This window comes from Festucalex cinctus, chromosome 11 (assembly GCF_051991245.1).
Source record: "Festucalex cinctus isolate MCC-2025b chromosome 11, RoL_Fcin_1.0, whole genome shotgun sequence".
NCBI lineage: Eukaryota > Metazoa > Chordata > Actinopteri > Syngnathiformes > Syngnathidae > Festucalex > Festucalex cinctus.
Genome location: NC_135421.1, coordinates 4,893,922 through 5,038,100, shown reverse-complemented (window position 1 = coordinate 5,038,100; position 144,179 = coordinate 4,893,922). Strand labels below are relative to the sequence as shown.

General features: G+C 40.0%; 3 protein-coding genes and 3 long non-coding RNA genes across 9 annotated transcripts; 2 read left to right on the top strand and 4 right to left on the bottom strand.

Moving 5' to 3' along the window:
• The first annotated feature begins 9,784 nt into the window (after positions 1 to 9,784).
• On the top strand, positions 9,785 to 11,389 carry LOC144030569 (uncharacterized). 2 transcript variants are annotated; one of them, XR_013287290.1, is made up of 4 exons: positions 9,785 to 10,387; positions 10,526 to 10,669; positions 10,748 to 10,781; positions 10,869 to 11,389. XR_013287290.1 is itself a non-coding variant. In XM_077536997.1 (4 exons), exons 1-4 carry the CDS (start codon positions 10,261 to 10,263, stop codon positions 11,162 to 11,164), a joined length of 504 nt encoding a protein of 167 aa, XP_077393123.1. In that variant the 5' UTR covers positions 9,785 to 10,260; the 3' UTR covers positions 11,165 to 11,389. The 2 variants fall into 2 exon arrangements, 1 of the variants encoding a protein (XP_077393123.1); XM_077536997.1 differs by having other exon boundaries at positions 10,526 to 10,572.
• Positions 11,390 to 24,414: 13,025 nt separating this feature from the next.
• On the top strand, positions 24,415 to 25,485 carry LOC144030832 (uncharacterized). The gene is made up of 2 exons (XR_013287371.1): positions 24,415 to 24,984; positions 25,066 to 25,485. It is a non-coding gene; the product is annotated as an uncharacterized LOC144030832 (long non-coding RNA).
• Positions 25,486 to 25,771: 286 nt separating this feature from the next.
• Positions 25,772 to 27,045, bottom strand: LOC144030835 (uncharacterized). The gene is made up of 3 exons (XR_013287372.1): positions 26,819 to 27,045; positions 26,179 to 26,409; positions 25,772 to 25,896 (listed from the first exon to the last, which is right to left on the bottom strand). It is a non-coding gene; the product is annotated as an uncharacterized LOC144030835 (long non-coding RNA).
• Positions 27,046 to 71,634: 44,589 nt separating this feature from the next.
• Positions 71,635 to 111,771, bottom strand: LOC144030720 (ephrin-B2a-like). The gene is made up of 5 exons (XM_077537263.1): positions 110,916 to 111,771; positions 99,115 to 99,398; positions 81,054 to 81,146; positions 77,410 to 77,520; positions 71,635 to 73,924 (listed from the first exon to the last, which is right to left on the bottom strand). Exons 1-5 carry the CDS (start codon positions 111,026 to 111,028, stop codon positions 73,518 to 73,520), a joined length of 1,008 nt encoding a protein of 335 aa, XP_077393389.1. The 5' UTR covers positions 111,029 to 111,771; the 3' UTR covers positions 71,635 to 73,517.
• A 3,330-nt stretch (positions 111,772 to 115,101) lies between these two features.
• On the bottom strand, positions 115,102 to 133,056 carry LOC144030159 (arginine and glutamate-rich protein 1-B-like). 2 transcript variants are annotated; one of them, XM_077536189.1, is made up of 4 exons: positions 132,493 to 133,051; positions 126,359 to 126,584; positions 120,131 to 120,214; positions 115,102 to 116,413 (listed from the first exon to the last, which is right to left on the bottom strand). In XM_077536189.1, the coding sequence occupies exons 1-4, from the start codon at positions 132,816 to 132,818 to the stop codon at positions 116,249 to 116,251; spliced, it is 801 nt and encodes a 266-aa protein (XP_077392315.1). In that variant the 5' UTR covers positions 132,819 to 133,051; the 3' UTR covers positions 115,102 to 116,248. The 2 variants fall into 2 exon arrangements, with proteins under 2 accessions (XP_077392315.1, XP_077392316.1); XM_077536190.1 differs by lacking the exon at positions 115,102 to 116,413 and having other exon boundaries at positions 120,162 to 120,753; positions 132,493 to 133,056.
• A 1,819-nt stretch (positions 133,057 to 134,875) lies between these two features.
• On the bottom strand, positions 134,876 to 137,148 carry LOC144030599 (uncharacterized). Of its 2 annotated transcripts, none has more exons than XR_013287298.1 (5): positions 136,783 to 137,148; positions 136,089 to 136,339; positions 135,726 to 135,897; positions 135,163 to 135,311; positions 134,876 to 135,061 (listed from the first exon to the last, which is right to left on the bottom strand). It is a non-coding gene; the product is annotated as an uncharacterized LOC144030599 (long non-coding RNA). The 2 variants fall into 2 exon arrangements; XR_013287299.1 differs by having other exon boundaries at positions 136,164 to 136,339.
• Positions 137,149 to 144,179: the final 7,031 nt, after the last annotated feature.

Here is a 144,179-nt window from a genome sequence, read left to right as displayed (position 1 = left end):
CTGTTTCTTGATCAAAATTGAATTATATGTCCCCTGTAAAGGGACGATCTGGCTAAGAAGGCCCATTTTTGACTCATAAACTCTCTTTGTGTATTTTTTGACCAGGAAAATATTAGTTGGGATGCACGATAATATCGGTGGCCGATAATTATTGACCAATATGACATCATATAATTAAACCAGATAATAAAGAAATCCACCCATAATAATAGACATGCCACGTTGATCCATCTGTTGTGGTTGTGGCTTAAGTTGTGCCCAACTCCTCAACCCCTCCCCTCTCCTATGGTATTGTTGCATGTTTGTGACGTCTTAATGCGTACGACCTCATGTTCACAGAAGATGCATCATGGTGACATGGCCGTTGCCAATGTGGGCTTTTTTTTTTTACTGTATCTCCCCAAAATGTTACCCTTGCAGTTTTTTGTTGCATTTTTAAAACATGACTCTTTTGTTTTGGAAACCCAAAATGAGTTACAGGTTGTCTTTGAAGCAGAGATATCAATAAAATTCAGCTTCATGGTGCTTCACACAATGTTTCAATGTATTGAATTGTATATGTCTATGTTATACATATAATAGGACTCAAAATGTATACAGTGCTCAGCATAAATGAGTACACCCCAACAGGTTTGTAAGAACACCTTTAGTTTCCTTTCAGAATTAAGATTTTCTATGTGATACTATACTACAAAATGCTCCCATAACTGTGGGCTATTGATTGCAAACAAGATTTGATTTTGGTATCCACAAAAAAGTAATTTTTTAATTAAATTTGTTGTTTCAAAACCCCCTTTTAAAAGCCCAAATGTATTATGTTACCTGGTCTACTTTTCTTTTCTTTATCTTTTTTTTTTCTGCCCCACAGTTACCTGAGGATGGTTGGTGAGTGGAGCCTTCTGATCAGCAGGGGAAGTAGAAGATAGATATGAACACAATGCATTCCGAGAGGTTTTTTGCAGTGTGAGTTGTTCACAGTCATTACATATTAAATGTCAATCTATAAAGGTTCATTTGACTTTTTTCCCTCCTCAGCACACGGGTGTACTCCATCCACTGCCCAACTGAAAATGAGGTGCTGTAAATTGCCACACTCGGCTGGAGGGTCAGCCACCTCGCTGAAGCTCCGGTGCTCCAAATTTTTCAAAGTCCGTTCATCCCTCCATTAATTTTCTGCACTGCATATCCTCACTAGGGTCATGCTGAATTTTTCAAAGTCCAAATTTCGCCAAGCCACAAACGTAACGCGGAGCCACGTCTGGCCGATAAGAAGCAAATTTTGTTCTGCTAACCTCTGTCTGTTCAGCGGCCGAATGCTAATTGCTGCCTTGACAGCTGCATGGGACAGGCAGCGAGCTGTCAGTATGCCTGCCGATCGAGTCTCACAAAACTTCAGCGTCGCTAAATGTCTGAAAACAGTGACCAACAAAATTCAGGTACACATTCCTATTCTTGTCCTCTTCAACCTGTAAAAATAATAATGATAAAAATAATAAAAATAATAAATAACGATTAGCACAATATTTTCGATTTTGTGAAGGTGATAGCGTTTTCCTAATCGGAGCTCACATTATATCAATAAAATCTCAAAAATGTTATATTTTCACAGGTTGAAGTGGACAAGAGTAGGAATGTGCATATGAATTTTGGTGTCATGTTTCAGTTTTGTTTGAGTTGGATTTTGCTTTATCTTGGTGAGTGTGCTGGTGTGTTCCCCTGTCTCGTTTGTCTGAGTAGGTCCACCTGTGTGTGTTGCTAATTGGTTCCCCATGCCTGCTGTGTTTCCCAGCTGTGTATTGTTAGTGTTTCGTTAGTGTTGGTATAAGGGAGTGGTGTTTGTTTCATACGGGTGTGGGAGCATTGTAGCACCTTGTCTTGTCTTGTGTGCTAAGCTGTGTTGCTAGTTTCTCTACGGTCGGGTCAAGTTTTCTAGGTCTGTCAAGTTTTCTGAGTCTTGTCAAGTTTATTCCACGTTCTGGTCAAGTTTATTCCACGTTCTGGCCAAGTTACTCTACATCTGGTCAAGTTTCACTACGTCTGGTCAAGTTTCACAGCAACTCAGGTCTCCACGTCCAACTCAAGTCTGTCCACGTTCCACTCAAACCAGTCCATGTCATCTCAAGCCTGGTCCACGTCAACTCAAGTCTGGTCCACGTCAACTCAAGTCTGTTCCACGTCACTCAAGTCTGTCCACGTCTTGCCCAGTCATGGCAACCAGTCTGCTCACGTTCCGTCCCGTCCTGTCCATCACCGTCTTGGTTCCAGTAAATAGTTATTCTCATTTCTGTCCCTCCTCCTCATGTCATGTTTCTCCACCATTGGGTCCATCCTCGCTCCACACATAACATTTGGTGATGATTGGCCACCGTTTTTTTAGACACTGTACACAACGTGAGAAAACAAGCCAGGAAGCAATGCAACAATGTTTGTGTCTTTCCTTCAATGACGTTGACAGGCTGAAATGAAAGATAGAAAAAAAAAAAAAGAGCAGGCCACGCTCATAAAAAATGGGCATCATTAAGATGTGCAGAATGTAGTAATATAAAACGCATTACATCACAACTGAGTTTTTGAGGGGGGTGAATTTTAGTGCTGACATAATTTTTCCGCACAGACCGATTATACAGTATAAGTGCCAATGTTCAGCCCAATCAAATGCTCCTTTAACACTTCTGAATACCTTTTTGTCCTCAAACCACACATTTGGCTGCAGGTGTTTTTTTAGGAACAGCGCAAATATCAGTGACATGTTCTGCTTATGCAGTTTTTATTTGCATAGCACCTTTTAATTGAACAACACTAGCTATTATTTCTTCATTATTCATTCTTTAATAGGGAATCGTATTTTAAATATACATTGTTTTGTTAATTTTCCTTCCAGCTTTTTTTGATCCTCAACAGTGCTTTTTTTTCTCTCTCGGAGTGTGGGGGTGGGGGTGGGGGTGTGTGTGGGTGTGTGTTCTTGTACATAATACATAGTGAGGACCAAAATACGTCTTTATCCAACAGAATGAGGACATTTTTGTGAAGTGAGGACATTTTGGCCGGTCCTCACTTTGCAAGACCTCTTTTTGAAGGTCAAGACTTGGTTTTAGAGTTTAGGTTTGAATTGGGTTATGGTTGGGGTTAGGGTAAGGGTTAGGTTTAGGCAATCATTTTTGATGGTTGCGGTTAGGGTAAGGCTCTAGGAAATGCATTATGTCATTGGATGTCCTCACAAAGATATACAAGGATGGGTGTGTGTGTGTGTGGGTGTGTGTAATCTTGGTGTGTCATCAATTCAGTATGAGACATTAAATAATTACACCCTGCATGTGTTCCCCATTTATGTGAAGTTTCTAATCCCTTGGACTGATGTTAAATAAACGCTTGCCTCAGTGCCAACTATAGCAACAACAACCAAGACCTGTTGATTAAATCTTCTAAATGTATGTCCTCAATCAGCACCTACCTCGCTGCCATATGTGTACAAGTCAATTTTCTGAAATAAAAGCTGAATGCTTGACAGATGATGCAGATTCAAACAGCTTTAATATTCATCTGTAGTATTCACCGTTAATTTAGCGAACTTTGTTTACATTCAATGTATATTAGACTTGTCTTTCACACTCCATCCTACCACATTCAGCCCTGCTCCTCTACACCTCATTTTGCCATCTGCTCCAATGTCATGGTTTATCCTTCCATAACTACTCTTTTTCACCAAAGCCCCCCAGGTTCACTTTTTTCTTCTTCACGTTTTTGCAACGACTTGTGTTTGTCACTAAATTAGCTTTAACAGGACTCAGCTGAGTCACCACAAGCAGATGCTCAGCACCTGTTTGTGTTTACCAACTGCTCATTGGCATTAGTTCGGTCTGTACATATGATCATTGGAGTAAACAAGAGGGATGCTTTGCTCATTTGACCTCATATATTTAAACCAGAAATGTACTTGTACAGTGTTCCGTCACTTTTCGCGGGTGTTACACAATGGGTGAATTCCCGCAAGTGGATTTTCACTCCCGTCCCATGCCACTCCCACAGAAAAAAAAATCCTGAATATACTGTAGAGCCAAATGATTGGATTACTGTGGATTGTTGATTTTTCTACCCATTTTAATTTAAGGTTTTGTACATTTTTACATATACATCATTTCTGACAGAATGATTCATTTTTTTATTCAGCTATTTTATTTTTACAACACTATTTTCTTGTTTCAGGTATTTCTGTTCATTAACATCAATATTTCAGTACGTGTTTGATATTTCCTTTTTGTACATTTGCGGTTGCATGTTATTCAAAACAAAAATAATAAATCAAATTGCATTTACTGTAAATGATTGGTTCATTTTATTATACTGGTACTACGGTTGGCCTAGATGACATTCAGTGTCACTTAGTACTGTATCAGTCTAAATCAGTCCCAGGCTGATGGTGCTGAATTTGCTAACATTTCAGATTAAAACATGACAGGCTTCTTTTTGGGGCTCTGTGTGGCCAGTGGGGCGGCACGACTGGGACTGGTTAGCACGTCCGCCTCCCAGTTCTGAGGACTCTGGTTCGAGTCCAGGCTCCGGCCTTCCTGGGTGGAGTTTGCATGTTCTCCCCGTGCCCGCGTGGGTCTTCTCCGGGTACTCCGGTCTCCTCTCACATTCCAAAGACATGCATGGCAGGTTAATTGGGCGCTCCAAATTTGTCCTTAGGTGTGCTTGTGAGTGTGGATGGTTGTTCGTCTCTGTGTGCCCTGCGATTGGCTGGCAAACAGTCCAGGGTGTCCCCCGCTTACTGCCCAGAGCCAGCTGAGATGGGCGCCAGCACCCCCCGCGACCCTTGTGAGGAATAAGCGGTCAAGAAAATGGATGGATGGATGTGTGACCAGTAGGGAGATTTGCTGACTTTGCCAAATATTGCAGTTAGTGCTGCCAAACGATTACAATTTCTGTATTTTCTGTAATTAAACGCGATTAATCACTTCTTTTTTTTTAAATTTCTGCCTCTACTTTTTTCTTTAAAGCTTGTAACAGATGTTTACATGAGTAAAGTCAAAATGGACTCAACCAATTCCCAGAACTTCGCTTAAAGGTTTAGTTCTGCTCATGAGCATTGGTGTGCAAGGCCCTGTAGAGGTAACTTGAGCAGGGAATTTTGTTCTGAGAAGATACGCCAAAGGCATACAACTAATAGGAAGGGTTGGGGAATCCAGGTCCAGAGAGAACAAACCCTGAAACAGTTTGACTTTAGCCACAGGTGCTTCTATGAGCTTGTTTACCTGCCAGTTAAATAGAAGCACCTGTGGCTAAAGCCAATCTGTGGCATGGTTTTTACTTTGTGGAACTGAATTCCCCAACCCTGCTAATAGGCTGAATTTGGCTCTGCAAAGTGCGCAAATCGCTTGAGAGTTCTCCAACAAGCACCAAGCAAGTAAATCAGAAAGTGAAACTACCTATGGTCAATGTTTATTCATCTTCCCGCCAGTGACTCTTCGAAGTTTGGCTGCACACTGAGTTAACTGAGTTTAAAAAAAATGAATGCTTTAATAAATTTAAATTAATCTCCAGAGTTAACGTTTTAATTTAGACAGCTCTAATTGCAGTACTTCAAAGATTTGCTTGCAAGTTTGCAAACCAGTTTTTTATTTTGATGGCCTTAATCGATGTGGGTTGAATCCAACATATAACTTTTACATGGGTATTCATAATGAAAGAGTGGAACATGAAATAACAGCAATATGACTGTCCAATAATCACTAATATTGGTGGTGATAGGAAGCCCCAAAATCAAATTTTGCTGAGGACCCCACCCCATGGAAGCTTGGGCTGGCACTGGCTGCAGGTCTGTACAGGTGTACCCAATCTGATGACAAAGAGGTGGCTGAACATTCTGCTCCCCCGATGGGTGGAAATGGAGACTCAAACCCTTTAAGACCTGTGATACCAGGAGACAAACCATCCCTTCTCCCTCTCCTCGCAACTGGCCACACCTGTGAATTGTTTGAAAGCCATGTTTTACCTGAGTAGGTTGAACTGCCATTTCTGTTTATTAAGTTTTCCTCTGTTTTTAGGTTGGAAGGTAAGACCCTGTTTTTTTGTTTCCTAACTGTTCACGTTTAAGTTTTTACTTTCCTAGATAGACATGTTTTGTTTGTTATGTTGGCTTTGGTTCACCCTGAAGCCTTTGTCTAGTTTGAATGTTGTTGGAGGCTCATGAACAGCAAATGTGAATAAATTACTCTTCATACTTGAAGACTGAGTGGCTGCTTGGGAAGTGAGGGAGTTGGGATCCTAGCTTGTGTTGCATCCTGCACACCCCAGGTTGAATGTAACACAGGATGGTGGCTGATGTTGGTCTGCCACTTCAGAGCCGAGAGACTGTGATTCCCAAGAACCTGCAGGTCTTGATGGTTGACACAGGGCAGTTGGACAATGTGAGGTTCGAAGTGGTGGAGGATGTTTCCTAAAGTCCATGATCATCTCCAAAGTATTGAGCGTGTTAGTGTTCCAAGTTGTGTTGGCTACACCACAGAGTCAGCCGCTCCACTTTCTGTCAATATGCAGACTTATCATCACTGTCATTCATGAGACCGATGACTGTGGCGCCATCTGCCAACTTCAGGACTTGACAGCTGGGTGGATTGAGGTACAGTCGTTTGTGTAACGGGAGAAGAGCAGCGGCGACAGGATGCAACCTTGGAGGGCCGGTGCTGATGGTGCGCAACAATGACATTGTCCTCGGAATACGGGCTACTCAATAACCCTCTGATAGGAAACTGCATTTTTGGTTCCAGTCCAGCTGATTCCAGTGAGTTATATCAACGCTGAGTAGTCTCACCTGGACTTACTCACACAGTTAAAAGACTGCCTCAATTCGTCGAGTCACCATGGCAATGTGGAAGCCGAGCGCGGTGCCACCCTCTGCTTCCGCGTCGCTTTTTAAAAAAGTTTTTTGCCCCGCTCAATCGAAAATCTTAATGTGATATGTCGAATGTGAACATGTCTTTATTTAACAATAAATGAATAAATAAAAAGTGCAACACCGCAGCGGCTCCCACAGAGGAAGGCGGCATGAGAGAACATTGGTGCCCGGGTCAATGCGTAAATTTAAATGTATAGTCCTTTGCAATCACACTATTAAAGTGGAAACATGTTTAATGACAGCTCATTAATTCATTTCATCCTGCGAGGGAGAAGCACACTTGATTTAATATGAAATATAAAACACTTAGATGAAATATAAAAACATTATTCAAATGGGCATACGAAAAAAAATAGAGCGCAATACTGCATGCTCCGATGTGAGCGCATATGACTACGTAATGTTGCAAATGTAAGGACGGATCATGTTGGACTGTGATGTCAAACGGTACCGCTAAATAAGGCAACTGTGCGGAACTGCCAGCATATATACGCGGTCTGATAACATTCTCGCGACGAATATTTAATTCCCTGCGCAATATTGTGGTAACTTAATCAATAGGTTTATTGTCACAAGAACATGCCATGTTCGTGACAAAAGTAGAATTTACACTATAGACTACAAGGCGTATTTACGCAAAAAGTCGCAGCAGCGGACTGAATGAATGAGGAAATGAATTGCCGTGTGTAGCTGAAAGGAGGAGGGTAAAGAGAAAGACTCGAAGTTCATTGTGAAAAACCTGCTACCGACTAGGTTAGGTTTATGGACCATGTTACTACAGTAACTGACCAAGAGCTTAAATGACCTATTTGTGTGAAACAGGCTAGAGTTCCCTCTTATCATCTGGTTTCAGTTACCTCCCTTTATGATTCGGAAAACTCGGAATTTCCCACTTTTCAGGGTTTCTTTACCCAGATTTCTCACTGAACCTGCTTTGTGAAATACACCCATGGTCACCCGAGGGTATACACGCTGTATACCCTGGAATACACCACTGCTGTCTTGGACCTGAATGCATCTTGAAGCTTGTCCAAAATGTTGCTGCTCGTCTCCTTACTGGTGCCCGGAAGAGGGAACACATAACCCCTATCCTGGCCTCTCTTCACTGGCTGCCCGTGAAATTTAGAATCCACTTTAAGATTCTTCTATTTGTTTTCAAATCTCTCAATGGTCTTGCCCCACCTTATCTCGTTGAGCTCTTGCACCCCTACACACCTGCCCGGTGCCTCTGGTCAGCAGACCAGACTCAATTGGAGGTACCGAGGGCTAAGCGGAGATCGAGCCTTTGCTGTTGCCGGTCCCTCCCTTTGGAACGACCTTCCACTAAATATTAGGCAGTCCCTCTCGTTATCCCCTTTTTAAAACACGTCTTAAAACACATCTATATTCTTTGGCTTTTGGCGCACCATGAGACTTGTTCTTGGTGTTTTGTGTATGAGTTTGATGTTTAGTCTACTTATTTATGTATTTATTTATCTCTTTATTCACTACTTCTTATTTATTTACTGATGTAAAATGTATTTACTTGTAAAAAAAACAACAACAAAAAAACCTGTATTCGCACTTCAAAATGTTTTCTTTGTTCTTGTTTACTGCAAAACTGATGTTTGTTAATGTACAGCAATTTGTATACAGCAACGCCTGTTCTTAAAGCGCTTTATAAATAAAGGTGAGTTGAGTTGAATTGAGTTGAGTTGAGTTGAGTTGAGTTGAAGCACGTCTGACAGTGATCATTTGGCCACTCCTGTCCAAGTCTCGAACATGTTAGTACTGTACCTTGCCAGGGCTGAGAGTCAAGAGGGCGAACCAGCTGAATAACACCTTAGGCGAATAATGATGTTTAGTGAACATCCTTTGGCATGGCATGAGCTGGCATACGTTACATATGCCACAATATCAATCTGGGACTGCTCCACGATGATTTGCTCGCGAAAGGTGAGACATTCTGTACAATACTAAGATCAAACTGATTGGACGATTGCATTGTGAACGTTTGTTTTGACCAATCACGGCCACGGATGAAAATGTCGTTTTCGTTCTTGTCGAAGTGGGGGGGAAAAAAAAGCACAAACATTTTACCAGCTAGAAATGCACGAAGAGCCTCTCGCTGTTCAATATTCAACAAGGAAACGGTGAGTAATTCTGCAAGAACAGATTTAATTACAGCATCCATTCGTCCATATTAGGTTTGTTTGTTTATCCTGTCGTTGGCGCTTGCTTCCTGGTTACGTCACAGGTGCATGTCCCGCCCCAAACACAATGTCGCTCTGTGATCGGTCCGAATCACCAGTGGTTCGGATCGGTGGAAATCAAAGGGCTCGGTACAAGATGTATTCTCGGGAGTTTGTGAACTCACAAGTACTGCGAGAATTCATCAACGTTAAGTATTTCCCCCTTTGACAAAATTGAAGCACTGCAAGTATGTTGCAAGTAGGTCCTAGTTCATCTTTTCGTGTGAAATATAGACATACTTTAGAGTGCTTCTGCCTTGACACCATGCTGGAAAAGTTCCAAAACACAATATAACATGAATGGTAACTCAATAAGAGTAATTATCAGGCGAGGGACCAGAGATGACTCACAGAAGAGTCATGGCAGCATCAACTCTGCAATCCCATTCTGCTGGTACAAAACCACATCATGCTACACAAAGCTTCGGATTTACAACTCTGCATTCGATGTGTTTGCACATCATTGATGTGATAGACAGTATTCTTGTCGCCAACTTGCCTCCTGTCCATACATACGGCACTCTAGCAAGAACAATTCCCATCTAGCCACAGCTATTCCAACTACGTTTGTAAACAAATCTCTTATCACCAGTATCATTTTCTTCTCCTCTCGCATCCAAGTCTTCATCAGTATCAGCATCAGACCCTTAACTCTTTGACCGCCATAAACGTTTAAAGACGTTCAGTATAAACCTAGAATTGGCCGCCATAGACGTTAATTGACGTCTACTATGTTTTTTTATGGAAACGGGTGGAGGAAAGCCTTGGGCAGCTGTGCTCCAAGTATCAAGCCGATCGGGTTACTATAATGAGTATTCCTGGCCACTAGATGGCTGTGATGAGTCTTTTGGACAAGATCGGGTAGGAGACAACAGTAGAAGAAGAGAGGCGGAGCTAGAGTGTTGAGGGGGAGAGAATGGCTAACTTGGCTAAGGGAGTCAAAAAGGCTACAGATGGCAATCAGCTCACGCTTGATCCTTATTTTCAAAGCTCAAAAGCATCGACCAGTGCTCAAGAGCACAGTGATGACGGAGTTAAGTCATAGTTGAAGCGGTGACGCGGCCGTTTCGACCACGTCCTAAGGCCCCACCGGCTAGCGATGCTAATAACGTCCTAAGGCCGCACCGGCTAGCGATGCTAACACCGGAGAAAAGTGGTGCACAACCGAGCACGTCTGCACAGATGACGTTTCATCGGACGATGACGACTACTATGGGTCCGATGCAAGACAGTCTTGGACAGTCTTCCAAAGAACGTGAAGGTAAGCGCTAACATGGTAAGAGATTGCTAGTAAGATTACTTTACTAACTTTTCGGCGATCTGCTAGCAGCGTGTGTAAATGTGCTGATATACACTAGAACATCTATTACCTATACAAACGTGAATGTATATTTTATAGATCGTGCTCACAGCAACGTCCGACCGCTGGTTCTACGACAAAGAAAGGTAAAAAAAACCAAAAACCAAAACGTTTTCAATACACCGCAACAAGCTCCCCCACATAGGGCCCAAAGTGACCCTTCTCACAGTGAGCAGAACAAAGGTAAAAAGAAAAAAAAAAAAAAGATTCTCCACAGCTCTAATAAAATATTTGATGGTAAACGTCTTCTATAATTTACAGAATGTGCATCAACCAATACATCGAAGAAAAAAAGGTAAACATGCACACACACACACACACACACACACATTGCATCACAGTGCTCTAAAATAATATATGATATTGAAATGTATATTTGCAGATCCCAAAGATTCTGGCTGGCTTGAAGTTGATGAATTCGGCTGGCAGCCAACCATCTTCCCCTTTGCTGCAAAACCAGGACCAAGGGATGCTGCAGCAGAGCTGAATTCCCACCTGCCAGCTGACATCCTGGAGCTCTTCATCACGGATGAACTTCTCCAGCACATCGTTCATCATACCAACCTCTACGCAAATCAGTCCATGCAGAAGCAGACTGACAAAAACTGTTGCGCACGTGTAAATAGTTTGCAAAGAGTTTTCCAAATTGTTTGTTCGGATTGCTACTGTTGCATGTAAATAAACTGTTATTTTGCAATCAAAAAACATTTTTTATTGTTGGGGTAGTGTTTTATAGAAGTTTAGGTGTTTGTAGAATCACTCATGCAAAAAAAAAAAAGTGCCAAATTCACTAGAGTGCATGAAATAACATCGTTTCACAAAAAGCTTGATTTCTCCGTATTTTGGAAGAAAATAGAGGATTTGGGTGAAACGAAGGTGTTTTCTATTGTTGATTACTGAAGATCCGAATAAGGTAGAAACTAACTTTTTTTAGATGAAAGATGAGACTTCAATCTTTCATTTGGTAGTATCCGCGTTTCCATAGTCCTAACACAACATTTTCTGTGGAGCTTGAAAGATCGGTAAAATTCTGTAAATCAGCTGGCAGTATAGGGGGTACCTTTTCCGAAAATGGCTGGCAGTCAAAGAATTAAATGTTGCGCACGAGTAATACACATTAAAAAAAAAAAAACAACTAAAACTAATACTGAACCTAACTAAACTAAAACTAAGCATTTATTAAATAACTAAAACTAATAAAAAAACTAACAGAACCACCCTGAAAAATAATTAAAACTAACTAAATAAAAAAAAAAAACTCAAAACAAAATAAAAACTAAAATGAAAAATTCCAAAACTATAATAACCCTACTGCCATATTACAAATAAATTGGTTTATATACTGTAGCATTTTTCTAAATATGCAAAAGCACAAATAAATTATTTGTACAATTTTCAAGACTAAACACAATTTCTTTTCATAACATTATGTGGCCCTTGCGTCCTTCTGATTTTCTCTTTGTGGCCCTCAAATGAAAAAGTTTGGACACCCCTGAACTACACCCACCAAAGTACCATGCAATAATTGAACACAGCAGGAATATGATTTCTGTTTTGAATTTCATTCTTTACAGACACGTTTATGTGCAGATCTGCTTCCCCCATATTTACAGAAAGGGTGGGGACATTTTTTATTTTTTTTTAAGTGATGAAACATACACTTATACATTGAATGAGTATTGAATGTTAGGGAGATTTTTCCTGCACTCTTCAGCTGATCGTTTTTCACCCCAGGAGTCAGGGAGTTGTCGGAGATGGGGAAAGAATGGGAGTGTACTGAAAGTAATATGCTGTAAGTGTGCTAATATGATGTGTGTTTACTGTCAGACTTAAGTCAGTGGTAATCAGTGAACCCTATCTGGGGTGTTAAAGAGGCATTCAGAGTAATGAGGCTGACTCCCTTATTGGCATGTGAATCATTGTCTCATAAATACATACATAGTCCCTGATGTGATCATATAATTGAGGCATGTTAGCTCATGGGAAATGATTTTTTTTTCTTGCACTCAGCCTCACAAGCACACACATAAGTGATCAGAAAGCGAACACACACAAGCACACAGACTGCACTCAGCAAAATAAAAATCTCATTATGCTCATGAACCTGAAGGTATGAGAGCAGTCTCTCATCTCAAACCGTGGTCTGGAATATTAAATGGCTTTCTGCTTCTCTGCAACTCCCTGGCTCCCCTCGCTCTCTTCCCCTCTGCATACATATGCCTGCAACCCTCCTTCTCCCCACTCACTTGCCTTTGGGATCAAACACACTCAGCACCCCAGGGGCCCAGGCTGGAAATGAATTGAAATTACAGCACTCGTTTTCCCAGGCATACATTATTATTCCTTTGGTGTCTTTTTTTGGGGGGTTTTGTTTTAGTCTCTTTATTATTGCTGAGCGGTCTCTGCAAAATCCGCATAGATTGTGGACTACAGTTGACTTACTCAATGAAGACATTATTAAACAGGATAAACAGTAGGGATGTAACGATAAGCGCAATATCGTGATATCGTGATATTAAAACTGCCACAATATCGTCATCGTCATGTTCACGATATTTAAAAGCAACATCTGTTAAAAAGAAAGTCAGGTTGATTTCCATTTGTGCAGTCCTAGCACCCTCTGGTGGCTAGTTTTTTAGTGCAATTTAATTTTCATTCGGGATGTTTTGGCCCTTCTATGCTGAAAATCTACGCTAATTGTCAGATGAAGGGGAACATAACATGCCTGTGATGCAAGACAGTATGTGGAGGAAGTCAATGTGTGCATGCCTTAACAATATAACATAATAATATTAACATAATAATAATAATAATAATAAACAATAATAATAATAATAATAATAATAATAATAATAATAATAATAATAACATAACATTGATGTTATGTACAAAAGCACAATGTTGAGCTTTTTTTTTTTTTTAACAGTTTTGTGACCTTTTTTTAAATATTGCCAACATCCCCACAATATCGTGATAATTATCGTATCGTGATCTTCATATCGTGATAATATCGTATCGTGACGTTTGGATATCGTTACATCCCTAATAAACAGAAAGACAACAGAGACAAATACATCAAAGGGATGGATTTTATATTGTAAATGAACATATCCTTTTCTGATCAGGTTTTTAATTCAATAAAATGACCACTTTGTTTCATTGTGTGCAAAGACATTTTTCTTTAATCCGTTTTGTGCACAAAGAAGAGAAAAAAAAATGTGTTACTAATGACCTTCTTTTCCAAATTCAAGGCTGCAGACTGTTTAGGCAGCTTCTTGCACTCTGCTTCATGTTGCTTATAGAGCACAAAAGGCATGTTTTTTTTTTAATATGATAAACGGTAAATTAGCTAACTAATAAATAATACATGTGATGTTTTAATTAAAATTTGCTGCATCAAGGAGGTTGGAGTATTGATCTTAAATTATAACAGTCAGGTCTCTGATCTCAGTTGGACCCATCGTCACCCTATTGGCACAATCTGCAGCCATGACCAATCCCCATGGCAACTAGTGTAGGGTAGCGCGCGTGTTTGTGTGCGCGCGCATGCATACATGTGCGTATGTGGGTAGTGATGGGGTGGGTGCTGCCAAGTGTCTGTGGAGTTATCATTAAACACTCTAGCTCCTCCCCCTCAAAGCTTCATCTGCTGCTTTCACTTCTCACTATTGGGTGTGCAGGCATTAGTTCATGCTTCACTGGCCACCAACCACAAAGAAATGTTGACTTTCTGCCAGAAATGTTTCATGTCTATAACAGGAAGAAAAGTATTACAAATCATGAAACATCACCTTGTAAATGTGTTTGATCTAATAGATGGAAATGAGTTGCTGCATGAATTGTAACATTGGCGATACACCTTTACGGACTGAGGGATGATTGTCAAACATATTGGGTGTGCACTTTCATGGGCCACAAAGGAGTGGGAGATGCCATCACCTGTCTGCACCACACATTCCAGCTGTGCAGAGGAGATGTAAAAGATTTTCAATCACCCATATTCTCTTGGTCTTTGGTATGCCACCAACAACCTTGTTACTCACTGGACCCACACTGAACCTACTGCATGGAGCATTTTTGTCATTACCATCTGCAATCTGCCCGAGTACCTGCCAGTCTGTTGTTCAAATGTTCAACCTGACCAACCTAATTTTCACCACTATTCCAATGAGCTACTACGGTCATTGGGACCAACTTTGCCACTTATTGTATACTGTAATTTTGGATTTAAAACTTTTGCCTGCAGAAATAAATAAATAAATAAATAAATAAATAATCCCAAAACAAGACTTACTAGTGATCCTGATTAAGGGCTGTCACTATTGAATATTTTTAAAATCGATTACTCTATCGATATTCAGCTAAAATCTTATTTCACATCAAAGTATAGTAGTGTTGTGTGCTGAGAGGTTGGATCCCAAAACGCAGACACAAATAAGGTTTGAACTATTTATTCACATAACTTGACTAAACTAAAAGCAACGAGAATGCATCGAGAATCACGACACGCCAAGCCCCCTTGGGCTGCGGAGAAGCACAGAGGAACAGTGAGCAATAATCCGGCAAAACACACACAATTCTCAGACCCTTATATAGACAGTCAATCAATCCCATTGGTTGTGGCTAGACATGTGAGTACCAGTACTGACATGGAATTCTCTGATTGGCTGTTTACAGATCGTCCTAGACATCACCACAAAAGATTCCTGACATCACATAGTCCAGACATCACATTGCCTAAAACTTGAAACTGGATGCTGTTACATAACTACCAAAACAGACACGTAACGGGTCGTGAACTCTGGCGCACGGTCATGAACTCTACTCACACTTAACCCAGGCGTGACCCCAGACATGAGACAAGACCCAAACATTACTCCTGCATGACCCGAGTCATGACAATTACAAAACCATTTTTCCTGAATGACTGTTTATTAACCAGTTATCGTTGCTTATTTAGTATTGTTTAGTGATTAAAAAAACAACAACAACAACAAAATCTCAATTCAGCAATATCAATGATAGGAAATGATGTACTCACTTTAAATGTCTTATTTTAATAAAATACAAAAGATATTCAGTCTACTTTGATGAAGGGGCTAGAGAAAATCAGATATTAACTAGAGCTGCGAGCAGCTATAAAGGGCCCTCGCAGCCCGGGCCACGTTGGGGTCCTTGCACGTTGGGGTACTTGCACGTTGGGGTACTGGCATATTGGATGCAAAATTTCTTTGAAAATGGCATCATAAACGTTTACATGTAGTATATTTTTTTGCCAGTGTGTGTGTCAAGCTCAACGGGTTTTGGTGATTGTTAAGACCTGCAAAAATCAGCGTCCTTTTTTATTTTTAGGCAATGAGTTGCCCTGATTGGTATTTTTTGTAAAAATGTATATACACATCATCGCTCGATGTACTCATTGCACAATGTTACTTTTATTGTCCAAAGGGGCAATCAAAAATGAATAAAACAAAATGGAAACGTACATACGTTTGGAACGGTGTGAAGCCAGTGAACAATTTGAGCGGTGGAAACTAAAAGAATATTCATAAATGACTTAGTTATCACACTTAGAATGAGTTTACATTTTTTGTACAAAATACCGTATGTGGGGTATTTTTTTTATATATATAAGACTCAAGGGCTAGGTGGCGCTGTATTTATAACTGAATGTTGTCATAGATACCTTCAGGCCTTGATTATAAGCATACATGTCAAGTGTGGGATTTTTTTTGGAGCATGTACCGTGGAGTTATTAAGCATATCCTTCATTCACGATATTGCTTTTAATGTCCATAGAGGCTATCAAAAATAAATAAAAATATATATATGTTTGGATAAGTCTGATGCCAGTGAACATTTTGAGTGGTGGAAACAAAAAGAATATTCATAAATGACTTAGTTATCACACTTAGAATGAGTTTACATTTTTTGTACAAAATACCGTATGTGGGGTATTTTTTTTTATGCCTCAAGGGCTAGGTGGCGCTGCATATATAACTGAATGTTGTCATCGAGAAAACTTCAGGCCTTGACGATAAACATACATGTCAAGTTTGGGATTTTTTGGATCATGTACCGGGGAGTTATCAAGCATATCCTTTTTCAGTGCGAAACTCAAATTATGTTGCCCCGCCCTCATCATATAGTATTTCGAAAAGTCAAGATTTTTCCCCCTGTCGTTGGCTCAGGTCTTGACATGGTCCAGGTCAAGTCTTAACTCAGTCGGACGAAACATGTAGGAGAAGTGGGCAAAAGTATGCCCCCTGTAAATGTGCAAAAATCATCAAAAATGGGACATTCAAAAATTCCTAGCTCACTTCCTGTTCATTTTAGCATATGGGTCCAAGAGACTTTTTTGTAGGTCTTCGGCTCCCTCATACACCTAAAAATATTTGTCATTCTTGCTTAAACGTACAACCGGGGCTGCTTCATTAAAAATTTCTAGGGGGCGCTATTGAGTCTTTTTTTTTTTTTAAATACCACAATCAACAATAAAATATTGCTCATTTTACCAGGACAGACATGTGTGCCAAGTTTCATGAGTTTCTGTGCATGTTTATACCCTCAAAACTGGCGTTGTTTTCTTGGCTAACAGCGCTTAGCCACGCCCACAGCGATTCGCGAAAACTCACAAACTTCGTGTTGTGACATCATGAAGGCCGAAACCCTCATCTGAGCAAATATGAGGTAGGTCCAGTTAACGTGTTTGGAGAAAAACGTAGAAGAAAATTCGTAAGAAAAAAAATTGCCACTAGGTGGCGCTATCAGTAAGATGAAATATAAGTTCGTAGATGTCTTTAGGGCTGGACTCTCATCAAATGTGTGAAAGTTTGAGAAGATAGGATCATCTGGGTCAAGTTCATGCAGCTTTTATTGTCACGAAAAATCTTCAGACTTTCCGTTACCGTAGCGGCCATGCCCTTTGGTGAAAAGTTACAATATTCGGTGTGGGGCATGATCAACATCTTAAGGCTTTTCTGACCAATTTTCAACTGGATCCCTTCAACGAGCTCGGCACAGTAGCTAAAAACGTAAAGTATGACATTTATTGTTACGACTAGGTGGCGCTATATGTATAACTGAATTTTATCATATAGATGTTTTCAGGCTATTACGTTGCCTGAGAAGTTTGAGATTTTTTGGAGCTTGAACATGGAAGTTATTAAGCATTTGCTCTTTCTGGACAAATGAAATTTTAAAGACAATATTTGATGCCCCGCCCCCGTCATATAGTATTTCGAAAAGGCAAGATGTTTTGCCCAGTTTTTCTCTCAGGTCTTGAGATGATAAATGCCAAGTTTGAAGTCAATTGGATGAAAAATGTTTGCAAAGGGGAAAAAAGCATGACCACAGTGAATGTGCCAAAATAGGCCAAAATTGGACATAAAAAAATTCATAGCTCACTTCCTGTACATTTTAGCTACATGGTCCCAATAGACTTTTTTTGTGCGTCTCGGGGTGCTACACGTGCCTGCCAATTTTCGTTGCTCTAGCTCAAACGTGCCGGGCTTGGTTTTTATTTTTCTACTCTAGGGGGCGCTATAGAGTCGCGTAGTTATGACGACTTCATAATATAAAATTTTTCGCCGGGCCTGAGGAGTGTGCAAAGTTTGGTGAGTTTTCGTGAATGTTTAGTTACCCAAAATCGCGATCGTTTGCGGAGAATAAAGAAGAAGAAGAAGAAGAAGAAGAAGAACTAGAGCTGCGAGCAGCTATAAAGGGCCCTCGCAGCCCGGGCCACGTTGGGGTCCTTGCACGTTGGGGTACTTGCACGTTAGGGTACTGGCACGCTGGGGTACTGGCATATTGGAAGCAAAATTTCTTTGAAAATGGCATAATAAACGTTTACATGTAGAATTTTTTTTTGCCAGTGTGTGTCAAGCTCAACGGGTTTTGGTGATTGTTAAGACCTGCAAAAATCAGCGTCCTTATTTATTTTTAGGCAATGAGTTGCCCTGATTGGTATTTTTTGTAAAAGTGTATATATACATCATCGCTCGTACTCATTGCACAATGTTACTTTTATTGTCCAAAGGGGCAATCAAAAATGAATAAAACAAAATGGAAACGTACATACGTTTGGATCGGTGTGAAGCCAGTGAACAATTTGAGTGGTGGAAACTAAAAGAATATTCATAAATGACTTAGTTATCGCACTTAGAATGAGTTTACATTTTTTGTACAAAATACCGTATGTGTTTTTTTTTTTTTTTAATATATATTATGCCTCAAGGGCTAGGTGGCGCTGTATTTATAACTGAATGTTGTCATAGAGATACCTTCAGGCCTTGATTATAAGCATACATGTCAAGTGTGGGATTTTTTTTGGAGCATGTACCGTGGAGTTATTATGCATATCCTTCATTCACGATATTACTTTTAATGTCCACAGAGGCTATCAAAAATAAATAAAAATATATATATGTTTGGATAAGTCTGATGCCAGTGAACATTTTAAGTGGTGGAAACTAAAAGAATATTCATAAATGACTTAGTTATCACACTTAGAATGAGTTTAAATTTTTTGTACAAAATACCGTATGTGGGGTATTTTTTTTATGCCTCAAGGGCGAGGTGACGCTGCATATATAACTGAATGTTGTCATAGAGATAGCTTCAGGCCTTGACGATAAACATACATGTCAAGTTTGGGATTTTTTGGAGCATGTACCGGGGAGTTATTAAGCATATCCTTTTTCAGTGCGAAACACAAATTTTGATGCCCCGCCTTCATCATATAGTATTTCGAAAAGTCAAGATTTTTCCCCCTGTCGTTGGCTCAGGTCTTGACATGGTCCAGGTCAAGTCTTAACTCAGTCAGATGAAACGTGTAGGAGAAGTGGGCAAAAGTCTGCCCCCTGTGAATGTGCAAAAATCGTAAAAAATGGGACATTCAAAAATTCGTAGCTCACTTCCTGTTCATTTTAGCATATGGGTCCAAGAGACTTTTTTGTAGGTCTTGGGCTCCCTCATACACCTAAAAATCTTCGTAGATCTTGCTTAAACGTACAACCGGCGCTGCTTCATTAAAAATTCCTAGGGGGCGCTATTGAGTCATTTTTGTAAAAATACCACAATCAACAATAAAATATTGTTCATTTTACCAGGCCAGATGTGTGTGCCAAGTTTCATGAGTTTCTGCGCATGTTTAGACCCTCAAAACTGGCGTTTTTTTCTTGGCGAACAGTGCTTAGCCACGCCCACAGCGATTCGCGAAAACTCACAAACTTCGTGTTGTGACATCATGAAGGCCGAATCCCTCATCTGAGCAAATATGAGGTAGGTCCAGTTAACGTGTTTGGAGAAAAACGTAGAAGAAAATTCGTAAGAAAAAAAATTGCCACTTGGTGGCGCTATCAGTAAGATGAAATATAAGTTCATAGATGTCTTTAGGGCTGGACTCCCATCAAATTAGTGAAATTTTGAGAAGATAGGATCATCTCGGTCAAGTTAATGCAGCTTTTATTGTCACGAAAAATCTTCAGACTTTGCGGCACCGTAGCGGCCACGCCCTTTGGCGAAAAGTTACAATATTCGGTGTGGGGCATGATCAACATCTTAAGGCTTTTCTGACCAATTTTCAACTGGATCCCTTCAACGAGCTCAGCGCAGTAGCTAAAAACGTAAAGTATGACATTTATTGTTACCACTAGGTGGCGCTATATGTATAACTGAATTTTATCATATAGATGTTTTCAGGCCGTGACTATTACATTGCCTGAGAAGTTTGAGATTTTTTGGAGCTTGAACATGGGAGTTATTAAGCATTTGCTCTTTCTGGACAAATGAAATTTTAAAGGCAATATTTGATGCCCCGCCCCCATCATATAGTATTTCGAAAAGGCAAGACTTTTTGCCCAGTTGTTCTCTCACGTCTTGAGATGATAAATGCCAAGTTTGAAGTTAATTGGATGAAAAATGTTTGCAGAGGGGGAAAAAGCATGACCACAGTGAATGTGCCAAAATAGGCCAAAATTGGACATTAAAAAATTCATAGCTCATTTCCTGTACATTTTAGCTACATGGTCCTAATAGACTTTTTTGTGCATCTCGGGGTGCTACACGTGCCTGCCAATTTTCGTTGCTCTAGCTCAAACGTGCCGGGCTTGGTTTTTATTTTTCTACGCTAGGGGGCGCTATAGAGTCGCGTTGTTATGACGACTTCATAATATCAAATTTTTCGCCGGGCCTGAGGAGTGTGCAAAGTTCGGTGAGTTTTCGTGAATGTTTAGGTACCCAAAATCGGGATCGTTTGCGGAGAATAAAGAAGAAGAAGAAGAAGAAGAAGAAGAAGAAGAATTTTTACAAAAACAATAGGGACCTCGCAGCAGTCGCTGCTCGGGCCCTAATAATTTTTACAAAAATAATAATAATTTTTACAAAAACAATAGGGACCTCGCAGCGGTCGCTGCTCGGGCCCTAATAATTCTTACAAAAACAAGAGGGACCTCGCAGCAGTCGCTGCTCGGGCCCTAATAATAATAATAATAATAATAATAATAATAATAATAATAATAATTTTTACAAAAACAATAGGGACCTCGCAGCGGTCGCTGCTCGGGCCCTAATAATAATAATAATAATAATTTTTACAAAAACAATAGGGACCTCGCAGCGGTCGCTGCTCGGGCCCTAATAATTACTGTTCAGAGGCTGAAATTGAAGGACTTGGACAATTTTAAGTTAAATAAAAGCATTGTTACTCAATTATAAAAATAGCATGCTGCATTCGAGGATGGTCAGAAGTCAGACATTTCCTAGTTCAAACCAGGAAGTGTGTACGTGAATGCCTCCTTGAACTCGGAAATGCCACTTGCGAAGTCGGAGAAAAAAAAAGGACCCCGACTTCACCGACGGACTACAAGTGACGTCACTCTAAAATGGCGACCCCTTTGGAAACACAGACCGTGAATGGTAAAACACAATTCACTTGAGTAGAAAACTCGATAGCTTTCTTCATTCATATTTGACATAACTTCACGTAATGCGACAGTATGCTGCTATCTCGCTGCATGAAATTATGCGTTGAACTATTGAACATGGAATACTTATGAAATAAGATAAAAACAATAAATGAAGCAAAATTACGAGAAGGTAAGTTTGCTGGAGGTCAAAATGAGTTTTAAGAGCCAAAATGAAAAACAAATTAACCACTGTTCACCATTTTGGTTGTTTACTTTCGCCTCGAACGCTTTCAGGTCGGAACTGGGAAAAACCAACTCGGATATATCCGACTCCCGACCATCCTCGAATGCGTCTCGAACTCTCCATACGTCGCCTCATTTCCCCAAAATATTTTTACCTTCTCCTCTCTCACTACTCAGGCGATATGAGATGAGAAGACACGGATTTAGATGTGAATCCATGTGATAAGGTGATCCACAACACCACGTGGGACCATATATACTTCAGTAAACATGGTGTCACTTTACGTCGTGTTTTGGGTGCACGTCACTTGATGTCGTGCTTTGTAAACATGTGATTGGAGTCGCAAAACAAACAAACAAACAAAAATTATTGATTGATTGTGTGATGTCATCAGCTTCCTAGGAATGCATTTTGCTCTCCAAAAGCCAATCAGTAATCATCATTTTTGGCACATTCCTTCAAATCAAATCGAAAAACACAATGTCATTTTCATAGTTATAAGCCCATTTTATTTGTATTTTTTTTGTTATACTTTGTTTGTTTGTGCTTGTATTTTGAATGTTTGGCGTTTTATTTTGTAACACCGTTACTGTGATTGCTGTCACAAACAATGACTTCTCAGCAGTGTTTTAAATGGGAAAAAATAAGTAGTTAGATAGATAGATAGATAGATAGATAGATAGATAGATAGATAGATAGATAGATTAATGTTGTCACGATACCAAAATTTTGACTTCGATACTATACCTGCATAAAATAGCTCGATACCGCTACTCAAAGGGTACCTCGACAAAAATCCAAAACATCAGCAAAAGCAGCATTAAAAATAACAAAAGAACTTCAAATTATTATTTTTAATTTTTTATTAAATCAAAACACACATTGTATTAGAATTAGGTGTAACACTGTAGCAAATCCCTTTGACTATTCTCTATGAGTGTCACGTTTCAGTTTGTTTGGGTTTGTGTTTTATTTTGGTGAGTGTTGGTTGTTGGGTGTTCCTGTCTTCTTCCCCAGTCTCGTTATGGTTAACCTTGTCCACCTGCTTGTGTCTTCCCTTCCTGGTGTGTATTGCTGATTGGTTTCCCCCTCCCTGCTGTGTCTCCCAGGTGTGTTCTGTTATTGTCATTAGTGTTAGTATAAGGGAGTGGTGTTTGTCTCACGCGGTTGTGGGAGCATTGTTCGATGTTGTTTGGATGTTTGATGTTTGTTGTTTGCTGTTTGAATGTCTGTATGTCTGGTCACAGTGGTGTCTTATTGCCAAGTCTTCTACGCCAAGTCTTCCACGCCAAGTCTGCTAAGTCTTCCATGCCTAGTCTGCTAAGTCTTCTACGCCAAGTCTTCTACGTCAAGTCTTCTACGCCAAGTCTTCTACACCAAGTCTTCCACGCCAAGTCTGCTAAGTCTTCCATGCCTAGTCTGCTAAGTCTTCTACGCCAAGTTGTCTACGCCAAGTCTTCTGTGCTAAGTCTTCCACGCCAAGTCTGCTAAGTCTTCCATGCCTAGTCTGCTAAGTCTTCTACGCCAAGTCTTCTACGCCAAGTCTTCTACGCCAAGTCTTCTACGCCAAGTCTTCTACGCCAAGTCTGCCACGCAAAGTCGTCAAAGTCTGCCACGCAAAGTCGTCAAAGTCTGCCACGCAAAGTCGTCAAAGTCTGCCACGCCAAGTCGTCAAAGTCTGCCACGCCAAGTCGTCAAAGTCTGCCACGCCAAGTCGTCAAAGTCTGCCACGCCAAGTCGTCAAAGTCTGCCACGCCAAGTCGTCAAAGTCTGCCACGCCAAGTCGTCAAAGTCTGCCACGCCAAGTCGTCAAAGTCTGCCACGCCAAGTCGTCAAAGTCAGCCACGCCAAGTCGTCAAAGTCAGCCACGCCAAGTCGTCAAAGTCAGCCACGCCAAGTCGTCAAAGTCAGCCACGCCAAGTCGTCAAAGTCAGCCACGCCAAGTCGTCAAAGTCAGCCACGCCAAGTCGTCAAAGTCAGCCACGCCAAGTCGTCAAAGTCAGCCACGCCAAGTCGTCAAAGTCAGCCACGCCAAGTCTCTGCATCACGCCACGCCAAGTATCCGCCATGATCCGTGTCTACGTACAGCCCAGTCTACTCCCCTTCCGTCTTGTCTCGTCCTTCCCCGTCATAGTTAATAAAGTTCCTTACATCATCTTACCTGTCTGTCTTCCCGCCTGTTTCCTCCGCTTTTGGGTCCATCCATACCCCGCACGTTACAATGAGGGATGTAACGGTTTACATAAGTCATGGTTCGGCACGTAACCTTCCTTAGTTTTGGGGTCACGGTTCGGTACAAGTTCGGTATAACAGGAAAAAGTAACAAAAAGTCAAAAAGTTGTTTTTTTTTAGCAGACAGAAGTCCAGTTTGTCTAAGATAGTGCTATTTAGAACTCCCTAAGATAACCTGGTATGACATGAGGTTTACTGATTAAAGGTACTCAGACTTTTTTATTTTCATGTTTTCTTGGCGTGTATAGGTCGCTTGCACATCGTAATGCATCATGGGAGTTTTTTCTTCGGGCGCCATCTTGGGTGTCCGCCGGTTCACAAGGTACACTCGTGAGTTACACGGTATTGCTTATCAACCTGATGTCATTTACGCAGTATTTTCACGATTTACCGGAAGATCAAAAACAACGATACAGGCAGAAGGTGTCTCTGTGTGGTGGGATTGATCCTAATTACGTCCTGACCAAGGGTGATTTTTTTTGACGGAGAAAGCTTGCTGGCCAAATGTGACTTCTCCGGACATTTTTTCACTACCTCGTGTTGACAACATGCTCCATAACACGCCAACAAATCCCTGGAGGCTTACAATTATTTTGTAAGCGGGTGGATACAGAGTGTAAACTTTAACATCGCATCAGAAGAAACTGTTGCTGTTGCACGTAAGTAAACCACATGGTGTTGGTAATTCTGCACACAAAAATGTTGATTTGTTCTCAGGCTTCCTGTTATCATTGTGTTTACATGCACAGCTGGGTTTACCTGATGTGGTTTTTCTAATCATTTTATAACAGGCAAATATGGCAGAGCGTATAAGAATAAAAAGTAACGATGCACAGCCTCCCCGTGGCTTAATTACATTTAATGCTACCCTTTCACTAGTTACATGTTACTTAATCAACTTACTCTAAATGGTTAAGGTTAACCACTCTCAGAGGACGTATTTTTAGTTTCAGTTTCCAGTACAATAAAACGTGTTCATGGTAACTACTGAGCATACTGACAGCTTTTCTTATGATCTCACGGTTAAGGAGGCTGTCACAACACCCAATTTCTGTCTGGTGCCGGATGGCAACAATTCCCATCACTTGTCACGACAACACCAATATTATTACCAGGTATGTATGGCTTTACTTTTTGTAGTTTCTTATTTAATTCTATGTTTCATATTTTCATTACAATGTTTGTAATATTTTCAGATTCAGGCACAGATGAGTTTAACTGGACGGGACTTCTGCGACTTTGTGGTGTGGACAAAGTGTGATTGAGCGAGTCCACCCAGATCGCTCGTTTTGGCCAGCTGGAAAAGCCAGAGTTTTTTTTTCCCAAAATCCCCTCCTTACCTGAACTGCTCGGGAGAGCATTTACTAGATCAGCAGTGGACTTCCAGTGTTCCTGCTCAGCCGCTGTCACCTACCACTTGCTCATGTACTTCAAAGATGCGGAATAAAGTAGTTTTTTGTGCTGCAGCAGATTGTAAAATCAAATGATATCACTTGAAGTGTGCCAATCTAGACTGCCAAAAGGACAGTGGTTTTGTGACAAGTGTGAAACAAGGATTATTGGGAAAACTGTAACACAGTACTGGTACTTGTCTTTCATTAAACAAATTTAAAAGAGAGCAACTTTTTCCTCTGTACATAGTATAATGAAAGTCATTGCGTACCCCATCAACATTACATCATACCGTCATCAGGATGGTAGGCACCTGTGCTAAAATAAATACTTTAACAGTTCAATTTTATCCCTGAAATTACTACATCTAATCATTATTCACTTCATTTTTTGTGCTTTTAGAAATAATAGAGATTTCTGCCATTACTTTAAGAGGGACCATATTGCACATTGAGTCAAATCCTGTCATTTGTCTTATGTATAGCTTTGTAAACAAACCCAACAATAGAATTTGTATAATCGCTGCCTTTATTAGCGCCAAACAAACAGTCGCATGTTGTCCTCCTCCAATGCTTTGATGCTCGCCTTCGTTTCCATCATGTCATTGGCAATCAAGTCGGTGTGGCATGAGATCCCTAAAGAAATAATAATAAAAAATAAAAAAAAGATCACAAAAAAATACGGTACCAGTAAAAGGTTTAATATAGTACAGTAGTATAGTTTTTTTGTCAGTGTAAAAGAAATGTACACATTTTGTTGCATTTTTTAATGTATGAACATTGCTACAGGCAAATACTTATTTCTATAACCACTTCCAAATGTCTCTAAAATATAAGGTGCGTGTACACACACAAACATAAACACATACATTCACTCATGCATACAATATATCATGTAATGAATTCTGAGTGGCATACCAGAGTCAATGATGTCAGCAGTACTTGAGGGTACAGGTTACTGGAGCCATCTGGCTGCATAACTGCAACAAACTCTGCCACTTCGAGTCGTCTTTTCTTTGCTTGTCTCTCCTGTGCACGTTCATATCTTGGCACCGACTGGGCTGAGACATAGATGTTGTAACTTGGGACCCAACTTTAATGTTGGAGCCCAGTCGGGATGATTGGACAGAAAAACGGGCGCAGGGCGACCTGTTAAAATAAACAAATATATAAACAAATAAAATATGGAAAGTGGTTATTTTGCCGCAGTAGGGTGGCCGTGAATAAGTTCTTTAGCATGATGTGTAGGCTACCGGGGGTCTGTTTTCTTGCATCACCCCCTTCTGTCTCATTTTTCCAAGTTTACATTTTGCCACCAAAAAACATGTTATCGGCATTAAGAGCCCAAGACTAATCAATCCAATTTCAGCAGTAAACACTTTGCACTGGCACTACTTGGGTGAAAATGTTCGATGTTAGCTTTCGGCTAACGTCCGCTAGCCAGCTTGTACTACCGAACTTGCTTGCTCATGAATCCAAAACATAAGCAACTTGCCCATATATGGGCGGTCGAAACGTTATTAATCCTCATGCATTAAATAAAGGTAAACAAGCTTACCGCTCACAAAGTGATGGCTGCATACACGAGCCCAAAGTAACGACTTCCCTCCGGAGTCCGCACTCCTCTGTCTCCAGGCCCTGGTTCCTAGTTATTTTCGGAATTCGGAAGAAAGGCCGACCATTTTCCCCCTTGGCTTTGTTCGAACAGCCAACGATGCAGCAACAATGTACCATTTTAAACGCAGACAACAAACGTGATAGATACGTGTTAGACCGAATCACTACGTAAATTGAGGCCACCCAGCATGGCGACTACGACAAATCCGAGGCGGAAGTGACGACATGTGCAAGCGACCTATACGAGGTATTGAACAGAAAGTTCGTGCATCCACCAACCGTCCCCCTCGACGTCCACCAGCAGACCGTGCAAACACAGGACACTGTCACGCCTCCACCGGCGTGACGGCCCATGCTTTTATTTTGTTATCCATGTTTCCTGTCATGCTTTGAAAATCCTAACTCTCCTCTCACCCCAGGTCACTTACCCTTCCTGCCGCTCCATAATTACCAGTCCCCGCCCATGATTACAAACACCTGCCACCAATCAAGACTCTCAATAAAAGCCAGCTGCATTCTACCCTCAGTGCCGAAGTGTCACAGTCAGTGCATGGAAGCGTCCCACAGTCCTCATGACCTCGTTCACGTTGCCTTGTATTTTTGCCTTGTTTTTGTGCCTTTTCCTCCCCAGTGGAGCGCCTTTAGTTACCCCTTTTGCCTTGTGCCCTTTTTCCTCCCTAGCGGAGCGGAGCGCCTTCTGTTGTCCCCAGTACTTTTTGCCTGTTTTTTCCTCCCTAGTGGAGCGCTTTTTGTTCTCCACTTTTTTGATTCCCCGTTCTCCTCTCAGTTTGAGAGGAGACAGCTATTGGCCGGTAATAAACCTGTTGCCTTGGTGGCCCACCTTACTCCTGCGTCTGAGTCCTACCTTACCTCGTCTTGTCAGACACGAGGGGAAAGGAGATGTCAGCCACCCAAATACAAGTCCGCAGTCTTTGCACCATCGTGGATCGATACCAGAATATTGATATTTCAATCCAGCATGTTCAGTTTTAAGTATTGATCCCTAAGCTAAAGTATTGATATTTGCAATTAATTTATTATACTTACTTGATCTCTATTTTATTTTTTTTGTATATTTTTGTGCATACGAGCTACTTTTTCCTTCCAAACCCGTGTCAAGCATGCTTTTCCTTCTCGCCTTTTTCACCAACACAAACAAACATTTGGAAGCATGGCGGCAAGCGACATCGTTGGCATCAATGATGAGGGTTGACTGTAAAATTACAACTATGTTGTATTTAGTTTTTTTTTTTTTTTTTTTTTTTTTTTTTAAGATGTATCAGGGTGAAGGCACCTCACGCCACTGTTGACTAAGTGATGTAACAATATCCAAAAATCACGATACGATAATTATCACGATATTGTGGAGGCGTTGGCGATATTTAAAAAAGATCACAATATTATAAAAAAAGAGAGCTCATACAAAAAAAAAAATAACAATATTGTGCTTTTGTACATAACAGCAATGCATATAAACCACCTACAATCTCTGATAATAATATTGAGGGACTTACTTGGCAATGGAAGCACACAAGCTAATTAACGCTTCACAAGCAAATTAGGTTCCCCTTTATCTGACAATTAGCATAGATTTTAAACATAGAAAGCCAAAACATCCCTAATGAAAATTAAATTGCACTAATAAACTAGCCACCAGAGTGCGCTAGAACTGCACAAATGGAAATGAACCTGACTTTTTTTAACAAATGTGTTCCTTTTAAATATTGTGAAAATGACGACGACGATATTGTGGCCGTTTTAATATCGTGATCTCACGATATTGCCCTTATTGTGACATCCCTACTGTTGACAAGGTGACAGATCGAATGCAAAATCACTGGTATTGCCCATCATACTCCTCGTAAGCCCCGGTGTCACAAAATAACTTGAGGAAGAGGGAATCTCTGACAAACAACAGCCGTTCTTTCACCCACTGAACATCACTTCAAGAAGAGAACAGGAAGTTATCCGTCAGACCAAAACAAATGGGACATAGCATTAATTGGAAGAATAAATCCCACACACAATAAAAGATGCTCACTCATATAAGAGGATGGATAGATAGATAGATAGATATAGATAGATAGATAGATAGATAGATAGATAGTTTCTTTGAATTCAGAATGCTAAAGATGTGGGTACAGAACCCTGGCCTTCACGTTGTCTTAAGTCTTAGAAGATGCCACTCTTTCATCTCAATGTCTTGTCTTCTGGCTCACCACAAGAAGTCAGCACAGTCTTCCTTTATTCTTGTCCTCTCCCACTGTTCTCTTCTATTTGACCAACACGCAGATACCCAGTCACTTTCACACCACCCACCTGCACTTCCCCTGCCTGTTCTCTCTTGTATTCTTTTATAATTCTGTATTGCCATTATAATTCATTCACTTGTGACTAATTCTATGGACAATGAGACCAATTTTCACTTGCAAGGAAAAAGTATGTGAACGCTTTGGAATTTCATTGATTTCTCACGAACAGATACTTGGGTTTGTGAATCGAGGTTATAATGTAAGTATTTGTGTGGTTCTGGTTTATGCCTGTTGTTTTGACTTAGACAAAGAGCAGCTGACATTTTCTGACTAATTTGAGTAGAAATCCAAGTAATTTCACTATAAATATATGTGTGTGTGTGTGTGTGTTTGGGGGGGGGGGGGGGGGGTGTATGTGTATATATATTCGAGTTGTCAGTCGATTATTATTTTAATCTTAATTAATCACATTCTTCAATAATTAACTGACGATTAAGCGAACATTTTATATCTCAATTTATATCTAAATTTATAATAAAGTTTACAATTTTTTCCCCCTGATTTAAATTTTTTTTTTTGTCATTGATACAGTAATTTCATAACTATTCAATAAAAATAAAAAAATAAAAATAAAAGATGTGCTGTACTGTAAAAAACAAAGTGTGACTGATTTGTGTTGGTCATTTTTCTGTTATTACAACATGGCATAATTGCATTTGTAAGACAATGGTGACAGCTCAGTGCATTTTTCTTTTTCATATTAGGAGCTGTTTAATTTTGAACATGAAGTAACTTGTGAAATTATGCACATTTTTTAAACTGTAAAATACAACACAGTCCCCACAAATATATGCATTCGCTGAAGCTTTTATTTTGTGGTTCAATAGGATGTGCATTGTAAAATGCTGAATATTTACGGCATAGGAACCAGAAACGATCTGTGTTCTTTTCATATTAAGAGCTATATAATTTTAGACAAGAAGTAACTTGCTTCTGCACATTTTAAAATTGTAAAATACGAGCATTTTTACGTACCAGATGCATACTGTATGTGTTATGTTGTGGAATTCAAAAATGCAGACACAAATAAGATTTTAACTCTTTATTTGCATAACATTGAGAGGCGTGGAACAAACATGACTAGACGAGAAACAACGAGAATGTATCAAGAATTACAAGACGCTAAGCTAACTTGGGCGGTGGATTTGCACAGAGGAACAGAGGTAATAATCTGACAAAAACACACACTTCTCAGACAGGCCTATATAGACAGCGAATCGATCTGATGGGTTGTGGCTAGACATGTGGGTAACAGGACTGACACGGAATTATTTGATTGACTGTTGACCAGATAAAGAGATTAAAGATTCTTGACAACACAGAGCTCCTGACATCACATAGCTCCTGACATCACATAGTGTCTTACCAGTTGAAACTAGATGCTGGTTACCTCAGTTCAAAACAGACACTTGACCACACTGTCATGACCCAAACATAACCCTTCCATGACCCAGTCATGACAGTATTATTAAACCCCCTATCCCTGCATTCTTGTCCGTACTTACGTCCTTGTGATGTCTTGAAACGTCATCAACCGCTGCCCAAGTACTGTTCCGTCTCACGAAATCTCAAGGATGTAAGTAAAGATTTCATCGAAGTATGTTGTACAAACACATTTTAAAACATCCAAATAGTAGTACAAATCAATTGAAAGCAAGTCACATGATATAACGAATTGAATTACGGATATACGCCAGTGAGATATGCGTGTTTGGGAGGTACGTTCTTGAGACCGGGCTTACCAAGACCCTGCTCGTTGCATCACAAGAACGTACTCTGTGTTCTTGATATTGAGAAACGGCCATTGTCTTGTCTTGTTCTGTTGAGGTGTGCAGTGCTGGTAATGTTTACGTCAAGTCAAGTTTCTCCACGTCTCGTCAAGTTTCTCCACGTCTAGTCAAGTTTCTCCACGTCAACTCAAGTTCTAACTCAAGTTCTCCACGTCAACTCAAGTCTCCACGTCTCGCCAAGTCATCCTATCATGCCCAGTCTGTCCTGCCAAGTCTGTCCACGTTCTGCTAAGTCTGTCCTGCCAAGTCTGTCCATGCCATGCCAAGTCTATCCACGTCATGCCAAGTCTGTCCACATCATGCCCAGTCTGCTCTCCCGTCAATAAAGTTCTTCACGTCGCCCTTCCTGTTTGTCTCCCTGCATGGTTTCTCCGCCTTTGGGTCCATCCACCACATCCTTGCTCCACACTTCCGCGTAACAGGGTGTACCCCGCCTACTGCCCGAAGCCAGCTGGGTTTAGACTCCAGCACCCCCGCGACCCTTGTGAGGAGTAAGCGGTTAAGAAGATGGATGGATGGATGGATGGATGGCATTTGTGACCAACGAAAATAGCTTGAACCAAACCAACCCAAATGATTTGCAAACTGATGAAAGTAGACAAAAGATTATAAAATATTTGAACAAAAACTGGGGGATGGGATGTTTAAGATGTAGATATCATATCACCCAACTCTCTCTCTCCTTCACCTTAATGCCACACCAACAATTTTTTTCTACCATTGTCTCACTTTTTCCTCTATTTTCCTTTGTGTGCTTTGTGTGGAAGAGGGTACCTGATGTCAAAGTTCAAAAAAAGAGATCAGGGCAAGTGGGCGGTAAGAAGACTGCCCCGAAGCACAAAAGCTCTCACCAGCCACCATGCTCTGTTTGCACACACTTCCACAATTTCACACAATTCCAAACTTGACCCACTCGTGCTACACTTGGCAGTTACTTTTTCTCAATAACATTCACAGTTCATATACAGTACTGCATTTAAGTATTTAGTTTTAGTTTTTCTGTGAAACTAATTGCATTGTTTGAAGTGCAGCCATTTTTTCCCAGTAAAAAAATTACCCAGATTTTTATTATTATTATTATTATTATTAAGCCCCTAAACATAGAGGAACAACAGTATGTCTATTGTCGCATGTTATGTCATATTAAGATTCGGAAACATATATTAATAGTTACTTCCGCTTCCATACCGTCTGTGAAAGGTGTGCTCTTTTGTTCCGATGGCGTGAGCATTTCAAAACATCTTCTCCAACAGCATACATTTGTACCCTTTCAATTAATAGAGTATACTGACATATATTCAGTTTATAATTCTACACATTTTAAGACATGTTTAATGATTAATTTACGTCAGAAAACTGCCCAACTCTAGGCTTGCATCATTCACATAAAACGTTATAACTGCGCACCTTTTCTCACTTTAATTCGTTCCGTGCTCCCGACAGACCTCGACTCCACCCAGACCCGTCACCAGAGCCCAGGCTTAAGGGGGGCACATGAAATGCATGGGCGGGCCCAATTATTATGAATACCATACTGACAGCATTAACTTGCCCAATATATTTGGATAAATTTATGTAGCACTGTCGTGCATCTATCCATTGAATGGCGCCCGCTGACAGTATTATCATAGACCGCATTTACAGTACACACACATAAAGTAGACTGCAGTGGTGTCGTGAGTACGTTGACGCCGCAGCCATATTGGATGAGGCAAAGTGAAGCTATTTGTAAAGATGCCTCCTTCTGTTTCTCCTCGGAAAAGTATCATCAAGCCACAACTCTTTGGATTAATAAGAAATTATTATTACCTTTAATTATATTATCCCATTCAAAGTCAATATTACTATTTTTGCCGATGTAATGGCAAATACAATTGCCACATCCAATAGGGCGGATGTGCTGACATATTGCTTCAAACGGGCCACCTGTTTGAACGGTTGAACGGTGTCTGTAGCAAAATTAAAAAGAAAAAAGGAAAGCAAAATCCTACCTCATTGTAGATGCCAAAACGATACGTGCGTCCCGTAGTTGTTTTTTTTTCCAAGTGACGCTTTAGTTACCGACACGAAAGAAGTTTGTAGTATATGAAAGCGCTATATAAATAAACTTGAGTTGAGTAGAGTATGTCCCTCCTCACTTGTCTTGTGCGCCATCGTCCTCAGAAACATGCAGCTTCACTTGTACAAAATGTACATGACTCTTGCATTGAACGCCAACATTGACATATTTGTTGCGTATGCGTATAAGTCAGCGTAAGGCATACCTAGCATTATTTTCAGTAAGACTGTGATGGCTGTTGCAGACTGGCTATCAATCAAACAAAACCATACCACTATTTCTTCATATTGTGACATCTTGCAAGAATGCCGCCAGAAAACGTTATTTGTACAAACGGCCACCGTTGGCCATAGCCGACGCCAAAAACAAGAACAATTCGGCGAGTGGCGAGCGTTAGAAGCAGTGAACTGAAGCAGCCAACACAAACGTAACATATCTCCGACACCGCGAGACCTGTGTTGCGTTTACTGACACTCGGATATAAGAGTGCTAAAAAGAATGAATGGAAAAATATAATAATAAAAAAAGGAGAACCATTTTAGAGATCCATGCCTCAACTGGGCGGGCACAATCATCTTGGTGGGCGGGCACGGACCCCTATGGCCCGCCCATGGTGACGGGTGTGACTCCACCGCCTCCCTCAGTGTGATTTGCTGACAGATCGGTGGCCATGACCCACTCGCCGCTGCCTCTAACTGGCTGGCCTGCACTCGCTGTCTTATTGGTTAATTAAAGGCATGAGGACTGATGCACCTTTCAGAGAATGAGTAGATTGGGTCATGCCGTGGACTTTACTGCTAATGTGACATGTTAGAACACAGGATGACAAATAGAACACAGGATGACAAATTTAGAATTGTAATATGAAGGAAATCTATTAAGATTAAAAGGAAAATGTAAATATTGTTGAGCATACAACCATTTAAAATGCTTAAAAAAAAGCATCATTTATTTTATTGTAATAGTTTTTGTTTAGTAAATTGGTGATGGTGTTTTCGGGGATCCAACCACCGTCTCTGATCGAGCGATCTGAGATCGATTGTTTGGGTCTCCATACACCTAGCAGGCGACAGAGGGAGAACTTCCTCACACAGTAAATGTTTGCTGAGGAAGCAACATCAATCACTGTTGTGATCATTTCTCCCTGTTTTCAGGTATGTGTTGGGCTAGAAAGTTAATTTAAGTTGTTAGTAGTGATGGCAAAATGAAGCCCCGTAAAGCAGTGAAGCCCTGCAGTGAAATGCTTCACACACACGTAGGGGCTTCAAGATGATTCATTTCCTCGACTACGCCATCATGTGGACAGAAAAATGTATAACATGCTTGGTGCATGCAATAAAATGGTAGGGTGTAAATCATGCTCTAAATACAAAAGAATATATATTTGAAGAGTGTTTTAACATGAATTGTTCTGTGTTACTTTGTCTATGTTTGTGCTTATGTAACAAGTGAAAATGTGAAATAAGGAGGTAAAATAAAGTGCTTATTCATTTTTATTTAAAAACTATTTTTTCCGAAGTTTTTGGACTCAGGCGGTTTCTTTTTTTTGCAGAGAATTTCACCTGCTTTGGAAAAAAAACTCTTTCACATGGTACTGATGAAGCAGGGGTGCATCGATATGAGATAGCAAGTTTGTATAGAATTGGACGCGTATATTTCTGTGATTCCCAGTACTGAAGGGGACTTTCAACTGTGAACAGAAAAATGTGAATTTTATGTGTTGTCACATTTTATTTTATTTTATTATTGGAATCTGTTAAAATAGTACCGTAATTACAGTGCATTACCTTCTGAGGTGAGATCTGCTCAAAGTGCTCCTAAACAAGGGAAAATCTCTTTCTTGCTGGTTCCATCGCAAAAAGAAGCTCGTCAAATCGAATGCCAAAAGCAAAAAAAGTAGCGCAATAAGGGACCCGAAACCCAAAAAGTGAAGGGGAATCCATAGCGTTTCTTTGCCGCTTTTATTTCGAACTACACTCAAACCTAGCGAATCATTTCCTGAATCAGTCACGTGGTACACCTGCTTCGTGGGGCTTCAAACGTCACCACGTACGTCATCAACACAAGCATTGACACGCCGTTCATGAACCACTCATCTGCATTACTCGGCACACGCTTCAGGGATTCGACCCGAGAAGCACATCACTAGTTGTTAGCCTTTAACTCGAGTTCATGGTTCTGAGTGTAGTATCGAATACTGTGTGGATATATTTGCTTGAGTTATGTTTTGTCGAGTAAAATGTGTGTGAATGTGCGAGTACTGCTCGTTGATATCGTGCAGCTCTTGCGTAGCGTCGTTTCCATATAAGGGCGTGTGTATGTGTGTGTGTTTGCGCGTGCTTACGTGCGTCTGTTATGGGTCTTTCCATTGTCAGCTAAATGTGTGTCATTTAACTGTTGTAATGCAAGCTTAAGATGTATGTATTAATGATGATACATTGAATACTAGATCTAATTCAATTGAAGTGAATGTGTAACAGTATTTTTTTGTCTTATTGAGCAGAAACTTCTTAGTTATTAAGAGAAAAATGTGTTTACCAAAATTGTATAATTTCATTTCATAGAGATGTCTGTAAGAGACTGGATTTTCTGTTTATTTGAATGTTCTGTAAATTTTCCTCACACAGTAAATGTTTGCTGAGGAAGCAACATCAATCACTGTTGTGATAATTTCTCCCTGTTTTCAGCCATTTCAGGGTATAACACTAACGCGTGGGAGTCCATGCCACTCTAGTTGATTGACAGGTCGCTCCGTCTCCTGCGAGATGATCGTAAATGTGAGCAAGGTAAAAATAAATAAACGTCTTTCCTGTGAGTGAAGGCATGAAGGCTATCCGATAATACTGTACATAAGATGAAAACATCATTCAGGTAATGTGACTGTACAGAGGAGGAGTTTGTCGCCAATACATTGTAGTTAAACTGCATTTTGGCTACCTTAACATTATGAAATGTAACATTATCCTAACGTTGGCAACTTGGTAGCGGTAAATAGCTTAGCATGCTAAACACTGTCGCTACCTCGGTAGTTGTACAGTTCAACAGCAAGTAAATACACTTACCAGCACTCAATATGCTACTTCTTGTTCACCATTCAGTCCTGGCTGGCCGTGTTGTTGCCAACAGACAGGACGCTATGTGCGTAGCTTGATTGGCTGCCGCGAGGTGAAGCTCGAAGAAAGTTGAAAATTTTCAACTTGGGCAAGAAGGTGAAAGTGCAGATTTCCGCCTCTCCGCTCCAAATGCGTCCTCCGCGCCGCCCCACGCCCTTACGCACCATTCCGCGCGAAGCGCATTGACCACAATGCAAGCGCGCCGCCGGAAACGCTTCCCCCGTTATTGGTGTGAATGCAGCATATACGGCTTATGAATGACTATTTTCATAAATTGTCCTTCAAAGTGTTGTACATTCACTATATTGAATTGAAGCCCAGAATTTCCATGCCAATGATTAATCCAAGATAATGGCCAAGCAACAATGAAAGTTCCATATATGGCAAACCAATATCTCGATATTGTTGAAAAAGAGTTATGGTATTGAAAGAAGGAACAATGGAAAACTTTTAAGAATACTAATGCTTTAGTAGAAGATTAAATGCATTTTGTTCAATAGTGAAGAGTTCCATTTGTGCAAAAGTGGAAGAGTGAGGTAAAAAGAGGTTATTTCAAAGACATCTTAGGTGGATTGAGAGGTCGCCAGGCAATAACATTAAAGTAATAAAATAATGTTTAAAATTCATTGTCCAAGTAGACAGCCAGCAAATAATGGATGGGGGGGACCCATAAGGCACAACACAACATTTTCATGATTACATTGGTTTTTTTACAATATGAGTTTTGATTTTGGTATGGAGCACGTCATTTATAGGCAATTTCCATTTAATTACATTGCTCTAGATGTTTTCTTCATCGGTCTAAATGCCACTATTCCAATAATTGTAAATAAAATTCTTGAAGAGGATGATTTAAAAACACACCATTTGGGGGGTGGGGGGTGGGAGGGATATAAGCAGGAAAAATGTAATTGAACTGATGCTGTTCAAGTATAAGTTGTGCAATCTAGGTCATACGATGCCATACTGGTGTTTAGAAGTTCAAAGAATGGGGGGGAGGGGGGAGATGAGTCCCCAGCTACTATCAGTCATTGAACTGGAACTAACAGCCCAAAGTGTGAGCTATTTCTGGATGTTCTAACAGGAAAGTTGGCATCTTGATCTGCATGTGTTTGGAAGAGGGGTGGAGTATAAAGGAGGCCTGAAGAGACTACTCATCTGTTGGACATTTCCAACTCGTGTGTCCTTAATGGTTAATATCGTTGTTCATGATGTGAAGTTATTCTTAAATTAGTTAAATTGGAGTTTCACTTTTTGCTGAAGGGTAATCCAATTAACGGACAAAATATGATGTATAATATCAGTTACTGGGTTCTTCTTATCAGATAAAAAAAACCAAGGGTAATGAAGTAATGACATTTTTACAGTCGAACCTCTCTACTTACGAACGTCTCTTTTCGAGTTACGAAACGCCTCAACGGGAAAATATTGCCTCTTGTTACGAAAGAAATTTCTAGATACGAAAGGTCAAAATACATTACCGAACGCAGCATACTTTCAGCTATGGCTATTACCTACCATAGGTATCTATGAGCGTAGATATTAGATCTATACAGCGTCTATACAGCGTCCTCATCATTCATCCCGCGGCCCATGAGGTATTCCGATTCCGTTTTTCGCAAATGTATTAGCTAACAGCCAACGAATCTGTGCAAAAATTCAAACAATTGGTGATTGATGAAGGCACAGTAAGTTTTTAATTGCGAGGAGACGGGCCTTTTTTGGGAAAAGATGCTTCGCCATACCGGAGCGTTCCATGAAGTTTCGAAATTAGTTTAAAAGAATCACCCAGAAAAAGTGTTCACCAGTCGGGCGTTTGCTCACTAAGATGATGTTTGCCTTGGACATTTTCAAAGTATTGTTTATATATATATATACCGTATTTTCCGCACTATAAGGCGCACCTAAAAGCCTTCAATTTTTTCAAAAGCTGACCATGCACCTTATAATCCAGTGCGCCTTATATATGGATCGATATTGAGCCGCAACAGGTCTGGCTGTCAAGACGCTATCGGTGACCCTGCACGATCGTTGACGCGCATGCGCAGAAGATCCTGCCATCTTGGATCGCTAGCTAATACTAATACTTTACCGAAGAGAAAATAATAAAACAGCTGTTTATTCATTTTGGGAGTGAATTGAGTTGTCAGAAAGCTGGTTTGTAATCTATTAATTAAGTTTGACTGACCTAGCTGACTGTTTTGTTGACATTCCCTTTAGCGCAGCACCCCAGCCTCTACTGTAGCGCCTTATATATGAAAAAGTTTGAAAATACGTCATTCATTGAAGGTGCACCTTATAATGCGGTGCGCCTTATAGTGCGGTGCGCCTTATATATGGAAAAAATGTTGAAGATATGCCATACATTGAAGGTGCGCCTTATAGTGCGGAAAATACGGTGTGTGTGTGTGTGTATATATATATATATATATATATATATATATATATATATATATATAAAGCAAACATCCTTGGATCAGTTATTTACAAAACATGAACCAAAGAGGGCAAAAAACGATGAGATGAGGACAGCAGTTTAAAAAGGTAAATGACCATCATTTTTATTCTTTACTCTATTCTTTGTTTTTTACATTATGCACAACTCTCAATTATTGTGCAATAATCTTGTCATGGTTCGGTTCTCAGCCCTGTTGTGCTTTTGTTTTTTCAGTGCCAGTAACGAGGGGGGCGTTCCCCAGCGCCGCACCTGCAACATGTTTGCAATCAAGACTTTAAAAGGACTCCGAGCAGCACAGCCAGCTGTCGGATTATTATTTGCTCACCATTGTGTCCAAGTGTTCTCCGCGTTCTCCTGTTGGTAAAGTTTTTTGAATCTGCCGTCGTCCTTAGTTAAGTTGTATTCACGTGTGTGTTTCCGCGTCGCCTTTTGTTGATATTTCCGTGTTGATTGATCCCGTGTGCATTTCGAGTCGTCCTTGCCGGTTGCAAGTGTTTTGTGTTTTTCTAGTCCTTGCTTTTTGCAAGTGTTTTTTGTTACGTTAGTTCTCCTTGCCGTTTGCAAGCGTTTTGGTTATGTTAGTTCTCCTTGCTGTTGCAAGCGTTTTTTGTTACATTCGTGTTCCTTGCCTTTTGCAAGTGTTTTGTGTTTTCCAATTCGTCCTTGCCTTTTGCAAGTGTTTTCTGTTACCTCCGTGTCCCTTGCCTGTGTGCAGGTACACATTTGTAAATCCCGCTGTCTTGCCTGCGAGCAAGCTTTGTTCCTTCGGTTTTTCCAAAAGAATAAATCGAGACTGTTTTCCTCCTCTGAGCCTGCGTTTTTGGGATCTGTTTCTCATCGACTCTGTCGAGTCGTTACAGAATAATCCGACCATGGATCCTGCAGACTCAGAGGAGGTGAGAAGGGCGTTGGCCAGTCAGGGGCAACGGGTCGGGCAAACCGAGACCACCTTGATCGGACTCCAAGAGGTGGTGGGTAGGCTTGCTCACCGGTGTGAGGAACTGTTCGGGAGGCTCGAGCAGCTTAGTTCTCGCGGGGTGCAAGACCCGGAACTTCCGCGTGCGGACTCTGCCACGTCGGCGCTTCCGGTTACACCAAGTGAACCCGTTTTGCCCCATCCGTCGCGCTACGATGGACAGCCTGGAGGTTGCGGTCAGTTTTTGCACCAATGTTCTCTCATTTTCGACCAGCAACCATATACTTATGCTCGAGATCAGTCCAAAGTAGCATTCATTATGAGTCTCCTGTCTGGTCAAGCCGCCACATGGGCGATGGTGGTGAGCAACGCACGACCGGACCTCCGGTCCTCTTTCCCGAATTTTGTTTTAGAATTTCAACGGGTGTTCGACCATCCAGTTAAAGGGAGAGAGGCCGGAGGACGGTTGTTAGATTTAGTACAAGGGGAAAGAACTGTCGCGGATTACTCGATTGAGTTCCGGATTTTGGCCGCAGAGAGCGGATTTGATGACTGCGCGTTGCGTAGTATTTTTCGTCGTGGTCTGAACACTTTGCTTAAGGATGAACTGGCGGTCCGCGACGACACAAATACTTTTGAGGGACTCATTGACCTGACCATTCGATTGGATAACCGGTTACGGGAACGGTACCGAGAACGTGACTGTGAGCGGCATGGGTCGGCCGCCAACCACCGCTTGTCTGAACTGACCCTCCTCGACGATGCGGAAGCGCGTACCCTTCCGGGCTCCCCAGCCGACGTAGGGGAACCCATGCAAATTGGAGGTGGACGCCTGCACCCCGAGGAGCGCCGTCGCCGGTGGCTCGCTGGAGCCTGTCTCTACTGCGGTCAACCAGGGCATCGGGTGGCTTCGTGTCCTGCAAGACCTCCACGCCGGACGCAACCGACCACTCAACTGGGAGGCCGCGCCAACGAGATCCAGGGATCCAGGACGGACGAGAACCAGGGTAAGCATGAACCGGGGGGAACCGAACCATGCTCACCGATTAATTCAACCCTTAATAGTAAACGGCTTGAATTGTCGGGGGAGTTGTCAGGGTTCGGAATGAGTCTTAAGGTAATAGCACTTATTGATTCTGGTGCAGACGACTGTTTCGTGGATCCGTGTGTGGCAGAGGCGTTAGGGAGCCCGGTGGAAACCTTAGATAGGATTAAGGAGGTTTTCGACCTCAATGGTCGCCTTCTGGCTAAGGTGCGGCATACTACCGGCCCACTCATATTGAGGCTTTCAGGGAATCACGTAGAAAGAAGGAGGTTCTTCATTATGCCATCCCGTTCTGCTCCTCTAGTGTTGGGCCTGCCGTGGTTAAAGACTCATAATCCCGATATTGATTGGGAGAAGCCGGCCCTAGAGAACTGGAGTCCCTTCTGCCATGCTCATTGTTTGAAGTCGGCAGGAGGGGCTACCACAGTACCAGTTAGTCTAGCTCCAGAACCCGTTTGTCTTGATCATGTCCCCGAGGAATACCATGACCTAAGTAAGGTTTTTAGCAAAGATCGCGCGCAAGCATTGCCGCCCCATAGGCCTTATGATTGTGCAATAGAGTTGATCCCAAATGCGCCATTGCCGGGTTCACGCCTTTATCAGGTGTCCCAGCCGGAACAGGACGCCTTACGGGAATATATTTCGTCTTCACTAGCAACCGGTCAGATTCGACCGTCAAAATCACCCGTAGGTGCGGGGTTTTTCTTTATCGAGAAAAAGGATAACACTCTCCGTCCGTGCGTAGATTATCGAGGCTTGAACGACATTACCATAAAAAATAAATATCCGCTTCCCCTGTTAGACTCAGCATTTGCCCCGTTACAGTCCGCTAGAATTTTTACAAAGCTCGACCTGCGTAGTGCCTACCATCTGGTGAGGATACGGGAGGGGGATGAGTGGAAGACCGCCTTCAAGACCCCACTCGGGCATTTTGAGTATTGTGTTATGCCATTCGGTTTGACTAATCCTGGGAGACAGCACAGCTCCTCATCCGTCACGTGTTTCGGCTCCACGGCATTCCGATGGACTTGGTATCAGACCGTGGGCCGCAATTCATCTCCCAGGTCTGGAGAAAGTTTTGCAAGCTGCTGGGTGCCACCGCCAGCTTGTCTTCTAGATATCACCCCCAAACAAACGGCCAAACAGAGAGGGCCAACCAGGACCTCGAAGCAGCCCTCCGATATGTTTGTCTACACAATCCTGAATCCTGGTCTTCTCACCTCTCTTGGATCGAGTACGCCACCAACACCCTGCCGTCATCAGCGACTGGACGCTCACCTTTTATGGCGGCTTATGGCTATCAGCCACCCCTGTTCCCGTCACAGGAAGGTTCCATTGAACTGCCCACGGTTCAGCATCATCTTCGGTGGGCACACAAGGTGTGGCGGGAAACCCGAGCGGCGTTGTCCCGCACGGCGGCCCGCAACAAAGAGATCGCGGATCGCCGGCGGCGTCCGGAACCCTCCTACCAGCCAGGAGACAAGGTCTGGCTCTCTTCCCGGGACATGCACCTTGCTGGGTGCTCCAAGAAGTTGGGTCCACGTTACATTGGACCTTTCGAGATTCTCTCAATCATTAATCCTGTTACAGTGAAGCTCAGACTACCGCCCTCACTCAAGGTGCATCCGGTGTTCCACGTCTCCCTCCTCAAGCCAGAGACCCCCAGCCCTCTGCATCCTCCTGAACCAGCCCCGCCTCCTCCCCGTTTGGTCGATGGAGATCCTGTCTACACGGTCAAAGAAATCTTGGACTCGAGGCCCAGGGGTCGGGGCTTCCAGTATCTGGTCGACTGGGAGGGCTATGGACCTGAAGAGCGGCAGTGGGTCTCCCGCTCCTGGATCCTGGACCCGTCATTGCTCGAGACCTTCCATGCTGCGCACCCAAATAAGCCAGGTGGTCCGCCAAGGGGCGTCCGTTAAGGGGGGGGTACTGTCATGGTTCGGTTCTCAGCCCTGTTGTGCTTTTGTTTTTTCAGTGCCAGTAACGAGGGGGGCGTTCCCCAGCGCCGCACCTGCAACATGTTTGCAATCAAGACTTTAAAAGGACTCCGAGCAGCACAGCCAGCTGTCGGATTATTATTTGCTCACCATTGTGTCCAAGTGTTCTCCGCGTTCTCCTGTTGGTAAAGTTTTTTGAATCTGCCGTCGTCCTTAGTTAAGTTGTATTCACGTGTGTGTTTCCGCGTCGCCTTTTGTTGATATTTCCGTGTTGATTGATCCCGTGTGCATTTCGAGTCGTCCTTGCCGGTTGCAAGTGTTTTGTGTTTTTCTAGTCCTTGCTTTTTGCAAGTGTTTTTTGTTACGTTAGTTCTCCTTGCCGTTTGCAAGCGTTTTGGTTATGTTAGTTCTCCTTGCTGTTGCAAGCGTTTTTTGTTACATTCGTGTTCCTTGCCTTTTGCAAGTGTTTTGTGTTTTCCAATTCGTCCTTGCCTTTTGCAAGTGTTTTCTGTTACCTCCGTGTCCCTTGCCTGTGTGCAGGTACACATTTGTAAATCCCGCTGTCTTGCCTGCGAGCAAGCTTTGTTCCTTCGGTTTTTCCAAAAGAATAAATCGAGACTGTTTTCCTCCTCTGAGCCTGCGTTTTTGGGATCTGTTTCTCATCGACTCTGTCGAGTCGTTACAAATCTAATTGTAACATGTATTTTGTGACATGCTTTGATGCATTTTTATGCTTTATAAAACATTTATGTCTGAATTTTGGGAAGCTTGGAACAGATTAGGGCATTTACATGGAAAATGCATCTCTACTTACAAAATTTTCTACTTAAGAACTTTCTTCCAGCACCAATTAATTTCGTAAGTAGAGGTACCACTGTATTTACAAGCTGCGTTAACACATTTGTTATGTGTCGATGTGGATGTAGGTGATAAGATCCTGCCCCGAATAAAGGAGTCAAAATGCCTGTGGTCATGGATACCAGCGAGGGAAGAATGGGGTGGAGATCAACAGGCAGATAGCTTCTGCCTCTTCAATGATGTGAACTCTGCATCGGTCTGTTGTCATGAAGGAGCTGAGCCTAAAGGCAAAGCTAACGATTTACCAATTTATCTCTGTTTCTATAAGGTTCATGAGTTGTGGCTACTAACCGAAAGTAGATCGCTGATACAAGCAGCTAAAATGAGTTTCTAGGCTGTGTCTTGGCATTCCCTGAGAGAGAGGGTGATAAGCTTGGTCGCAATAGATAAATTAATTTAAATTCCTCCACACTGAGAGGAGCCAGATGAGGTGGCACATGTACACCTCACTGGTTCGGTGTTGCTGCATTTAAAACTTATATGAAATTGTGCAAAATTATTTCCAACAGACATTTGTCTTGATTTCCTAGGGTGTGTCTAGTGACTTGGTTGCACAGCATCCTGTCGTGTGCGTGTGCCTTCGTCTTTGCTACATTGTGCACACATTGTACATACACGTGTGTTTTTCCAGGTTAACTACCTTTGTGGGGACTGACTTGAAACTGTGGGGACATTTTTGTGATCTCCACAAGTTCAGACCTCTTTTTGAGGGTCAAGACTTGGTTTTAGAGTTTAGGTTTGAATTGGGTTATGGTTGAGGTTAGGGTAAGGAATGGGGGTAGGCAATCATTTTTGATGGTTGGGTTTAGGGCAGTGCTTCTCAAATAGTGGGGCGGGCCTCCCCAGGGGGCCGCGAGGCGCTATCAAGGGGGGCGCGTTTGACCTCGGGGAACATGGCTTTTTATTTTTTATTTTTTTACTGTCCTAGAATAAAGTGCAATTGCACCTCCACTACATTAGGGGGGAGTGGTGCTCTCATTATTGGCAGAGTGTGCGCAGGGAGCATTCGCTCGGTGGTGTAGGGGTTTTGTTTGCACTGAGCATGCAGGCTTTGCACACAGCAAAAAAAATCAGCGCAAATTATTTTATATATTTTTGTTTTGCAGGTTTTTTTTGTTTTTTTTTAATATTGTGCTCCCGAGTTAATGTATGTTTAAAAGTAAAGTTAAAAAAAATTACTTATGTCAGACCAGAATATGAAAATTGTACATGTGAGTATGTGTAAATGATTTAGATAGGTATTATGGTATATGTTTAGGAAATTCATGTATATATGTTTTTGGCAAATGTGAATATGTCTAAGTGCACTTGTGTATATATATTACCTGGTTTATATATTTTATTTTAAAAATAGTAAATTAGTATTGTATTCATAATGAAATAAGTTTAAACATATTTAGTAAAAGGGGTAGGACTAGATAAGTTTCTAACTTCTTCCTACTCCCTTTTGAACATGTAAGTTATGATTGATTGATTGATTGATTATTTTATTGGGATTTTCTTTTCTTTTCTTTTGATTTCTGTTGTTTTTTTTTTTTATCTCTGCTGTTTGCCTGTTTATATGTTCAATAAATCAAATTTAAAAAAAAAAAATGTTGATGATCAGTTTGAATGCATTATTATTTATTGATTTTATGTAATTTTATTTTTCCGTATCATATGGTTTGACATGGTCAGTTAAAAAATGTTTATAGTTTAATTAAGGATTTAATTTTACTTTTGAATTTCAGATGCACTTTAAATCTTTTATGTTACAGTTAATAAAGTTATTCTTTGTTATAAGCTGGTCCATATTTCTTTCTTTTTTTCTTCTCTTATACGTTAATACGGGTACAGTGTTATGCAGAGGTGTGCTTATAACAATTTTATAGACAAATTATACTATTTATAGTCGCTGGGGGGGGAGATGTTTTCTTCTTACTTGGGGCATGACAGAAAATAATTGAGAAGCACTGGTTTAGGGGAAGGGGCTAGGAAATGCATGATGTCAATGCGAGAGCCCCACAAAGATAGCACCGTGAGGATGCGTGTGTGTGCATAAGTTTGCCCAATCAAATTTTAGCTTATATGTGTTGAGTTGTTCAATTTCAAAGTGCCTGGGAAATTTGGACTATGTTGTTGTTACTTGTACAGATCCAATATTTTGATAAATCAGATGGTAGGTTTCATTCATAAATATAACAACAACTTGGGACAATCCCACAGAATCATAGTAGAAATAATTTCATTGAATGACTTATTATTATTTTGATCATTTTAGATGAATGCACGTTCTAGGGTGGAAGCAGTCTCCAATGGGCCACGTCACCTGCGTGGCCAATCGAGCAAGGAGGTGATGTTGTAGTTTACATAAACATATTGTGCGCGTGCCAATCTCATGTCTCCAAGCCCATTTGCTTTTGCAATATCAAGCACACCTTGCACTCACACACCTGATTCTTATGCAAATGAGGGCTGCCACTGTTCCATTCCATAAGGGTACAAACACTCCTTTCTAGCTGCGCCCGTCCTCGAAAATACTAAAAGAAAGAAAACTCCACCCATGCGCACAGTTACGATGCACGATGAGCGAGACGCGCACCAGGAGCGGAAATGGGCCCCTTGGAGTTGAACACTGAAAACAATCATTTTCACATAGTCAATTCTTACTGAATTACAGTATAGCTCAAAAGTAGGGCTGGGTTTAAAAAAATATATCAAATAATCACTATCGAATCGATTCTCCTTTTCGAGCGTGATATCGATTCATAAAACCATGAATCAATTATTTTAATATCTATTTTCCCCATAAATTCATAAGAAAATAGAAATTAAAGGCCACAACTGTTTTCTACAAATTTACTTTTTACATGAATTTCAAAGGCGGCACGGTGATTAAAAGGTGAGCACATCCGCCTCCCAGTACCGAGGACGCAAGGTCGAGTCCAGGCTCGGGCCTTCCTAGGTGGAGTTTGCATGTTCTCCCCGTGCCTGTGTGGATCTTCTCTGGGTACTCCGGTCTCCTCTCACATTCGAAAGACATGCATGGCAGGTTAATTGGGCACTTCAAATTGTCCCTAGGTGTGCGTGTGAGTGTGGATGGTTGTTCGTCTCTGTGTGCCCTGCGATTGGCTGGCAACCAGTCCAGGGTATACCCAGCCTACTGCCCAGAGCCAGCTGAGATAGGCTCCAGCACCCCCGCGACCCTTGTGAGGAATAAGCAGTCAAGAAAATGGATGGATGGATGGATGGATTTCAAAGTATTTTCTTACAGTTATGAAAGACCTGACATTGCATTTTAAGACAGTTCAGAATCTTTTTAATGTATATTTGCAATTATTGAATTAGAATTATGAAAACATTTTCATCTCATTCTTGCTGATGTCAATGTTTGGGTAACACTTAAGCGATTACAACACGTGTTAGTTTCATTAATAAACTAAATAATTTGACCAGTTACTGCATCCGCAAAATTTAATTTGGAATTTAACGTTTGTGGACTTTTTTATCATGCCCTTGATATTTAAGAAGAATTGATGTTCCATAATTAATGAATATTGGATCGAATTGAAGTGAATCAAATTGAATCAGAAAAAAATCTCAATCGAATCGAACTGAATTCTTGTGAATCAAAATCACATTGATTGAAGGAATTAGAATCAATACCCGGCCTATACTCAAAAGACAGTTGCGCGACCTTCGATTGGATTTGGCTTTGGTGAAAGCCTGGCAAAACATGACAAAAGAAACAAAACGTATTTGTGGCCCCTCACAATCGCAGCCGGTTTTTGCTATGGGCATTGTGGGCGACCGCCCAAGGCGCAATTGATCTAAAGGCGCTTAAAAACAAAAACAAAACAAAAAACACGCTAGTTTACTGCCAGACTACCACGCGTTTTGGTTTTTAAAGAACTTTATTTGCTTACAGATCAATTACAAACGCACATTTACTTGTTGGGGCAAACGGTAGGGGGGAGGGGAGAGCGAACGGGGTGTCATATTGCGACTGCATGCAGATGCAGGCAATGAAGGGGGGAGGTGAAAATACAAAACTGCTTCCAAATAAACTGTATTTCATAATTAATGTTGACCCATATGTCTCCACTTAATTGATAGGTATGTAAAAACATTTAAATAATAAAATAAAAACTAAAAAACTAAAAAAATGAAAAAAAAATCAACGTAAATGTTTACATCACGTGACTCCGGACTCCGTTTGATTGACGGGAGAACACCTGAACGGACGCCAATGATGTCAAGAAGACTGAAACGAAGATGATGGATCGAAAGTACAAGAGAAAAGAAGCCGTTAAGAAAAGAGAAGAGGACAAACGGGTGTGAGAAAAGGTAGGCAGATTTCTACGAGTGTGAGTGACAGTAGGCTCTCTCTCAGCTATTTCTTAGCCTCTTGGCAAGAGGCATGTTAGCAAGAGTCTTTTGCTAATATGTTGCTAATCCACAAAAGACAACACAATTTCATTTGGTATTAAGTTTTGCTGAACTAGCAACTATTTAGAATTGACCGAAGCATCAAGTAAAGCAACTAATTTCAACCATAGCCAATTTGTTTCATGTGTAGTGTGTTTGCCGTTTCTTTCACCCAGGGTGCAAATCTAGCAAGAACCGCCTCTGCTCACAATCATCAAGGTTTTCCATCCTTGCACTCTCGCCAATTATTTAAATTCTATTTCAACATTCATATAGCTCATGCACGTGAATAAAGAAGTTAAATTGTAATCACAATGACCAAAACGAAAGACAACAGAGAAAGTGGCACTCTTCCAAGACACAAAACCATTTGGTCTCTGCTGCATTTTGGTTTTATTTGTTCATTTTTTTTTCCTTTCGGACATCATTGTGACAATTTGAACATTTCATCATACAAATACAGCATATAAAATACCCGAAAAGAAAAAGGGCTGATGGGATGAAGCCAAAGTTTATTAATTCCTTAACTTATTAAAGGGATACTTTACTTATTTAGCCATTTTTGGCACTCAAACATTAATATTTTGCCTATAATAAATTAGATATTTTCAATATTTTTCATTTAAGTGGTACCTCTACTTACGAAATTAATTGGTTCTGGAAGAAAGTTCTTAAGTAGAAAATTTTGTAAGTAGAGACACATTTTCCATGTAAATGCCCTAATCCGTTCAAAGCCTCCCAAAATTCAAACATAAATGGTTTATAAAGCATAAAATTGCATCAAAACATGTAACAAATACATGTTACAATTAGATTATTGCACAATAAATGAGAGTTGTGCGTAATGTAAAAAACAAAGAATAAAAAATGATGGTCATTTACCTTTTTAACTGCTGTCCTCATCGTTTTTTGCCCTCTTTGGTTCATGTTCTCTCTCATAAGTGTTTTTTTTGCCTGGTGTTTTGTAAAGCACTGTTCCAAGGATGTTTGCTTTTTTTTTTTTTTTTTTTTTTTTAACAATCCTTCGAAAATGTCCAAGGCAAACATCATCTTAGTGAGAAAACGCCCGACTGGTGAACACTTTTTCTGGGTGATTCTTTTAAACAAATTCCGAAACTTCATGGAAACTTCCGGTATGGCAAGGCATCTTTTTCTAAAAAAGGCCCATCTCGTCGCAATTCAAAAATTACCGTGCCTTCATCAATCACCAATTGTTTGAATTTTTGCACAAATTTGTCGGCCGTTAGGAACACCTCATGGGCCGCGGGATGAATGATGAGGACGCTGTGTCGACACCGATCTATTATCTAGGCTCACAGATACCTATGGTAGAGGTTCCTCTTAGCCAATGGGATGCCAGAAAGATGGACAGACACCAATCTAGTATCTACGCTCATAGATACCTATGGTAGGTAATAGCCATAGCTGAAAGTATGTTGCGTTCGGTAATATATTTTTACCTTTCGTATCTTGAAATTTCTTTCGTAACAAGAGGCAATATTTTCCCGTTGAGGCGTTTCGTAACTCAAAAATTTCGTATGAAGAGACGTTCGTAAGTCGAGGTACCACTGTACAATTAGTACATTTAAAAACACATTTTGAAACTCGCTGTCGACTGAAAATAACACCACAAGGGCTCGGGTAACCAATCACAGCGCAGCTTGTGAATGTCACATGACCAAACCTAGAAAGCAGGTGAGCTGTGATTGATTACCTGAGCCCTTGTGATGTCATTTTCAGTCGACAGCGAGTTGCAAAATGTGTTTTTAAAGGTACTAATTGTACGTGAAAAATAATGAAAAAATCAATTTAATGACAGAGGAAAATATTAACTTTTTATTGCTATAATGGGCAAAATAAGTGAAGTATTCCTTTAATTTTCATTCTAGAGACAGATATAGGAAGATGTAGACTTGTGGAAATGAAATGGGCACATAAGGCACCACATAAGGTATTCTAAAAACTAATTATTGTTAAATATTTACATAACACTTTGTAGTGCAAACAAATATTTATAAAAAGATGGATCTCTCTCTCTCTCCCTCTCCCTGTCTGTCTGTCGTCTGAACGATCCACCCATAATTCAACTTTTTGAGATGCTTAAGCACGTTTGTAAGTTTTATTTATTTGTTTGTTTGTTTGTTTTTCGCCAACAGTACAGTGCTTCTCATTGGTGCAGACTGTGTACGCTTTCAGTGTGTTAAAACCATGGTAGCAAGGTTATGCTTCTCCCAATATTTTCATAAGGGCTTGACGCCCACCCCTTTACTGGGTCACGAAACAACACAATAAAGCCACAGGGACTAATAGGCCTGTGAATGACAATCCTGTATCTTCATGATGAGTTTGAACTTTAACATAATTACATTCTTGGCTAAACCAATCAAAATGTGTGCGGTGCAGATTTAGAAGAGACCATTTACTCTGCTCAATCAAAACAACAGTTGTCCTATTAATTAAGTCTGCAAAAAAAGCCACAATATCACAAACATCTCATGACCACCGAAGAATGCCAAAATTTCATTATTTTTGAGTATTCAGCATGTCTCAATTATGGTTCATCTAATGAGACACATACTGTACATAAAATACATCATTTACCCTATCATCAGTGGAGAGGGCCCAACTCATTTACTAGCCTTTGTGCAGCAAAACAAAGTTCTGGCTTGTTAGCGGATCTGGAGTAATTTTGTTTCACTTGGTTTGAGAGACGGAAGGATTTTCATGCTCCCGGGGGCTTGCAAGCAGATCAGCTTGCAGGTTCTGAAAGAGATCTTGGCTCAGAAAAGGGGACCATTGTTTAGGATGCATCTTATCTGTTCACCGCAATGAATTTACTCCTGTGATACAGAACTACTCATATAAAACTTCATTTTACTATACAGTCAAACCTCGGTTTTCGAACATAATCCGTTCCAGAACGCTGTTCCAAAAGCGAATTGTTCGAAATCTGAAACAATTTTTCCCATTATAATTAATGTAAATAATTTTAATCCATTCCAAGTCTAAAAAAAAACTTTTCCGAGTTTTTTTTTTTTTTTTTTTTTTTTTTTTTACTATTTTACACCATAAACTGTACTGTATACTGTTTACCATAAATAGAAAAGGTTAGAAATAGACACTGTTTTATTTTAATAGAAGATATCCTATCTAAAATGATGAAAAACATAAACAAAATGCACTTGCTTTCTTTGGACCCATGATTAGGGGCCTAATACACGATGCAAAACAAAACAAAAAACAAAAAAAAAACAGTCTGATTTGCGTAAATAACAATGAACAGGTCTGCTCTGAACGAACTTTGAACACGAATGTGCTACGGAGGAAGCATCCTGGGCATTCGAGTTAGCTCAGCTCCCGAGTGAGTCGCGTTCAGGTATGTTCGGGTTTTTCTCCCGAGTGAGTCGCGTTCAGTTGCTCTCAGCTTTTTCTCCCGAGTGAGCCGCGTTCAAGTACGCTCGGCTTTTTCTCCCGAGTGAGTCGCGTTCAGGTACGCTCGGCTTTTTCTCCTGAGTGAGTCGCGTTCAGGTACGCTAAGCTTTTTCTCCCGAGTGAGTCACGTGGGATGCTCGGCTTTTTTCAGTTTGGTCGAGAGCCGATTTTTTGGATGAGTTCTGAGAAATAAAATTCTTGAATTTTCTGGTCGAAAACCAATTTGGTCGAGAACAGAAGCGTTCGAAAACCGAGGTTTGACTGTATGATACATATCTGTCATGTGCTGAAGGTTGGATCCCAAAGCGCAGACACAAATAAGGTTTTAACAATTTATTCACACCGAGATGCATAGAACAAACTTCACTAGACAAGAAACTAGAGAGTTGCACAGAGGGACAGAAAGCAATAATCCGGCAAACACAAACACTTCTCAGAACGCTACTACAGACAGTGAATTGATCTGATTGGTTGTCACTAATGCCAATGTCAGACTATGTGATTTTTTTGTCTTACACGACAGTTGCGCTGTCACATTACACGACAAATTCGCTCCGTGTCGTGGACGGGGCGTGTAGTCACACTACACGTCTGAACGCAACAAGACACCAGCCGATCATCGTGTGTTGTCTTGCCAAGAGAGACGCGTCGGCCACTGTTTGTCGGGGAGGTGGGAAAAAAAAAGAAAAAAAAAAGAGGCAAGGACAGGGAGTGTTTGCGTGAATGGAGCACGCATGGGACAAGTGTGATGTGAGCGCATTGCTTGCGCTCCCTGCTCCGCAATAGTGTTTAAAATATGATTTAGTAGCCAACACTGTATTTTAATTTATTTAGGCCTATATGCGCCGGGGTAATTACAGCAGATTTTGTTAATTAATTTGCGGGATGACATGTTGTTTTATTATTTTATCAAACACTGAAATATTATATTGTTTGAGTATTTTTTACTGCTTCATTTATTCATATTTGACTTGTTTTAGTACAGTGCATTGGACAGTATAGGCCACTCATTCCGAGGGGGGGAAAAAAACTTTCAAGTGAGAGTGGGTGACATTAAGGCGGCGAGGCCTGGCCCGTCTATATGAAAATGTGATCAATCCTCACTAAATATGTGCCCATCTCATATGCCCAAATTTCTGAAATTATTAGAACAACAGTCACAATATATTTTGGTCCTCTATTCACGTCACCGTTGCCTGACGGGTTGCACGGATGCGTGCGCGCTCCATGCAGCTGCAGCCGCAGCGCTGCAGCAGGGCGTTTTTTTTTTTTTTCCCCCCTCGAGATGCACCTGTCTGGCCCCATCCCATGAAATATCCAGGGGATAAATAAATAAATACAGAAACGAATAAATAAACAAATGTATACATAAATAAAAAGAGCTATAAAGTGCTGTACAGTGTGTGATTGACGTTTCGCTCCCTCTCGCTATTGGTCAATGCTGTGGAACCAAACGGACGACGTCAGAGGTATGTCACATTATGCGTCAAGACGAGCAAAAATTCTACTTTCGTCGTGATGGTCGTGAACCGTCCCGGACAACAGGCAACCAGTCGTTGAACGTGTCACATTACACGGGCGACGCTACGTCAAGACAACCCAAAATCCTTTACGACATGCCCCGTTTGTCCGCGACACGTCGGTCGGGCTGAAATCGGGCTGTTTTCGTGTAGTCTGACATCGGCATAAGTAAAGGATTAAAGATTGACATCACATAGGTCCTGACATCACATAACATCACATAGCGTCTTTCCAGTTGAAACCAGATGATGGTTACATCAGTTCAAAAAAAGACACTTGTTACATCAGTATATAACAGACGCTTGACCTAACGGTCATGAACCCAACTTGACAGGTCATGAATGCAAACTTAACCTTGGCATGACCTCAGGCATGACAATTCTACATACACATGGGTTGTTGATGGTGATAGTCAACAAGTCACAGTCAAGTATCAAGCCTCTTCTGATGCATTTTGCATGGACATGCATGTTGCTATATGCAGCTCATGGGTGAGGTATAAAGATATTGCTGTACCTATGCAGAAGTAGATGCAAGTGCAAAGCATATGGTCACACTGTGCTCACAATAAATCCTCTCGAAGGTTCATCTGCCCGCACACATTTACATACACCCACACAGCCTCATATCCTTAGTGTATGCATATTTTTGCAGAGCAATTAACATATGTAGTAAAATTGTGCATATATTCAAATGCAACTTTATTCTATAAAATGTCTTTGTGTTCAAGACCACGAAGTTCTGTTAATTTAAGACAGTTTAACAAAAATAAATTGAGTCCTGATCCCTCTTGTTGTGGTTGTACAACCAATGTTTTTTCATTAAACATATTTTTGAATGTACAGTCTTCCCTCGCTATAACACGGTTCACTTTTCGCGGTCTCGCTGTATCGCGTTTTTTTTTTAAGTGCAATTTTGCATATTTTTTTCCAGTAATATACCCATTTTATAAAATTTATGAAGGTTTGAACATTGTCAATGTTTGAACAAGAAAGAAATGTGAGAACATGTAAATGCCTCAATGAGAAAAGTGTATAAATTGTGCGGTCGGGGATTTTAGAGCCTTAAAACATTTATAAGAGTTGAAAAACAAAAAGCTAACTACTTCACGGATTTCATTTATTGCGGGTATTTTTTGGAACCTAACCCCAGCGGAAAACGAGGGAACACTGTGTATAGTCTTGGCATCCCGGCTAAACAGATCAATTTAATGGTCATATACTGAAAATGTAAATTTGCATGGCAGTGTTGTGAAAAATATTTGCCCTCTTCTTGAAATATTCTTTTCTTTTTCTTTACTTTTCTTTTTTTGCAGTTTCTCCACATATTTTAAGGGCAATGTAAATATCAGACAAACAAACATAAAATTAAATGTTTACATGCCGATTTCATTTATCAATTGGTAGGGGTCACAGAAGTCACGGTTCAGTACGTACCCCGGTTTTGGGGTCACAGTTCGGTATGACAGGAAAAATGCCAAAAAGTCCAAAAAGCTGAGTTTCATTTCACTTGTTTTTAGTAGACAGTAGTGCAGGTAACAGTTTCTCCAACATAGCGTAATTTAGAACTTTAACAACTGCCAAAGATAACTTGGTAGAAGACACAAATTACCATTTAAAAGTACTCAAGCTTTTTTTTTTTTTTTTTTTTTTTTAACAAAAAAAGGTTTGTTTTCATTTTTAGAGGTAGCTTTCAGTGGCATGGGAAGTTCATCCATCTCATTATCATCATTAGTATTATTATTGTTGCTGTGAATTTTTTAAAATATATTTTATATATGCCGACACTATATTAGTAAGCCGAATGGTTTCCTGCAAATGTAGCAGCTTTGTGTTTCATTAAACAAGTTCAGATTTCACACTAAGTACATTTTGTGACAAAATCATTGTTGTAGTATTCTTTTTTCCCCATTCTTTTATTTCTGTTGGAGATTTTCTAATGTAAAATAAGTATATGGGCTCGACAAAGGTTATTTTCCAAGTGATCTAATCAATATTAAACTAAAAAGAAGAAGAAGAAGAAGAAGAAGAAGAAGAAGAAGAAGAAGAAGAAGAAGAAAGAAAATGTTATTGAGTCAGTCTTATATGATGCATGAGCTGCAAGCTTTGTCAATGCAGCTGCACGGGAGATCTTGAGAGATTGGGTGCGCTGGTCTTGCTCAAAACGGGTATCTCATGCCAGTCGCCAGTCTCGCCCCCATCATATAACGTGTCAAAAACTTTAGATTTTTTACCATGATGTTGTCCCAGGTGTTGAGATGGTACATCCCAAGTTTGAAGTCAATTGGGTTAACCGTGTAGGAGAAGGGGGCAAAAGTATGACCCCTGTAAATGTGCAAAAATGGGCCAAAATTGGACATTTATATACTCATACCTCACTTCCTGTCTATTTTAGGGTACACATATCAAAGAGGTTTTTGTTCATCTGGATGTGCTACAGGTGCCACACAATTTTCGTAGCCGTAGGACAATCGTAGCGGGACAGGGATCTGTTTAATCTATGATGATGATGATGATGATGATGATGATGATGATGATAACAGCTATATTTAGTAACCACAATTTTTGGTTCCAGATTAAAGCTTTAGTTGGGGTATTTTAGTTTATATGTACATTTTAAGAGCCTAATTTTGTTAAAATCTAGCCTTTATTGAAAATGTCTTTCAAAGAGATCTTTGATTACCTTGAATCATAAAACCAGTCATAGTCCAATCCAAGAAAAGTATTTTACTTCAAAATAGACAAGTCCAGTTCCTTCAAATAATTTATTAGAAAATTAGGTGTGGAATTAATTACCAAATTAAAAGTTACATTCAACTACATATACACAATTGAAATTGTTTTACTTCCTGAGAATTTTGCAGAAAATAAACTGTAAAATACATGAGGTAAAACTAAGGTAAAATTCAATAAAAATATATAAATGCAATTAATATTGGCATGGGTGAGTTTTATGACATCATCTCTCTTGGGCTGTTATGCAATTATTACATTTTAAGCTCACGTTCAAGCACAATCAGAGCTATCCTATCAAATGAGTTAATGAGAAATAACAGGCACTCTTCAGGAAGTACCTGAAGAGTTGCAAGTTTGAATATATATACATAAACATAAATATTTACAGTATGTATGGAAACGTAACTGGTGTAAAGTACTTGATGGTGTCTGCCAATAAATCTTTAGTTGTGGCCAAGTGGTTTAGAACGTACTGGTTAAGGACCACCTCACCTCACCCGGACCCACGGTTGTTGTGTCCTTGAGAAGACACCGATACCCCAAACCACTCCCCGGGAGCTTAAGCAGGCCCTTGCTTCAGTGGGTGCCATTAGTGTGTTCGCTGTGATGGGTCAAATTTTAAGTGCTGATATTATCTTTATCGGGCGGCATGGTGGTTGAGTGGTTAGCACGTCTGCCTCCCAGTGCAGAGGACGTGAGCTCGAGTCCGGGCTTTGGTCTTCCTGGGTGGAGTTTGCATGTTCTCCCTGTGCCTGCATGGGTTTTCTCCGGGTACTCCAGTTTCCTCCCATATTCCAAAGACATACATGGCAGGTTAATTGAACCCTCTAAATCAGGGGTGGCGAGATCCGGTTTTGGATATTTCCCTTCTTCAACACAGCTGATTCATGATCAGCTCATCAGCAAGTTCTGCAAAAACCTGATAACGAGCCTGTTAATTGGAATCAGCTGCACTTCGAGTAGGGAAATCTGCAAAACCTGCAGGACACTGGCCTTCGAGGACCGCAGTTTGCCACCCCTGCTCTAAATTGTCTGTGTGTGCCTGGTTTGGCTGGCAACCAGTTTAGGGTGTCCGGCGCCTGAAGCCAGCTGGGATAGGCTCCAGTGCCCCCGCGACCTTTGTGGGGAATAAGCAGTTCAGAAAATGACGGGTATTATCTTCATGTGATACTGTACCGATTGCAGTGCTTTTGTGTCTTCTTGTCGCTGTCTGTCTTTCCTCTCCGTCTGTTACCCACTATTGTTTTTGACGAGTGGCTGAGCTTCTAAAAAGAGTCAAAGGAGACAGACCGGGCCGAGGTCTGCAAGGATGATGCTATCGCTACTGGCTTTGTTGTCTTCACATGATCAAGCACTATGACTGACAGCTAGGCAACAGAAAAATGGGCTATAAGCATGTTAGCGTGTTGGATTGTTTACAATGCTGCTCAAACGCTAATTCGTCAAAAGACAGATGACAAATTCTGCCAAAAAAAAAAACAGGCATGCCTCTTACTGAAGTTTGGGTTGGAACAATTTTCCAGCACATTTCAAACTAACATATATTACAGATTGACACAAAAATGTCATCAGCCTGGCAAGATTGCATTTATTGAAATTTGGCATTCATTATTTATCATACAGTATATATACATATAGAAATGATGTAATTTTCATAAACTGTTCAGGAAGGTCAGAGAAAAAAAGTTTTTAGTAATGAATATTTATGAGCTAGTATTTATTTCAAATGTCAGATCTATAAACCGCATTACAACCTCCCCACATTCCTAACTGCCTAGACCAATTTCTTCACTGACGAAATCTTAATAAGAGAACTCACACATGCTGAGAACAAAAGAGACAAGAGTGGAAATAAAATGAGTGGAAGAAGAATGTTGGAACTTGAGTGGCGTAGTGGGTGAATTATGCAATGATTTAAATATACTCTCCACACATTTTCTATGTTCATATGTTGATCAGTGTCTTAATTGCCAATGAAGAAATGTATTCAATTACTTGTTTCACAGAGAGCCAGCGATCTTTGGTAGTTTTTTCCTCCTTAATAAATGAATCATTTAAAAACTCCATTTTATCTTTGTCTGATATTTACATTTGTTTGATGATCTTGAACATTGAAGTGGTGAATGGTGAACCTATGCAAAAAAAATATGAATTTGAGAAAAGGGCAAATACTTTTTCAAAGCACCACAAGTTTTGACTTATAAGAAATGAGTTAGAGCTTTGGAACGAATCTCTTATCTCTGCCACATCTGCTTTAATGCATTCTATTGATATGTATGAGCTTTTTCAACCAAGCCGTGCTCTACCACCTTTTTTTTTGGGGGGGGGGGGGGGGGTTATCAGGCTATTTGAGGAGTTCCGTATTCAATAATAATACATCAGATTTCTATATCATTTGGCAGTGTGAGTCACTGTGTGTGAAGTGTCTTGCCCAAGGACACAACGATTTGGAAAGAGCAGGAATCGAACCTTCCACTTACTGGATGACCGGCCACAGCCGCCACGACTCTGCAATACTTTGAACGAATACCATCCATCCATTTTCTTGACCGCTTATTCCTCACAAGGGTCGCGGGGGGTGCTGGCGCCTATCTCAATAGGCACTGGGCAGTAGGCGGGCGACACCCTGGACTGGTTGCCAGCCAATCGCAGGGCACACAGAGACGAACTGAACGAATACCATCAGTGCTAAAATGATCACTACCATCGTCTCAATTGAAACCAAGGGTTTTATTTTCATAAACTGACACACGCGCTCAGCGTAAAAACGAGCGCAACATGATTCTGCGCCGTTAGTGGCCATCTTGGCCTTTCTGGGCGTTCCAGCACACGTCGTGGGTGCAAAGTGGTTTCAAATTGTCACATTATCACTTGCAAGGGGAGATCTTCAACTTTATCTGCACGGACCCAAGCTAGTCTGTTTCTGTTTCCGCAAAGTCAGGCCGGGTGTACTCAGGTTGACTGCGCTCTGATCACTTCTTTCGCTTCAAATTAGGGAGGCCCCCCACCCCCACCCCCCCATACCGATTCCGAGTCCCAGCTTTGCAGTATCGGCCGATACTGATACCATAACGATACTTAACTCATTTGCTCCCAATAATTTTTTTAAATGTTTTAAGTGTTTATATGTTTTTTTGTTTTGTTTATGCTAGAGCATACAGAAGGCTTTGATGCAGCCTCTCAACTGCAAAGAACGGTTGCAGAAATGGTAGTTATTACACAAACGGCGAGCAGGTGGCAGAAGAGCAAAGGAGATCAACCAGGGCCATCTAGAAAAAAAGCTCTATTACTTACAATTTTAAATAGATTTGTGAAAACTGATGAAACTTAGCTCTCTGCTAATGCTAATTGCTGAAAAACGGAAACAGATAGAAACATACTTTTTTTTCCTGATGAAAGAATAGACTTTAATCTTTCTTTTGATAGGTTACATGCCTTTATAGCAATAGAACACAATATTCTGTGGGCCTTGCAAAATCAGTCAAAATCCAGTAAAACAGCCGGGAGCGAACGGGATTGCTTCTGTGAAAATGGCTGGGAGTGAATGACTTAAGGTTTTTTTTCCTCAACAGTAAAAGCTGTCCTGCCATTGGTTCAGAGCATTCAAGGGCCAATAGGATATCTTAGATCGGCATGCAGTGAGCATGTCACATATCAGTGAATGTCGTGCACGAGTAAGACACAAGATGCTGCATCCAAAATCCTATATCAGCGTTGGAATTAATGGTATCGGCATGTTACTTGTGAGTACTCGCGGATACCGATACCACTGATTTAATGCAGTATCGGCGCCTCTGCCGATACCAGTATCGGAACAACGCTAGTTCCGTCCCACAAGGGCGCATACAGGCGTAAAGTCGACAAAAATACCAAAATAACGAAAATGCTCCACATGGGTACAGTTAGATTGCGCTTTGCGCCACACTTGCACAATAGAGCCCCGAATGTCAAGACAAATATATGATGGAAGTGTAATGTATGCCTTGTTATTAAGTTGCTGGATGGGGTATATATACAGGACTGGTCCAGCCTATAAGCAGACAAAGCTTCGGGCCCCGGCCACAAGGGTGCCCCCAATCTGGCAACCGCATTTTATATCTTGTTGGTGGTGGTGTTGAGAATCTATTGGAATCAGGACTAACATACTGATTACCCTGGAATCATTCGCATTTATTTTATTTTTTTATAATGGCGCCTGAGAGCCTTGCCTGCCAACCGGAAGAACTACCTGATGAGACCAATGAAACACGAAAGCGCAAACATGCGCGGGTGCACCGGCGTTGATCAGTGGTGCGTCTGACGAGCTTGACGCTCACTTCAAGCTTGCAGCCAAAGTCAGAATCGGGTGAGTTTAACAAATATCATCAGCGCATCCACGGTGGGTCAACTCAAATGCAAAATAAGCAAATTCATAGTAAAGATAACAAAAAAGTGAAACCTTAATAGAAATAAATTTTGAGAGAAGTTGAGTTGATTCATCCAAAAATAACTGGTTAACATCTGTATTTAAACCAGGGATGTGCAAACTTTCATTTACCACTGAACCAAATCATCATTGTAGGTATATATATGTGATACTATAATGTATTTATTTTTACATATACACTATATAGTTGGGGAGATGTGGGGGGGAAAGTTGTTTTGTAAAGCAAAACAATGATTTTTCCAAAATTGGGTATGGCCAGATATATTCTACACCATTTTGCTTTCGGTCATTTCCACCCTTGTCAGTGACTCCTACATTTCCAATAAATACAGGTACTGTGCTATAATACTGCGCATGTTTAATACACAGATTGGCTGCGTGAATGCTAGTATTTCACACTAAAGTCCAGAGTGCAATCAGTGCGAGAAACAAAGAGAGAAAGTGAGAGGGAGGTAGATGAAAACAGCAGAACTTAAAAAAATACTAATAATTAAAAAAAAAAAGAAAAGGAAAGAAAAAGGCTGGTAGAAATTATGATTTGCTGGTAACTTTAGTGTCATCAACCACATTGTTAGATGATTAAAAGAAAAAAAAAGTTCATTTTGAACCTTAATTGTTCAAATTCTTTCTTTTCATATTTTCAAATGAGGTTTGGCATCATATACTATAAGTGCTGACAGTCAGTTGGGATGAGAAGTTTGAATTTAGTTCTGCAGTGCAACAAAATCTGACTAACATATATGAAATATGGATGTATAGATTACACAGTACACGGTGAATAAATGGCGCATGTATAGGCCCCATGACATTATTTTGCTTTGGGCCCCCAAATGGCCAGGCCCCTGTATATGTACATGATTCATTTTTGAAACGCCTGTTCGTATTTTCAAGCGGAGCGGGAAATGTGCCAATCAACTCATCAGGGTTCAACATCTTGCTGCGTTTGTGGGTCTCCACTTTCATTAGTAGGTCAGGATTTAAACTCCTCTCACACTGAGAAAAGCACCAGCATCGTATCCAAAACATTCAGAGAATGTTGCCAAGTATAATTGGAATATAGATAAGGAGACTGAAACTTCCGTTGTCCCTCATCTGAGCAAAACTGGAAGGTACTTCACTCATGGATATGTGGCCCTTTGAAGAAACAATTTGACACACTTGCTACAAAAGAGTTGTTGCTCTGGAGCAAAATTGACTGCTGACAGAAAATGTGCTAATGTTGTATATTTATTATGTTGTCGCTAATGAGCAGTAGAACTCTTCAACTGCACAAATAAATACATAAATAGTTGTTTAATAATCTGACAGTTGACTTTATCCATTTTTTTGACAGACATATTTTAGAATTTATTATACAGTTGAACATTTAAGACCAATGGGAAGTTGTGGCTGAGATGCCCGTCAGCCTGCAGGCCGTCTTGCTCATGAAAAGACAAGGGGCCTCAGTCACTAAAAGTTTATATGCACAAATTTGTACTTACATTGTGCATATAATCATACATTTCAAGAAACTTTTATTATTTCTAGAAACTGATGAAGATAATAAATGCAAACCAATTTACTAGGGCAGCACGATGGTCGAGTGGTTAGCACGTCCGCCTCCCAGTACTGAGGACTCGGGTTTGAGTCCAGGATCCGGCCTTCCTGGGTGGAGTTTGCATGTTCTCCCCATGCCTGCGTGGGTCTTCTCTGGGTACTCCGGTCTCCTCCCACATTCCAAAGACATGCACGGCAGGTTAATTGGGCGCTCCGAATTGTCCCTAGGTGTGCTTTTGTGTGTGTGGATGGTTGTTCATCTCTTTGTGCCCTGCAATTGGCTGTCAACCAGTTCAAGGTGTCCCCTGCCTACTGCCCAGAGCCAGCTGAGATGGGCGCCAGCACCCACCGTGACCCTTGTGAAGAATAAGCGGTCAAGACTTCTTTCAGTGTCGGTGATGAGCTTTTGAGATTTTCCAGACTCACCACCACTGTCATATTGGTGTGAATTCACAACTTCACAAGAATTCAAGAAGTATGAAAGCCCCATGATGACAAGTGATGCAATAGGCTTGTGATGATGTGTGATGTCTGTTTAAGACATCTGGATCAGTTAGAGAATTTTTTTTCTCAAGGACTGTTTAGTCTAGTGAGAGCCTCCAGATCAGCTCAGGAGTCCAATTTAATGACACAATTACGTTCTGTGATTTATTTATTTATTTTTTTAACCCAAGAGGCCTCAACATTCTTATTCATTTTTCTTCTCTTCCATGTGCAGCCTCATTAAAATAGCTAAGGTTGATTTTCATGCATTCCAGTTCAGTGTGTGTCTGCGTGTGCGTGCATTAAAGAAACCTCATCTCCGGCCAATCACACGAATCAGTGCAGATGATATGGTAACGTGTGAGCAAAGGAAGGAAGGTTATTGTTTTTGGCCTGATTCTTAGAGCCATCACAGCGCACCAAACCTGACATGACGCTTCCCAGTTAGAGCCAGAACAGCTAATTTGACCATTTGTATGTATGTATGCAAAATCCCTTCCTGTCTGCCATTACAATAGTGCTAATGAAACTAGGCTGCGTGAATAATTTATCTCTTTTGTCTGTACACAAATTTTAATGGTGTATCTAAACCTTTGTCTTTAGTCATGCACCACCAAACATCAGTGGCCTCATGTAGGAAAAATGTGGTTAGGGTTATGTGTGCATGCATCTTCCAATTTAAACCTCCACAATCACAAACTGATCGAAGCTTCTTTAACACGTCATTCATCCAGTATCGGCAGCGGCGGAGGGTTGTCTTGTTTTATTTTAATAAATGTAAGTTTTATCGATCACAAAGTGATGCCCCTTCAACATGGGCATTAAGCCACTATCGGCGTCGGCCGACATACTCCGAAAGCATATTTGTCACGGAGACTCTTGACTTCCGAGGACAGTGAGCCAAAAAAAATAAAAAGTAAAAAAAATCGGGCTTCTACTTTGTTTACAAGCGTCTCCAATTCACATTTTGCTCAGTTAATTTCTTTTTCTTTTTTTTCATTTGTGCCTCATGGCTATACAGTATATTGTGGTTATCTTATCATGCATCGTAATCATTACCACCCGCAAGCCCTGTTTATACTAATTTGCATATTAATGTGAGGTGTGGAGAGGGAGGAGTCTGGTACTCCAACATTTCCGCGTTGATTGAGATGTATGAAAGGAATGTGTTTGGATTCATTTGTGCGTACACACAGATTTGTGCATTTGGATTATTATTTTTTGTGTGCGACATTTTCTGGATTTGGACTTGTTTTAGTATGCGTTAGTATAAGTCAGTCCAGAAGGAATGTCAACCCTGTATGTGTAACAGATAAGTTGGAAGATAATGCAATGTAGCTATTCAGTAATTACGAGAGTAGACGGACGGGACTCCGAATTTTGGCTTGACACAACTCCATCTAACCTAATAGCATTGACAAAACATCATGCCTCAACCCAGTGGCCCTCTTGTCTAGATAAGGTGGCCTAATGCCTTGGCAGACTACAAGAAAACAGCCCGATTTTGGCCCGACAGACGTGTCGTGGACAAACGGGACATGTCATAAATGATTTTGGGTTGTCTTGACGTAGCGTCACCCATGTAGTGCGTGTTCAACGATTGGTCGCCTGTTGTCTGGGACAGTTCGCGACCATCACGACGAAAGTCAGCATGTCAGAAGTTTTGCTCGTCTTGTCGCACAATGTGACATACCTACATTGTCGTCCTTTTGGTTCCGCAGCATTGACCAATAGCGAGAGGGAGCGAAATGTCAAAATATTTATTTTTTTGCCCTGGACAGCCGGATTCAGACAGGTGCAACACAAAAATAATTTACTCTGCTGCCGCTGGAACTCGCACAACAATGTGAAAGGAATCGTACGTAGACTATTGTGCGATATTTATTTTCATTTAAAGACACGAGCGTCATTAAGTATCGTCGCCGTTCGGGGGCCAGGGGGGGTAGCGTCGGCGAGCATGACTCCTCCGTCCCAAAACTGTGATCAATCTTCACCAAATGTGCACTTCTGTGCTCATCCCAGAATAATATTCTAAAAATATCAAAAGTCACATTATTTTTGATATTATGGACGTGAACCACCTCGCAACATTGTCACCGTCATGGGCAATTGTCATGTGTTTTGTTGGTGGCAGATGCTTTGTTTGTGGCAAATGTCTACTGTTTGGTTTTATTTTACTTTATTTGAACTGAGTTTTGTCTGTGTTTTGTTTGAGGCAAATGTCTAATGTTTGGTTTTATTTGTTTTATTTGAACTGATGCAATCAGCTTGTAATTAGGTGATGTCAAGAATCTTTCATCTCTCTATATGGTTAGAAGCCAGACAGCAGCGAATCAGATAGATCCATGTCAGTCCTGTTTCAGCTCCTTATATGGTCAGGAGCCAGTCAGCAGCGAATCAGATAAATCCATGTCAGTCCTGTCTCAGCGACCTATCAGGGTAACCCACATGTCTAGCCACAGCCAATCAGATCGATTCGCTGTCTATATAAGCCCAACTGAGAAGTGTGTGCTCTGTCTAGCCGGCCACCTGCTTCTCTCTTCCTCGATGCCTTCTCGTTGTTTCTGGTCAAGTCAAGTCAAGTTAGTTCCATGCCTTTTGATGTTATGCGAATAAAGTGTTAAACTCTTATTGGTGTCTGCGCTTTGGGATCCAACCGCAGAACATAACAGCAATGGTGATGTCAATAGTACAAAAGTACAAAAAAATATATATATACCATGACTGTTGTTCAAATATTTTTAAAGTATGATTTGGGCATAAGTGAGGATCAATCATGGCTTTGGGACGGACATATAGCCGATATGTTTTCATAGAAGTCAGGCTTGGCGCTGCATGCCGCCTTGACAGCTGTGCTATATGCGTCTTTTTTTCTCCCACCTGCCCTTGGAGGAACGAAACATGACGGTTCGGAGTGAACACACGTATCAAATGTGGGTAATCTGACAGCGCGACTGTCGTGAAAGACAAAAAAATTATAATCGCGTAGTCTGAGCTCGGCATAAGTAATCAGAAAGGCACTCAGTCAGTAAAGCTGAACTGTCACACTAATATGAGAAGAAGAGCCAGGTATTAGGAAAAAAATGTGTAATTTTAAATGGTAAACTACATGAAGTTGGTTGAATTTGAGAAACAAAAACTAGCTCAGGAAGGAATGTGGCTGGAGGGTAAGAAGACGCTACAACATATGTGTGGTGAGGATAAAGGGTCAAAAAATGTCCCAAACATTACCCAGTGGTAAACTTTCCAGCCTCCTCAAAATGAAACATCCATTAAAAAGCAAGCAGTGCCCCGTTGCCTCAAAACACCATTCCACATACAAAGCATGAACGCAGACAAGATAAAATAGAAATGTTAAATAAGAAAAACATCAAAAAGTTGTCTTTCCCTACAGCTTCTCTTCCTCATCAAAGTGTGTGAGTAAGATGTGGGAAGATGATGTACTGCTGTGAGAGAGACACAATTTGTTTTCTCATTTTTCATCTTGGCTTGCCAGGCTTTTTATTTTTTTATTTAATAAACAGCTAGATATTTTATGTACTGTGGTGGTTATAATTTCATTTTCAGCTTCTGCCTAATAAACGAAGAAGATGTTTAGGCAATCTTAGAAATTATGGCTATAACTAGTAGCGGACCCGTCGCCATGGGCGGGCCTTGGGGGTCCGTGCCCGCCCTGTCAGTAAGCCGTGCCCGCCCTAGCAAGATGACTCACCAACTATTCGTCCTATCAGTCACGTAAACTTGCGCCTTCTGTTTTAAGTCAAGCATGGCGTGCCAGCCAACCACATACCTCCTTTCAAGTTTGGCTGTGATTGACAACTAAGCAAGCCAATGACAATCAGGATCAGGAGGGGTGGGGTGGGGTGGGGGGAGACGCGCGCTCTGCAGACGTGCCTTAGCCAAATCTACTTCCGGGTAGATAGTGCGCATTTGCCGGCTGGCGCTGGCACAAGGACTGAGCAGTGAGCACGTCGTGCCTCGATCCAGCATGACACAGTTGACATCAATGGGAATCCTGAGTCCACTGGTTACGTTTACAAGTGAGTGTCAAACTTTTATTTTAATTAGTCAAGCCACACAGCACGGATGAATTGTGCTGTTAACAGACCCAAGCAGTCACACATACACAACAACAACTAAGGAGCATAAAATTATTTATCACTAAAGCAGTTGCAGTACAATGTGAGTTGAATTCTCTTTTTTTTTTTTTATTGCCAAGTTTGTTCATGTTGATGACTGTCACTAAGTTCTAATTAAAAAAAACAGCACTTTGCGCATCCTTTTGGAATGATATTCTGCTTAGTTTTTCACTGAACCCATATGTTGTTTCTGTATATCATCGACATAACTCAACCTTATTTCTAAATCACTTTAAAACATCCATTGCGGCATACAAAGTGCTGTGCATGGAATAGAAATTAGTCTTTTAGTAGACACAAGTGAAATAAAATAACACAAAATAAAATTAATTAGAGTAAATATAAGTAGATAAGTATACACACATAAAATACTAAAAAAAAAAAAAAAAAATCTGTATAAGTATAGAAATAAAATAACACAAAATACAGAAGGCACTATAAAAAAAAGTAAAATGATGTGAAGTCTCATGCTGAGTCAAAGATCAAAGAATAGAGATGTCTGGCAAAAATGAAAGGAAATTTTGTCCATATCGTACAGCCCTAATCCAACACGCAAATGAAGGCAACTAGTAGCCAATTCCAGATAGAAGGGGCTGGGTCACAGAGTCATTCATTCGGACATAGTTGTTTACAGAAGTGAAGAGTGGATTTGTTTCAAATGAACTTTTGAGTTGAATAAATGCAAAATGAACTACACATTTTTTTTTCAGTTTGTCTTTTAGATTTCAGAACGAACTGCCGCTTTTAAGTGACAGAAAATATTTTTGAACACTTTTGCAGTTGTCACAATGCCGCTGTTCAACCTGATGAACATTAGATTTAGGTTGATAAAGTGTGCCCCCCCCCCCCCCCCCCCCAAAAAAAAGGTAATGCCCCCCCTACAATTTCTTTCTGGTGACGGGTCTGACTAGTAGCTTTACTAGCACTATTGGCTATTTTTGAAATGGGAGGTTTAGCCATTTACTATACACATGCAGAGCTATCAACGGATGAACTGGTACTGCATTTACAAGACTGTTAAAAGCTTGGCTGAGGCAAAACTGAAATGTTCAAGAACAGATGCCAAAAACCTAAAACCTATGTAATCTAGACTTGGCCAAGGATGCAGATGAGCTGAATGGTTGGATGTCCTAGTTATAATCCCATTTGTTGCTCGATACAGTATACTGGATTGTGGGCTCTGACTTGGAGTGTGACAGTGGCTCATGAATTAGCTGCGTGAGCATTGGTAACAGCACAACAGATGTTTAAGTGAAAAAGATGTTGGGCATGTTCTTTGTGTATAACTGTCAGCAGGATGTTCAAATTTTTGACTACATATCTTTTAGAACTCTTGATTTTAGCAATCATTTTACATTGATTTTAAACCTCTTGGAAGGATCAGCTGTCATATGCTGACCCGAGATGAAGCAATGGGCACTTTTCTAATCATTGGCACATCCTCTCAATATTCATTTGCAATTTGTTTCTGTTGCCATATTTAGTTTAGGCGAGGAAGTGGGTCATCAGGCTGTCAACGACTCAGTGTTGATGCGAACGTACTAAACACTTCATCCCTCCATTTTCTTGACCGCTTACTCCTCACAAGGGTAGTGGGGGTGCTGGAGACTATCCCAGCTGTCTGGGGGCAGTAAGCAGGGTACACCCTAACTGGTTGCCAGCCAATCGCAGGGCACACAGAGACGAACAACCATCCACACACACAAGCACACCTAGGGACAATTCAGAGCTACCAAATAACCTGCCATGCACGTCTTTGGAATGTGGAAGGAGACCGGAGTACCCGGAGAAGACCCACGCAGGCACGAGAAGAACATGCAAACTCTACCCAGGAAGGCCGGAGCCTGGACTCGAACCGGAGTCCTCAGAACTGGGAGGCAGACGTGCTAACCACTCGACTACCGTGCCGCCCTGTTACATTATTATTCATTTTGATTTTATTTAGAAGCACATACCCCCAGCCAGGTGAGATCCATACAGTAATTTCATGGGTTCATGGAATGGGTTACATACCGGTAGGTACTGGTAAAGATCAACTTATTTTAAAACTGAGATAGTATTAGTGCATATTTTAATCAATGAAATCTGCAAAAGTGTCTTCTCAGTGGTGTCACTATGCTTTTTTTTTTAGGTGGGCTGAAGCCCCCCTAAAATAACCTTAAACCCCCCTAAATAATTTGGTGTGTAAACAAACCAAAAAAACAACCAATGCCCAGACCAGTCACGGTTTCAAACATATGCGCACCATTCCCATTGGTTGAGAGTTAGCTATACTAGCTAGTTGGCAGTGTAAAGTCCAATTCACACTGGCTGCGGAACGGACACGGTGCGTTTTCTGTACGGCGGCCGTACGGGAGCCGCAAGGACTGCAATTCCCACCGCGTGCGTTGTGTGTCCGAAATCTGCTCCCGACAGACCACAAGATCACGTAGGGTTCAAGCTAGAGAGCTGAGTTTACCCAATAACAACTATGCAGGCTACATAGAGTCCTATTTGTAAACAATAGCAACGCTTGCCTGTTGTCATATCGATATGCCTTTTGGACATTTCTGGGACTTCTACCATGGCTGTTCTATCATGGGTAAGTACGTTTTGTGTTTAAATAGTGTCATTTTGTCGTGTTTAATTTATTCTGAGCTCATTTTTTGTCTTCGATGTCCGACTGATGTCATGCTAGCTAGCTTCCCTCCCAAAAAAACGAGTTTGCAAACGGTTTTATTTTTAAATATACCGGATTTACCTTGATGCGAGACGCCCGATTTCCTGTCCGGCTCGTGTAATTTCTTCAACTTCATGAAAATCCGCATGCGGCGTCCGGAAAAAATAGAACGCTTGCGGAAACCTTCCGCATCGCTGCAGTCGTTCCGCACCGCAGACGCACCGCACCGCAGGTGGTGTGAATTGAATGCGTTCTATCCTTGCGGCGTCCGTACAGCCGCCGTACGGAAAACTCACCGCGTCCGTTCCGCAGCCAGTGTGATTGGGCTTTAGGCAGCAGCAATGCTGCTTTTCAGTTGTGAAGCTACTTTAGTGATCACATTACGCTAGTACCCTATCCTGTTAATGCCTGCCGAAGACAGTGCTGACAAATTGATTGGTTCCGCAGTGGATTGTGGAAAACATACAACTGGATACAACGGGAGCAAAAAAGGCACATAGGTGTGCACGTCATCATTCCACATGACTTTAACTAATCCATGTTACTTAAATAATGTCATACGGTACCTAGTCCCACATTATATATTGGAGCCCCTACCCCCAAAAGTCGAATCACAGACTTGGTGGTTGAAAGTGTTTTGTAACATCCACAAATGTAGTCGTGTAATTGTTCAGCAGGAGTGGTCAGTCTTCTGCTCTGATACTAGATATACAGTAGCATACGTTCATGCATAAAAAATAATCAAATTAGAAAAATATTTTCCCTGTGAGTAGGCTATATAAAAACATAACAAGAGGGCATGTCCATAGGAAAAACTTTTTTTTTTATTGAAAAAGTTTGCATTTTGTAACAGACTGGTGGAATGTGTGTCAAATATCCTCACTTTGATTTTGTAGTTTTTTTGTTTTTTTTTGTTTTCAGATACTGAACATTAAAACCAGTTTTCACAATTTGTCCAACTCATTCTTGACAAGAAAGGAAAAAGGGGTACAGCCACCCACTAACCATGACAGGACAACAGAAAACCAAGATTGACAGAAAGAAAAAGCAATTCAAATATAATACTGTTACTGACAAAGTGGATTGAAAGAAAAAAAAAAAGAAAAGAAAAAAAATAATTAATAAATATTTATGGTGCACACTTATGGCACAAATATGCAGCAGTCAGTTTGGCAAATTTTTGCTCATTTTCTTCCAAACCAAATTACTATGGAAACAGTGCAAAAGGGAAGGGAGTGGGGAGGACACTTTCCATTGAGCACTAGCTAAAATACATTGCAAAAAATTCGAATTTTATACAAAACCGTTTACTTTAAGAGTTTATAAAAAAATGTTTTCCTGTGTTCTCATCAATATTTACATAAGCTATTTACCAAAAAGTAGTATGTTCTGTTTTACCGAAGTGTATTTCATTTTTTTCTGAACTTTTTTTAATTTTAATTTCCTAAAAAGGTGAATAAGGCTATTGTAACAACCCAGGATCCATATACAATACAAACATTAATGTATTTACAGCTTCTTACCTACAGAAGAGTGGTGCAAAATTTCTGAGTCAAGTGACGAAGGGCTGAGCATACGAGCAAGGCATTTTACAGGAACATGACGTGCTTTTCCCACTCTGACTTGCTAAGACTCTCACAGCCCCTCTATGACATTTAATCACATTCAAACCAAATCTGGTCAATCTTTGGAGAGTTTTATTCAAGTGGCCGCTAAGAAAAGGACGCCAGATTCAAAGAAACTAATAAGATTGTCATATTCTGCTGCAAATACACAGCAACTAAACAGCTTGTTTGTTATATGTGTCTTTTTTTTCCACCTTCCTTAAATACCAGTTCAGATGTCATACATTACTAATAGTTTTGTCACAGCTAAACTTTTGCGCAACGGTAAACAAAAATTGTTGAAATAATATGCAGGGAATAAAACTAACAGCAGGCTTGTTTGACACACTTTGTTGTTGGACAGTATGTCATTTGTAACTCTTTCAGTGGTTAAGAACACTTCCCATAGGTGTCTATATGTGTCTATAATGTGTGTGTGTGTGTGTATATATATATATATATATATATATATATATATATATATATATATATATATATATATATATATAATGTATTTATTTATTTATCAGAATTGATTACAAAAATAAATAACAATTGCATATATGCTGATTTTGTAGCCTCTTAGAGGTACAAACCTCATTATACTAGGCTTGGCTTTTCGGTGAAATTTGATGATTCATGAGGAAGATGGGGCGCAATATACTCAGAAAACAGATACGATCGTAAGCTGAAGACTTGTGAAATCACTGAAATATAAACTTGAACAGTCACAAACCATGCAAAAAACGACATGAAGGATGTGTGAGAAGAAATTAGGGGCACTGGGTGTTTATGACATACTGTACAGTATATGCTACAGTGAGCGAGTTAGAGAGACACAGCTACTCTGCTCTATAAGAGCCAAGGGTCCCGATTCACTCACCTGGCCCTGCTTCCCCTGGAGATCTCGTGAAATTGCAGGAATTGAAGCATATCAAATAATAAAATATCTAAGTTGCATAATGTGCACATATATATTATCACCTCTTGCCATGTCAACACCTGTCTGTGCTCTGTGTCTATCATAAATAAAATCTCTATTTTTATATTTTTCATTTCACTTCTTTGTGATGCACTGGACTTAGTATAACATAATTTTAAAGCCCCAAGACTTGAAGATGAAGAAACAGTGACAATGGATGGGTATGTCCCTGCTTTAGAGGGGGGGGGGAGTGAGCACTGGCCATGCTGATTTGGGTTCGAGATGCCCTGTCCTCAGAAGTTTAGGGTAAACGGTACAGTACCTAGAGCTGTTTCACGCAGCTATGCTAGCCTCTGTTGTATCTTGACCTTTCTTCAACTGATGTCACAAAAAAAGACACTAAGGCAAATTGGATTTCTTTATTGCCCTAAACAATTTCCCATTTAAAGCTCAGGTTTTGAGGAGCCGAGGTTAGTCGTTACTATTAACACTGCGAGGATACAGCTTATTTCCAATCTCTCATTGTCACCGTCTATCTCTAGACTGCAATGAAGAATGCAGGTACCAAAACGGGGTTAAAAGTGCTGCTCTTTGTTTATAAAGTATGGAAGCGTAGAGCTGCCAATGTGGAGTAAATATTTTTGGCTGGCAAGTATGTTTGAACATACTCGCAAATATGTTCGAACATACTCGCAAGTATGTTCGAACATACTCGCAAATATGTTCGAACGTTCGTGTTGGCTACATGCTACAAAGTTAGAATAACTTCCCATAATGCCACGGGTTATTCGCAAGCGTAATACCCCATTGCATTATGGGGCGAAAAATGACAAACCTAAATCATGCACGGCAGACAAAATAAATCGTAAAAGTTATGAATGAACACTATTTTTTGTCTGCTTAGTTTTCTAATGAATTGGTAATGTGGCCCAAATGCCTAAAAAATTGGGTTTTGTTTTCACTCGTGCATGCGCCAATAATACCCTGGGGCATTATGGGAAGGTATTCTAACTTTGTAGCATGTACCCTACTTGTACGTTCGAACATATTTGCGAGTATGTTCAAACATATTTGCGATTATGTTCAAACATATTATGTTTGAACGTATTTGTATGTTCAAATATATTTGCAAGTATGTTCGAACGTATTTGCGAGTGTGTTCAAACATATTTGCGAGTATTTTCGAACATACTCGCCAGCCAAAAATGTTTACTCCACATTGGCAGCTCTACGCTTCCGTAATAAAGCACCTCCACTCTTCAGGCATGTCTTTGAAGAGACACATACAACCATCACAACCATCCTCTATCTTGAACACACTTGCTACTCTCACTTGTGTTTGAATGTTACATACAAAATGATGTGCTCAAGGATGAAATAAACCCCTATGTGCACACAGCTACACCAGGATATGAAAGCCATATGTGATTGAATGCAACATGTTTTGACACATGATGGGATACACATTGGATACAACCTTCAAGTAGCATGAAAGTAGGATTTGGTGAAAAGATCGACGAATGAGGACAAGTGGTGGAATCTGCAACAAAAAGCAAAACAGTTGGCATTGATGGATGTGCGTAGTAGTGGGTGGGCATACGTGTGGCTGACGGGGTGTTTGGGTGATATCTGCTAGTCAGTCAAAAAAGTCCCAGAGAGGATGGGTGCAAAAATCTATCCCCGTTTCTTTGTTTGCCTGGGGAATCCAAATAGTCATTCAAGCCAGTGAACATCAGCGGAGGGCAGCCACTTTGTGAGTTCATGTTCATCCTCTCTGTTACCTTTCCTCTGGGTTCAAATCTTTTGCTCATTTTCTATTTTTCCCAAGCGGTAGTCTCTATGATGAGGTCAAACAAGCCTCTTCTTGTCCATAATGCCGTCTGCCCTTCCTCTCACAGCTAAAGAAAAGTAAGACTTGCATCTCTCTAACCTCTCTGACCTCACATACCAAGCTCCCTAACATGTGAGCTACTTGTGCACAAACCAGAAAAGGGGAAAAAAAGATTGGGCAAAGATACTCTCAATTCTTCCTCCTCTCCCTGAAGCCACAGAAAGTAGCAGCAAGCCTCTGCCAATCCTAGTGAACATACCAGAGGAAGTAGGTTTAATCTAATGTTGACAACGAAAGTATTTCTGACAGTTTCAGAGGAGAGGAGTTGGCAGAATGAGAGAAAAAGTGTGAGGGAGTTTGTCTGTAGGCATGGAGGCTGTGCCAGCTGAAACCATGAACCTGCCCCTCTCTACCCTGGGAGTGATCCAGTATGTCTCATGTTTTTAAACGGTCCTCTTCAGACTTTGTAATAGATGTTGGCAGGGCTCTGTGGCGGCATCTCTTGGACTATGTAGACCGGGTGGCCGTAATCGCCACTGACCTTCTCGTAGTGGGGGCAAAAGACGCTGTCAGCAGTCCTGAGCGGGATGATGATGTCGCTGGGCTCGGAGCCATTATTGTTGCCGCCGCTGCCGCTTCGCTTAGGCGTGGCCAGAGTGCTCAGAGACAACGTAGCTGCGTGCTGTGGCGAGTGCTTGCGGTGACGCCGCCGGTACTTGAGCAACAGCAGCACTAGCATGATGATGATGATGATAAAGATGACACTGCCTGAGGCAATGCTGACAAAGATGGCCACCCCGGAACCGATGATATTGGACGACTTCCCGCCCGTGTTGTTTGCATCGCTTTCTCTGGATGCGGCACCTGACACACAGGGAAAGAGAAGGATGAGGGTCGAAATGACAGTTTTGTGTCTATCATATGTCTTATCACCATTTTGCTTTGTGTTTTCATGTTTTGGAATCCAAATGTGCCATGGCAAAAACGAAAACTCTTCAAACTGAGATGAAATTTAAGAACATTCAAGATTGTTTTGTTCACCAAATAGAATAGAATTGTGAATCGCAAGGATGTTTGATACCACATTTTTCAGACCGATGGCAGTATGAATACTCAACTATTGTTACTGATACCAATACCAAGCGCTGATACTACTTGTACTTTTGATACAACCCCCCCCAAAAATAACAAAAAAAACAATGAAAGACCTATAGATCCCAATATATTATACTATCCATTTATGCATTTTCCTTAATGGCATGAAATGAATGGTAATTTTCTAGCCTTCTAATTTCTCATTGCTAGGTCCTATCGGCTTCTCTTCTTCTAGAAATAAGGCCGGGTATTGTCCCAATACCGATACCTGGTATCAGTGCTCGCCTATCCCTAGTGAATAGTGTTGCTTTGGTCAAGTCTTGTCGATGTTTGAAATTCCCAAAAGTACTGAAGCCCTTATATATTTCAACATTAATGCTCCAAAGGGCCAGCATGGTGACTAAGAGTACGACAAAGAGAGTAAGAATTCTTATATTGAAGGCTTTTCTATAAAGGTCAGATTTAAATGGTCGCCATTTGCATCCAGCCTGTGAAGACCTTAGAAACTAGAACAAGCTTAATATGCACAGAGGAACCTCAATTTACGAACATCCCTGTTTACAAACAATTGGCGTTACGCACAAAATTTTAATTGAGAAATTACCTCTATTTAGTGTATACGCAGATGGATCTATGTTATGCTTCTTGTCATGCTGAGTAACTATCATTGGCAATGTGCTTAACGCATTGCTGTAAACTGAAAACAAGAAAGAGGAAATCCGTTGGATTGGGAGGCATCTGTATCTCTAATCATCCAATCACAAATCAGTGATGTCCTGCGTGTGCGACTGCCACCTCTGGCCTAAAGTGGAACTGCAACCTCTGTGGACAAGCTTGTGCATGGTGCACGTGCGAGTATGTGCACTGTTCTTTTTTAGTTTCCATCCCAATTTCGCTAACACAACACTATGTGTGCTAGGGATGTAACGATAAGGGCAATATCTTGATACCGTGATATTAAAACTGCCACAATATCGTCGTCATGTTCACAATGTTTAAAGGGAACACAGCTGTTAAAATTGTCAAGTTGATTTCCATTTATGCAGTTCTAGCACACTCTGGATGATCTAGGTGATTTTAGGTGGTTTATATGCATTGCTGTTATGTACAAAAGCACAATATTGTGGTTTTTTAGTATGAGCCCTTTTTTCTTTTACAATATTACAATCTTTTTTTTTTTTTTTTTTTTTTACAATATTGTGACCTTTTTTAAAATCCCCCCCAAACACACACACACACACACACACACACACACACCCCACACACACACACACACACACACACACACACCCATATCGTGATAATTATCATATCGTGACCTTCATATCGTGATAATATCGTATTGTGATGTTTGGATATCGTTACATCCCAAATGTGTGCGAGGATGAGCATGACATCGCCCTCCACCGCTAAAACGTCTATGATAAAAAAAACAAACAAACAAACAAACATATTTTTTTAAACGAACCATAACTTTAAGTTGTTTGTTAAATAATGACTTCCACGGCGATTCCGTGTACAAGTTACATTACTCATTTGAGGACTGCTTGTGAGATTACAAATTTATATAGGTGATTGGGGCTGGCTGATTAATTGGTCCAACGTTACAATTTTTTTTAACTTTACAAAGTCGCCTCGCGGGCCGGATTAAACCCCTTTGCGGGCATGATCCGGCCCGTGGGCCGTATGTTTGACACCCCTGCTCTACAGAGACATCTGGGATAGTGAGGTTGCATAAGTAGTTTGGAAAATGAATGTATTGATATATTTTTTTAAGTGTTTTAATTCTTTATAATTTATTTTATATATATATATATATATATATATATATATATATATATATATATATATATATATATTGTAATAGTGTGTTTTCACTTATTTCTATATTGCATTACATTATATTTTTAACCACACTCTGGTAATTACTTTTACTTTAATTATGGGGCTGGAAAGGATTAATAGTTGCTTTTCCATTCATTCCGATGGGAAACATTACCTCGGTTTATGAACGTTTTGGTTTACAAAAGGTTTACAGAACCAATTAAATCTGTATTTGATAGAACCAAAATCTATAGTTGTGGTCGATGAGGAAAATGGCACTTAGATGCTTGAATTTTAAGAGGGTAGAAAAAAAATATAAATTTCCTCCTTTATGAGCCTCTAAATGATAAAAATTAGGGATGCACGATAATCCTATTTTCAACCGATACCGATGAACCAATAATTTAGAGGTGCCGATGTCGATAACCGATAAGTAATCCGATAATTGTTTGCTAAATTAATTTGAATACAAATATGCTTTCAAGTGCTACTATAAGTCTAACAAATACATTGAAACATTGTATAAACTTTGCACAATGTTTCATGAAGCTGAATTTTATTGATATGACCCACAAACAACAGATGGACCAACGTGGCATGTCTATAATTATTGATGGATTTCTTTATTATCTGGTTTATCTGTATGAAATCAAATTGCCGATAATTATCGTCAGATTTCTCTATTATCTGGTTTATCTGTTTGACGTCAAAATAATTATTATTAATATAATTATCGGCCACCGATATTATCGTGCATCACTAATAAAAATGGTTTACATCCAGTATTGAAAGCTTGGTGTGCTCAGGTGCTGCCTGGTGTCCATGTTTTCTGCTGTTCTCTTGAAGCCTAAAAGTGATCTGTGTGCGATAGTACTGAGGTAAGATTTGATACAAGATGGCAGGCAGCCCAAAAGCAAGGACCCTTCTGCTGTTGAACAAGGAGATTATACTGCCTCATACACTCCGTTCTAATGCCCATATGCTACTAGCAGCTGACATGGAGGGGGATTTCTTTCTTTTTTTATAGCACAGGATATTTTATGATGTAGTTAAAGCAAAGCCTTCTTATAGATTTTTAAATGAAGTTCAGAAGAAATGTCATGCATGCATGTGGATACGCTAGTTTTGCTTTTATTCAAAAAGTATGTGTTACAAGAATGTAGCGGGGTTGAAAAGATGGCACAGTTCATTTTCCTGAAAATGTCACTTAAATGATGGATTATATGGAATGGACCAGCATAATGATGACTTTAAAGTCCTTGAGAGTGAAGATGCCAGAGATGCCGGTCACGTTAATGGCTAACATTCAATTACAGAATGATTAATTAGTGTCCTTTCTTTCTAGCACTTCCTTTGTAAACCGAAATTATTTCAATAAATTCTCCAATCAATCAGTTCCCGTTTTCACATGATTTCAAATGGCAGCTCACCTGGCTTCTCTAGCACTTCATTAGTTTTGTGGTTGTCCTTGCTGTCTGGGTTCTTAGGAGAGTAGGGAATCCTGGTGGGTTTGTCTTTGGATGAAATAGGATCAGCAGGATCTGAGAAAACACAGGATATGTTTTTGAGTTTTCAGGACAGATCTGAAAAATTGACAACAAAATTTGTTCATTTCACAATAATGAGGGATGAAAACCACCACTCCAGGATCCTGGAGCACAGCAGTATAAACGAGAAATTGACCTCACAAAACATGCACGTTAGATTCATTGAAGACACGACATGATCCATAGATGGCAATTTTTTTTTTCTTTCTTTTTTTTTTTTTTAAATACCATCCTTTGTTTAGCCTGCTTCCCTACGTTTGGTTTCACCTGTGTCTTCTTCCAAGTTCCAAGTATAGTCTGTCATTGGATTGCTTATTATTAAACACTAGTAGGCGCCAGATATCGAATGCTGTGAATAGCAATAAATCATCAGTAATTGACGCTCACCACTCCCACAAAAGGTTGTAATTGTGCATATTGTATGAAGTAGTTTAAACCTTAAACACATCACCAACTATATTTCCAAAGCCATTAAATATAATTTCAAACTCATTTTAAAACATTAGCCATGGTGAATACTCTCTGTAAATTACACTAATAATCCAGGCTAAATTTAGCTCGAGCTGTGTCAATTCAACATCCTTGAAAAGAGTTCCTATTTAGACAGTGCTTTGATGTCATCTTCTGGCATTTCAGAAAGTGCACAAAAAACAACACTGAACGTTCAAAATAATCAAAGTACACAGTACTCCAAGTTTTACAAAAAGTGCTACTAACTTAACTGTGTGAAGCTGTTATACTTTGTATGCTTTTATTAGTCATTTGTACCAATCATTTTTTATTAAATTGATGGATGGATGGTAGGAGATTTCAATCATGCTCTGCTTGTATCTATCAACTTCAAACAACGTCAGCATGGAGAATGAATAAGATTTTGTACCCCCTGAACTCTAAAAACAGATTGGTCAAATCTACCAAAAAAAAAAAAAAAAACTGTTAAATTTGGCCAATCTAGCTGGTAGTTATGTGTCCGACAGATCCTTTGGTTAAAACAACCACTGTAGAATGGTAGGCGTTTTCAACCAATATATATTGGTGATTGGGCCAACCGATACAAATTCGCCATTCTGACCAAGAATCTGTGTTAGAGGCTGACATTTTTTCAGGAATCCCGCAGGTCATGTGATTCCCGGGGAAGAAAAAAAAATAAAAAATAAATAAATAAATAAATAAAAAAAATAAAAAATAAAAAGAGTACCACTGATTGTCACACCCACCTAAGCGGGGCAAAACCCGTTCTCCACATTTGACCCACACGCTGAGAGAGCAGTAAGCAGCAGCAGGGGCCATATGGGAATCATATGGTGATCTAACCCCCCCATTTCCAACCTTTCATGCTGAGTGTGGAGCAGGGAGCCAAACGAGTCCCATTTTTATAATCTTTGGAATGACCCCACCAAGGATTGAAACCACACCCTCTCACTCGCAGTGTAGACACTCTACCACTAGGCCACAAAGCTGGTCACAACTGGTGATCTATCTAGACACACATTTCCATTTTTAAAGGCACGGTCTTCCATTTTCACTCATGAAAATGCACTATATAAATACAGGATTTTTAACCCATGAACTCCTTCTCAATCTACACCTCTGGGCTTCTGTTAGTGTGTGGTGGTGATTTTTTTCAAACCCAAGCACCGCCTGTATTTTGCCATTTTGTGTTTGCTTTGTCAACAGCGGGACGTTTCTGTGGACAGACAGATGGCTACCCCTCCAGCCAATCGCAGAGCGTGGGGTGGCGGGGGGCGTGTCGCAGACGGGGCCGGGCGAATTTGTCGGCTGCATGACGTCACTCCCGCGGCAACTTGACAGCACAAACTGATTTTTTTTTTCACTTACTCGAGTGAGTGAGTGAGTGAGTGAGTGAAAAAAAATCTGTCACATGTAAGCTTGTGTGAGTGAGTGAGTGAGTGAGTGAGTGAGTGAGTGAGTGAGTGAGTGAGTGAGTGAGTGAGTGAGTGAGTGAGTGAAAAAAATCCGTGCGTGCTGTCAAGTTGCCGCGGGAGTGTCGTCACACAGCCGACAAATTCGCCCGGCCCCGTCTGCGACACACACCCCTCCACCCCCCGCTCTGCGACTGGCCGGAGGGGCAAACAATTGTCTGTCCACAGAAATGACCCGCTGTGTAAAAAAAACAAACACAAAATAGCAAAATACAGGCTAGGGGTTAGGAGAAAATCACCACCACACATTAACAGAAGCCCAGAGGTGTACACCTGTAGCCTGACAAGGAGTTCATGGGTAAAAATCCTGTATTTATATAGTACATTTTCTTGAGTGAAAACAGAAGACCGTGCCTTTAACTATATTTTAATATTAATTATAATGTATTCTAATCACTTAGATTAATTAATAAATACATTTAGAATACAATAAATTGATACAATAAATATATTTCTCAGTGATCTATCTCAACTTTCTATTGTAACAAATTTTACTGGTGGTTTGGATAACCAATAAAATTATATCCGTAACCACATGGAATGGTCAATGCCTGGCCAATCTATTGGTTAATCAAGCCAATATAAGCTTAACCTACTAGATTGGCATTTTTTTATTTTTTTTAACCAATCCATTTTCAGAGTGTGTGTGTCTGTATGTGAAGTGCCAATGTGAAGGGCGCTATTGTTTATTTTGATTGTATATGTGTATGTATTTTTTTTAATTTTATTTTACTTGTTAATTTGTACTTTTATTGTAGCCTTATTTTGCTCTGTCTGCAGCCAAGTGACATTGTAAATTATAATCTGTTCTCAATTTCCTTAGCTGGTTAAATAAAGTTTAAATAAATGAATAGTTTATCTTAGCTTAATAAAATAGCAACAGCAATGATTATTATTATTTTTTAATTCAAAATTAATCTGATTCATCAAGCGGTTAGGATTAGCAAGCGTTACCACCTTGAACACACCCTGACCAGGAATCAACATCAGTGAGATACAGGCTTCAGGATTTTTCTTTTCTTTTCGACTGTTCTTCATTTTATTTCATATTTATGGCCTAGAGGTGTTTTTATACAGATATTTACTATATTTATGACCTTGCTGCTGCTTGAGCATAAATTAGTGATCGAGGCTAGGTTGTGTTTTTCAACTTATCAGGTTACAAAGTTTAATAGAATGGAACTCCATAAGTCGAGCATCACTGGTACTTTAATTTAAAACCTTGACTTCAAGCTATTTTCAACAACAAAGCTGAAGAAAGTGAAAAGTCATTTAGGAAACTGATGGATAAATAATTAAGACTACGATTTGGTTTTAAATTTGTGCTAACGTGTGGTGCTTTTGGTAACAATTTGTGTGCCTCAACACAAAGATTACAATTACATGTTCAAAAGTGCAGACGCTTCTAATGCACGCTTAATTGTTTGAATGTGCTTTCTCTTCCTCCGCAGCTCAGCCGTCACAGAGACGACGACTCTTTGTAATCTACTACCTCGTGTGGCCTGATCAAGACATTACATCGTTGCACAAATGTTCATATCGAACGAGCACTTTGTTGTGACAGTTTCATTTACATCTACTCACTTTGTCCCACTTTCATGATCATCTTCATGGACTTGGTCTTACATACTCCGCCCTCCTGGTTGTCGATGCCCTCCATCGTGCCATTTGAAGTAGCTACAGCATAAGAGAGATGGGAAGAAGGTTAGAATGATGAAAAATTGTTCCAAGTGTTCTTAGTAGCCTTAGCTTGGGGAAAACAGCCAGTTGAGGAAAAATTAGGAAAGATATGAAATCATTCCAATGTGGCACAAAATGAGGCAATTAACTTTAGCATTTGTGCCCGGAATACCTTAAAACTGTTGATCGTCCCTTAATGAGCATGATTAGAGTAGAGGAAATATAAAATTAAAAAAACACTAGCAACAATAAGTTGGTGTGTTTTGAAAAATAAGTCTTTAAATCAGGAGTGTCCAAACTTTTTCATTTGAGGGCCACATACAGAAAATCAGAAGGACGCAAGGGCCACATAATGTTATGAAGAGAAATTGTGTTTAGTCCTAAAAATTGTACAAATAATTTATTTGTGCTTTTGCATATTTAGAAAAATGCTGCAGTATATAAACCAATTTATTTGTTATATGGAAGTAGGGTTATTATAGTTTTTGAATTTTTATTAGTTTAGGTCTTTAAAAAATGCTTAATTTTAGTTTAGTTTGTTAATTTTAGTCTTAGTATTTTTTTTAATGTGTATTGCTTGTGCACAATATTTAAAAAACACCATGGGAGCGACGTCATCTGAAGGTGCTTTTCTATTAGCTGCTGCGAGATGACGTCACTTCTGTGTGGCATACTTTCAAACATCATTATTCCGGTTTATATCAAAATAAATCTACTAAAAATCACATTTAAAATCATCCCCAAAGGCTCATGCATTAAATTAATTTCCAAAGACTAAACGAAGGACATGAATAGTTTTAGTTAGTTTTGTAAACATAAAATGTAGTTTCAGTTAGTTTTAGTTTTTTTTTAAAGTATTTTCGTTTTTATTTTATTTTGGTAACAATAAAGTTTTTTGAATTTTAGTTTTAGGTTTTTCATTAGTTTTAGTTAACTGAAATAACCTTTAATGGCACTGATACCCTTCTTTCTTACTTTGACCATCTCCAAACATTTTTGTTTTGTTTATTTCATTTGAACTGAGTCAAATGCCAATTTTAGCATATGTCGCTGGCCACTGAAAAATGGACGGTGGGCCGCAAATGGCCCCCGGGCCGTCGTTTGGACACCACTGTTTTAAATACAATGCCTAAAAATCCATTGGTATGAGGGACTGACCAATGTGGATTTTTTGAAACCGATGCCAATTTCAAGATTTGACTGAATAAAATTCTGATAGCCGATTAATAAAATATATAATGAATAAATAAAACTTATATCAATAAATATGTAAATTACAGGCAGAATAGTGGACTGTTTTATAATACTTTGTCCTTTAGTGTTTGTTTCACAGAGAGAAAAATTGTCAGATTTTTTTTTTTGGTTTCAAGACCGTGAGGTCTGTCTGTTGTGTATTTGTAGTATACTGTCCCTAGTGGCTGCTAAGTAGGACTGCAGTTGGTTGATGGTTTGAGTAAAACGGGGAAGAAGGAGAGCGAGGCGAGGGTGGGGAGTATGGCTTGTGGTCTATCAGGTCAGTAACATAGAGGCTAACGAGCTGCCAGGGCTTAGCGGCTTGGCTTCCTGCCAGAGCGCAGTGGCCCGCATTCACTACATCTGCCTCCACCATCCTCGGACCCCTCCCTTCCTCTGCTTCTACTCCAAGATTTCATTTCCCTTCCCCTCCTATGAACAACACCCCACCTTTATGAAACCCTTTTTTTGCTTGTCACCCCTCTGTATCGCGAATGTTCCACTCCCGTTAATGCTATTTTCCCTGAAGATGTTCTTACAAGCGCATTACACGACAGAACCGAAAGATACTGATCCAGGCTGATTTCAAAATAAACAAATGGCTTAGTTTTCTCTTTCTCCATTTGCCCTTGTGGTCTTTGTTTTTATTCTCTCTGCTACTATTTTAATCTGGATCCCCCTTGCTATGATGGGAGCAGACACAAAGAGCATGTTAACAAGGACTCCCTCCCTCCTTCCATTCTTCGTCTTCTTACCCCAAGCCTCTCTCACTAGCTGACCTGTGTCTTTCTAGTAGTGGCCGGAAAGCACATTACAGACGAAGCTTGTGCTTCTGTGATTGCGTGCGCTTTATAAACCAGTTAACACAACACGCAGGAATTTAACAACCCCGTTGGATGTCATTACTCAACATGTTGACTTGTGAGTGACTAACACCATGAGGGCATGTTTTTACAGTTGTGTTTATGGCATGGCCCATTTGTGCAGACAGGTGCAAGGCAGCAATTGAGCAGAAAGAGTACTTTGGGTTTAATTACACAGTCAGAACCAAAATAAGTCTAAAATGGCAGGAAAAAGGACTTCAATTTGAGTTAATTTTACATTTCTTTGGCCATGTTACATGTAGAGCAGTGGTGTCCAAACTACGGCCCGGGGGCCATTTGCGGCCCGCCGTCCATTTTTCAGTGGCCCGTGACATAAAAATGGCATTTGACTCAGTTCAAATGAAATAAACAAAACAAAAATGTTTGGAGATGGTCAAAGTAAGAAGGGAGCGTATCAGTGCCATTAAAGGTTATTTCAGTTTTAACTAAAACTAATGAAAAACCTAAAACTAAAATTCAAAAAACTTTATTGTTACCGAAATAAAATAAAAACGAAAATGCTTTTTATAAAACGAAAACTAACTGAAACTACATTTTATGTTTACAAAAGTAACTAAAACTAACTATACAGGATTGTCTCAGAAAATTAGAATATTGTGATGAAGCCCATTATTTTCTGTAATACAATTAAATAAGCAAAAATGCCATACATTCTGGATTCATTACAAATCAACTGAAATATTGCAAGCCTTTTATTGTTTTAATATTGCTGATTATGGCTTTTTTTTTTTACTTGGTCTGAGGAAATATTCTAATATTTTGAGATAGGATATTTGAGTTTTCTTCAACTGTAAGCCATAATCAGCAATATTAAAATAATGAAAAGGCTTGCAATATTTCAGTTGATTTGTAATGAATGCAGAATGTATGGCATTTTTGCTTATTTAATTGCATTACAGAAAATAATGGACTTTATCATAATATTCTAATTTTCTGAGACAGTCCTGTACTTGTCCTTCGTTTAGTCTTTGGTAATTAATTTAATGCATGAGCCTTTGGGGATGATTTTAAATGTGATTTTTAGTAGATTTATTTTGATATAAACCCGAATAATGACATTTGAAAGTATGTCACACAGAAGTGACGTCATCTCGCAGCAGCCAATAGAAAATTACCAAAAGATGACATTGCTCCCATGCTGTTTTTTTTTAAATATCACGCACAAGTAATACACATTTAAAAAAATAACCCTAATACTAATACTGAAACTAACAAACTAAACTAAAACTAAGCATTTTTAAAGAACTAAACTAATAAAACTAACAGAACCACCCTGAAAACTAAAATTCCAAAACTATAATAACCCTACTGCTATATTACAAATAAATTGGTTTATATACTGTAGCATTTTTCTAAATATGCAAAAGCACAAATAAATTATTTGTACAATTTTTAGGACTAAACACAATTTCTCTTCATAACATTATGTGGCCCTTGCGTCCTTCTGATTTTCTGTATGTGGCCCTCAAATGAAAAAGTTTGGACATCCCTGATGTAGAGTAAAACATTTGTTGTGCCAGACAGGCCAGACTTGGATATACATAATGTGGTTGTTGAATGGGCTCAGGCTGGAATCCTCATTGCTGAGGTATATCATTGGAAAAGAGGACCTGGTTCATGCAAAAAATAATCCCAAGTTGATTTATGAACAGGAAGGACAAGATGAAGGACAGGAGAATGCAGAAAAGAGAAGATAAAAAATAGAAAACCACTAGTCTGCTATGTTTTGCAGGCAACTGGTGATAGATGAGGAGGAACTCTGAAGAATGTGCTTTTTTTTTAAACTTCCAACGTGGTTGGAGGTTTAGTGGTTGGAAATTATACACATGCATTCACACACGCACACAATTGTGGAAAAAAAGGAGAGAAGCCAGAAGGAGAGGTCATCAGTAAAAAAATAAAAAATAAAAAAAATAAAATAAAAAATAAAACGGCTCTAAAATTGTCATTTCATTTTTCATTTTTTGTTATGCGCCCACATGCAGTACAACCAAAAAGGAGGTGAGGGTGAATGATTCGTTGAACAAATCTTTTATATGAACTAATTCTATTGATTCAAAGAACTGAATTTCCCATCACTGCTTTCTTTGTTAGGCGCCTGTAAAACTAACAACAACATAAAATCTTGATTTCACTCGCTACCTTCGCCCTGCTGAACTTGATTTAACATCTTGAGCTTCATTTTCTTGCATTTGTTTAACTGAAAGAGTGGAAAAAGCAGTGTTTTAACTAGACAGTCAATTGTGAGATGTCATTTTAAATGCCTAATGTGTTCAAGTGAAAGAACTCCGATGTTGCAGATAGCTTAGAGAGTGTTTACTGCCTGAGCTAATTGAGGCAGTTAAGCTAACATTTAAAATGTAATTGCATTTTTCTCACTAGAGAAGCTGTGAGACAACACTGCTAATTACTTGACACTGGACAGAAAACCACATTCAACACCGTAAATTTGAGCTTGTTCTACAAATAGCTTAATTCTGTGCATTATAGATAAGGATAGACCGATTATCGGCCGGGCCGATTATCGGTGCCGATATTTGGCATGTTGACAAATATCGGCATCGGCCTTTTTATGAATCTGAAGGCCGATAAAGCTGGAATCTCACCGAGCAGTGAATGCTTGCGAATGTAGCAAATTTTGTGTTTTCGTCAGGATTTGTAAGATGTTTATAGACACTTTTGACTTGTTGCAAAGACATTTCATACATATTCAGACAATTTTTCACTGTCTGCGAAGGTCTTTTGACCCTGACGAAAACTCCAAATTAGATACATTTAATTTTGTATACATTTGTCACTGCTGCCACTGGGAAGTCCCAACACTTTTTAATTTATAAAAAAAAAAATAATAATAATAATAATAATAATAATAATAATAATAATAATGATAAAGAAATTCCGCGGAAGCTTTGGAAAACTTTATTTACAGTAGAAAACTTTAGAAAACTATTTATTTTCTATTTGCAAACACTGAAATCACAAAACTTTATAAAAAATAATAATAATAAAAATTAAAATAAATTTTGAAATTACTTTGAAATTTTGGAAAACTTTATTTACAGTAGAAAACTTTATATTTATTTATTTACTTGCTTAGTTTTGAATTTAGCTTAACACATGCTGATGACCCTGGAAGTTCCCTACAATTTCAAAAATTTTCGTTAATTTTTAATTAAACAAAACTGTCTATTCTTAATATGTTTAAAATTAATATATATATATATATATATATATATATATATATATATATATTATGCTATTATTTTCTCTTTTACTGCAAATGAATATCGGCTTGAAATATCAGTTATCGGCCTCCTTGACGACAAATAATCGGTATCAGCATCGGCCCTGTAAAAAGCCACATCGGTCTATCACTAGTTATAGACAAATATTTCCATGAGTACTGGAATCTATTTTGCTTTCATTGTTGAATTTTGTGGTTTTTATAAATATACAGCGTTGTGGCCCTCATAGTGGAAGAGAACAAATGCAGTGCCATGAGACATGAGGGATTCAAGAAATACAGATAAGCAGAAAGACAAATTGTGTTGCACACAGAGAGAGAAGACTAAGCACTAGACAGAATGATGATGTGTTACAGGAAGATAAAACCAAGAGAGACAAAGACAGCTCTGATCTAAATACGAAGCGTAATTGCAGTCCGTAGGGTAGCAATGGAGCGTGAAGCCATCATCTCAGTGCCGGGGTTGCAGCCTGGTTAATGCCCGTCACAGCTCTTTGGCAAATCACCTGTGACAGGGGGCGCCTTAGCTCTCAGGGATCCCAATGACCCTTAGAAAAGGCCAGGCCAAAGTTGGGTCTCTTCAAATATCAAAGCTGTCTAATAACTAACGCTACCAATCAACTCAAAAGGTATTTAAAGGTCTACATTTGGCACTTATATGCTTGATAATATAACAATTTACAACAGAAGTGAGAAACGGTTGAATCTTATATCAGCCTCAAATTCAATCATTTGAGAATTTTTCCTGAAATCTACCGCCACCAAAATACAATATTACAATACAATATATTATAATACATACAATACATACCATACCATACGATACCAGCCCTATTTTAAGATATTGGTACTCGTGGCAGTGGTTGATACCAGTATTGGCCGCCATCTTGTTGCTATTTTATAATCAGGAACTACGATATATTATATACATATATATATATATATATATATATATATATATATACATACATACATATATATATATATATATATATATATATATATATATATATATATATATATATATATATATATATATATATATTGCCCTGCGATTGGTTGGCAACCAGTCCAGGGTGTCCCCCGCCTACTGCCCAGAGCCAGCTGAGATAGGCGCCAGCAGCCCCCGCGACCCTTGTGAGGAATAAGCGGTCAAGAAAATGGATGGATGGATATATATATATATATATATATATATATATATATATATATATATATATATATATATATATATATATATATATGTATATGTATATATATATATGTATATATATATATATATATATATATTAGAGATAGACCGATATGCTTTTTTCAGGGCCGATACCGATTCCGATTATCGGTAGTCAAGGAGGCAGATAACCGATATTTGAAGCCGATATTCATTTGCAGTAAAAGTTAAAATGTTGGCACCAAATTTTTGAATAATGCAAACCCTAACCGTTCTTTACAATGGATTCTCACACTACACTTTTCATTTTACATCCTTCTATCTGCAATAAGACGTTGGTGGCGGGGGGAGTTAAATGTGGGGGCCAATGTGACATTACCTTTTATAGCATTTGGGATACTTGTAGTTTTATTCTATAAATGTTATATTTTTATATTTTGAAGTAATAGGAGGAACCCTGTCATTCAAAATGTGCATCAGCTGTGGCATTACTTATTACTACAGCAAAAAAAAATAAAAAAAATTCCATGAGAAAAACTATTCATCCCTGAACACCATACAGTTCTTGTAGACCTTATTATAATTATTGTTATTGTTACCATATAGACAGTTTTGATAAGCTGAGGATCTTAAATCGAGAACAGCAATATCATGCTACTCCTCTCTACAAGAGAACTGTCAAAAGACACTTCATCATGTAGTTTAGTGCCACTTAGGATGCCCCAATCAACGCAGAAAAAGGTAGAGTAAAATAACTTGGTTATAATAATAGTAAGAATAACTTGGTTAAACAGACATTGTTGCGGTGGACCGCTGCCACTTTCTGCTGTTTAATGTGTTTTACACTTATAGACACGTGTGTGTATATGGGCCCACTATTCTCTCACTACTGTACTGTACTGTATCACTTAATGGCACAGATGTACTTGTCTAAATAATAACTGGGCTGCAACATTGCTAATTCACATTAACAAGCACTGTCTTAGCTGTCCACATGAATAGTTACTAACACACGAGAAAGTTATACAACACACCAAACATGAGCTCATTATTCAAAGTATGAGGCACGTAACGAAATTACATCACTGAACATTAATTGCAGCCGACTACGGCCGTAGATGTTACATATTAGTGGCATCCATTGAGAGGATAATGTCCCAAATGACAGCAGACATGACGTGAAAAGAGAGACAAAACGAGCAAATAAGCACAATATACTTTAGTGCACTTCTCTACTAATGCCAAAAATACGGAAGAGAACACGTTCGTGTAGTTAAACGGTGTTTGAGACACTTAATTAGTTACGGAGCGGACTTTAACGAGGTGCACAACGAGCTGTCAATCAAATCGACGTCGAAGCTTAAGGCACACAATGGCAAACCAGTGCGACAAATAAACACAATATAAAGTAACTAAACGCTATTTAGTGTCACTGTGGCATCTCACTGCATAATAACCGCTATGCAACAAGTAGTGGACGTGACCCAGAATGCAATGTGTGCGTCACGAGAGGTAAATATAATGACATTACTCTACTCTTAACATGGAACTAGACAATATAATAATGACAACTGTTAATATTTGGAACCTTTCTAACAAACATTATTTACTTAATTAAGTGAAAATGTGTGTGATTCCCTCCCCGAGTAGTTCAAGTAGCGAATTAGCTACTGGGTGTTAGCCTACATGCTAAGCTGAACACACCACTGTTAGCTAGCGGGGATTCAATGCAAGGCACTGCAGCTCCATTCATATAGTGCATTTAATACACAACATAATTCAATGTGTTTAGCTTATCATGGTGAAACGATCGGCGGAGTCTCTTCTCTTTTAACTTACCTTCGAAGCATGTGTCTCGCTTTGTGTCCGTGGGTGCGTGTGTGACCGGCTACTGTGATACACGGCATACACTACTGATTGGTTCTGGCTCTTGCACGGCTAACCAATCAAATGCTGCTATGGGCGTTACATTGCTGGAGTTGGACTCCATAACAGACAGAGACGCTCTGGGCTGCATTCGAAGCGAAAAGACGGAGTTTTAAATGGATCGCTCATATCGGCCGTCAGATTAATAAAACAGACCGATACCGATATGTACCAATATGTCAAATATCGGCCCCGATTATCGGCCCGACCGATTATCGGTCTATCTCTAATATATATATATATATATCTATGTATATATATATGTATATATATATATATATATATATATATATATATATATATATATATATATATATATATATATATACAGACATATATATATATAAATATATGTATAAATAATACAATATTATTTGTTTGCTCCTGTTCGTATTTTGATAATGAAACTTTTAATTTGTGGAAATTCCTTATATTACATAATATATGTACATATAATTGTACGACTGTATACAGTAATTACATAATCCTTACATTCTTTATATTGTATTAATTCCTGATATTATTATTAGGGATAGGTGAATATTAGGGGTGGGAGAGAAAATCGATATAGCAATATATTGTTGCGCTCTCTGTTGCAATAAATTATCGATACACTGACGGTAGATATCGATGTAATGTGTCCAGTTGTGCAGTGTTATGTTATAAATGTTTATGCACTTTAATTTGTCTCACTTTTGTTGTCTCGCATTTGTTGGCTTTTTCAGTCACATATCGTGATATATTGCAAAAAAAATTTTTTTTACAATATATCAAAAAGCGTAGATATCGTGTATCGTGATATCGACATCGTGAGCCAAATATTGTCACTATATTTAATTGTGGTTTACCCGTATCGTCCCACCCCTAGTGAGCATCGATACCAGCCTTATTTTAAGACATCGGTACTCGTGACAGTGGTTGATACCAGTATCGGCCGCCATCTTGTTGCTATTTTATAATCAGGAACTATGAATTAGAAGAACAGAAAAGTGCTATTAATTTCATGCAATTTTCAGGAAAATTGTATATTGGGATATATACACACACACACACACCCACACACACACACACACACACACCCACACACATATACATATATATATATATATATATATATATATATATATATATATATATTAGGCCTGGAACGGTTCACTAACTCCACGGTTCGGTTCGATTTTCGGTTTTGTGCTGTCGGTTTTCGGTTCAGTTCGGTATGCTGTGATTTAAAAAAAAAATAAAAAAATAATCCAATATGTCATGGAGTTAAGAAAGTGTATATTATTCACAGCTAATTAATTAATGTATTTATTTGTTTATTCATTTATTATTATTACTATTAATATTACTATTATTATTATTGTATAATCATTTAAATTATTATTCAATTTATGCCAGTGGCATATAGTGGCAGGCATAACAAATAACTGAAGGTAAAAGCAACCTGTGTGTGTGTCCCTCTGTTGCCATTCATACAATTGACAAAGTCATGGTTACCTGCAAATATGCAGCTTTTTGTTAAACTATATAAGCCCAGATTTCACACTAAGTATATTTATGACTAAACAGAGTTAAGACAATTATTTTAGTGTGCAAACTTTTTATTTTTGTTTGTTGGTGTACTGTGAGGTTTTTCTTCACTTATGAGTGCCTTAGCTGCACAGGTTTAAAAAAGCTTTTCCTGGTTGATTTTTATTGTTGCCTGAACTGTGCACGTTGAGATTTATTTTATAAATATAAAGTGGGTTGTAAATAAAATCCATTATTATTATTAATAATAATATTATTAAAAGACTCGCTCAAACACTGATCTTTGAATTATTCTCAGATCAAATTATAATTATACTATTAAAATTGTAAGATGAATTTATTAAATAAGTTTTATCTCATGAACATAAGACAGGGATGTGTCATAAGTCAGATGGAATATGGACAGACTAAAATGTCATGTCTACATGATGTGTGAATGAGTTCAGCTGCTTGCCGAAGTGTGCACCTCATCTCTTCATTCACGTTCTCTAAACACCCCACCGCACTGGATTTCAAATGAAACGAACAAGATGCGCTTTATTTGCAGACGTTCCACCTTTCTTTTGAGGGGATTTGCGAGTTTGACAAGACTTAAGTCGTGCTATACAAACATCGAATATCATCAGGCGGCCGGCATTGCGCTAAAAATAACTTTAGCATGGATGCTAAAACACTGCTGCTACCTTGCGGTACAGTTCAAAAGCAAGTAAATAGACTTACCATTCACCATTCTATCCCGATTCCACGCCACCCCACGCATTTTCCGTCTGAAGTCCAAATTGCAAACGCGCCGCCGAAACGCGTCCTCCGGCTATGGTGTGTGACGTAGCATGCTAGCTGTTACCTGTTCCGAGGCTGTAACCGCCCCGCTGCAATATGATTGGCTACAGCGTGGCTGGAAGGATATGAAGCATTGCCATGACACACCCCGTAACCATGGACGCGCTCCGTAACCATGGACGCCGCCATATTGGATTAGCGCTCAGGAAGGGGAAAAAAAAAAAAAAAAAAGTTGTGTGAGAGCTACCGAACGGAACACAGACGGGCCGAAGCGAAACTGTTGAACCGATCGATTTTCAAAAACCGTCCCAGGCCTATATATATATATATATATAATTAGTGCTGTCAAAATTTTAAATCTAATTAATCACACTTTTTAATTTTGATTAATCATGATTAATCAGCTAAATTACTTGCGTAATTTAAAATAAATACAAAATACCGTAATATTTTGACAACACATTTTATGATATGAATGTCATTTGCAAACATTGATTAAATGCATGTACGCAATTGCATATATGCGTGTATTGCTCAAAACAGGATCATATCAACTGGGTACAAATCCCCGTCGGGTGTTTTTTAAAGCGAAATTTACCACCGAGCACACCAACTGGAGTCACCCAGCTCATTTTGGAACAACATGCGTTGGAAATGGCGTGCATTGACCTCATCACTGACCTGCACATCCCTCAATGTGACCATCCGCGGTTACGTTCAAGGTAAAAAAAATAAATAAATAGTGCGATAAATATGAGTTAATATGTCATTAATGCGACATTTTTCTGTGATTAATTAAGCTATTAACGCTTTAACTGACAGCCCTAATATATATATAAGTGTATATATATATATATATATATATATATATATATATATATATATATATATATATATATATGTCTTTCTTTAAAATTATCTGTCATTGTTTTTGGGGAGAATTAGGGATGTAACGATACCCAAACATCACGATACGATATTATCACGATATGAAGGTCACGATACGATAATTATCGCAATATTGTGGGGGTGTGGCGATATTTAAAAAAGATTAAAATATTGTAAAAAAGAGAGCTCATACTAAAAAAAAGCACAATATTGTGCTTTTGTACATAACAGCAATGCATATCAACCACCTACAATCTCTAATAACAATATTGATGCACTTACTTGGTAATGCAAGCACACATTGATCGCTTCACAAGCATATTAGGTTCCCCTTCATCTGACAATTAGCATAGATTTTAAACATAGAAGGCCAAAACATCCCTAATGAGAATTAAATTGCACTAATAAACTAGCCACTAGAGGGTGCTGGAACTGCACAAATGGAAATCAACCTGACTTTTTGAACAGATGTGTTCCTTTTAGATATTGTGAACATGACGACGACGATATTGTGGCAGTTTTAATATCGCGATATCACAATATTGCCCTTATCGTGACATCCCTCAATTGTATGTACTAGTGGAATCGGTATCCGTGACTACTCAAGTGTTGAGTACTCGTGCTGGTATTGATCTGAAAAAAAAAAATGGTATCGTACATCCCTAATTATTATATATTCCTTCTATAGCCTACTTATATTGTGCTTATATTACAATTGAAATGGTCAAGCTTGCAAAATAGGGGTGATGTTTTATTTTAACTGAAATGTGATTATGTTTTATTTCTCTGTCTGAAAAGCACTTGATTTGCTCTCTGATGTTTTTTTTCTCCTTCCTTTGGTGTCCTCTTGTTTTTAACTTCTGTCACTTGACTTCACTGTCTGTCTTTCACAGACCTCTCTCGATCTTGTGCCTTTATGCTCATGTACTGTAATCTTACATACAAGGCTCTCGTCTTCGGGCCATGCTGCCGCAAACGATCACATCAAATTCATTTGCTCCCAACTGGAGCAGCAAGCACGGCCACTTAAAGACACATTCACAGACACGGGCATGCATGAAAGCATAATCCTGCACACTTGTAAGCACAGTGACAGAAATATCTGCAGACATGAAGCTGCCTGTTGGACAGATGCAACACAACATGCGTCGAGCAGCCTGCGCACGCACACACACGGAGACGGACACAAATCACCGGTTTATTTTTAGCGCAACAAATAGACTTGAACGTCTGTCAATGAGATGTTGATGAAAATACAGACGTACTGCATATTTTGGAATCAATATGCTTGAATTGATTGTGTAGGTTTAGCCATGTAATATAAGTCTAGCCTTTGCACAGTTTATCAGCATAAAGCAGTGCTAATCCAATTGGCTGAGATCCAGATCTTTTGAATTGATGTGGGTTCCTTGGCAATTGAGAGAGGACATGGAGGATTAAACGCTGGTTAATTAATTATGTATCCAGTGCTCGCTCCAAAAGACTAATCAAATCCTTGCAGTAAATCTTGAGTGTGAGCTGCAGAGAATGGACACTCAAACGTGGATATAGACCCAAGGGTTTTTTGTTGTTGTTGTTGTTGTTTTTGGTTTATCCAGGTCACTGAATATGCTTCAAATATTAAACATACTTCCCACAAAAACATGCTGTTGTCTCACAAGCAATTACACCTACAAGCAAAGATTGGCAGTCCCACTCTACACCTTCTTTTCATTCTTCTCCCATCATTATTATTATTATTATTATTATTATTATTATTATTATTATTATTATTATTATTATTATTATTACCCTTGCATGGCTGGGTAAAACAAACAAAAAAGGCTAATCACTGACTTGACAGTGTAACGTCATAATTCAAATGCAGTCAGCTGCAACAGCTGCAGAGCTGAAGCGAGAGTTCGACTAAAGAGGCAATTAACAGAAAAATGTGACTCATTCCAAAAAGAGAAAATTCTCCTTCTTTCCTCTCTTCAAGCTAAACATTAATATTTTTTAGGAATGGATGTCGAATGAGAGAAGTTTGCATGGACTATAAAAGCTAGTTATTGAAAACCCTTTGTTTTAAATTCAAAAAGACCGATGCAGCAAGCAGGTGCTTTTAGTGTGAAGCTATTGCATTTGGAAATGATTCTTTGCACATACTGTGATAAAACTCTGTTGAGAGAAACACAATCTATAGTTACAGTAGCTAGAGCCAAGGGGATCTTTCTTGTTGTCATAGTAAACATGCATCTGAAAAGTGTGTGCACAGAGAAGCTGCCTCAAGCTGCACCTCAAGCGTTGGGACAATCAGCACCATCACGTCTCACATCTGTTTCTCTGGACATGTGCCTCCCTATGCGCCATTTTCATTTCCAAAGAAGACGTTTTACTCAAAGTTGCCATACATTATTACACTATTTTAACGTGTGCCTCATGTGTATGTATCAAACCCACAACCTCCCGTTTGCGAGTGCAGAGCGTTACCAGTTAGATCAGGGTAGTGATAGTGATTAGTTGTCAAGGAGGCCGAGCGTTTAAAAAAATCGTTTAATTTGAAACATATTAAGAATAGACAGTTTTGTTTAATTTAAAATTAACGAAAATTGTAGAAATTGTCGGGAACTTCCAGGGTCATTGGCATGTGTTAAGCTAAATTCAAAACTAAGCAAGTAAATAAATAAATAAATAAATAGTTTTCTACTGTAAATAAAGTTTTCCAAAATTTCAACATAATTTCTAAATGTATTTTATTTTTTATTATTATTATTATTTTTTTATAAATTAAAGTGTTGGGACTTCAGTGTTTGCAAATAAATAAATGAATAAATAGTTTTCTAAAGTTTTCTACTGTAAATAAAGTTTTCCAAAATTTCAACGTAATTTCAAATATTTTTTTTTTTTAATTATTATTTTTTATAAATTAAAAAGTGTTGGGACTTCCCAGTGGCAGCAGTGACAAATGTATACAAAATTAAATGTATCTAATTTTGGGTTTTCGTCAGGGTTCAAAAGATCTTCGCAGAAAAATTGTCTGAATATGTATGATATGTCTTTGCAACAATTAAAAAGTGTCTATAAACATCTTACAAATCCTGATGAAAATACAAAATTTGCTACATTCGCAAGCATTCGCTGCTCGGTGAGATTCCAGCTTTATCGGCCTTCATAAAAAGGCCGATGCCGATATTTGTCAACATGCCAAATATCGGCACCGATAATTGGTCCGGACGATAATCGGTCTATCCCTAGATCAGGGGTGTCCAAACCTTTTCCTCTGAGGGCCACATATAGAAAAATAGAAAGCTGAAAGGGCCACTTAGATTATTATTTTTTTTTAAGTTATTTATTAAACATGGTAAAAATCAACGAAGCAATTATAAATTGTTGATATAATATACAGTTACTTATTGAAAACTGCTAACCGTTACAAGGCACAAAAAAGTGACCCCTGTGTGCCACTATAATAGATACGCCTCTACACTGAGCAGCAGCTGAATCCCAACTTGACATTCTGAACCACAAGATCAATCGGTAGTAAACTGACCACACTTAACTCATTTGCTCCCCAAAACGTATAAATACGTTCTATTTTAAATGTTTTAAGTGTCCCAAAGACAGATATTTTTTTATGATTGATACAGCCTCTCAACTACAGAGAACAGTTGAGGCAATGGTAGTAATTACAAAAACAGCCAGCGGGAGGCAGCAGTGTATAAGAGATCAACCAGGGCCATGTTAAAACAAGCTGATTTCCCCACATTCTAAGCAGATTTTTGAATAATGATGAAACTTAGCTAATTATTAATTATGCTAATTGCTGCAAAACGGAAACTGATAGAAATATACTTTTTTTTTCCTGATGAAAGAAGAGACTCTAATCTTCTTTTTTGGTAGGTTCCGTGCTTTTTCTAGCAATAGAACACAATATTTTGTGGTCCTTGCAAAATCAGTTAAAATCCAGGAAAACAGTCGAGAACGAAGGATGAAAACGGCTGGGAGTGAATGAGTTAAGAACCATTAATTGAATGTGATGTTTTGACAAATTGGTCCTTGACACAAAGCAACAAATGGATGAAACAATTTTTATTTCTGAAACTGAATTATTAGCTGCAAGTTTGTCTCTTTGCATAGCTAGAAACGTTTAATCCCTCTTTTTTTTTTTTTAAACAGCATTGAAAAATTATTTTTAGTATTTTCTGCGGGCCGCCAAAAAATTTATGGCGGGCCGCAAATGGCCCCCGGGCCGTAGTTTGGACACCCTAGTTTGAGTTAGATTAAACTGCTTGGCCGCCAATACAGCTCAGGGCAGTATTTGAATGCTCAGGTACGTTTTAGAAAAATAAAATACCGGTACTTTCTTTTTTTTTTTGTAATTTATAACAATAATATTCACACACGAAACCTGACTTTCTTTTTCCCCAACAACCCTCACAATCGATTTGAGAGCAGTCCGCGGTCTAGCAGTCATGGTAACAGGGAAGTAACGATATCCAAACATCACGATACGATATTAACACGATATGAAAGTCACAATACGATAATTATCACTATATGGTGGGGAGGTTGGTGATACAAAAGAAGGTCACAATATTCTAAAAAAAAAATGAACTCATAGAAAAAACAACACAGATAATATTGTGTTTTTGTACATTACAGCAATGAAAAATATAAAAATGTAAAAATATTTTATATATGTATATATATATATATATATATATATATATATATATATATATATATATATATATACAGTATATATATGTAGAGAGAGAGGGAGAGGCACTCATACAAGCATTACAATAAATTGATGCATTTATTATTATCATTAATAAAATAAATAATTAATATTTAACGAAATTAAATAAATTGATAAAAACAATAAATTGAGTTCTTCCTCATGTTGACTCTGTTCACAAGTATATTATGTTTCTGTTCATCTGACCATTAGTGTGGATTTTAAACACGGAAGGGCCAAAACATGCCTTGTGAAAATTAAACTGCATTAAAAAAACTATAACTGCACAAGTGGAAATCAACCCGACTTATTTATTTATTTATTTATTTATTTTAACAGATGTGCTGCTTTTAATATCGTGACATGACGACGACGATATATTCTGGCAGTTTTAATATCACGATATTGTCATTATTGTTACATCCCTATAAACAACACTGTGCACTCTGCCTCCCATTTGCCACGCAATGAAAAACGGACATTTTCATGAATTTAATCATTGAAAATGAATTGAATAATGAATTTAATTTGTAATTTCAAAACAGACTCAGCTTGACAGGCATCTTGTTTTCTTCTGAGAGAAGCAATACTTCCCTCTGAGAGGTTTAGAAGCTTCTTGCTTACAGATTTAGTTCTGCTCACCAGCACCAACTCTAGCAGCAGCATTGGTTTGCGAGGCCACATGGAGGTAACTTGAGCTGGGAATTTTGCTCTGAGATGATATGCCAAGGACATACAAATAACATGCTATTTGAATTTGGCTCTGAAAAGTGCACCAATTACCTTAGAGTACAGTGTTCCCTCGTTATAATGCGGTTGACTTTGAGGCCTCGATGTTTTATTATTATTATTATTATTATTATTATTATTATTATAACTATTATTTGTAATGTGTGCCCCTGCACGTTGCTCAGTAACTAGAGGAAATTAGTACAAGTATTAGGTAGGAGGTTTGTGAACTCACTCTTAATTGGTGAACTGCACATTATAACTGTATTTTGTTAAGATCAGGGGTGTCAAACATATATGGCCCGCGGGCCGGGTCAGGCCCGCAAAGGGGTTTAACGGGTTAGGGTTAGGGTTAGGGTTATAGGGTTATATATCCACAAATAGCGAAAATCTGCGTATAATTGACGGCAAAAGTTATAATACCATTATTTTACCGATCCGGCCCACTTGGTAATATATTTTCCTCCATGCGGCCGCTGAGCTAACATGAGTTTGACACCCCTGGTTTAGATTGTTTTCATGAATGATTTCCCTATCTGAAGACAGCACTTCTTCTTCCCCTTCCTCGTACAGAGTAAGAAATATTGCTTTCCTCTACAATGACAGCACACAGATGGCGGTGGCAGAGCCTCACAGATGGTCTTATCTTCAATACACCCCCCTCTGCACCACACAGATGGTTCAATCCACCTCCCATATTACAACCCAGGAGGCCGTCACTAAACCCTATCAAAACTTCCCCGAGGATATTAGTACATCGCAGGTAAAATGTGGAACTATCAACTAATTGGTCGCCTTAAACATGAAGAAACATTTAAAGGGACATTCCGGATCACAGTGCTGATATTATTGATACTTACAGATGATGTAATAGTCTTTTCCCCTGGAGAACTCCAAGCCCCATAGGTTGGGGCTAAACTCCTGAAATTTGAGGGTGAACTTTACATCCTGGTCAGGCTTAACACAGTTGAGGAGCGGTGTGTCGGCCTTGGTAATGGTGCAGCTCTCCAGCTGCTCCCTGGGCACCATGTACACCTTGTAATACTCCACTCCCTCACCCACTCCACCGTCCACTCGGGGGCACACAATGTCTAATTTATCCCCAACCTGAGGGTAGAGTACCACACCTTGTCCCGGCACAAATCTGAAAGAAGAAAGGAAGGACAGAGCCTTAGTGTAATGAACTTGTTCATAAATTGTAAAAAATCATCAGCATCAAATACCAGTATTGTAATTGGTGCCTTTGTCCTCAATTTCGCAAAAGTTCTGGTAGGATTAGGCAAATGTGCATGTTTAAATACAATAACCCCCATAATTGAAAACAGGTATACATCAATTATATTCAACATAGTGGAAATGGTTTGCAGATAATAAAATAATTCAGCAAATTAGTGACAAAAAAAAAAGCCACATACTGTAGACAATAACAAAACAATGCAAAACGCCTTTCTGTACGAGGCAACATTTCAACAACTGCAATAGTAGCAGGAACTCATCACCAGGAAGCCTGTAGGGCTTTGTCTGGGAGTGTAATTGAATTTCCCTAAATATTTCCCAAAAGTCAAATAATAGCGCCATTTAGTCTCAAGTATGGCGAGGCCCTGCAGCATTCATTCCGACGATACACATATTCTCATACACGTTCAAAAATTCAGCTTGAATTGAAATGGAATCTTTATTTTCTATATATATGTATATATATATATATATATATATATATATATATATATATATATATATATATATATACATATATATATCTTGACCGCTTATTCCTCACAAGGGTCGCGGGGGGTGCTGGCGCCTATCTCAGCTGGCTCTGGGCAGTAGGCGGGGGACACCCTGGACTGGTTGCCAGCCAATCGCAGGGCACACAGAGACAAACAACTATCCACACTCACAAGCACACCTAGGGACAATTCGGAGTGCCCAATTAACCTGCCATGCGTGTCTTTGGAATGTGGGAGGAGAACGGAGTACCCGGAGAAGACCCACACAGGCACGGGGAGAACATGCAAACTCCACCCAGGAATGGCCGAAGCCTGGACTCGAACCGGAGTCCTCAGAATTGGGAGGCGACGTGCTAACCAGTCATCCACCGTGCCCCGCCTATATATATATATATATATATATATATATATATATATATATATATATAGTTTTTTTAATTGAAATGTATTTATTTATTGCAAATTATTACAACTGTGTGAATATGTCTCTGTTCTTGTACACATTTTTGTGAAGTTGAGATCAACACTGTGAGGTAGATTCAAGAATGCGCTGCGTACGCTAAGAGCGCTAAATATTGCTCCACAACAGCGGCACAACACCGGTGCAACGGGCCACATTCTGGTCGGCAGCGCAATTAATGATGAATTTCCCCATGTGCGCGTGTTTAGTGGAGTAGACGCTCCCGGATTGCTCCACTTTTACCGGTTAGCGCTGCGCAAAAGCTACGCTAAACTTCAGTGAATCTCCCACTGAGTATTTATTTATTGTGGGGGTTTTTTGTTTTTGTTTTTTGTTTTTTTGTTTTTTTTTTGTTTGTTTGTTTTTTTTGGGGGGGGGGGGGGGGGTCCCAATATGGATTCAAATTTAAAGAAAAACAGTCCTCTTCCTGAAAGAAACCACGAGAGATTTCAGCAAAGTAAAGTATGTATCTCTCTCTCTCTTTCTCTTTCTCTCTCTCTCTCTCTCTCTCTCTCTCTCTCTCTCTCTCTCTCTCTCTCTCTCTCTCTCTCTCTCTCTCTCAGTACAAAAGCAGACTCCGTAATGTGTGGCAGGGGACTTGTGGTAAGGCACAGACAATTAATAATTAACATGAAGCACACAATTACGTTGAAGGGGGCAGCCTGGTGTTCCACACTCGTTTTCCACACCTTGTCTTTATCACTCATCTATTATCTGTCACTTGCAAATGAACAGATGCAGAACTTAACATTCTTTTTTCCATCCCTCGCCAAAGAAAATGCAGCATCTTTTTGTTGATTTGGGCAATCGCATGTGCACAAGTACATATGTGCTTGCACGCAACGTACACGCTGAGGACGAATACAGTCAAGCATAATAGCTAAGTAGGCCGAGTGGATATTTTTCCTGCCCCTGAGGACACACTCAGTGGCAAAGTAGTGATGGACACAGCGGGAGAAAGAGAACAGTATGTTGTCAGGAAAAAAAAAAAAGGAAAACAATGAACATTTTCCTACCGTTTTAGGTTTATATTAGATCTAGAGTCTCTTGGTGTGTGAAGGATTTAAGTACACACATCTTTAAAAAAAAAAAAAAAAAAAAAAAAATCACAACCTACTCACAAAGACATGACAGACACCTAGATATCGACCAACATCCTATGTACATTCAGGAGGGAAAAGGTCTTTGCTGATAAGACATTTCATTGCAAACTTTCCGACAATCGTTCGGGGTGACAGACTCCGGTCCAGTTAGCATGAATGCTATCTCGGCAGGAAGTGGGCAACATGCAGGAGTTCAAACATTTCCAGTGATAACGCAGACAAGCTTAATAACACGCTCACAGCAGACAAGCAAGAGCCAAAGAAAACTTCATTGTCTCATGCCCCCGTCTCTTTTTGATCCTGTTTTTGTCACAGCCAAACAAACTATATCCTGTGTGATCTGAACAGCCCAACATGTGAAGCACATTCGAACTCTGCTTTCATTCCAAACCAAGAGAAACTTACACAAAGATATGATAGGCTGTATCTTCACAAAGAAAACTTAATAGGATTGTTTAGGCATAATAACAGCAACAAACAAGATACAATTGTGAGAATGTGGGGTGTCGTTGGTCATGAATTTGTTCTGCACCTCCCTCATTGTGCGCCGGCTCCTCCCTTGCCTGTTTTTCAAAGTGTGGGAGTGTTATGCTTTACAATATTACTTGTCCCATGATCTCATTTTCAAGTCTAGGTTATGTTCATTTTGTTCTATTTCTGCTAAAGATTCACATACCCTCAAGGCAAAATAATGTTTTTCATGTTTACAGAGAGGCTATTCATTTAAAAACTTTTATTGTTAAAGGCGCAGTCTGCCGGTTTCACTCAGGAAAATGCACTTTTTAAATACAGGCTTTAAACAAACAACTTCTTAATTTACAGATCTGGGCTTCTCTTAACGTGTGGTGGTGATTGTGCCCTAAACCCCCACAACCCCAGCCTGTATTTTGTCATTTTGTGTTTGTTTTGTAAACAGCGGGACGTTTCTGTGGAAAGACAGTGTTTACACCCCTCCAGCCAATCGCAGAGCGGGGGGTGGCGTGTCGAAAATGGGGCCGGGCGACCGTGTCGGCTGCGTGACGTCACTCCCGCGGCAATTTGAAAGCACACACGGATTTTATTTTTTTTTTTTCACTCACTCATTCATACATGTAAGTTTCATGCGTGCTTTCAAATTGCCGCGGGAGTGACGTCACGCAGCCGACATGTTCGCCCTGCCCCGTTTGCGACATGCCACCCCCTGCTCTGCGATTGGCTGGAGGGGTGTAAACACTGTCTTTCCACAGAAATGTCCCAATGTTTACAAAACAAACACAAAATGGCAAAATACAGGCTGGGGGGTGGGGGTTTAGGAAAAAATCACCACCGGATATTAAGAGAAGCCCAGAGCTGTAAATTGATAAGTAGTTTGTTTGTTTAAATTCTGTATGTAAAAAGTGCATTTTCCTGAGTGAAACCGGAAGACTGGGCCTTTAAAGGGATACTTTAATTAATTAGTCATTTTTGGCAGTCAAACGTTAATATTTTGCCTATAATAAAGTTGATATTTTCATTATTTTTCATCTACAATTAGTACCTTTAAAAACACACTTTGCAACTTGCTGTTGACTGAAAATGACATCACAAGGGCTCAGGTAACCAATCACAGCTCAGCTTGTGAACGTCACATGACCAAACCTAGAAAACAGATGAGCTGTGATTGGTTACCTGAGCCCAGCAACAGCAAATTGCAAAATGTGTTTTTAAAGGTACTAATTGTACGTGAAAAATAATGGAAGTATCAAATTAATTATAGAAAAAATATTAACTTTTTAATGCTATAATGGGCTAAATAAGTTAAGTATACCTTTAATAATCCCAATTAACAACTAGTAAAAACAGCAGTAAATATGTAGCAAATAATATAATTGAACAACCACTTAGAGGTGGGAGTAATAAAAGATTCTTAGATGGAGACGTAAACCATTCTGAATCCTTTGAAACAACTGATTAGATAGATTTTGTTACAAAAAAACAACAACGGAGCAAATAAAAGCTTTGATTCGATTGAATCACAGCAGAATGAATTCTGAAGTCTACAAAACCAGTTTGTCAGGCAATTCACAGAAACATGCATCCAAACCAGTCATGAGAAGCTTCATCGTGCAACAAGGTAATGGCCCAAAACACACTGCCAACACAACAAAGGAATTCATTGGGGGTCGGGGGTTGTCTGGTCTTTGAATGGCCAAGTCAATGGCGTAGATGCCATCAACTTCCGACTTCCGGGTTACACACGTCAGCACCGATGGGCTCTCTGAAATGCTTCGGACAAACTGAGACGGACACGCTACACACGCACATCCGTCGACGGGAACGCGCAACCGAGGGGCACAAAGGTGGAAGCGCAAGTAATGGGACGCGACCCACACGTCGCAAACAGGAACCGGAAACAAAGCTGATGTGTGAAAGTCGGACATCCCACCATCTCCGTGGCATATACCCCATAGATCCTGTGTTTTACCTCCTGATAGACTGAAGGGAGAAACCTCCAAAAACAAGAACTGAAAGAGGCCGCAATGAAGGCCTGGAAAAGTATTTCAAATGAAGAAAGCAGTGAAGTCAATGGGCCGCAGGCTCGACAGTTATTGCAAGCAAGGGTTATGCCACCAAATGTGAAATGTTATTCATTTGAAGTTAATTTAACCCTTTCCATACATAAGATGTATCAATACATCATAAAAGTCATAGTCACCTTGTACATATGACATATTTATATGTCATATGCCTTTTTTTCATGCAAGAATGTACAGGAAGGTCTGACGCAGCTTCTGACTGAAGCATTAGGCTTGACTGTAATGTTATTAAAAAAAAAAAAAAAAAGACCAGTAGGTGGCAGCAATTCTAATATCAGCCAGTATCACACAAGAATCTTGTTGCAGAAGAAGAGAAGGAGCAAGTGTAGGTTGGGATGGCAGTATCGTCTGTCACTAGTGCGTTGTAATAGCGTGGAGGCAGCGGAAAATAAGCGATGGGCAGAACAAGACAGTTAACCCTGGAGAACTGCTTTTGGCTAAAAAAAATAAAATAAAAAAATAAAAAATAAAAATAAAAAATAGTGTTAATGTCAAAGTTATGCTTGAAATGTTTGTTTTACAAAAAGCTCGTTTTCTGTTTTTGTCAGGAATTGGAATTTAGACAAAAATTAACTATATTCAAACGCTAATAACTAAAGAACGGAAAAAGATTTTGAAAGATAAATTTCTGCTTTTGCTAGATTCCATGTTTATATAGCAATAGAACACAATATTCTGTGGGCCTTGCAAGATTGGTCAAAATCCAGTAAAACGTCACTGAAGGGGTTGCTCCAATGTAAATAGCTGGGATTAAATGAGTTAATAATGTTTGTTACAATATTTTGGCTCGCGTGAGAAGCGGATATTTCAATAAAAGGTGCTCTGTCCTGAGTAGTTCAATACATCTAGATGTAAGGGTGGTGCTGGACAGTATTTAAACAAAGGTCACAATTTGTAAAACAAAAAAAACAAAACAAAAACAAAAAACAGCAATGCATATATACCACCTAAAATCTCTAATAACAATATTGAGGAGCTTACTTGCTCATGCAAGCACACATTAATCGCTTCACAAGCAAATTAGGTTACCCTTCATCTGACAATTTGAATAAATTTTAAACATAGAAGGCCAAAACATCCCTAATGAAAATTTAATTGTACTAATAAACTAGCCACTAGAGGGTGCTAGATCTGCACAAATGCAAATCAACGTGACCTTTTTTAACAGATGTGTTCCTTTTAAATATTGTGAACATGACGACGACGATATTGTGGCAGTTTTAATATCACGATATTGCCCATATTGTTACATCCCTAATCATAACTGAACTGAATCATGAGGGGGCAAAAGCCATTCCCACCCCAGGCCACACAGATCAAAATGATGACGTTGCTGCACAATAAAACACTTGAGTGTTTTATCTCCCTCTGTTTGCCTGCCATTTGTTGGGAAACTCAGATCATCTATAAGTGTCTCCAAGCGATTAAATTCACTGCCTTTGACAAGTATACTTGTCAATTACATTTATTAGAGCGGGGATGGATGGGGGAGAATCTGATTATGCTTCACTGTAAATGTCAAACTTGGAAACAACTTTACTGATGCCCAACCACCGGTAGATGACATCATTGTCCCATTTTATATGAAATAAACAGTTTCAGAGTCCATGGGAGAAATGGATGTATTTTGGCAAACCTACTTTGGTAGATTCGGTTTATATATAATTATTGAACGTAATATCGTGTGGGTATTGAAAATTTTGACATTTTCTAAAATGGCTGGCAGTGAATGAGTTTTTAACATTGTCTGAGGAGTGGAAAAAAGAAGGTTGCCAATCAATTGAGAAAATCACTACAAGTCTTGTTGGAAACATACTTTCAAGATAGAGCTGGAGCATTAGAATCGATCTTTCGCCCAATTTGTATGTGCCGAATGGGGGTGAAATTGTGTGTGACAAGGCCTGCTAGTCTGGGTTAGCATATGAGTGACACTGGAGACATGAAGGAGCATTTGCTTAAGTGGCATCTGTTTGTCGAATCACCTTTTCATCTTTAGGTTTGGTGTGGATGTGTGGATGAGATTTTGTTTTTTGTTTTTTTGAGGGGTTGGAAAGTGAAGAAGTATATTATCAAGTGTTTCAATTAAACCAGTGGAATATTGTGTTACAAAAACCAACGGCCACCCTGGTGTAATCCCTTTGTGACTCCGCCCACCATTCTCTTCCTATCTCCTCGAATTTATATGAAAACAAAGCAGGAGGAGATGGCGAATATTTACAGCTGATCAAAAGCAACTAATTGACTGTGAATCCCAGCTGCAATGCAAGGTTTCATTAAGGCGATGGACAAAGAGGGCGCACCAAGGTATGGTGAAGGTTAATCCACCCTCAATTATTTGCAGCGCAGCGGCTTTCGCCCTCTGTTGGCCGAAGGGACGGAGGGTCTTTATGCTGACTGTCACCCGACCCCCTCTTGTGCTCTCTGGCTCTGTCTACACTCCCTTCACCTTTCATCCAGTAATCCGGGCCTACAGGATCTGAGCAGCCCGAGACATAATTACCCTCCTCTCTCCCAATGCTTTCTTCTCCCGCTCTGTTTCATTCCACTTTGTGTTTTCTTGTTTTAATGCATGACACTGATGATCATCTCGAACTGTCACCGTAAAACAGACATCTATGGACCCTGCAATCGTAACACTGCGGCAAACACTGCATGTTTTCATGACCTGACCTTTTAGATTACTGCTGGCCAGTGTAGCTACATTCAAGTAGCAGGTCACGTTTGAATTTTTGGGGAAAGATGGGTCAGTGAAAGAGGGGGTGGTCATGATTACAACCTTCAGAACCGAGACCCTCGTCACGCATTCATGACGGACCTGCATCTGGAAGCAGAAGTCTGACCCCCCCCGAACCAACAAAAGAACCCACAGAGGTGCCCCCGTCACTGCCCGGTCACAAAGGGCCTTTTGGGCTTATACGTAATCTCTTAATGAACTGCAGAGGAGAAGAGGGAGCACTCTTTTTACATAAACCATGTAAAGCAGGCTTCACTTTTGTTTCTCCCTCCCAACTACAAAATGGATTAGAAGAAGGAGGCGTGCGTGCATGTGTGTGTGCGTGCATGCGTGCGTGTTGGAAAGACTGTGGTTAGGAGAATGTTGGAGGTTGGGTGTTTCCTTTTTTTTCTTGTGAGGTTCATGCATAAGGGCAGTACGCATAACAATAGGGTTTAATCAACACAGCCGTGGGCCTCGTAGATGGATTTTTTTTTTTCCATAGATGCACACATGTAGCATGTATGCATAAACTATAAAGCCAGCCTTGAGTTTTCTTCATCCCCGCCTACACACAAAGCCATTCGACTGGTCTCGAGCCTTCAGATTTCAAATGTTCCTCATAGTCAAACAGGCAAAGTAAGCTAGACAGAGCAAAAGCCACCATTTGGTCTGTTGCACATGTTGCTGACCTGCTTATTAGTGATATTCAAGAGGCATGAGAACTTCGCATAGGCTTCCAAATTCAATTTGAGTTTGTTATATATTTTTTTCTATTATTTAGTTTATTTTTTCATTTTTCCTTTCGGACAGCATTGTGACAATCAAACATTTCATCATACAATTACAACATGTAATAACCGAAAAGAAAAAGGGCTGGCGGGAAGAAGCATGAAGCATTATTACACTCCATTTGATAAATGCCTTCAAAACTGATCAAGTTGTAGGTGTTGTTTATTTCTGTGTTTTGTGTGTGGTTTTTTTTTTTTTTTTTTGAAGGGGGAGTTATCTTAGTCCAGGGGTACCCACACTACGGCCCGCCATCCATTTTTCAGTGGCCCGCGACATATGCTAAAAATGGCATTTGACTCAGTTCAAATAAAATAAACAAAACAAAAATGTTTGGAGATGGTCAAAGTAAGAAGGGAGGGTATCGAAAAACAGATGCCATTAAAAGTTATTTTAGTAAACTAAAACTAATGAAAAAAATAAAATTCAAAAAACAATATTGTTACAGAAATAAAATAAAAACAAAAATGCTTCTTAAAAAACAAAAACTAACTGAAACTACATTTCATGTTTACAAAACTAACTATGATTATAGCCAACATTTCCTTTGTTTAGTCTTTGGTAATTAATTTAATGCATGAGCCTTTGGGGATGATTTTAAATGTGATTTTTAGTAGATTTAGTTTTGATATAAACCAGAGTAATGACGTTTGAAAGTATGTCACACAGAAATGATGTCATCTCGCAGCAGCCAAGAGAAAAGCACCTTCAGATGACGTTGCTCCCATGGTGTTTTTTTTTTTTAAATATCGCACACAAGTAATAAACATAAAAAAACTAATACTAATACTGAAACTAACAAAATAAAACTAAGCATGTTTTTTAAAGAACTAAACTAATAAAAACTAACAGAACCACCCTGAAAACTAATACAAACTAACTAAAATGAAAAATTCCAAAACTATAACAACCCTACTGCCATATTACAAATAATTGGTTCATATATCCAACCATCCATCCATCCATCCATCCATCCATTTTCTTGACCGCTTATTCCTCACAAGGGTCGCGGGTGGTTAATATACTGTAGCATTTTTCTAAATATGCAAAAGCACAAATAAATTATTTGTATAATTTTTAGGACTAAACACAATTTCTCTTCATAACATTATTGGGCCCTTGCGTCCTTCTGATTTTCTGTATGTGGCCCTCAACTGAAAAAGGTCCATGAAAACTTATCTTAAACCAAGTAACATTTTTGAACCACTGAGCATAGTTAGTGTGTTTATCTCAACCTAGGAATTTCGGTCAACACTGTACTCTGTTATTCTTTCTCTACTGTTGCCATCAGATCCATGAGCATATAAAGGGATAATACCCAAAACAGATTTCAATCAATAATATCAAAGTCTGACCCCTTAACCCTAAAATACACACAGGACAAAAAGAATGTGCACATGCATGCACTAATTCAGCGGAATGTTTGCTGCGTTAGTGGCAGTCGGGGGACCTAAAATTCGGGGCTTCGACAAAAATCACATTTTCAAAATGAAAGTTGACAAGATACATAATTGTAATGCTTCCTCCCAGATTTAAATGGATTTCCATCCATCCATTTCAGACATTGCTTAATGTGTACGGCACCGCAAGAAAGTTAGTAGGGCAGATAGCAAACTGATCCAAGACTTGATTTTGATTGCCCACAAAAAAATATTGTGTAAATAGTAACAAAAATAAATAAATAAATCAGCTTTAAAATGCTACTACAGATGAACTTCGAAGTGAAATGTGCCAAATAAGTTGGAGAGTATCTTATAGGGGCGATGGGACACAGTTGGATATAGAAGCTAAGTGTTCTGTGTGCAGAGCGCAAAGCTCAGCCCTGTAGGCTACACTAAACAAATACACTCTCGCACCCCACCAAAAACGGCAAAACAAAATGTCTCTAGAGATACATTTGACAATTTACAGTCAATTTGCTTTCATTCATAGTCACTAGAAAAACAGAGGACCAGTAACAGCCAAATGGTTCCATCGGATACCTTAATAGCAAAAAACAAAAACAAAAAAACAGTCTGCTATCGACTGATCTGAAGTCAGCGCTGTGATCACAAAACGGAACAAAAATTTTTTTGTTGTGAATATAAATTAGCTCTATACTGGTGGATCATTTAGATTTGCTTGAAGTATCAAATATGACGTGTTGAGAGCAGGCAGGCATTGCTTGTCACTGGTAAATTATGAATTGGTGCTCACTAAAAGACAATACATATCTTTATCTCAAAAGACCAGCACCTAACTGGCTGTATGGGTCAATAAATTGAAAAGCACACATGGTATGGAGGAAAACAAGGCAAGCTGTTAAGTCGCTTCAATAATTTTCCTAAAACTGACCCAACCCCAATTAAAATGCTCTATTTTCATGCTCAGTGTACTAATTGTTGAACATAGCACACTTATCTTGGGTACAAATTTAATTGTTCCCGAATGATGTCCTGGTGGCTCTCGTGGATCGAGCGCCAAAGCAGCCACGAAAAGCGACGCAAAGTTTTTTCTTTCTTTTTTTAAGACAAGCACTTTTTTTTTCCGGTGCCTCCCTAAAATTTGGCTATAATGCACAACTAAAAAAAAACATTTGATTCCGAACAAATATAAATGAATTGGAGGCTATCTTCAAGTCACATGCAATGCAATTAAGTTAACAATGCGGGCACTGTGCAATGGGTGGAATTTTTGTTTGGAGTGATGTTTTCTACCAAATCGACGATGGAACAAAAATGAGAAAACAGTTAATTAACTACATTAACAACAACCACTAACAACAAACAGCTAAACATGCATATAGGCTACCCGTGTTTAAGGTGCTTGGTGCGACATAACGCACGGCCCGTCGGCCCAAAGCCGACCACTGCAGCCCAAAAAACCAACCTGAAGAATATATGAGACATAATGCAAAGGATGTGGTTATCGTGTGATTAAAATTACCAGGTTGTAAGTTTTCATGATTTGCGTCGTTATTTCTCCATAATGTAATGCGCACAAGTCATTTGCGTTTCAAGACGCAACAAACCTGCAAAGGGATGGGAATAAATTGTAATTTGTTTTATGTGTGAAGTTGTCCACATGTATTCCAAAAGCAAATCCGCTATTTTTGTACTGGGTATGTTACTAGAATTGTCATTTTTTAAATATAAGCTACTTATTTGTTAGCCCATGCGAGCAACATTAAAGTAACATTTTTTAAAGAAAGCCTGACAGTCAATCACTCTCACCACTGCTCGACTCAGCGCACTGCTGGTGGCTGCCCTATTTGCGTGCGTATTTGTTTGTGTGCGCACGTTTTGCCCGCGCGCGTGTGCGTGCGTACTTACTTGGTATTTGTTGTGTTCCAATAAATGGACTCCAAGATGAGCGCACGACACGAGTGTACTTTGAAGACAAGAAAGATAACTCCAAAATAATATCTCCACATCGAGTCTCCCATGGTTTGACTGTTTGGTGTGCCTCCAAATGGGTGCACGGATTTGTATCGAAATAAATGGTCCCCCCCCCCTCAAAAAAAATATTCGAATGAAAAGTGCTCCCGAATGGAAAAGGTCGTTTCTTCGCTTTGTATCCCGATCCAACAGCGACGCGCACGGACCGCAGACCCCGAAGCGGTCTACAGCATCGTCAGGAGAGAGACCTGCTCCACAAAGCAAGGACGCATAGTTTATTCACAGGCGCTGCGTATTTTTTCCGATCGTCAGAGCGCGGCACTGAAAGCTGTCGCTATACATTCCTCAGAGTGAACAGGTGTTGTTGGTAGAATGAGAAAAATAAATCCCCTTTGTCTGAGTCCAGCAATTCGCATCAAATCCACAGAAGCGGCGGCGGCGGCGGCGGCAGCAGAGTGAACCGGAGCGAAGACTAGCGGTGGAATGGGATGATAATTCCCCCTTTTCAGATGGCGCTGGTGGTGATAAGCAACAAATTGTGGCTAACGGTAGCAGAAAAAAATGAAAAGGACAAAACAATGATGGTCAAAATGGAGGAAATGATCAAACATGACAATGAAAATAATCAAAAGAGCTGATAAGAAAGTTCTCATAATAGGTCCACAAAAGAGCTGCAGCGGCCAAATGTTGCAGATCCGTTCCAAACGACCGCGGGCGGCGTGTGGATCACGTTTGTGCTCAGCTCCCAAACCTGGATAGAAAGTAACTGAGAGAACGCGAGTGGATGTATTAGGTGGAGTCGGGTTAACTAAGACTCCGCCCAAAGGCGCTGCTGATTGGTGATTGGGCGGTGAAGTCGACACAAGTCTGCTATCATTCAAAGCAGGGCGACTGGTTTAGTGAGTGCTGCTGTGCCATGGGGGAGGGAGAGAGTGGAGGACGGCTTTAGCCAATTTACGTATGTAAATTATTTTCAAGATTAACATACGCAGCATATCGGAGACAAAGCCTCACACGTATAGACCAAATAAATTCAAGTGACGTGGGTAAACGTCTAGTTTCCACAATTGTACAAGGTGACCGTGACCCTAAAGCGAAAATAAAATAAGTGTTTAAGTTGCTTCTGGTCCCATAATCGGGGCCATTGGCAAACATTTCCTGGTGAGTCGGGAGTCAGGACCTTGTTGCAAAACGATGCAAGCAAAGTGTCTCCCATGGGAGTGCAATTGAGAGGAGGGAGGGGGAAAAAAGCACGTGAAGGCAGCTCGAGTTCTTCCAAAAGGCAGGAGCGCCCACTAGCGGAAATGCCACAATCGGGGGGGGGAGCATTAAAAAAAAATACAATACGACAGGACAGTATTTCGTTGCATTTCCGTAGTTGTATGAAGCTTTATGAGACTGAATTCAACAAAATAAAACAGTCATTACACTTTTTAAAGTAACAGCATTTATTTCCACAAACACAAATTTACATTGGAACTTTATTACATAACATAGGCCTACTTTTACCTTGATATTATTTCAAAGATTCAAACAAGCCCGCATGTTCACGATTAATTTTAGCCAATAAGTCTTATCTCTACTTTGACGGCCTCGCTTCAAGACACAGACACAAACAAAATCTTTGTTGATGGTCATCTAATAAGACCGAAGCTCAACAATACGAACGTGTGAAAATGTGGCACTTTTTAACAACTTAATTTGATCAGTGCCGTTTAAAGGCAGCCGCTGTGGATTGCGTTTGTTTGCCCAGCCAATAATTACGTTACTGTCACACCAAGGAGATAATTTAGGAGTCCCTTGCCACTTGTCCTGGCCTGGAATAAACACAAATAGAGCCACAGGCTTGCTTGGCGCTGAATTAATTCACAGAGGAATTAAATGGAAATGGCACCAAATGTATTAGATTATTCAACAGTCAGAACTTTGAGCAACGTTTTCCATTCACTATAATTCGAAATTTTTTACTTAGATCGACTCAGTTTCACAGTTGTGCAATAAAGCTTTGCTGAATTATAACGCGCATTGAAAGTAACAACTAACAGTCATATGTTTACGCCTGGCTGGTTTCCGCTTCTCAGATCGTTGAAGTGCACGTGGCCTCGGGAACATCAAATCACATGAATACACAACCATGAATACACAAAGCAACAACGGTACTAAAACTTTTAATATAGCTCACATCACACCTGCATAAGACGTGTGGAAATGTGTGTTGAGGTTTCTTTCACCATTTTTTTTTTTTTTTAAGAAAAAAAAAGAAAAAAAAAAGTTCTGTAGCAAATCTGGTAGTGGTCTCGTCGATTTTGCTTTTCCAGCCACGAAGCCCGATCATTGTGATTTCATGTGCCTTCGAAGTTCGAACCCTGAGAGGGGCGCAGCCTGGGTCAACTCTAGGATGACCAAACGTCCGTTTTTGTCTGGACGTGTCCTCCTTTTGGGGACAAAAATCCCACCGTGGCACATGTCCATTTCCTTATTTTATACAAGAGGCCTGTCTTTGCCAAAGTCATAAGAAGATTCTGCATCATCATTACAATAAATGTATTTTACAACGCTGAACTATATTTACAATTTAAAAGGTACTTGTGGATGGACTTGTAATGATTCTGGTTTAAATCACGAGGGCACACTGCTTGCCTGGTCTTGTGTTCCCATTTACTTGAAGGCGGCTGAAAGAGGAGGAATGACAAAATGGCAAAATGAAAACTTATGTTTTACAGACAACCTCAAGAATAAATCTACACGTGCCCGTTCTGACGGGATTCATGCAGGGCAGACTGTTTGGTGTGCAAAGTTGTCACGTACATCTCCGTCGGCAATACAGGGGCCCGTGATTTGGACTGTCATACAAGTCCAACTACCCGGCAAGGAATATAATAATAATAATAATAATAATTAATAAAATTACTGCTGCATGGAGAGCCTTTGCATTTCACATTGTTAAACAAGGCGCTGACTGTCATTCTGAACTATACTTTTTTTTTTTTTGCTATTTCTCCATATAATGCTAATGTAGAGATTTTCACTGTTGCAGTCAGTGTGGACTCACTGAAGAGACTTCTGTTTACTTCGTACAACTTCAAGCACATGCCATACAAAGAGTTTAATTTCCACTTGACTGGAAACTGAAAGACCTACATCAGTGGTTCTCAAATCGGGGTGTGCGAACCCCTGTGGGTACGTGGGATTCTAAAGGGAACCCCCCCACCAAAAACATCACCGACGTGGCGTTTTCCTCCATTCGCCCCTCTATGACAAATTTAAGTCATTCTGCTCTCCCAGCACCAGCCCCTCCCAACCCAAGAAAACGGTGGTGCTCACTCTATGATGTCATCAGGTGCTGACCCACCCCCGCACCACTTATGCGGACTAACCACAGCCACTTTCTGAGACCTCCATACTCACAGGATAGTGATAAAAGTAGCCTTATCAGTAAACATTCTGTCCATATGAATTCAAAGCAATCCTTCACATTTGCTATCCCAAAGTGCAATGACAACTGACCTTCCTAAAACAATGATTTATCTGGAAACTAGTTTAAAACTTACCGGCGAATGAGGTTTTCATCATATGTACAGTATGTTCGGATAGCCTACGTGCCATCATTCACTGGAAAAACATTTATTTCAGCCTCGCTCACATTTACGATCACCGTGCAGGAGACGGAGAGACCTGTCAATCAAATGGAGTGGCATTGGCACCCATGCATTAGCAATAAAGTCCTCGGCATGACCCACCCTAGTCATTCTCTGATTGGCGGATCAGTCCTCATGCCTTTAATTAACCAATAAGACACTGAGTGGAGGCCAGTCAGAGGCAGCGGAGGGTGGCTCATGGGTGAATGGTGCACATCAAGGGGGATTGAGAAGTGGATAGCGGATTTAGAAGTTGGTAGGCACAAAACTGACTGACAATTAAGTGGGTATATGCAGTACATCCACGTATACCCTCGACAACACCACTGGTTAAAATACAATCGTAAAATTAGGTGGTTAAGGCCTTTTGCGTTTCGGTCCATTGGCGATGATATTGGTCAAGTGGACACTGAACTGACATCAGCAGAAACTTGAAGCCATCGAAACAATACGTTGTCGGATGTACAATTAACAACAGTCAAAACGTTTCAATGGTTTTATTGGTTAATTCTTGTGACAATTGAAAATGCTACACGAGGAAACCCACATAAACCAGCATACCCACCTGAGGTCAGCTCGTCCCCTCTCACACCCTCGCTCTCTCCCTCTCAAACACACACACGCACACACACACACACACACCCACACACACCTCGCTGACCTCAATCCATATCTTACCTGAATCTGGCCATCCTCTACCCTTCCAGACTTACCAAGGGATGCAACTTGTCAAGGTTGATGTACAATTACAGGGCTAAAAAAAAAAAAAAAACATCGATTTCTGAACTGTCGTTCAAAAAAAAAAAAAAAAAAAAAAAAAAAAAAAGTTTTAGTTATTACTGTGACCTTACAATGTAATAGAAAAACTCCAACATTGGGTCAAAGGGTTGGTCATGGACAGCTTGGGAGGGAGGCTTCATTTTATCGGTACTGAATGAATTCCAAGGAGGTTGCTTTCAACCAGCATTCATGCATGTACAACAAAGTAACAAGACCAGCGTGAATTTGACATGGACAAATAAGCCAAAAGTTATAAAACGACAAAAGAGGGATGGGTTGAAAAGAAAAGGAAATAATTATGCTTTTCAATGATCTGTTGTAATTTGTGGCAAAGTAGGTACATTTTTAAAGAAACATCAGAAAAGCTAAAGCCAGCTCCCATGCTGCACATGACACTTTACAGTCATCTGAGCTAGACGTCACAATTATTCCTCCTCATTTGGAACTCTCATTGTACCTGCGTGTGTAGATGGAAGAGGAGCACTGGTACACAATTAATTACAGAGTTAAGACTTATTTTCGGGTAAGGGTGATGTTAAAGCATTCTACATCAAAAGTTCACATTCCCTAAAAAAAAACTCAAATAAAAATGACAAAAGCACACACTCGAGTATTAAGTGTAGCGGTCAAGAAAAGAAAGAGTGAGGCAAGGAGAAATCAGATCCATCAAGGTCTATCTGTTTGTTCTTCCTTGCCAGGAGTGAAGCTTTGGACCTTCAGATGGGTTGCAAGTTTAAACGTGAGGTTGTACCACTTTTTCTCTTCCTTCGTTCAGCACTTCCAAAATGAAGCGAGCAGCCGACATGGGAGGACTGGGGTTGATAAGGAGCAGAGCTTGGATGGGGATGATCATTCAGTGGCCTTGAGGGAAAAGGAGAGCTTCGGTCTGGACTTGCCCTTGCCAAGGATGATTTTCTGCTCCTCCTTCTGCTGCTTCTGTCGGTCCTGCTCCAGTCTCATGCGTTCCTCGTGAATTTTTCTTTGCTCCTCCACAATGCGTAACTGTTCTTCAGCCTGACAGAAAAAAAAAAATCATATAGTCACAAGTTGGAAACCATTAAGACAGACAAGCGCGCAACTCAAAAATAAATATTGCATATACATTTGAAAACAGAAGTTTCGTTTACATATGTGACCGCTCTAGCAAAAGGGTCCTCATGTCAAAAAAAAAAAAAAAATTTAAAAATTCTAAATGGAGATATTCATATATTGAAATTCTGCACTTAATTCCCTTTATAATGATATACAGGGTGATTTAAAAAGAATGACAATATTTTATGATCAAATATTCTATGAAGGAAAAATAGCAAAAAAAGAACACAAAAGTATTCTATTAACAGTCAAGTTTTATTTCACATCATTGAGTGTGCAAACATGGTTATGTGCTCTTCAGCGGGGGTAATAGGGTAACACTGAGGCCAGAAGACGTGACCACTGTCAAAGTCGAGCCACGAGTAAGTTAAAACAACCCCCCCCCCATTAAAAAAAAAACAAAAAAAAAACACGCTTCCGGATCACGCAACTAGCGTCACGTGAAAATATCCAAACTTGATGCAACAGTCCAAATCGCCCGTTGCCCCTTTTCCCCATTTTCCATTTGTGCACAAAATCAGAAGTCAAGTCGTTTTCCGTTTTCTTCATTTTGGTTTTTGGAACAAATATTGAGAAAACAAGTTTTTTGTTTATGTATTTCCTGTTTTGTTTTGGAAAAACGACTGAATGAATGATACACAAATTTACATGGCTTTACATTGTCCCACATATTTGATTCTCAAAACCATGTCAACTTGTATTGGTTTCAAACATGTCGAAGTGCACCAAAAGCATACAGCATCTACAATGTAATAAACAATATTGACAATGACCAACCTGAGATGAACTACAGTTCTCAAAACAATGTACATAACAATCATATACATACATACATTATTATTTTTATTATTATTTTAAACTTCCTTACGCTAAATGTTTTAAAGTTTTATGAATAATGTTTTAATATTGTCATTGTATGTTCTTTCTAGTAAATTTTGTACCCTATTTTCATTTATTTTTCTTCCTGTGAATGTTAACTAGTTTGTTGATGCTTATGTGTTGCTTTTCCTTGCGTGAAGCACATTGAGTTGCCTTGTGTATGAAATGTGCTATACAAATAAACTTGCCTTGCCTTGGCTATACAACTATATTCGCTCCCAAAGTCCCCAACTTTATATCTTTTTTTGCAAACTTTAGCCGGCTACCTCATCCAACCAGCTGGAAAAGTCGGGAATTTCGAGTCAGTTCTTGTTGGACTGGCATTTACCTATTTTCTTACAAATTGACTGTCCACAGTTTCCGTTCTGACGCGCTAAAAATAATTGTCCACACTCCCCGTTCAGACAAACTAACTGCAATATCTTAGCCGAAAGTCGGGAACGTAAACTTGCAATGTATGTTTCCCGGTAGTGGACAGAGTACAGAGTCACCTTCGATTAGCTTTACTCGCTAGCGTTACATTGCCAGAGTCGTACAGTGCGTTCACACCTCTGGACGGGGCCGCTTCCTTGACATTCGCACACACCAGAGATAGAGGCTTTGCTTTGCTTCACTTACTTACATTATGGCAAAAGTCCTCTCAGAAAAAGAAAACATTTCAGCATCGCAATTAACTGGCCACCACTGTGCTAATGATGCTTTGGCTAATATCAATAGTGATGTCTTCTGTTGTTTTTGTACACAGTTCAACAAATGTAACAAAAACAAATAAGTGAATACATACCAACCCAGGTCTGCCAAGTTCATCATTCACCACCCTGCCAATTTGTTTGTTTTTGTCCCGGTAGTGTTAGCTTAACATGTTGAGCTCGGGGTGTCCGCAGACAGCAACAACGATAATTCCTCCCCCTCCTGTTGTCGAATCTCGCGGCAAAACAAGCCGCGGCTCGTCAAATCTCACCAACCGTCTCATTTGCACCGCCCCACGTACCTCCACTCCCGCCCGCCTGAACTACAATGCAAACACACCCCCTCAAATGTCTCCTCCACTTTGAGCACGCAAATAATAGAAAACGCAACATGCACATTTTTTGTTCTTTTTCTTTCTTTCTACAGAGCAGACACTTCTCGGAATGTAAGGAGCGGATGTAAGAATTTTAGACTTGGGTAAATTAAATTTTAGACCTAGGATGAAAATATGGCTGTTTTTTTTTTAAGACATTTAAGGCCTAAAATTTAACTTTCTGAATTTTAGACTTTTGAAGCCTTTTTTTTTTTTTTTTTTTTTTTTAAGAACCCGCGGGAACCCTGTTATTGCTGCTGGAAATGTATATTTCCCAGAGGGAGCCATCCCAAAGGGATCAAAATAAAGTCAAGTCTAAGTCTAAGGGGCTCGACACACGGGAGGCGACGTTGCTCGCTCTCCATTAATTTCCTATGGAAGCAAGGCGACAAGGCGAGAATCGCCTTCCTCCCTCTCCCTCGGCGACACCCGATATTTGTGCATGTGAAAATTACGCGCGTACACGTAGATGTGCATGCGTAGGTCCGCGACGCGATACTAGAAAGTTGAAACATGTTCAACTTTTGTCGCATCGCTGAGTCTTCAACCAATCAACGAAGATTTCATTGACGAGCCAATAAACACAGGGCATGCTCGACAGTGCGATACATGGCAAACTGGGAGGATCTAATTTTAGCAGTGTACGACCATCTAGGTTTATGTACTTCATGCAATGACTTCCGTGACGTGGACACTTAGCAACAATTGTTCAGTTAATTCCAGTAATATATTGTGAACCTTCATCCTCGAACTATGTAGTGGAACGTCCGTTTACAATGATTTCCTCCAATTTAATAGCCAATCAAATCAGTTGTCAACAAGCTGCGCTAGAGGGTGACTGCCGCCGTCGCAACTTCTTGTCGCCTCCCATGTGTGCAGTTTGACATGGGAGGCGACGTGATATGTAATTCGCTGTCGCTTGTCGCCTACCGTGTGTTGAGCCCCTTAGTCTAAGTCTAAGTCTAATCTTAAAAAGGCATAGTAATCTTTAGCGGTTTAAAAAAAAATCGATTCGGCGATATATCGCGATACTACATCGCGCGATTCTCGAATCGATTCAATAATCGGCAGAATAGATTTTATTTTATTTTTTTAGGATTCACACCTTGAGCATGGAAGAATGTTATATGAACGGAACATTAAGCCTTAATATTTTATTTTAATGCTGTTCAAACATGAAACAGATTACAACCTCTATAAGACTGAAATTTCAGATAAATAAATAATACATTTTCATATAAATCTTACACTCTACAAGCTTACTGATTAGTATTTTCTAAATTTGAATGAAAAAAAATCGCAACAATCGACGTATAAATTCGTATCGGGATTAATCGGTATCGAATCGAATCGTGACCTGTGAATCGTGATACGAATCGAATCGTCAGGTACTAGGCAATTCACACCCCTAGTAATCTTAACGGATGGAAATGTATGACTTTGAATAACTGTCTAAAAATAATACTTCCCTCATAATGTTTTTTAACAAATAGCATTAATTTTGGTAATCCGAATTGACCCAAAAGTTTAGTCTGACCTCATGTCAAAAAGTGGGGGTGGTGGAGCATATATGCCTTTTTATATATGCCTTAAATAGTGTATGTTAACTTCTGATTTCAATCATACTGGAAGTGTGAAACTATCAATTTATCTATGAGGACAACAAAATCAAAAGAAAATGTTAACTTAATACATACCAGCTTTGCCTGGGCCTCCGCCATCTTACGGTTATTCTCCTCCAAGATTTTTTCAAGCTCCTCCCGCTTAGATTTTTCTTCCTCCTAGATGGGTGACACAATGTCATGTTAGCGCACAAACAAGCTACAGCTGCACAATACCTTGCACATTCTCATACACCAGACATACATGCACACGCTCATTTCATTTATTACACCACAGAGGAGTCCCCCAGTCCCCCGCCCACCCCCACCGCCCACTTTGCAGCCACCCTAAATTGTTCTAACTTTAGAGTGGGGTCACAAAGGGAACCCTTCCCCCTCCTGCTCCAGCTTTTATATTTCTAGAAAGAATAGGGGTTTAGCCTCATCAGGAGCATTCTGTAGTATTGTGAAATAATTAACACTTTAAAGAATTCAGTAGGGATGCACTCTTCACTCAAAGAACAAGTATAAATGACAGACAATCTAGAAGAATATACAGTAAATGTCCTAAGCAAGAAAAATACATTAAAATAGGGAATAGTTTTGGCTCACCAATGCATGTATACCTACGTATTTTCCTTGCATGTGTACCTACACAACTGATGAAAGCATTCCGCATATAACAGTATATTTACTGTCTCGTCCGGACTGTGTGGCCCCTGCAGAGAGAGAAACGCTCCTGGGGTGGGTGTGTTGGTATGGGGAACTCTGCCAGACCGCACTCGCGGTACTCCTCTTTATAACGGATTTCTGCACTGCTGAGCCTGCAGCCACAGCTCACATTTCATATACTACACACCCCGGATGACAGTAGAGTGAAGGAGAGTACAGCACAACATGTTTGTGTGTGTTCAAGACGAACCGGACCACGGTAACACTTACAGAACAGGACAAATCACAGCTGAGCTGAAAGGCTGCAGGCCAGCTCAGGTCAAGTGCTAGTTTGGAAGGTGGTTACAATAACAATAGCAATCTTTACAAACATCCCTATAGAGGAAGCAAGTCATGAGTAAAACACAGTACATTTGCTCTTCTTAAAAGGAAAAATAACTCATCTGTGTTATAAACAAGAACTAAAAGCTAATTGTCATACAGGAAACAATTTATTGGTATCAAATAGAACAAGACACATTCTAAAAAGGACTTCAAACTAAATCAGGTTTGTCAAGAAAACCCGGACAGAACAAATGTTCGGTTGAAAAAAAAGAAAAAAAAAGAAGAAGAATTACAAAATAATACATTTGAGTACAGTGGTGGGGAATCTGGACCAATAAGCCCTGCGGTGTGAACACTCAGGCTGACTTCGTTCTAGATCAATATGTGGTTGGTTGCGTTTGTGTGCGTGCGTGCGTGTACTGAATAAGTCCAAGTAACGAAGATGGTGCATAGCCTACAAGATGTAGCTGACCACTCTGTTCCCTGCGCAAGAAGAGGTCATTAGGCTCATATGATTTTTTTATTGTAAAAGCAACACTCCTTAACACTGCATGTGATGGTTAGACAGAATAGACACATAGCACTCAACTTTTAACAAATTTTCACATCTATATCATGATATTGATTTTTAAGATAAGCCTGTCTACTTCCTAATCATGGGCATTTTCCAAATGCTGGTAAAGAAACTGTAATACAGTACTGTTGTATCTAACTTGACACATTATTACATATGCAAAAAGAAAGGTTAACTAATTTAGAAGATAAATGGATGATGAGCCGTCTGTTTTCCAATTCATGCTATTGTAGAATTATGTAAAATAATTTTTTCAAGTACCGTAAAATCCTGTGTATAATACGCACCCGTAAATAAAACCCCCATGTTTTTAATGCTCCCATAACACAGTAACTATACATTATGAAACATTATGGTTTCCTAAGGAGTTAAATTAGAGTCAAAAGTTTTGTACTTGAAAAAATAAAACTTGAAACTGAAAATTGTTGTGTTGATCTTGAATTTCACAAAATATAAAAAGGAAGGTCAGGAAGGACTTGATCTTGCGTCCTCAGTACTGGGAGGTGGAAGTGCTAACCAGTCAACTACCGTGCCGCCCTGGGCAATCACTAATCACACAAACTTTAAATTAACAAACAAATTTTGACGTCCCGAGTACATAACAGTTGTTACTTACTTACAACCCCTAAACAGCAACACTCAACAATAAATGCAAAACAGTTTGTTACACCATCAAATCTAATGTTTCTATTAGTGTTGTTCCGATACCGATACTGGTATCGGCAGAGGTGCCGATACGGCATTAAAACAGTGGTATCGGTATTGGTGAGTACTCACAAGTAACATGCCGATACCATTAATTTCAACACTAATATAGGATTTTGGATGCAGCATCTTGCTCATGCACAACATTCACTGATATGTGACATGTTCACTGCATGCCGATCTAAGAAATCCTATTGCCCCTTGAATGCTCTGAACCAATGGTAGGACAGCTTTTTCATGTTGAGGGAAAAAAAAACAAAACTTAGATATCGGTATGGTATCGGTATCGGCCGATACTATAAAGCTAGGTATCGGAATCGGTATCGGGTGCTAAAAACGGTATCGGAACAACACTAGTTTCTATAGCCTGTTCAACATGACACGGCACTTGATTGCGTGTCTTAGATTACTAAATAGCGTTCACGGGTAAGTTTGTATTACGGCAGTTTATTACCCATAGTACCTGAAAGAGGCTTAACGTACATAACTGCTTTCACAGGCAAAAATTTCAGCGTTGCAATCACCCCCCCTAAACTTTAAAGCGCCAAGATTGGCTTAAATGGTAAAAAGGGGCGGCACGGTAGTCTAGTGGTTAGCACGTCCGCTTCCCAGTTCTGAGGTCTCCGGTTCGAGTCCAGGCTCGGACCTTCCTGGGTGGAGTTTGCATGTTCTCCCCGTGCCTGCGTGGGTCTTCTCCGGGTACTCCGGTCTCCTCCCACATTCCAAAGACATGCATGGCAGGTTAATTGGGCGCTCCGAATTGTCCCTAGGTGTGCGTGTGAGTGTGGATGGTTGTTCGTCTCTGTGTGCCCTGCGATTGGTTGGCAACCAGTCCAGGGTGTCCCCCGCCTACTGCCCAGAGCCAGCTGAGATAGGCGCCAGCAGCCCCCGCGACCCTTGTGAGGAATAAGCGGTCAAGAAAATGGATGGATGGATGGATGGATGGATGGTAAAAAGGGAGGCAACTATGGAGTTAAATTTGGGTCAAAAGTTTTGTACTTGAAAAAATAAAACTTGAAACTGAAAATTGTTGTGTTGATCTTGAATTTCACAAAATATAAAAACGTATTCAAAATAAAACTAAGCATGTGAAAAGTTTTTTCGGGTCAAAATTAATTTTGATTCAATTCGGGCCTGCCTTGGAATAAATTATTTATTTAGCCTCTTACCTGAGGCTTGAACGTGACTTCAGGACGAATTTGTGTTACTGACGTCTGGCCCAACAGTTTGATGCATTTATATTGCCATTGTTCACAAACTCCGAATAGAGGAGCATATCTTCGTTCCGGTAACAAATTCAAAATAAAAGTGCTACAATGCATTGATATACATATACTACTTGGTAAAGTAGGGTTTATTTTGAAATTGGTTTCTCACATCCCCGTGGACTGTCATGCATACTGCCATTAGCTTGACTACGACTATCTCAGCGGCTATCCGAGGCAGAAATGTCGTTTCAGCTCTACTATTAATAATCGTTTTTGTACGATTATGCCTATTTTGTAATCCTGGAGGGTAATAATCGAAATCGTAATTGAATTTCGTTTATTGCACAGCCCTAATTCAAATCATACAATTATCCTTCACATTTGACCCCAGATAGAAACTGGAAGACTGGCAGGCATGAGAAACTGAAAGACTCGCGTTGTCTGAGTCGTTCAGGTTCTCATGTGTGCCAGTCCCCAACCAGGGATGGATTCCCTGTATATAAGCAAAACGTTGGCGCTGCTGCGCTCGACTGACTGTGTGGGAACACTCGGCAGAAATGCTCCTACACAGACAGTCAAGCGGACCACTTACGGTAGTCGCGCAACATTTACAGATTTTTGGAACTGGGCGCACTATTACCCCTGGATTACACCGCATATGTGTGCGTTCCGGCGGCGCAGCCGATTCGTTTCCATTCTATCAGCTGCGTGTGCGCTGTAGATCGACTGCGGGTCAGCCATTTTCTATTTTTGCCGGACAACGCATCCGTCAAATGGCAAACTAGCACAGAACACATCGAGCGGGACAGGACGACCGACGCAGTTTCAAAATAAAATTCTGGTTACTTATCAATAAAATACTCACCAGATTCTATTTCACAATCATGTCAGCAAAACGTCATGATGCTTAACGTTCATTTCAATTCACTGTTTAAACACCAGTGAGCATGCACAAGGAGGGATTTATAATCAAGGTGGAAAGCAACAAAATTATATACACGGCACATCTTTTTATAAGGACAAAATAAAGAAGGATGCTGCATGGAACGTCATAGCAGAAGCTATGGGAGTGGACGGTGAGTTTAATCAAAGGGAAATCCACCTCTCTTTCTGCTTCTCTGTTGAGCACAGACTTTCTGTGTGTTTGTTGTTTTTTTTAATGCCACATTATCATTCGAGACACAGCGGGAAGTTGTCGGTGACGGAGCTACCGGACCGCAGTAGTGCACGGCCGGTGAGTGTTGTCCATAAAATTGATATGTCCGGAGCACGCAGTCAAGACGCAGTGGAGTGGAGACGCAACACATACGCATGCGGTGTAATCCCGGGGTTAGGCACACCACCGATTTTTGAGAAAATATAAGATTTTTAAGTGCGCCTTATAGTCGTGAAAATACGATATGCCCTCTCCATTTGGGACCATATTTTCGGGGAAAAAATGCCTATTATATACGGGATTTTACGGTACTATAAATAAACTGTAATTTTTGAATTATTAAATAGATAGTTTAAGCCCAGTGCACCCGAGGTGACATCGGCGCTCAGTCCCCAGCCACGCTCGGTATTTCGCCATCTGCGCCTCGTGTGAAGGGCATATGATGAGCGAGGAGGGCACTGCCCCATCGGCGCAGAGTATCAAACATGTTTGATGCTCAGGCGCCATCGGCTCTACCTGTGCACGGCACAGCGTAGTTCTACTATCCATGTTACATGCTCTCTCCATATATAGTAGCGCCCTAGTGAGTAAATTTTGGAACCTCTAATGTAGGGCTTACAAGACCATATTTCTTGAGAAGCAGCCCTCAGGTGTCTTCTTTTTTTTGGAGTAGTATCAAAATATACAGCAATATCGCTTTGGCTCGGAGGTCGTCATGTGAATGGTCACATGATCCCAAACACGTGATAAACGCCAACTACAAGCAGAGATGCCGACGGCGCCTAGTGTGCGTGAACAGCGCCATTGGTGCCTCGTGTGCGCCGGGCTTTAGTAGGCCAAGTATGTAAACAGATACATTTCTCTGGAGATTGTTTTCTACCTACACCACATTTAATACACTTTGTATTTTGGAGGCAAAATGTAATGACATTTGCTTAGGGTCCATTTTTCTAGCTCTCCAATATATATAAGATACGAATAATGCAAACGAACAAAATGATTACACAACTCTCAATTTAGCTTGATTAATTTCACGATGAAATTTAGCATGAAAGTAATAGTGTCTCTCCCTAGAAGGCCACTTCAATGGAATTGTAAAGTCATGTTTCCACTCAGTAGCTAAGCTTGCCAGTGTGGTTCAGAACAGAAAACCTGATTAAGACTTTGAATTCAACATTTTTGTAGATGGGCTGGTTATAATAGTTGTGGTATGTAAATAGCGTGCTATCAAAGCAGGACGACACGGTGTAACCCATCAGTGAATTCTATACAAAGAAGGATCCATGCAATGAGACAAAATATTTTTTGCGCACTCTCTCGCTCTGATAACTGGGATGGTTAATTGATATTCACCATCAAAAGTACTGTGCTGGAGGTGTGTGCCCCAGCAGTGGGGGTGCAAAAAAAAAAAAGATCTGTTAGACAGCCTTCACAATTTTGACATCAGAGGACAACGGAAGTGCAATATATCAAACTGAACCACAATGTAGAAGTTGGAAACAGGGCTCAACAGTCCCATTGGCAGTGAATACTGTAACCGGTTATAGACAGAACAGGACACTGGAAGAGAGGCCCTCCAAATACACATTCTCCACCAAGTCTCAGATGGAGAGGGTGACTCGAGGGTATGGTTGGGGTAGTAAAGATAGAAAAGAGGGGCTGCGTTCCAAACGACCGAGCGTTACCTCTCTGGCCTTTTGTGCTGCCAATTCAGCATGTCGCTGTTTTTCCAGCTCCTCCAGCAGCTGTCGTTCCATGATGCGCTTTGCCTCCTCGACGCGACGGAACACCTCCCGCTCAATCTCGTCCTTCCGCTTCTCAAGCTCCTCTTCCACCCGCTTGGCCACCAGCTCCTCCACTCGTCGAGCTGTCTCCTCTTCTATAAGCTTCTCCTCAATCTCCTGCTGGCGACTAGTGGACAGAGCAGCGTTAGTGAAAATGACTGATATATGACAAGAGAAAATTACATTTTTCTCAGAGGAAATCATGTGAATAGAAATACCCCATCCCAAGGTTACAATTTTGGCCATCATTAATTCTTCGTCTCCATCGCGCCCCCCCACCAACGATGACCGCCCCTGGCCAAAGAGCCCCGACAGACTGAGGCTCAATGTCGAGAGCAGCAGAGGCGACGGGAGGACGAGCAGCAGATCCAGCTATCCCATGACAGTCAAGGCGCTGGGCCTGCCTTGCTACCCCGAAGGGCTTTCGCGAGGCGGCAGCGTAGGGGCAGCTTCCGTGGGGCGGCGGCGAGGGCCCGCCTTGCTACCGAGCAAAAAGCAGCCAGTACCCGCTCTCTTGTGAAGTTCCACTGCCGCTGGCAGTGCCGAACGGCCACCGCGAGCCCGCGGGCAGAGACCTGCCTTACTACAGAGTGGCTTCCGAAGGCCAGTGAGCAAAAAGCAGCTAGTCCACGCTCTTTTGTGAAGGTCATCTGCTACCGAGTCGTCTCACTCACTCACTTCGACCGATTGTCGGCAAAACCGAGGTTTTTGGACATTATTCCTGTCAAGCAGGGTAAGAATGAATTTATATTATCGCATAGTTTCAATGTTTTGTTGGCATTTATAGTAAATAGTAAGTCAACAAACGTGTGCACGGCTGTGTTGAGTGATATCAGTCGCTCAGGCTGGAGGCGGCAAGCAAATCAGGTGGAGGTGGCCGCCTCGAAATTTTGTACATAGAAAAAACGCTGGTATGCCATAAAGCATTCAACACTTTTGTAGTTTTTTTTGTGTGGCAGTGTTCCTACCATCCTCGTCAAAGTTGCTTAGTGCCAGTAAAAATGATACAGACCGTCAGGCCTTGGCAAAATTAGCATTCAACTAGTTTTAAGTCGATGTTTCATCAGAACAGTTCTGAAAATATTAAGCTGGAAAAGTGCCTGAGTCAGGGCTCTACACTAACTTTTCCACTGGTAGCACTGGTGCGATTAACATTTTTGGTCGCACCATTTTTTGTGGAGGTACAGCATGACCTTAGGCATACACAACACGATATATTTGCAAAATATTTTATTGGAACATGAGGTTTGCCTGCAACAGCAGTGGCTATCAAAACAAATTAATAATTTCATATAACAACTCAGCACTTTTTTTCCCCCTACACCTGCTCCTCAGCTGATGTTCCCCTGCCCTTTTCATCTATATCATTTGAAGTGTCCAAGGCAAGCTTGCATTCCTCAGTGCGTGCAGATCAGCCATAACATTTCACGAGTGGCACGTCACGCCAACATTGAACCATATTTACAATTTAATATGGACCACCATGCATGAAATATTGCGATTCATGAGCGGCTTGCGAAGCTATTTCTGATTGGAGAGCTCTGCCGCTGGAGCTCTCATTCAAGTGAATGGGAACACACGACCAGCCAGCGTTGTGCACTCGCGATGTTTTTTTAAACAACAAATATTACAAATCTATCCACAAGTAACTTAAATTGTAAAACTATAGTTTAGAGTTGTTGTAAAACATTATTATATATTTATTGCATACTGTATTTTTATGACTTTGGTGAAGACCGGCGGGCACCTCTGCTTCACTTGCGTAAAACAAGGAAATGGCCATGTGCCACGGCGTTACTTGCTGCGTTGCTGTCGGCCAGGTGACAGGTGACGACACAAAACTTTAAGCCCCCTTTTCCAAAAACTAGGGATTTCCAACATTAAAATTGCTGTAACTTCGTCAATGTTTGAGTTACGTCCATGTATTATATATCATTTTAAAGGGAATTAGAAAATGCCATTTCTAGGGAAATTGCGTGCGAAGGCTGGAAGATTGAATGAAAAACTGTGGAATGACTTGGAATGATATTGAATGGCATGAAATGACCTGGAAAGAGCAAACCAGTTGAAAGTTGGAACGATTTGAATCATTGTATAATTAAAAATAATCAATAAATGACAGAATTACAGCAGAAAACCCCCAAAAGGGTCAGGGTTTGATGAATCAAGTAGAGATTGGAGGAAGGTGTTAAGAATCAAGGAGGGAATGGGTGACCTGGAAAGAGCTGAACAATTCAAAGTTGGAATGGTTTGAATTGGTGAATAAATGAAGAAATCACAGCAGAAAAACCCAAAATGGGGTAGGTTTGAAGAATCAAAGTAGGGAATGAAGTAAGGTCTTTAGATTCAAGGAGGGAATGAACAGAGGAATCATCCTGAAAGTGAAATGAAACAGTTAAACGTTTTGAATATCACGTTGAAATTCTGTAATTGTGTCATGTTGAATCTGCCATTGGGAATTAAAAAGAAATGTTTGGGTACAAAACAGGGAATGGTGGATAAGGCATGAATTTTGGGAATGTAAAAGAAAAAGCGCCAATTGCCTCACTATTTGGAATATTTTGAAATGATTATGCTGAATGTGCCATTGGGAATGTATGGGGAATATTTAGGTACAAAATTGTGAATTGAAGATTGTGGGAGGGGTTAGGGGCGGTAAATGTTGCACGCGTGTTCAGTGCCACTGGCAGGTAAAAGCTGAACAGTTGAAAGTTGGAACGGTTTGAATCAGTAAATAAATCTAGAAGTTGTAGTGGAAAACCAGAAAGGGGTAAGGTAGTAAATATCAAATAGGGTACAAAGTAAGGTGTGAAGAATCAAGTATGGAATGGATCTAATATTCATCCCTAAAGTGAAATGAATGAGTTAAATGTTACTTTGAAAGGATGTAGATGAGTAATGTTGAATCTGCTATTTGGAATGAATTTGGAATAGTAGGTTACAAAATAGGGAATTGCAGGTAAGGCGTGAATTTTGGAACTGGAAAAGATGGACGAGCTCATGGCGTGAATTGGTGGAATATGTTTAAGTTGGAACGAAGAGAATCAGATGAAAAATGTGGAAGTAAATGTGAAATGTACAATCTTCCATTAAGGAAAAAAATAAATAAATAAATAAAAAATCGGCTTGTGGCCTGACCTGGATGTTTTGCTCTGTTCAACAGTAAGTAGAAATGCCTTCCTGTTGCTGATGGGTCGGGCTACCCGCCATCTTACGTGTGTCTGGCCGGCGGCAATAACTTCATTAAAGCTCTTCTTTATTTAGCGATTTTGACGCGCACTGTTTTGTTACAAACATAAGACACGTCTTATGTTCGATGAAATGTTAATTTTCTCCCTTTTCAGTCTAAAGAGACCACAAACCACAAAGAAGCATCAACGCACCAAAAACCAACTTGGTCGGCTTTTATTCACAGCCCTAATTAAAAAATTTTAAAAAAGGATTAACCTACCACTGATTGTCACATCCACCGAAGTGGGGTGAAATTTGTTCTCCGCATTTGACCCATCCCCTGAGGGAGCGGTGAGCAGCAGGGGGCTGCGCTCGGGAATCATTTGGTGAAACATCAATTTTTGATGGAAATATTAAACAAAAAAAGTCTTACTTGGGGTTAAGGTTCACACAAGAATGTTATATTAATGCAAAATTAAGCCTTCATATTTTATTTTAATGCGGTTCAAACACGAAACAGATTGCAACCTGTTTGTTAAATACAGTGTTGGAAGTTTCTGTTAAATACATCATACACATCTTACAGTGTGCATGTACAATTTTAGTGATTAGTGTTTCTAAATTTGAGGTAAAAAAAATTTTTTTTTTAAATCGCAATGATCAGCTTACAGATTCATATCCGGATTAAGCGGTATCAAATCAAATTGTAACCTATGAATCGTGTTATGGCTCAAATCACCAGATACCAGGCAATTCACACCCCGAGTAGTCACCCATCATAGTTAGGGCGATACCACTTCTGCCTCAATTTGAGCCAGGAAAAACCCAGGTTCGTATTTGCGAATGGTCGCAACTTGGATGTTCGTAACTAGAGGACTACCTGTATTTATCTATCCATCCATCATCGTGACAATTTACTCCTCACAAGGGTCGCGGGGGGTGCTGGAACCTATCCCATCTGGCATCAGGCAGTAGGCAGGGTACACCCTGGAATGGTTGCCAGCCAATCGCAGGGCACACAGCCAACAACACTCACAAGCACATAGGGACAATTCCGTGTGCTCAATTAACCTGCCATGCATGTCTTTGGAATGTGGGAGCAGACCGGCGAAGCCCCACGCAGCTACCTGCATTTATTAAACTAAATTATATATATTAGAACATTGCTTTTTCATGTGTACATTACTAGCTTGGCAAAATCTAACAATGTTCGGAAAGTACAGAGCACACTCTAGTTGAGGACAGAATGTTGTCAAAGGTGAATGTTCTTCTTAAGGTCGACAACCAAGCCTTTCGTCGTCGCTTTTAAACCTCGGGGGTTCCATCAGTCTTCCGCTAAGCAGTAAACCTTTAAAACTTACTTCCTCGTCATTTTTTAACCTTTGCGATTGTGGGAAGCGTTGCTGCACCATCTAATACAGCAAAAGTTCGCCATATTTCTCCATTTCAGCCAAAGAAATGACACTAAGTCACTAACACCATGATAAAGTACCTTTTGCGATGTAAACAATAGCTGTGTTGCATCCAAAATGACATTACATCAACAATGACATCAATGATGATGTGGCTTACATGGGCCCTATTTCTGTCAATGCTGTTATGGACAAAAACTCAATATTGTTTGGTTGGGTTCCAATCGCGAACGAGAATCAAAGCTGATGTGCAAAAACAGTCGCGCCTCTTCCGTGGCACACACCCATATAAGATGGTTCTTCTTTTGTCTTTTTCCTTCTTTTTTTTTTTAACATTATTGTGTTTATACAGTATCATGTGCTTTATTAATATTAACTGCCTCCCCACAGTACCATGATAAATATTAGGGGTGTTAAAAAAAATCGATTCGGGATAATATCGCGATACTACATCGCGCGATTCTCGAATCGATTCAATAATCGGCAGAATCGATTTTTTATTTATTTTTATTTTTTTTTATTTTTTTTTTAGGATTCACACCTTGAGCATGGAAGAATGTTATATGAACGGCACATTAAGCCTTAATATTTTTATTTTAATGCTGTTCAAATGTGAAACAGATTGCAAACTGTTTGTGTACAGTGGCTCACGGTTATAAGCCTCAAGTTTTAGATAAATATATTCATACAAATCTTACAGTGTACATGTACAAATTTACTGATAGTATTTTCTAAATTTGAATGGAAAAAAATCGCAACAATCGACTTATAAATTCGTATCGGGATTAATCGGTATCGAATCGTGACCATTCGTATCGGGATTAATCAGTATCGAATCGAATCGTGACCTGTGAATCGTGATACGAATCGAATCGTCAGGTACTAGGCAATTCACACCCCTAATAAATATATTGTGACATTTGGATATGCTACATCCTAATCACTTGCTTTCCAACCATTTCAAAATGGTTTAAAATTAACAGAACTAGAAATTTTATTTTGATAACCTATTTAAATTAAAAGTGGACACCATCAACAACTTCAACACTGGTGAGAGAGAACCATGGAACTGCTGAAAAGATATATAATGCTTTAGGCAGTTGCTAACAATCACATTGCTCAATTCATTAAACCCTTCGACTCAGTACAAATAATTCAAAGTAGGGGAAAAAACGGATATATTACTGGTGCGATTAAAGAAATAGTTCATATTCCGGGGAATTACCACTAATCTGATGAATCTAAAATGTAAAAAAAACATTACGGAAATAAGGTTTAAACATAAAAGCGACGCGTAGTTGACCATGTATTTGAGGCCTTGTCTAGTATAGCCCTGTGCTAAAGGCTAGCGTTGTCAAAAGCACAAGGCAACTTAGCATGTTAGCTTACCATGTAGCAGAAAACGTTAGCGACGACCCGACTGTTTATTCAGGTCTTGTACAACATACTTACATTTTTCGTTGCCGTTCCATTTCAACTTTCCTTTCCTCCTCTTCCTTCCTCTGCTTTTCGTCGAGGGCATTCCTCTTGCTCAATGTCCTTCCAAAAATGTCAATGCGCTCCGGTGGAGATGCCGCTCTGTCCCTCCGAGAAGAGGTTGTAGCAGACCGGGAACGAGAACGAGAATCTCTGCGCCTGTTCCTCTTCGATTCTCGTGACTTGGAGCGCTTCTTTGATCTCTCCCTGTCTCTAGATCGTGACCGACTCCTTTTCTTGCTGTGCTTGCTGCTTTTGGAGTGTTTGGACCGGGATGAGCTTCGGCTTCGAGAGCGGCCCATGTTAATAACCACTAAACTCGTCAAGCGCCAACCAACCAGTAAAACATACAGCGTATGCGTGAACAATATCCGGCGTTGAGTACCAAACCCAAACGTTGTTTAAAATGAACAATCGTACCCACTTCAACAGTTGTATTTGAACAGAAATTGTCATTCGAAAGCTGTTTGCACCTTGCTAGCTTGTATCCAGCAAAGATGGCGATTTGACGAAAACTATTTTCCCATCATGCAAAGCGGATGGAGTTGGTTTTGATTCGCTATTCTCCGGGACTTCTTAACCAATGAACATGAACTGTCATTCTCTATTCCAGTGATTCCTTAAAGAGGAGCGTAACGGAGAAGTATCTATTATAAGGACACATTAACGCTCATTTTGTTATTACTGTATATTTGACCCAAAGAAAGTGTCAGCTAGGCTACAATCTTTCCTTGGCTGTATTATTTCGAATATTAGATCCTCTTCTCGAAATTTTGGTGTGATATTTGATTCAGAACTGAAGTTTGCTATCCATGTAAAAATGCTCATGCAATCATGCTACTTGCAAGACTGCAATGTTGCTAAAATCAGATGGGTTCTCCCATTTGAGGATACTGTATTTCTTAATTTACTTGCTTGAACAAGAATTCTTTGAACAAACTACAAGTAGTTCAAAATTCTGCTGCACGACTGCTTACTAGAAATAGTCAAATAACTCACATCACCCCGATTTTGGCATCTTTTTCTTTTTTTAAATTATATATCAGCTTAAAGGCCAAGGCACACATCTCGTGGGCACTACACACAACTGTTGATGAGGTGACATGAAATTGGTAACACAATAGTTTGAGGTAGCTTGGTTCAATTGAGGATGTGTGTGTCTTGGTGCATTGGTGTGACAACAGCAGCAGCACAGATGTGTTTTCCAGCTTTGTGTATTTAAAATAAATAAATAAATAATAATAATAAATAAAGGTATAAGTAAAACACTTCCGGTATCGATATCAGATCGGTATTACGATATTTGTTCTCAGGATTACTTGGTATCGGATCAAATCCAAAATCACTGGTATTGCTCATCCCTACTAAAGGTGATCGAGCTTTTGTTTTGTTGTTAAGGCACTGAGACTCTGGAACAGCATTCCTAACCATGTTCGAAATGCGGAGTCTCTAACATCTTTTAAGCCTATTTTGAACACTTGTTTTTTTGGGGGACTTGAGTTTTCTGATTACATTGTCTTCTCCGGGTACTCTGGTCTCCTCCCACATTCCAAAAGACATGCATGGCAGGTTAATTGGGGGCTCCGAATTGTCCCTAGGTGTGCTTGTGAGTGTGGATGGTTGTTCGTCTCTGTGTGCCCTGCGATTGGCTGGCAACCAGTCCAGGGTGTCCCCCGCCTACTGCCCAGAGCCAGCTGAGATAGGCGCCAGCAGCCCCCGCGACCCTTGTGAGGAATAAGCGGTCAAGAAAATGGATGGATGGATGGATGTTTTCATAAACAGAATTATTGACTGATTGGTATAGCAATACACTTGTTCAATAACATTTCTGCTCATGGTGTCATCGCTCAGTATTTTACTTTTTTTTTTTAATATAAATTTCAGGCGTACTTGTGGTAATTGCCAGCAAATGCCTACAGCTGTAGAATGTGTTTGCTGCCATGAAATTCAAGAAGTAGTGACTACGTCTACAAGGAGAGGAACACTTCAATCAGGTACTGGACTGCATCACTGATCATCCTGGATTCAATGCTGTGTGCCTGAACCCATATGGATTATAGGTGGCATGGATGACCTACAAGCAGCAGTACAAAGGCAAGGCATTTGATGGGCCACAGGATGCCAAGTATAGACATATTGCCGACAGACAATTGGTGCGCTGGTGCTGGAAGTTTCTTGGTCTGGACAACCGTGTTCTGCTCCCAGCATGTTGCAATGTCTTGTATCAGGGCACATTTTCCACCACCAGGAGAAGAGGAGTCAGCTGTCAAAGGGTTTCGTGTTTCACAGAGAAATGTTCCAGAACTGTGATTTGTACTGGTTGCATCATAATAAGAATAAACAAATGAGGACAACTTAATACAAGGAATATGATTCTTTATTTCCTGAGGAATCTCGTATGGTGCTCAGCAATAACATTTGACTTGTCCGGTCTGTTCACTGCTGCTGTAAGAAATTGTGGCTCGACTACCACATCATTCGGTTTTGTACTTATTTGGAACGTCAATCACTTTCATCGCCTCTGAAAGGCAGTCATTCACATAGTCTACAAAAAAATAAATAAATTGGGATGATAAATATTTGGGTGACATATGGGTTACACTCAGTAATGCATCTGCCTGGAATTGTTTTTGTTTCATAACTTACCATAAGTTTCATCCACCAATATCTTTCTCAGAGAATAGCCACCACTCTTATATTTGGGATAAACGATGCAGTAGGAGTGTATTCCTTCCTTCGTCACTTTCTGTGGTCTCCCAGCATTTTCATTATAATGCATAGCAGCGAGAATGATTCTGGAATTGAACAAAAATTGCCTTATAAAGAAATTGTCACATTGTGATGAAATAGCTTTATATCTCTAAGTTCTACATTTCCTCCTTATGTTCTACTAGTCATGGACAAATCACACTTGAAGAAGCACATTATATATATATATATATATATGTATATATATATATATATATATATATATATATATATATGTATATATATATATATATATGGTTTTTTTTCGATTCTTTGAGATGGCATTTTTGGTTGAACAGATGCAGTGGAAATTTAATAAATTTCCATTGCACTAGCTGTTATGTTTAAGCCATGAGCACCATCTAGAGGAGCCTCAAAGCAAGTGCTTCATTACGTTACTTTCCCCCCTCATCACCACTATAGTCTCCATTTCATACATATCAAAGTTTTCTTAAACGCACCTGCTTTTCATTCCTTTGTACGAGAAGTTGTACATCTTTGGGGCAAAGTGATTCACCACACTGTGAAAAGCTTACACACCACTGGTCTGTCCGAGGTGAGACATCTTCATGACATCGTTGACAAACACGGTATTTGTCAGGAGTTCCACCACTGCGACATTGACTTCAGTACCTTCAAATGAATTTCATTTCCTTAGTTTGTTATAAATGTTAGTTGGCGTGTGACAGATGTTTGGTTGTTCTACAGATACAAGGTATTACAATATTTATATTTTCAGGTTAAACTAGCAACAACTCTAAGAATAAAAATATAAATAATACCTGGTAAGTACATAGTGACAAAAACAACTCCGCCTAACTTACTTTTATCCACACTATGTGGTGGCATAACTTCATCATCTTGGCTGTTTGAACAGGATTGATCCTGCAATAACTGACCCTCGTAATCAGCCATTTCTTGTTCAGAGGCAGCTGCAGAGGTGATAGCCTCAGCTACGGCTCGCTTCCTTTCTCGGTTAGCTGCTGCTGCACGCTGGGCAGGTGGATTTTGAATCTGCTGCTGGTCTTGTGGAGGCAGGTGAATTGTTGGGACAGCAGTTGTATTGAGCAATAACCTGCAGAAACATAAGGTGACACTAAAAATATGCGTCGCTCATAAAACCTATAAAACCTACAGGCAAAAATAAAAAAATAAAAAAAATAAAAAACAACTATCACATTTCATCTAACCCTGCCTTACCAAATATTTAATTATTTAATGACTCATAAAATGCAGTAAGATTGACATATGATTGGAAGTTTTTCAAAAGGACGTGTCATGTTCTTTGATCAACAAAGCAATGCTGCCAACCTATTGAAATTTACTTTCAGAACAATTTGTCTCACTGCCATTATTACTCATCGTTGATATGAATAGCACCGAGACGTTAGCTTTCGGTTCACGTCGCTAGTTTCTACTGTTCATTCCACAACTGTTGGAAGCTCTGCTTTGTCAAAGTCATCAGTGATCTATCCATAAATTCCACGTTTTTTTCTAAATAATTGTAATCATACTTACTTTTTTTGCAAATCCATTATCATAAGCAGACCGGTTGAGGAAGCAGGCATCTTCGAAGTGTTTGTAACAGAGAACACTCCTCGACGATGGCGTGAAATTCATTCGCTTCGTGCGAATGAAAGTTGACCATTTACGTGCCCTGTTATCTTTTGGCCACTCATACAACTTTTCTTTAGCTTGAGAACAATACATCACCACACATCGCCGGGTCATCTTACCGAGTAGCAATGCAAACAATGCAGTTCAATGGCCGACTTCTCTCGCGACTTCCCGGTGTGACGTCATTTCCGAAAATTTCCGAAGATTGTCGAAGAAAAGCATTTTCGTTGTCAAGGGCGTTGCTATGGGTTAAACTAAGAACCTGAAAGGGTTGCATCAAAAAAAAAAACGAAAATATGCTTACAATGGTTTAGCCATTGGTATTACTCAAAAACATGGTTGGCCAACCTTACTTCACATTTGGTCTTTAAGTGCAATTTGGCATATTCTTTTACAGTAATATACCCATTTTATAAAAATTATGAAGGTTTGAACATTGTCAATGTTTGAACAAGAGAGAAATGTGAGAACATGTAAATGCCTCAATGAGAAAAGTGTATAAATTGTGCGGTCGGGGATTTTAGAGCCTTAAAACATTTATAAAAGTTGTAAAACATAAAGCTAACTACTTCGCGGATTTCATTTATTGCAGGTATTTTTTGGAACCTAACCCCAGCGGAAAACGAGGGAACACTGTATATACATATATATATATATATATATGGAGAGAGAGAGAGAGAGAGAGAGAGAGAGAGAGAGAGAGAGAGAGAGAGAGAGAGAGAGAGAGAGAGAGAGAGAGAGAGAGAGAGAAACAACTCAACTCAACTCAAAATGTCAAACACAACTTTAAGCCATTAATACCTTATTTTACACATGGAACACGTATAAGATAAGAATGTTTTTGCCTTATATTGCACTTAAAATTGTATTCCTAAATCATAAACGGCTATATTAGACATTTTGAATTGATATTTAGTTTGACTCTGTGTGCCCTGCGATTGGCTGGCAATCAGTCCAGGGTGTCCCCCGCCTACTGCCCAGAGCCAGATGAGATAGGCGCCAGCTCCCCCCACGACCCTTGTGAGGAATAAGCGGTCAGGAAAATGGATGGATGGATGGGTGAATTGATTTTTTTTTGCGCTGATCCGAAAAACGATCCGATCCGGACTCAAATTTTGTGATCCGATCTGGAGTGCATGGATAGGTGAAAATCAGTGGGGTCAGTACAAAATATATTCTCGGGAGTTTGTGAACTCACAAATACCGCGAGAATTCAGCTTGCAGAGTGGGGTTACCATCCCTCGCTAATATTTGAAAATGTTGCTGAAAAGAGGCTTTGCCTGGAGGACTGTTGGGCTGATGAGGAGGAGAGGGTTGGGTGTGATCTGGCTGTGAGTGACAGCAGCAGTAAAAACTGTGATCTAATTAAATTCTATACTACAACAAGCTATGCTAAATAAATTAACAAAATGCTATGCTAATAAATCACTAACCTGGAAATCAATATAAAGATGTTCGCAAACGCTAGAATTCCAACTCGCTAAAGGAGGCGTGTACGAGACTGAGCCGGTGTGTGGCAGAGCGACTGCGCAGCCTCACCCCGGGTTTTCACCGGATGCGGTTGCGGTGCGGTTGCGGTGCGGTCCGGCGACGCAAGCAATTAGATTCCATTCATTCGAATGGTGCAGTTTACACCGCTTGCGGGTGCGTTGCGTGTCGACTGCGGAAGGCCTGCGGCAAATGGCAAGCTAGCACAAAACACATCGAGCGGGACAGGAAGACCGAGGCAGTTTCAAAATACATTTCCGGTTACCTTTCAGAATAAAACACTCGCCAGCTCCTATTTCGCAAGTTTTTCAGCAAAACGTGACGTGGCGTCGACGGGCCATGTGCTCATTCACGGTTTAGACACCAGCGAACATGGACGAGGAGAGGTTTATATTGGAGGTGGAAAACCACAAAATAATATATGACACGGCACATCCTTTTTATAAGGACTGTAATGTATTGTGAGTTTGATGTTCGCGATTGCTTGTTGTGCCCGTCTCGCTTGCCGTACTGAGCGGCAGCCGGACGCGGAAGACAGAAATAAAGAGTGGACCCGCACTGACCCGACTCTCGTTATTAATATACTTTACAAGGACAACCAAAAAAAGGATGCTGCATGGAATCTCATAGCAGAAGACCACCTCTCTTTTTGCTTCTCTGTTGAGCACAGACTTTCTGTATGTTTGTCGTTGTGAAATGCCACATGATCGCGCGCGCGCGGTCCCGCGAGACACGTTGGGAAGTGGGCGGCGACGGAGCTGCCGGACCGCAGCTGTGCGGAGCCGGTGTGGATTGACAAAAAAATTGACCCGTCCGGAGCACGCAGTCAAGATGCACCGCACCGCAACCGCACCGCAACCGCATCCGGTGAAAACCCGGGGTCACGAAAATGATGTGGGTAGTATGTGGGGGTGCCAACTGTCCCGTATTTCCCGCGAAACCCGTATTTTGGGCTAAATTGTTATGTCCCATTCGGGACCTCAAAAGTCCCATAAAATAATACCCAATTCTTACACGAAATGCAGCAAAAGACTTCCTGGTTTCTTCACAGCTTCATGTCGCCTACACTCTAAACGCCGATATTAATACGTCGGCTGCGAACGTATCAGCGGGAGCAATACAAGATGTGTTCTCGTACTATTTATGAACAAATACTGCGAGAATTTAGCTTTCTGGCAAGTTTCGCAATCAGCGCTTGACACAGCAAACCGCACTCTACAGGTCCTAGATCAGGTAAAACGGCAATGTCACTAAGCACGGCACCTGTCAGCCAATCACAGGCATCAGGCAATACTGCACAGTGGCTAGAAAATAATAATAATAATAATAATAATAATAATAATAACTAGAAAAAAAAATTTCCCGTGGAAATTTTGGATGTGACTGCTGACTCTTGCAAGGCGGAAAGCCGAATGCACTCCGGGTCACTTCCTACATGTTAACTTTGCAGGAGGATTAGCATGCTAAGCTAACATTAGCATTAGCGTGCTAACTTAGCATGATCATTAGCATGCTAAGCTAACATTAGAATAAGCATGCTAACTTAGCATTAGCATGCTAACTTAGCATTAGCATTAACATGCTAACTTAGCATTAGCATGCTAACGTAGCATTAGCATGCTAAACTTAGCATTAGAAAAAAAAAAAAAAAAAAAAAAGCAAAAAACAAAAAAAACAAAAAAACAAAAAAAAAACTTAGCATTAGCATGCTAACTTAGCATTAGCATTAACATGCTAACTTAGCATTAGCATGCTAACGTAGCATTAGCATGCTAAACATTCATACCTAATCAATTGGCCAAGATGGCCGCCACTCAGGGGCCGAGAATGCTGGGTGCACCTCAACAATTGGACAAGATGGCCGCCACTCTGTGTGTGTGCAGTGGTGCTGAAGTCCCTGGCCTAGCTAATCAATTGACCAAAATGGCCACCGCTCCATGTGGGCAGAGGCCGAGAATCCTGGGTGCACCTCAACAATTGGCCAAGATGGCCGCCACTCTGTGTGGGCAGTAGTGTGAGAATCCCTGGCCAAGATGGCCGCCGCTCTGTATGGGCAGTAGTGTGAGAATCCCTGGCCAAGATGGCCGCCGCTCTGTATGGACAGTCGTGTGAGAATCCCTGTCCAAGATGGCCCCCGCTCTGTATGGGCAGTAGTGTGAGAATCCCTGGCCAAGATGGCCGCCGCTCTGTATGGACAGTAGTGTGAGAATCCCTGGCCAAGATGGCCGCCGCTCTGTATGGACAGTAATGTGAGAATCCCTGGCCAAGATGGCCGCCACTGTGTGTGGGCGGTGGTGGGGAAATTCCAGGCGTGGATGACAACAAGCAGCTCTGATTGGCTGAGGCAGTTGCTGTGCAGAAGTGAGAGAGTGGGCAGAATAGCTCAAAAAGCACCATTTAAATAGCAGTTCATTACATTACATTTCATAAACAAAAATATTATATTGTGCTTTGATTTTTTTTTTATTAAGCGAAAATAGGGAATGATCTGAAGAGTTTAAAATTCGAATGGTTTTAATTGATCAAGAAATGTGGAAGTTAAGCCATAATCACTAAACTGAAAATGGGTTACTGTCACTTTAACAAATATGCGCATTCACGCACACACATTTCCTAAGTACATTTTGCTTGCTTCAATTGAGTTCTATGAGAAAGCGCACACCTCGAACAAAAGGCTCTCACGACTCAACGGTTTAAGATACAGATTTCAGAAATCCCCCGTTAGAACGGCAAGGCTTTGGGGAACGCAAGCATGTTCTCGTTTTTTAAATCGGATAAAAAATGACCAAATTAGAGCAGGTTGAAAACGTGTGACTTTAAAAAAAAATGACAAAAAAAGGCGGCGAAAATAACATGGGGCTCAATGGGCGAAAAAGTGCGACTTCCCCTCGCTTCAAGTCAAATCAAAGGTACTAAATGACACCTTTGCCGCACAAAAGTGGGTTTGTCAGAAAGAAGACCCCTGTGACTACAAAATATCCAATTTTGATGTTTACTGAGCAAATATTGTGGCCACGGTGACGAGTTGAAGTGAGATTTTTCGAAAGAATTTTTTTTGTCTCTCCACTCTAGCGCTGATTGCTCCACTCTAGCAAACGCAATACACACTAATGTAAAGAGCCTCTTTTTCTTCATTTCACACCCTGTCTTTGAACCCGCACAGGAGGGAGCGCTTACATTTCTTAAAAAAAATTTCAACACAGAGCTAAAGATGGGAAAAATTGCAACAAAATGAGCTAAAAATCGTCTCGGTCGGTCAATGTATGTGCGCGCAGCGTGGCTTCGAAAAAGGTGTTAAATTTCCCCCCTTCTCCATTCATTCCTATGGGACTTTTTGGGGGGGGGTTTGGGGAATTGCGTCGCCATGGTAACTCGAAATTCCGAAAAAAAATGGTACCCCGCCGAGTCAAATCGAGACGCATCTTTTGACACCTCATTTGTGCCGGTACGTTCAACGGTACGACCCGCATTTCGTCTGAAAAAATGTGAAGAATAAGACGTAATAATATAATATTAAACGCTTTTTCTGGGTGGATAGTAATATGTGACTGCTTTGCAGCAGTCACATAATAATAAACGCTTTTCCTGGATGGATACTAATATGTGACTGCTTTGCAGCAGTCACATAATAAACGCTTTTTCTGGATGGATACTAATATGTGACTGCTTTGCAGCAGTCACATAATAAACGCTTTTTTCTGGATACTAATATGTGACTGCTTTGACAGCAGTCACATAATAATGTGGAGTGTTGTCCAGTTGGTTAGGAAGAGAGAATGGAGAAACCTGTAAGAAAGAAAAGACTGTGCTGTTACAAATCTCCATGGAAAAAGTAAATTTGGTGAGTCACGCTCCTCTTTTGCATTTTTATTTTTTGCAAATTGTGGTTTCTTTGAGGTTTAGTATGAGGTTACATAATGATGGCCTGCAGTAAGGATTAAAGGGAATGTACAAACTTTGTGCATTTCGAATCTAATCAGAATATACACTGATTTCACACATCATGCTCACACCACCATGACACCGTGCCGTGCACCTGTCCCTTATTTTGGGATGAGAAAGTTGGCAACCCTAGTAGTATGTGCTCATCATCCAAAGAGAGGAAAAACAGCCAAAATGTATTCATCCCACTCTTTAACCTGAAGATTGCACAATACAGATGTTTTTTGCCCCAAATTTATGTCAAAATAATGACCCGGACATGCATTCAGTGAATAAAAAAGTTGATTTGATGTTGTGCGCTTTAAAGTCAACAAATTGAAAAAATGGTAACTTTTCCTTTGCGGTTTTCTTGTTTCACACAGAGGTTTATCATCCATCTATTTTCACACCAACAGAAGGGCACAAACAACCACTCACATTCACATCTATGGATATTTTACAGTCCTCAAGTCATCAACAGTAGCATGCATGACTGTGGAATGTGAGCGGAAGCCGGACTCATAGTTGTTCCTGCTCAGTAGGACTTTTTTTTTTTCTTTAAAGGATGACCAAGCATCATCATTTCCCCAGACACTAAGAGGTTAAGATTTTATAATCACTCTGGATTTCAGTCATGCATGCATGACACAATCAAGGTGTTCTGGCTCAAGTTAATTCAAAAGTCCGTTGCTGTCACGTGTGTGATCAAAGTTGGTCCTCTTCTTTCATTAGCACTTGCGCTGCCCTGCAGTTGTTCTTCAGCAGGAAACACTTAACAAACACAGGATCTCTTTAGAAAAAGGTTGCTATTGTCACATTGTTATGTTGATCGCCCAGGGGTCTTGGTATGAAATACGATTGAGAAAGGGGACCAGCAAGTAAGCCGGCCCACACATACATTTCCCTGAATAAGGTTTTTGACCTCAGGCTATGGACTGGAGAGGTGAAGAGGGGAGCGGATGGCTGAATCTTTTACCTGAATGAAGAGGCTGTCTAGTAGTGAGGTTGTTAGTTGTTTTCGGTAGTCACAAGCCACAAAGGCACAGTAGTGCCACAAAAAAGGGGGGGGGGACTCATGTTCAGTAAAATTATATTAAAACTGGTGATTACTATCAAATATTGCATGGAAATGGTAGCAGATTATTACAAATTAACAGAGGTGGGCGTTTCGTCAACATTGACGGAGGGTCCGTCAAACCGTCAATGGCGGACGTCCATTTTGTTGACGATTGGCCATTGACAGCTAACTTAAAAAAACAAAAAAAAAAAAAAAAAAAAAAAAAAAAAAAAAAGAGGACGAATTGACCATTGACGGAAGTAGGTTTCCATTCGCCAATGTAATCATCAATCCGTCACAGGAAAATATTGCCTCTTGTTACGAAAGAAGTTTCAGGATACGAAAGGTGGGCTACTACTCGCAGGTTCCAGAGTTTACTGAACGCAACATACTTAAAGCTGCTCTGCCATTGGCTATTACTTTAGCATACCGCATGTGTCTATGTGCGTTAATACGTAAATAGATAATATATATGTGTCTATGTGTGTTAATATGTAGATAGATAATAGGTACAGTATGCCTTTATGTGTGTTAATACTGTTTCAGTTCGGTGGGGTTGGGGTTTTGTTTAGTTTTGGGTGTTTATTTGTCTTTTGTCTGGTTTTGTCTCCCCTAGTCTCGTCAGGTAACCTCATCCACCTGTGTGTCGCCCCTCCCCGTTTGTGTGACCTAATTAGTGCCCTCTGCCTGCCGTGTCTTCCAGGTGTGTCTCATTAGTGTTGGTATAAGGGAGTGGTGTTTCTTTCACACGGGTGTGGGAGCATTGTATGTTGTATTGCAGTATACAGTATACAGTATACAGTATACAGTATACCCTACTTTGTCTTTGTCT

What these genes read in the sequence shown, in the direction of transcription:
- LOC144030720 (XM_077537263.1), bottom strand. Translation starts at nt 111,028, where the DNA reads ATGGGAGACTCGATGTGGAGATATTATTTTGGAGTTATCTTTCTTGTC. An exon ending in AAAAGACTATTACATCATCT is followed by an intron (nt 81,147 to 99,114) that starts GTAAGTATCAAT and finishes CTTATGCTGTAG; the next exon opens with CTACTTCAAATGGCACGATG. An exon ending in GATCATGAAAGTGGGACAAA is followed by an intron (nt 77,521 to 81,053) that starts GTGAGTAGATGT and finishes GTGTTTTCTCAG; the next exon opens with ATCCTGCTGATCCTATTTCA.
- LOC144030159 (XM_077536189.1), bottom strand. Translation starts at nt 132,818, where the DNA reads ATGGGCCGCTCTCGAAGCCGAAGCTCATCCCGGTCCAAACACTCCAAA. An exon ending in CAGCACAAAAGGCCAGAGAG is followed by an intron (nt 120,215 to 126,358) that starts GTAACGCTCGGT and finishes TCACCCATCTAG; the next exon opens with GAGGAAGAAAAATCTAAGCG. An exon ending in CGGAGGCCCAGGCAAAGCTG is followed by an intron (nt 116,414 to 120,130) that starts GTATGTATTAAG and finishes TTTTTCTGTCAG; the next exon opens with GCTGAAGAACAGTTACGCAT.
- LOC144030569 (XM_077536997.1), top strand. Translation starts at nt 10,261, where the DNA reads ATGCTAACACCGGAGAAAAGTGGTGCACAACCGAGCACGTCTGCACAG. An exon ending in GTCTTCCAAAGAACGTGAAG is followed by an intron (nt 10,388 to 10,525) that starts GTAAGCGCTAAC and finishes TATATTTTATAG; the next exon opens with ATCGTGCTCACAGCAACGTC. An exon ending in TGGTTCTACGACAAAGAAAG is followed by an intron (nt 10,573 to 10,747) that starts GTAAAAAAAACC and finishes TATAATTTACAG; the next exon opens with AATGTGCATCAACCAATACA.